This window comes from Rhinichthys klamathensis, unplaced genomic scaffold, assembly GCF_029890125.1.
Source record: "Rhinichthys klamathensis goyatoka isolate OS25496 unplaced genomic scaffold, OSU_Roscu_1.1 h1tg000248l_1, whole genome shotgun sequence".
In the NCBI taxonomy this organism is placed as follows: Eukaryota; Metazoa; Chordata; class Actinopteri; order Cypriniformes; family Leuciscidae; genus Rhinichthys; species Rhinichthys klamathensis.
This window is the reverse complement of record NW_026606770.1, coordinates 956979-1101157: the sequence shown is the minus strand read 5'-3', so window position 1 is coordinate 1101157 and position 144179 is coordinate 956979. Positions and strand designations below refer to the sequence as shown.

The following is a 144179-nucleotide window of genomic DNA, read 5'->3' as shown; positions in this document are numbered from 1 at the left end:
ACCCGTCACAACTCGAATTGTGTCAACTTTGGACCAAGCGGCAAAAATCAATAACTTAATTGATGGTGTCTACACTTCACGACAGTTGACAAATAAGTGATTTTGTTCTGTAGCAATTCTTGTGCAATCTATTTGGTTATAAAATGGAAATGACATGGATTTGGAGACATCTCTATTTAAAATGAATAAATATATATGTTAGAAAGTTAGATGATTCTGTTCATCTCGGAATAATTTCAGTAGAGCTACTTTTTATTTGCGAGATCAATGTCATACTACAATGCAATTGAAGACAATAAGACAACTACAATAAGATTTCTCAATATTATAAGATGGTGAGTCAACATAATGAAAAGGTTTCAATTTTATGAGATACTACAAGAAAGTTTCTCAGGACCAGATACTTGGTCATAATTATGAGAAAACCACAATAATCACTAAATATCTCATTGTTTTGACTTGCATAAACATTTTAACTAACTGGAGCCTTTGTTAAGAACTGCAGCCTTTATGCCCCTTCTGTGCTAAATAAAAATAAAAATATTTAAAAATTAAAAAAAACCTACGCCGCGTTTTGACTTTGAAACATGCAGTGCTCATGTTTATTCAACGATGTCAATGCCAACCACAAATAGATTTTCCAAAAGGCTGTGTTGATATAGTGAACAAATGTATGGGAAACACTGTAATATAATTTGACAGCTATCAATTATAGTTTAACCTATCCATCTTCACCATCACCCTTAGTAACACATACAGCTGTGCCCTCACCACAGTGCAACAGTGAAGAGCAACCCTCTCATTCCGCGTTCCGATCAATGTTAAAGGGGTCATATGATGGTTTTAAAAATACCATTATTTTGTATATTTGGTTTAATGCAAAGTGTTTACGTGGTTTTAGGTTAAAAAAAAAAGTCATTTTACACATACTGTACATTATTGTTGCTCCACTATGCCCCACCTTTCTGAAACGTGTCGATTTTTACTAAGCTCGTCGTTCTGAAAAGCACGGTGTGCTCTGATTGACCAGCGATCCAGTGCATTGTGATTGGCCCAAAAACCTTAAGTGTGTGACGGAAATGTCACGCCCCTTACCATTTGGAACATCAGCTCCCAAAGCAATAATGATGACAGGTGATAATGTCGTACTACCTTATCAATTCGAGTCCGAATATGAAACGGAAAATGCAGAGAACCAAGCTGATCGATCAACTTTGCCAGCGCGACTGGACCAGATCGTATCAGATTGGTAAGGTTTTATTTCATTGGGGACATAATTACTGATTATAATGACTTACTGTCTTTTTACGCGCCGCTCTTGAGAACACTATGTAAACATAAAACTATGTCTGCATTTGTGATCGTAGAAACGACAAGCAAGCGCTACTCTATACTGCTGGAAAAAATATATACTATAGAAGTCAATGGGTCCAGTTAACTGTTTGGTTATCCCTCTAACTTGCAATCTTTAAACTGAGATCAGTCTCTGTCATGGGGCAGACAGACACTGGCAAAAGAGAACAATGTCCAAAGAAGCATGGCCGTCTGCACAACCAGAATGTTTATGGCACTCCATGTCATGAATTACCTGCAGGATTGAAGGGAACCAGGTGTACTGCCTGGATTTAAATTGAAGAGAAGTCAACTGTCTTCTAGATACTGTATCACAGGTAACCACCATTCCTAGGTCCTATTATGAAAGGTATTTATCCAGACATCCCATGAAGTCATTGGAGCATTTGTTAGAAGTTGAAGGAGCCAATGGCCAGGCAGTACCTTACTTGGGTTATGTGGAGCTCAGTCTGAAGTTTCCCAAAGATTTCCTTGGTATGGAAGCTAAAGTCCCCACCCTGGCATTGATAGTTCCTGATCTGATGAACTCACCACATATTCTCATTGGAACAAATTCACTTGATGTCTTATATGCCAACTGCACTCAAGGAGAAACATCTACCTGCAAGTCACTCTTCTATGGCTATCAAGCGGTGATAAATGTTCTAGAGAAGAGGAAACAGCAAGCTTCTGTTGAAACAGTGGGGTGTGTAAAGTTGAAGGGAAACCAACCCGAAATCGTGCCAGCAGGATGTACTGTAGTCCTAGATGGCCTTGTTCAAGTGAAAGGTCCTCTGTTTGAGAAATGGGTCTCAGTGGAGTTACCTGTGCCATCTTCCTTACCTGGTGGTCTTCTAGTGGCAAGTGGTCTGCACAGTCTACCTGCAAAACAACGTATTGCACAGTTGCCCGTGGTAATGAAAAATGAAACTCAAACTGACCTAATGATTCCCGCGAAGGCTGTCATCGCTGAAGTTCATGCGGTCCAAAGAGTAATGGGGAAAGAGTTTTCCAAAGGAGTTGAAAATGACAAGATGGAGTTAAATCCTCCCACGATCCCTATTGACTTTGGAAATTCCCCTCTATCACCTGAGTGGAAGGAGAGAATAACATCCTTACTGAACTCAATGCCTGATGTTTTTGCATTGAATGATTTGGATTATGGTCACACTGAAAGTGAAGCACAGAATAAAGGTTAGTAATTAAACACCATAAGCATCGAGCTCTTTCTATTTATCCCCAAGATGTGGCCGCAGTCCGAAAGCATCTCCAAGAGCTTCTGGAAGCAGGTGTCATAAGGGAGTCAGAATCTCCATTTTCGTCTCCAATAGTCGTTGTACGGAAGAATAACAACTCTGTGCGCATGTGCATTGACTTCCGGAAGTTAAACTCCCAGACAATGAAGGATGCCTACGCCCTTTCTAATTTGGAAGCTTTTCAGTCTTGACCGGATCAAAATGGTTTTTAGTCCTTGACTTGAAGTCAGGCTATAATCAAATTGAGATGGAAGAGTCTGATGAGCAGAAAACCGCCTTCGTATGCCCATTTGGTTTCTGGGAATTTAATCGACTGCCGCAAGGAATCACCAATGCACCTAGCATGTTTCAACGTCTAATGGAACGATGTATGGGAGACCTAACCCGGAAGGAAGTTCTTGTGTTTATTGATGACCTCAGTTTTCTCAAACACTTTGGAGGAACATGAGACAAGATTGATGCAAGTACTCAAAAGACTCAGAGAGTTTGGATTAAAGCTTTCACCGGAGAAGTGTAAGTTTGGTCAAACATCTGTCAGATACTTGGGCCACATCGTATCTCAAATTGGAATGAAGACTGACCCTTCAAAAATAGAAGCCCTTAAAACCTGGCCAAGACCTACAAATTTAAAGGAGTTAAGAACTTTCCTCGGTTTCTCGGGTTACTAAAAGGTTTGTACAGGATTATTTGAAGATTGTGAAGCCTCTTAATGATCTTACGATTGGATATCCATCGTATCCTCCACTGCAAAAGGATTGCAGAAAGAAGATGGATAAGACAAAACAGTACTTCAACCCAAAGGAGCAATTTGGAGAAAGATGGTCCAAAGATTGTCAGCAAGCATTCGACACTGTCATTGCAAAACTTACATCTACTCCAGTGTTAGGATTTGCCAACCCTAAGCTGCCATATGTGCCACACTGATGCTAGTACCAGCGGCCTTGGTGCAGCACTGTATCAAGAACAAGATGGACAGATAGGAGTCATTGCTTTTTCAAGCCGCGGACTTACTAGAAGTGAGGCAAAATATCCAGCACACAAGTTAGAATTTTTGGCGTTTAAGTGGGCCGTTACTGCCAAATTCAATGATTACTTGTAAGGAGCTGACTTCACCGTGGTGACTGACAGTAACCCGCTGACATACATCTTAACCTCCGCAAAACTGGATGCTACCAGCTACAGGTGGTTGTCAAGTCTGTCGACTTTTAGCTTTAAAATCCAATACCGGGCTGGAAGTAGGAATCAGGATGCGGATGGATTGTCAAGACGCCCACAAGAGGAAGTTCCTGATGATCTGGAAACAAGAAAGGAGAGGGAAAGAATCAGGCAATTTGCTTACCATCACTTGGCCGATGCCCCACAGTCAGTTGTTTCATCAGAAGCAATAGAAGCTATCTGTGACCGCCATCAAGTTTGTCAGCAGTGGGACGACTCTGATTCCTTGTACCAACCAGTGACTTTAGTGGAATCTCCCACGGTTGGAGCGGATGCCTTACCTCAAGCGTTCCAGCAGGAAGATACTTACCGGTCTGGGGAAATTTCCCACTTGTCTGAACAAGACTTAAGGAAACGACAGAGAGCGGATCCGTAAATTGGAATAGTTATCAAGCAGCTGGAACCCAATGAAAAGCCCTGTCCTAAGAACATGCCCTCTGAATTATCTCTGTGGTTCAAGGAGTGGAATCGTTTGGAGCTGAAAAATGTAGTATTGTTCAGGAAGAGGCAAGAGCAAGGAGGTGAGTCATATCAATTAGCACTACCTGCTGATCTTCGTGATATGATAATGAAGGAACTACACGAAGAAATGGGTCATTTAGGCATTGAGCGAACTGTTGATCTAGTTCGATCCAGATTCTTCTGGCCTAAGATGTCTTTGGCTGTAGAACAGAAAGTAAAAACCTGTGAGCGATGTGTCAGACGGAAAACTCTGCCAGAGAAAGCTGCTCCATTAGTGAATATCAAAACCAGCAGACCATTGGAGTTAGTTTGTATGGATTTTTTGTCACTTGAGCCGGACCGAAGTAACACCAAAGTCATACTGGTGATAACGGACCATTTAAAACAACTATCATTTTGCTGAACTGGTAGGACAAAATACTCACCCTGAACTGTGATATTTTGTTTGTTTTTCTTCTGGATTTCCCCTGGATCAATCGTTGGATTTTTCCTGTTGAACCGGAACTGAACTAAAAATATTCAGTGACATCTGAACATTGAATCTGATTCCTGAAGTTTTTGTTTGTTTGTTTTGTTACTCTGGACACTGATTTTGAATTGTGAAATCTGGTTTTAAATCTTGATTTTGATATCTAAATTTCCAAATTGAACTGAAGTGTCAATTGTGAACTGAACTACTGTTTATTATTGCTGTTTGTTGGTTTATTCATATCATTTTATTTGTCAAAAGATTCAATTCATTTATTTTTTCTTAATAACAATACATTTAATTTCCTAGTAATTAACATTTACCTTTGAGTCTAGTTGCTTTCTTTAGTGTCTGTTATAAATTCCCTATACTCAAGTGAGTCGAACCCACCTTCTGTAATCTGGTCCTAGACGTAAATAGACCACATGTACCCAAGTTATTACGCTGTAAAACGGGTAGCTGCGGGTTACAGTCATCTTTGCCATAACAATTTGGCCCTCGTCGCTCAGATCTTTATTCCTGCCCATTTCTCCTGTATCCAACATGTTGATTATGTGAAATGGTTGTTTGCTTACCATCTAATATACCCAGACCTTAATATGTGGCCTTGTTAGGAGATGATCAATGATATTCGCTTCACCTGTGACTGGTCAATGTTTTGACTCACCAGTGTATATTTTTTGCAATTTTTGCTGGCCCATGTTTGGATTTTCCCGATATCTGAGCTTGTGGATGTTTGCTTCAGTTACAACCCTTTTTCATTGTGTGTGTTTAGGACTACATTTAACTAATTAATCTCACATTGTGTTAATTTGTGCGGGCTCTTTCTTACTTTGCAACACAGAGAGGTAGTGGCCTCAGCATCAGCATTGCTGCCATCAGACATAATGGATGTAGTAATGTGCTAATGGGAGAAAATATTGCTGGGAATAATTCATTTGCAAAAACTTAATTGCTATATTAAGGGTGCGTGGTCCCCGCTGGCAAGTGCATTGGCCCTGATAAGAGATTTTTCATTAAGTTCACTTGTTTACAATGCAATCAATTTAGTCAGCCTATTGTCATGTGGGTGTGGGAATGGAAAGAGGTGGCTGCAATTGCTGGTGTGGACATTGCTTATTGGGCTCACAAATTGTGGAAAGATACAATTAAATGTAGACTCAGGATACGAGGATGTGTTTGTTTGCTGGTTTTTTACAGTTTTTTTTTTTCATGAGATTTCATGGTGTACTTGTGTCTGTGTCGATACTTGTGTCCTAATGTTGTTGTGGAGTCTCCTACAACATGTTTACCTGCATCAAAGTTAAAAAAAAACTGTTTAATTTCCTCATAATATACATGCACATCATCACATTTTTAATGTTTCTCAGACGACTCGTCAAATGAATCAATCCCTCTAAATCCCTCCTTTCTGCGAGCTACTCTGCTCTGATTGGCCAGACAGCTCAGTCTGTTGCACATCGAAAACAAAAAGCGCATTGCCATAATAACGTCAGCTCTGCTTGTCCTGAGGCTTCCTACACTGTAAACTAAACAGTAACGAAAAATGACATCGATTTGACCATATTAATGCGAACGTGAGTCCGATAATGAAACACTGGAAGAGCTATTTATTCAACCCGAACCTCCATCGCAAGGACGACTCGAGCAGGACGTTTCACAGTGATACACTACTCAGTCAGTTTGAGGTACATTATAAGATGTTGCAACTGTAATTCCTCACCATCAGAATTAAAAAGTGCATGTCCATCAACAAACCAATTATTTTACTGGTACTAATTTATTTACAGAGTATTTTTCTAATATATTGCGGTGAAGACGTGGAAACTGAATCAATAACAGTGCATGTATGCAATGTACAATAGCCGAGGCCTGGAGTGAATGATCTGATGTAACATAAACGTTGGTAAAACAAATATTTCCTCAAAGTAATGAGAACGACAGACAATCTGCATTAATAGACACAGTTTTAGGTAATAGTGGCCCACAACCGATTAGCAGAAGTATTTCAGTAAGACAGTAATAATGTGAGTTAGCCAGTTAGCAGGAGACCTACACAATATAAAACTCAAAACTACGTTTTTTGAACACCATCTTTCAAGAGCAAGCGGTTTGCGAATCCTGCATTGAACTCTGAGATTTGAGAAGCAGTCGTCAGTAAAATAAAGGGAACACAGCAAAAGTTTAGGTTTACTGCTGTGATATCGTGGTAAAGATGAGTTTTAACCACTGATTCTTCACATGCTCGTCCTTGGGCAGTGAAAAAAAACCCTGGCTTTACCTTCACATTATAGAGCACATCGCCGTCCTCTCGACATGATGCTATCCAGTATCCACAGGAATCAGCTGCCGGTTTGAGGTTCAAGTTTTCCCTGGTGTCTGCGCGCGCAATATGTGGGCGGCAATGTACTAATGTTTCGTCTTGACGTTACAGCGAAAGGGCTTATGACTCGTGTGAAAAACGATTCATTTAATTGACTCAGAGTCGACTCTTACTTTTGAAAGACAATAACTTAAGATACGGTGAACTTTCAGATTTAAAACAGGATGTTTTCAGTCATTTAGAGCTCTGTTACACACTACATGAAAAGTCATTTTCAAAAATCCATAATAGGGGCTATACAGGAGTACCTTTAAGGTCTTAAAATGAGAAATAGGGGTGAGTTATACAGGAGTACCTTTAAGGTCTTAAAATGAGAAATAGGGGTGACCGGGGCACAAACTAATGCAGGGCTGGATGTAACACACATGGTTTAAAACTTTCCACACATGCCAGCATGACGAAATTTAGTGTATAGTTGCCATATGAATACTATAGAGAAAAAAATTGCACCAAATTAAACAAAAAAAAAATCTTTGGAAGATATCATGCATTTATTTAACCATAGCAAAAGTACATTTCTTACTGAAGTTAATTTTTCATCTCTGTTTTTTATGTTTATATAAATTTAGACAAATCTGATATTGTTTTAATCTATCCGTTATTTAACAGTTGAGATAGGCTAGTTATTTAATGTTGATCTAACCAGCAGAAGACACTAGCCGAGTTTAAATCCTATTTGCGCAGGTGGGGCATGTTGTAAAACTGTGTTACAATGTGCCACTATTAGAACTGCACTATTAGAACTGCACTATTCTATTCTATACTTTTATGAATTCTGTTGAGAAACCATGAGAAAAAGGTGAATAAAGACAGAGTCAATGTTCAAAATTATTCATTGTTATTATGTTGTGAACTATGCTGTATAGCTGTGTAACTCAAAGATTTTTTTATCATTGTTATTTAAATGCCATTATTTTATATGAAAAAGTTAATAATTGCATTTTATTGAGAAAATATTTTAGTTTGTCTCGTATATTTTTTATTAGATCAGATAACATTTTAAGCTGTCATATGGTCATGTTACAATGTCCCCCCTAGCGATGTGCGATATATTGTTTGCGATAACTACTGGGCGATATATCGAAATATATCGATATATTTTTAAATGGGATATGGAATTAGACCATATCGCATATATCGATATAGTTCAAATATGCGCTGTGATCCTTCCTCCAAGCAAGCTCCTGACCCGGAGCTCTCTGCACTGCTCCCCGCGCGTGAAACTGCGTGCTGCAGAAGCCCCAGCCGCAAGCCATCGAACCCGAATTAAAGCTCCAGCCCCGAAACAAAGCTCTCTGCAAACTTCATTTTCCCACAGCCACCTCATGGAGCTTTGATTTCAAAAAAGGTACTCCTGTTGTTATACAGTATTTATGTATACATTGTATTGTTATTTGAACAGCTGAGCATTTAATTATGAACTAGGTGAAGAAACCTGTTTATTTCTTTATTTGATTTTGCACCTGTTCACTAAAATAGCCGGTTTCAATAAAACTAGGCTACTTGTGACGTCATATTTGGCTTTGACTTTGACTGAACATTTGCTCTCCCTTAGCGGAAAAAATATCGGGATATATATCGTATATCGATATTCAGCCTAAGTATATCGGGATATGACTTTTGGTCTATATCGCCCAGCCCAGAGTTTCCGCTATAGAAAAAAATGGTGCCGGTCTTTGAACAACAGAGTTTTCTTTTTACGGACATTTGATGATATGCCAGTCAAAATATCGCTTCTTAAATATTCAAGTTGAGGAAAACTGGAGGCAGGCTATGTAACTTAAAAAGTGACATAATCAGGCCGTATAGAATGCAACATGTTTATTAGCCTAACAGTGCGGATCCACTTGTCCGTGCGATACTTATTCCTATGGGTGACGTCACGCGACTTTAACGAGCCCACAAAGCATCCCGGGAAGGCGGCGCTTCATTTGGAAAAATGCTGCGCGTCAAAAAGCTGGCCGATGCCCATTTTTATGCAAATCATTTCCGTTGAACGCGACTATCCAATAGAAGTAGAGCATATGGAGACGGGGGAAGTCTCTCGCAGGTCCTCTGTTCTAGACTGGCCGCTGGCTCAAAACCACACCCATAGCGGTAAACTTGAGGAACGCCCATCAATGTACAAATGTGGGGAGGCGTCGCGACCAGTGTTGCCAACTTAGCGCCTTTGTCGCTATTTTTAGCGACTTTTCAGACCCCTTCAGCGACATTTTTTCAAAAAAGCGACTAGCGACAATTTTAGCGACTTTTTGGACAAACCTCAGTAACCTCCAAATGGTGCCAGTACTGTCCTGCGAGTGCGAGGTCTTGCTTTCTCCCTGTCGTCACTCTCTCCAGCTGCGTCTCCCCTGTTCAGTGAATGGCTGAGAGGAGCGCACGGCCGCCGACAGACGCGAATGAGCAGTGTTTTTCCACGGACTGATCACTTATCTGCTTTTCTTTTGTTTTATATTTAAAGAATTTAGCTTGACCATTTTCATTTTATTTATTTTCTTGTGCTTATTACTTGTAACACTCACTATCACATAGCTTAGTTAATCCGGTTCCCTAACTCTCTCAATTCAGATAATGTTCTACATAGGCCTATAAAAAATGTAATAATTTACTATATTATACTCGTTCTATTTTCTGACAACAACAAAATAGGAAATGAGAACAGCTTTATTTGACATTCGGCTATATTATATTAAATAGAGCATTAATTTAGAGAGAAAACGCACTAGGCTGACAGAACGCAAGTACGACGCGATGACGTAATTAATATGTTAATTGACGTATGACGTCATCTAGCGACATTTAGCGACTTTTAGGGAAGGCGTTAGCTACTTTCCTTTGAAAATAGTTGGCAACACTGGTCGCGACACCACGCGACTGTCGTGTCGCAAAAGTGGATCTCTATACCGTCACTTTCAAATAGACGGAAAAAAACATGAACGTCCGATTGGCGTCAATCAACGCCAATTGTTTTTACTTGATTTCACATTCATAGTTTAACAAACCAATCCCCCTTCACCACATAAAATATCTGAATAGTAGCCTATTGTTTTTACTCAAGCAAACTTAATTATACACTCATGTCTCATTTAGCTGGTAACATTTAAATTGGCCACCGTGAAATGACTCCTTGTCAAATGAACTGGAACAAACAAATGACTAGGCCTATAACATTGTCTCGCGTCATTTTAGGCTACTTTTTACGCTGTTTTGCAGTGCTGAATTGTGCAGCTGCCGACTTAAAATCAAAACTTCCCCGTGTCTCTCCACAACTTGCAATGCATAAGCCGCGTAACATATTGCGTCTTTTGCGCGCTCAAGTTCGTTATTTCAAATGTAGGCGCGCGGTATGCGCGCTCATAATGGAAGCGACGCGCTCGTTTTTACCAAACGCACGATTCGATCCGATTACAATTCAGAGGGCTGTGTTTCGATGCTAAAGCGATTATCGATTATCTGAATCTTTAAAAGTACAAAGTAATGACCCATAAAGAATTAGCGTACAATATATTTTATTAACATTGCAAAGAACCAACAGGAAAATAAATGTGTGCCTGAACTAGCAGCATACTTGTAGTAAATTAATAATATAACAACGACCGGTACAGCCGAGTGTTTTTCCTCCTCTGGGTGGAAACGTGTCATATGGCTTGTCGTGTTTCAGAAATATTTTAGCTTAAGCTTACAAATAGTGTGGCTCTTGTCCAGCCCCCTTCAACTTCATAGAAGCCAAAATATTTCCACACGTCAGCTTCGAGGAGGGTGTTTGGATTTCGCGCTCAGCCATCGTGTCTCTGTTATGTGCACGCCACAGACGGTCCGGGCACTGCACTTCCGCGCTTCAGAGTTCCGTCTTTTACGTTCCGTCAATATTACGTTATTATAAATATTTATATAAAAAAAAAAAAAAAAACAAATTTGAAAATCGATTTTTGATATTTGTGAATCGATTCAGAATCGCGATGCATCTAAGAATCGATTTTTTCCCCAAAGGAAGATCTACAAAGGAATTACATTTACTAAAGGGTTGTTGTTGTTGTTGTTGTTAACGTGATATTTTCGGGGGGAAAGGCGCTTACTAAATTACTAAATATGCATCGCGAGTTATACATTTCTAACTCCAAACAATTGGCCACCGAACCAGCTGATAAAATCTTCCTTTGATTCGATACGTGATTACAACTTGACACTCAAATTAACCGATCGCATTTTACTGATGCAGAAGACGCGCGCGTGCACACGCACTGAGGGAGCGCGGTGTTCACCGGGCTATGGTCAAATAATGACGCAGTTACAAGGTGTGTATCATTTAAACTAGGCTAGTCAACACTAACAGTAGCTGCGGTTCGGTTTTCAAACTGCTGCTCTCCTTCTAGTCACTTCAGAACTTCTATTGATTAAAGCAAAGGGTGACGGGTTGCCAGATATCACAAAAAGAGCAAAACAAGCCCCTTAAAAACGCAGTGTAGCCTAAGCAGACATGGCAAAAATGTACAGGGGAACACATTTAAACATAACAAGTATTACTATCCTACAAAATTAAAAGGAAATAACTAATTTAACATGAATAGAATAGTTCAATATAAAATATTCAGATATTATAAACTGATTGATGAAGTAAAGCATAACATTGAAAAATTATTCAGAAACACTTTATTTAAAGTTTAATTGCACCTATGAGTTGTATTTAATATTAATCAGTTGGGGGAAGTTCATCTAAAAGTTGATGAGTCTGTTTTGTTTATATTTAGCTATCTAAATAGTTTACCAAAGAAATAATTTACCAAATAAGAGAAACAGAAAACAATGTGAAGTACTTTTCATTTCTAAAGTATTTGGGTTTATTTATTATACAAAGCCCTTTTTGTCGATTTTTCGAGAATAACTACATATATAAATAACTATATCGTGAAATATATCGTTACCGTGAAATAAAATTAGTCATACCGTGAAATAGAATTTTGGTCATACCGCCCACCCCTCTTATGTTACGTCATCTTACCTGGGTGTTCCTTGGCGAATATTTCAATATCAACACGAGCGGAATAAATAAAGTGTTTAGCAGGATTGATATTTAAAACGGTAAGCACGCACTGCTTTGTTTATGGTTTGTGTATCTGCAGCCGGCAGCGTCGGTTTCCCCTTTTTAAATGACGAATATAGACGAATATATCTGCAGAAATAGACAGTTGTCTCATTTACACTCAGAACGCGTATTCCAGCTGACAGTCGGCAGTAGTTCTTCGGTGTGTTCAAGTGCAGTTTTTTACAGTAGCACCTCATTGCAGTACACGAGATCCAGGGGGCGGAGTTGGATCCAGATCTAAGGGGTGGAGATGGGTAGGATTATGGGTGGGGTTAGGGATCAGGGGGCGGAGATGGTTAGGTTTAGATGTAAGGTGGGAGGAGTTGGATCTGGATCCAACTCCTCCCCCTGGATTTCGTGTTCTGCAGTGAGGACCATCTCGCTTTTTACCCCGACGCGAGGCAACAACACAGTCGGCTTTCATCAGTGCTAGTTCGTCGGCGTCGGCTTGGTGTGTTCCAGGCTTTAAAGCTGCTGTAGGTAACTTTTGAAAAAATGTATTTGTTAAAACTGTCATTATGTCCTGACAGTAGAATATGAGACAGATAATCTGTGTAAAAATCAAGCTCCTCTGGCTCCTCCCAGTGGTCCTATTGCCATTTGCAAGAAATACACGCTCCCGGTCAGAAACAACCAATCAGAGCCAGGAGGAATGTCTTAGCAGTGTCAATCACGCTCGTGTACGCGCTGATCACACCCCTCTCTTGCACAGCGCGAGCCGTCGTTCAAACTCAAGATTGCCGGCGTGCTGCAGCTGTGCTTATGACGGAGAAACAACCTAAACTGCCAATTCTCGAGTGACACCTGCTCATAAAACAAAGAGGTAAAAGGAAAAAGACTGATGACAATAAACAAGCGAAAAGGAAAGAATTACACAGAGCCCATTGACTCGGTGTCAAAACTCTAGCCGCATAACATGTAGATAAAATGTCACGCACTCTGCTAAGCAACAATTGAAACCTGCTAATTCACTGGCTTGTCATGTTGCTGAAATAATGTACTAGCACACCTTATCTAGCATTATATATCGCTAGAATAATTACTTACATACTGTAACGTTAGTTACCGTTATATTAACGTTATCTTACTAGCTATTTATAACTTATAGAAAGAGTGCAACGTTATAAAGTTACATGTAGGCTATTGCAAAATACATAATGATTTGAGGACCAAGTTTGTAGTCAAAGTATGGGCAGGCCATAGTCAATGTAAAGCATATTGTTGACGTTTAGTCCCTATTAGTGAATGTGCCATATAACTTTTTATCCGCTGTTATGGGTGGCCCTGTTTACTAGCCTGCGCGTTCACGACAGGCTCCGCTGTGGAGGACGAGCTGTGGAGGGAGGGCTGTAGCGCAGCAGAGAGCAAGGGGGCGGGACCTGAAAGTTGTGCTTGTTCAAATTTTCAGGCTAAGTCAACGTTTTCTCAAAACTCCCTACTGCAGCTTTAAGGAACATAGATTGTCTATATTTGCTTGGTTTATTCCTCGTAAGTCGCTTTGGATAAAAGCGTCTGCTAAATGACTAAATGTGATTAATGTCACACGTCATTACGTAACGTCACCATGGCACGCCGTCCGACGTTCCCTCCAGAACTTCACCAACATACCGTTCGTCTTCGTCATGGTACCATGTACAGTTTGGGTGTTTAATTTTTATTTTACAAAAGCTTAAAGTAATTATTTGTCATGCTATACGTTCAAATAGAAGAGGGCGGATACAAATTATGCTTAAAATACATTCCGCCGGCTATGAAAGTAGCCTATCACATTACACTGTGACTCTATACTCAGTCATAACCATGAATCAACAGTATCCACATTACTCCAGCATTTATAACTGAATGAACTTTGTCATACTGCTCTTTTATCATCATTTAATTCATTATTTTAATCACAGTTTTAACTAAATATATAATATGCTTATGAACTGACTTTATTTAACGAACTTGATTATATAACCCAATATTTGTTACTGTATTTTAACATCACATTCTCACCAAATAGCCAAGATAATTAAAGCATTTTAACACTAAGTCCTCTTTTAAACCAAATGGCTAAGGAGGAATGGCACTAGATGAACTTTTAACACGCGAGTGGGGTGATCATAGGCCTGTTCACACAGTGATTTTAACATTACCACACACGGCTAATTCATGTTCTTAAACATCGATTCAGTTCATCATCCGTCACTCTCACATTTTCGTCTCAACCATGGTATTTTTAAGCACTTATTCCTCAATCTTGCTCTGAAAGTTACAATCTTTTACCAGGATTATAACATCATCGCAAACACTCAATCACCGTCAATTCAACGTCTTAATATCTCAGGCACGAACTAGTTCTATAAAAATAAAATACTGTGCATTGCTAGAGGATTAATTATCGTCAGCTTACCTGTAAGAAATATGATAAACACAGGTTAGATCGGAACACTCACTGTAGCGTGTACCGGAAGTCACACATCACTTACTGAACGTTATAGACCTTATGTAGCCACGCCCAGGGCCGTCGCTAGTGGGGTGAAAGGTGGTGACAATTATAGGGGCCCCCGCTGCCCAGGGGGCCCCACAAAATCCAGCAGTTATACTATTTAGCCCCCTGTTGTATGAATAATTCTAATATTTATATTAGTTGTATGCCTGAGATTTAAATGAAAACCGCAAAAACGTGCAATTTGGGTAAATATTTTTCCAAATATCTGCTTCTCTTACCTCCATAAAAATGGTTTAGTCCGACCTAAAGTATTTATTAATTATTCAGTCAGAGTCAGTGACAAACATCAGATGGACCCAATAAAATTGTAAGTCCCACCCCAGCTCGTGAACAGAACCAATCAGAGTTGAGGCGGCAGCCTGAAGTTAATGATGAACTTGGTGGAAGAGCAGGAGACTGACTGACTGAAAAATGTCGGGGAAAAGAAAACATAAATCAGGGAACCAGAAATGCCAGGAAAAGACGGAGAGGGAGGCAAGGAGAGTGGTTGTATCCCAGTCGATCAAGACGTTCTTAAAGACCGGTTATATATTGTTATTTCGCTGGGAATTAGAAAACTTCCGTCTACAGTCTGCCGTGTACAGTCATTTTTTATTATCGGTGCGCGCCACGATCGACCGAATGATTACGTGGTCTAAATTCCTGTCTTTTTACACTATTGAAAATAGAGTTTTAAAAAAATTACACGAGTCACGACGCAATGCATTATGCATCTGACCTGCCGGCTGATGATATTTAAAACATCGAGAAAACACGAATACAACACACTGCACTTGGATGAATAAATGTATTCGCTTTATTTAATAATATTACCAGTTCCATATTATCTTTATTAAAAAATAAGACAATGAATGGTTTTATTTTTTAATTAGACTGCATTCTTGTCAATTTCTAAATGTTTACTTTTTGATTTATGAATTATAACAGACTGATGGGGAAAATTGGTTTTATTATTATTTAACAATTTCTTGCTTTTTGTTAGTTTTTATTAGTTGTAATTTTTATATAAACATTTAACCTTTAAAATAAAGGTTTTACACCAACATCACCATCTTCTGTTATATGTGGGCCTCCATGTTCATCTATTGTACAGTATATGATATTGGTGGAGGGTGGTGGGGGCCCACATCAATATTTTTTCAGGGGGCCCCGAATCCTCTAGCTACGGCCCTGGCCACGCCCCTTTCCCGCGCTGAGCTCATTGTCTTTTGACTTCCAGTCTGTATTTTCACAGCGATTTTGCCTAGTTATGAATGAACGGCTCGTTAAAAAAAAAATCCCAAGGTCCATTTGTTAAGATATGCTTTACAATGCATTGATAACTTTCGTTAACTCTACAATAAGTAAATCAACTTCACCAGCTAATTACTCCTGGACAGCGAAGCCATAGAAATATACAGAGCAACCGCAAAAACGGAAGTTCAAAGACAATATTCTAAAGATGGCGGCGCCCTCGTTTCTCTGGTGCATAAGGTCTATACACGAATCCGACGAGCGTTCTGTGTAGGCTGCCATCTTGTGGCGACGCCAGTACTGAGCTGTTAAGTTACCGGTATGTAAACAAACCTCCGTGATAACGCACCCTCGATGGCAGCTACAGCCAGGCAGAATGACTTGTTGGGTTGATGATGTTAGACAGTGGCCTCCAGTCACAGATGAAGGTACAAACGATCTTACAGATTATTTATGAAAATAGCTTGGCAAGCTAGCTAGGCTAACGTTTGCTAACGAGGAAAGTATAAAAAGATCTGTCCATTTGGCGACAATAAATAAATGAATGACATCAAATAAACAAATTCATGTTTTTCATTTGTGTCCATTATTTATCTCATTTTCACATTGCAAAAGGCAAGGGTAAGGTACAGCTAGAAAGTATACATAATATCGACCAATTATAGTGTTTTTAAACCATGGAAAGAGGTCAATATAACAGCAGGAGAACAATTATGTCACAAAACGTTACATTTAGCCCAGGAAAGCCATTTAATGACCATAGCATGTTTATTGAATAGAAAAAATAGCTAGAGAGGAGATTTTGCTGAGCACTATATTACATATTTATTATATTTTTTACTTATGTCGTTAAATAATTGTTATTATAACAAAAACTGCATTATATTTAATTTAATGTGTTATTTTAACCCTTGTGTTCTGTTCGAATTCTGTGTACTCCCCTTATGGACCGGGTCAAATTGACCCTAATTGGATTCAAAACAATTCCTCAAAAATCACACTATGAAAAACAACAAAGATTTAGATACAAACTGTAAACTTTTAATATCAGCATTTGTCAAACATTACAAAAACATTATATCTGAAAATATGATTTATGAAAAAGTTTTTAAAACAGTTTTGTTTTGACAAAATTGGAAAATAAACAGTATACTGATTTTTTTTGCATATATATATATTTTTTTTTTTTTTTTTTTTTACATTTTATGCTTTGAACATCTTAACTGAACAAAAAAAATTTGCTGTATAATGAAAATTTTTCATTTTCCTAAGTTAACTTTCCCTAGTTTCCTAAGACCTATTTTCCTAGTTTCATTATTCACTCACTGGGAAGTGAGAAACCAAACATAACAAAAACATACATCAAATAAATGTTTTTTATTTATTTTTTGGCTCTGTGAATCTGCCTTTGAAAATCCTACATAAAAGTTTTGGTTAAAAGCTAGGTATTTTAGATATTTTGAATATTGAAATGAGAGCTTATTTTACTATCTGTGTCTGACAAAGATTTTCATCTGTAATTTGCAAATAATTCTGAACACTGTAATTTTATCTTTTTTCAAGTGTGTTTGGTTAGGGTTAGAGCACTTTTAGATACACTTGCACGTTATAACTGGAGTTGAAGTGCCCTGACATACAGAAAATAAATGTTTTTATTTTGTGTCTGTACAGTTGCTTTTGAACGGCTGTCTATGAGGGTCAAATTGACCCGCGAACATCACGAAAGTAACAGTAATTTTGTTTGTATATGTCAAAACACATCAGCATGTTGAAACTTTGCATGCATGTTCATCATGATAAATGAGAAAAAGTCACAAAATATCAAGAAAAAAAACAAAGGTTAACCAGTATTTCCAACAACTTGAAAATCGAAACGGGTCAAATTGACCCGCAACACCTTTAATAATACCAGCAGATTGGGCCCTCTATGTTTAGGCTACAGCATTAGGTGAGATTAGTAAAAAAAAAAAAAAAAATTAAACATGTATCCAAATTAGTCAATATTGAATCAAAATCGGAATCAAATCACAAGAATGGAATTGAAATCTTGAAATCTTTGTCAACATGTTTTCCCACTCGACATTATAAAAGTTGTAACGTTAGTGACAGTCGTAAATCGCGGGCTGTTTATTCCAGTGGACGCAAGTTGCAACTAAAACAATAGGAGGCAATGGCGCAACGCTACCCAGCAACAGCTCAGTTATGGCGCCCGCTTACTTCCGGTAGTTTCGCCGGATTCGTCTATAGCTATTTCCATAGACATAATAAATACATAGACGCCCTATTGGCCGCTTTGGAACGTTGCTGCGATACGTCAACGGGTCCGCCATTTTGCGGAGGGCAAGACTGCGCTGTAATCAAATGTAAGTAAACGGGGGAGCTGCGTTTTTTCTGAATAAAAACAAACTGTTTTTACATTTATCAACCGATTTCAGTGGTTTGTATGTGGTGTACAAAAAGTTCCATCTCTATTTATTTAAAATCTCGATAGTTAGACTTGGAAGATATATATTTTTTTAATAAAGAATGGTCAATTAAGCTCAGGCTTGTCATGTATTTGGCTTTTTATTCTTGGATAAGAATGGTGAAGACCCCCATACTGAGATATAATTTAAGTTTTCTTATTGTGGAAAAAGCGTTTTCTGTGATTGACCAGATTTTAGCAATAACAAAGATAACTGATGGATCCTTTATGATAATATGTTGTTACGGTACAACTATAGTGCAATGCAAATAGTAATAACATAGTGAGAAGTAATAGTAAATAGTTTAGTCAATAAAATAAAATAAACAAATAGTATACAGCAAATAAAATAGTAATGAATAGTATAATTATATAATATCATAAGTACAATAATACAATCATAAAAATATTGATAATAGCATAGTTTATTAATAAAACTATAATAATAGCAATAGAATAAGAAAAATCAATTACAGAATATATACAATAAAAAATAAGTAAAATAGTGACTTTAATATTTAACTCTTTTTGTTAAATTTCAGTTTTATTGATCAGTATAACAGAAGTAGCTTCAGTCAAACATACAGCAGGATACAACGTTAAAATAGCCTAAATATAAAGTTATGAAACTTCACTTTGCCCTCAGCCAAAACGATTTACCAGGGAACCATTTATAGATTAATGAGACCAAAGATCGCCCGTTAGATATACACAAGACGAATTTAACTTATTTTTTATTGTATATATTCTGTAATTGATTTTTCTTATTCTACAAATGTCTCATTCCCAAAGAAGTAAATCAAAGGGTAATAAAGTTCTTAAGAATATAGAAATATATTGCACACAGAAGGGTGTGTCTTTGAGTTAACACCTTCTGATCATTTGTCTGAATGCTAATTTTCACTGTTCCTATAGCAAATGGTCAAACTTCTATCCTCAGTAAGTCTGGGGAGGGGACCACAGTAAATTTCCACTAAACTCATGTTTTACATATCAAAGGAGGTCTGGATATATAATGAAATCCAATGGAGAGTTCAGGGCTGTTTTCTGTATTCAGATTAGCCCGTGTGTTTGGGGGTCTCGCGACTCTCAGCTCACGTAGCCATACAATGTTGGGTAAAAGATTTTCCTCTTTGTTCTAGAGCATTTGATGGTTTGCATTGATTACCTTTCAATTGATTATGGAATTGTAATAATACATTTACCTGACATAATAAATTGTTATATTTGATTATTCTAACAGACTTTGACTTTATTTTCATTGGAGTTAAAAGGAATAGTCAAACATTAACGTATATTTAATGATGCGCAGATATCATTGAAAAACCTTTTCATTTTATGGAGTCAGATGAAACGAGTTAATACATAAGATAAAATGTATTGCATTTAATTAAAAATCCCTTTGCCATGGGAAGAGACCTTCACCTCTAATCGAGTACCCCCATTGGATCGAATTAGACGGCCTTACAAGCATGTTTACTAAACTTAACTGGTTTAAGTTACAGGGAAGCAATTCCATTGATTTGTTTGGACATTACTATTTCACATAGATTCTTTCTCAGTCAGTTGTGTTGTCTCAACACAAGGAGCTTACATAGATTTAAAAAAAATCCATTAATGTTTATACAAAATAATTTGCTTGTGTGGAACTACTGTCCATAATTGAATTAAGTTAGTTTAAAGAGTGAGTTAATCATGGGATCATTTTCATTTTTGAGTGAACTATCCCTTTTTAAAATAACGTACACCTACACTAAACCCTAAACCTGATAGTGTTTACAAAAGCAAACGTGACATAAAAACACAATCGAAACGATAGCATTTTAGCTTGTTTTTGAACTCTTGTCTTTGAGCTCTTTCATCGTGAACCGTCTTTTACGGGATTCGTACCCGAGCTCTCCTTATCAAAAATGCAATTATGTAATCTACCGAGCAAGCTGTAGATCAGTAAAACCGAACATATGGAGCTGCTTAATGATGCAAACTCCAAAATATATTCGTTTACAAATATACACTATGGTAAAAAGTGTTTTGAGGTCATATAATTGTGCAAGGCGCCACGTCTTTATTAATTTATAATATGCCCCTGTAATCATAATTGTGAAAACGATTGCTGTTTTACTACCTCTAGTGTTCATTTCTGTTGGAAACTGCAGTGATATGTGGTACATATTTTGCGTTTTGCAAAAATGTTGCCAGAGCGTTTTTCCAATGAGCCCTGTGTTGATTTCTGCACATGACCTTGTTGCCATGTGTTCACAGGCAGCTGAAGCTGGTCTTTTCCTTTGTCTGTTTTTCTTTCTGACTGTGGATTCCCATAGAGTGTCATTGTGAAAACACACATTCAAGTAAACAGATTCTGTTCTGTGACTTCAAGCACTTGCTTTCACTCTCTCACTGCCACACACACAAAGAAAAGAACAGCCAGTGAGAGTAATAAACTCCCTGAGTTTCTCAAGCTGTATCTGATGAACAACGATGGTGTGTGAACACCCAGCAGTCCGAATACCACCAACTGTCTTTCTCGATCCTAATACCGCATGCAGAGAATGTCCCACAATCTCGACAGAGCATCAAAGGAAGCCCTTACCATACCTTGGTTTGGTGTCATGTTGATTGATATCATTTAATAACATATTCAGTCCCACTGATTTTAATAAATGGCTGTTTAAACAGACATCTTAGGTAGAGATTCGTCAAGGCTTTTGTAATGTGAGTACTCGATCAAAAAAATGGCAAGAGACAGATAGAGAACTTAGTTTTGAGTATGAGGTCGATGGAAGTTATACCGATAATTCCTGTTATGAATTACTATTTGAGCGATGTAACCTTTAAAAATGAATGTTTGTGTTGTCATTTAAAGAAGACGAAAAAGGATAAACTGTAGCAGACCTTTTTGTTTTGTTTAGTTTGTTTAATTTTGCATTGTTTATTTTTGTTCACAGTTGTATAAGAAAATATACTATGGTAGTCAATGGGGGGTGAGATCTGCTTGGTTACAAATATTCTTCCAAATATCTTCTTTTGTGTTCAGCAGAACAAAGAAATGTAAACTTGAGGGCGAGTAAATGATGACAGAATTTTCATTTTTGGGTGAACTATCCCTTTAATTGTGAAGTTCTGATAAAGTTAACTGATATGGATAACTTTAAAATGGATATGTTTAATATTTTACCCAGTATATTAAGAAATACATGATAGGGGAACATGGGGATGATGTGTATGTTAGGAAAAAGGGTTTGGATGTAGATTTCATCATTGCTGCTAAGTCAGCCTCGTTCACAATCAAATAAATAGTGTATAGCACCTATTTGTGAAAATGTTTCACAGCAGTCCCTGTGTTTTGATAAAGTGTGCATGAAGGAACAACAGTGCCACCTGGTGGCCATAAAAAATAAAATGTCTGTGTCCAAAATACACATTTGGTAGGCCTACATGACATTATAACCAAAATCAGGGTTGTCGCCTTTGAAAAACATTTTTAAGTTTAAAAATGTACGCTTTTTTCTGTAGTCAGAAGAAATGTATCTGGAACCCAGATATTAGCCAAATACACAGATCTGATGAACCTATAATTTAACCAAAAACATTTGAAATAAGAACCATAGTCAGTTCCAAAGCCCTATACAGTGAAAAATTATTTTATTCTTAAGGTGCTGCATTGAAAAACCTTATAACACACAGTATAATCTGCCCATTCGCCTCAAGGTACAACATCAAAGAATATCATAGTACATGTCAGGATCATTAGAGTTAACTAAAATCACTTAAAAAAAACTCAATTACTTGAAATGAAAAAACAGCTAGTTGACAATGCAACATTTCTCCCTTTTGTTTAGTTCAAATTGAAATACCAAAATAACTAAAACTGAAACTTAATAAAAAACTATGTAGACATTTTTAATAACAAAAAAAGAAAAAGAAAAAAAATGTAACAAAATTTTAAATCTAATTCATTAACAAAACCGATGATATTATATCAGTGCTACTAAAATAACACATACATGTAACATGCCATGCTACTTTTTTGTCTGTTCACAATAGAAAACGTCTCGGTTTCTAACGTAACCTCCGGTTCTCTCTAGAAGAGGGAACGAGTGTTGCGTAAGCTAGCTTACGCTACGGGAAAACCTCTTTCTCGAGAATACTAAAGCCAAGAATTATCCTTATAATTTTGTATTAATTTAAAACGCATTTGCTGCAGCGAACAGACCTAGGCGAGGCAGCTCACGCGCCTATACGCTGATTTCACGCAGCCCCCATTTTGAAATCGAAAGCGAGGCTCCGGTGGGAAGAACCCCGAAAGTACACATAGACAACAATGCCTTGGACTATACCAACCTGAAGCTGCTGCAGCGGTTTACACTATTGGATGTTAATATCCAATATAGGATATGTCTATAGTTCATTCCTGCTTCTTTTTTTACGTTCTGAATTATATATTAAAAAACATATATTTATTTATAAATGAATTTCAATGATTATAGTCTAAGTATAAAAGCAATGTATGTACATTTTTAGAATAACTAATTTCTACATTAAACACAACAATACACCATCGGCCATCGCATTCGCGACTCTCCTATGATTAAAGGCGACACATTTCCGGTTTTCTTCCCACCGGAGCGATTTCAAAATGGCGGCTGCGTGAAATCAGCGTATTGGCTGCTCGTGACGTAAGCACCAATGAGGGCGCTGGTGCACTCAGTCGTTACGTCCCTCGCGAATGGGCGTGGCTTATGCCTATATAGGCCAGAGCTCGATAGGATGCGCCTTGGTTTTCATCGACTAAAGCGAAACCAGATGGTAGCACAAGCACGGCAGTGTTAGGGCTCTTACGAGAGTACTCTCGTGTTGCGTACCCAATTTAAAGCGCCGTGCGTGCGTGCTAAATCTACCACAACACAGGTTTACGCCTGTCTGATACCAGCCGACCGCCTTCCAGAGCTCCAGAGCTGTGATACAGTTCCGAGTTACCTTGAGACGGAAACGATCGATGCGGGACCCGCGTCTTTAGCCAGTGCTGTAACGGGTGCATGCGAAGCAGGCCCAAACGAAGCACCGCTGAGGCTGAAGCCATGAGGCCTAGAATCAGTGGTGGAGGAAGTACTGAATCTCAGTACTTAAGTAAAAGTACAAATAACCAGAGACATATTTACTTTAGTAAAAGTAGAAGTACCACAATGACAACCCTACTTAAGTAAAAAGTACCTGATTTTAAATGTACTTTAAGGTATTAAAAGTAAAAGTACTTGCATAACAATTTGTTCTCTTGTCTATATTCTAATGATTAATAAAACAGTTAATTCTAACTCATTCTAACTAATACTCATATAATGACGTTCAATATGATGGAAAAGCAGTTATATTTTAAGTTTTTGTCACCATTTCTGAACAAGCTTGCAATTAAAAAATGGTAAATGGTAAATGGACTGCATTTATATAGCGCTTTCACAGACCCAATGGCCACCAAAGCGCTTTACATTTGCCTCACATTCACCCATTCACACACTCATTCATACACCGACGGGCGACGGCAGCCATGCAAGGCGCCATCCAGCTCGTCGGGAGCAGCCGGGGTTAGGTGTCTTGCTCAAGGACACCTCGACACTTGGTCAGGTGGAACCGAGGATTGAACCACCAACCTTCCGGTTTGTAGACAACCCACATGAACCACTGAGCCACTGCCGCCCAATATATATATATATATATATATATATATATATATATATATATATATATATATATATATATATATATATATATATATATATATATATATATATATATATATATATATATATATATATATATATATATATATATATATATATATATATATATATATATATATATATATATATATATATATATATATATATATATATATATATATATAAATTAGGCAATATATCACATCAAGCTTACTATATACGTTATATATATATATATATATATATAAACACACATATTATGTTAAAACGCCGTATGTGACTGCGTTTGGCTGTAAACTATTCATTTGGCGTAATTCTGAACCTCTTGGCTTGCCATACTAATCCTAACCAAACGTATAATACACACGCACCCCACATCACTACTAAACCTACCAATGCGTTTCCTATGCATGTAAAAACTAATTTTCGCGTATAAATTGCACGATAAACACACTCCGTGCTATAGAGACGCATTTAGTGCGACCGGGTTGATATATCTATGGCAACCAAACTTCACTGGTGAGACAGAAACGTGCGATGAACGGACGGTCAGGATGACGTTTTGGCAGGGAAAAACTGATCAGAAAATTTTACGAAAATGTAACAGAACGTTGTAGAAATGTAGTGGAGTAGAAAGTATAATAATTGCTGCAAAATGTAACAAAGTAAAAGTAAAAACTATGCACTATTGATTTTACTTAAGTAAAGTACAGATACGTGAAAAATTTACTTAAGTAAAGTAACGAAGTATTTGTACTTCGTTACATTCCACCACTCCCTAGAATCCTCTGAAATCTTTTGAGAGGAGTGACATCGCCTATTTTGAATGACATCGCCAGGCGCTGAATACACAGAGCGCGCTGTTACGTCAGCCGTGCTGTCATTGACACCGAGTCCAGGTCCATTCCCAGAAAAGAAGCTTTCTGAATGGGAGATAGCGAACTCTTGGTCCAATTGACTTTGAGACCCAAAGCCTCTAAATGGGTTATAAAGCCCTGTGTGTCATCAGTTCCACCTCTGACTGAGCCATAATTAGCCAGTCGTCCAAATAGTTCAGTATTCACACACCGTTGTTTCAGTGGGGCGAGCGCTGCGTCCATGCACCTCGTAAATGTACGAAACCCGACTCGCTCTGGTCTAGGGGGACGGTTTCTATGGCGCCCTTCAAATACAGTTTCATTATCTCGGCTCGAAGCAGATGAGCTACTTTCTGATCTACTGTAGTATCGACGAGCGAACTGCAGTGAATAGCCTCGTTTTATAATGTTCAACACCCAATCCGACACGCCGGGACCGCTTCCCATGCTTTTGCACGTATAGCTAGGGGTAGAAGTAGCTAGGGCTCTGGTAGCTGTAAGCTAGGGACCCGGAGACCCGATAGGGCTGATAAATTGACACTGTGCTTGCAGTGTTTATCTGAGGCAGCGCGCTGAGACCAGTGGCGGGTCGATTTACACATAACATTCTGGTCACGTGGACCGGGGAATGATTTATGTGTGTGCGCGGGACAGAGGGCGCAGTGTTTAACAGTAAGTGTACGTCCTGAGAAGCGGGCACCTCTTTTACACTTAAAACACAATCGGCATGAACCGCCTTTATTGGTGGGAGCCCTAAGTGAGTGTGTGTCACTGTATGGACAGCGTTTATGAGTAGGGGTGAGCACTGATAAGCGGGCACTATCCCTACATTTGAAACACAAGTGGCGCGAGCCGGTTTTATTGATATAGGCCCTGAATGAGTGTGTGTCACTGAGTGGGCCGTGCTTATGTGTAGGGGTGAACACTGGGACATGGGCACATTTCCTACATTTAAAACACCTTCGGCGTGAGCCGGACAAACAGACATAATGCTCTTTTAGAGATTTATCTGGGTCGCCGTGAAAACGGTGTTTGGGTACAGGCGAGCGGGTTGTGTAACTGGCTCGTTGGCTGTAAAATACACATCTCCAGTCACCGCAGCCGCTGAACTGTGACGGCGACACGTGCTGTGTTCAATGGCGGTCCGGCCGCAGCGGGACTCGACCTTCGTCGTCTTCCTCGGGTCAGGACGACTTTGGTGGCACAGGATCCAGCGTGATCTCGAGCGTTGAGGAATGAAGTGCCGTATAGCCTGCGACGTGTTCTGGACTTCCGAGAAACGCTCAACAAACCTGTCAACGGCCTGTCCAAAGAGCCTGGAAGGAGACACAGGCGCATCAAGGAAAAAGGCTCTGTCGGCGGCCTTCATGTCTGACAGTGTCAGCCACAAATGTCTCTCAAGTCCGTGAAGCTCCAAGGATCCGTGCCCGCCTCATCCAGAGAACGGAGAAGGTTGGCCTGGAATATTTGCAGCACTGCCATAGTGTGGAGTGATGAGGCGGCCTGGCCAGCGGTGGTGTAAGCGCGACTGACGAAGGCGGAAGTAGTCCGGCAGGCTTTAGAGGGCAAGGCGGCCTTAGAACGCCATCCAGCGGAGGGCGGGCAAAGGTGCGCTGCGACTGCTTCCTCGACCGGAGGAATGGAAACATAACCCTTGTCCTTCGCGCCGTCCACAACGGAGAGCATCGAAGAGACAGATGATCGCAGCCTGGCCGAAAAAGGAGCCTTCCAAGATTTAGACAGCTCCTCGTGCAGTTCGGGGAGAAACGGGGCGGGCCTCGAGGGAGGCGCTGAGCGGCGACCTGGGAGAAACCAGCCGTCGAGTCTGTTGGGCGCGGGCTCATCGGGCAGCGATCAATCCAGGCCGAGGTCCTCCACGGCCTTCGTAAGGAGGCGGAGAAGTTCGGCGTCGACGCTGGCTCTTACCCTACTGGACTCTTGTAGAGAAGGGGTGGGGTCCGGAACGGAGCCCGACCACTCTTCGCTCCCCGACGCGAGAAGAGAACAGCCGTCCTCTTCGTTGTCCTCTTCGAGCTCGTCACAGACGATGGGAGCAGCCGAAGTCGGGCGCTGGCCATCAGTGAGTGAAATTGAAGAAAGCGAGGCACGCGGGGATCCCGCCGGCGTGCACTCGAGAACCGGAACATCCTCTGGTGGCCTCTGTGAGCGGCGCTTTTTACGGCGCGGCGCAGATGAGGGAGGCGGAGGCGCGGAGTCCACGTTGAAAATGGCTAATCGAGCCCGCAGGGTCGACAAAGCCATGGTGTCACATTCGGGACAACCGCCCTTCGACAGCGCGTGGTCCGCGTGGTCCCGACCCAGACAGGAAGCGCACAGGATATGGTGGTCCCCGTTGGTGAGGGGGGCTCTGCACGAGCCACAGGAAACACGAGGCATTTGAAACAACGCCTCGGCTCTTTCAGAGAACAAAAACGTGAGTGTCGCAGCGGCGAACACACACGGAAGCGTGAAAAGATATAGGCGCCGGATAGCGCAGCAGGAAAGGCGACTGAAGGCGACGAGAAGACGACCGGCTTCCTCAGTGAACTCCTCCCGCTGAAAGGCTGTTTGACGGCGCAGGCTTCTTCTCTGAGATCCAGCCATGTAGACTTCGCTGAAGAGATGAAAATCAAGGCGCATCCTATCGAGCTCTGGCTTATATAGGCATAAGCCACGCCCATTCGTGCGGGACATGACGACTGAGCCCTCATTGGTGCTTACGTCATGAGCAGTCCCTCGATAGGTTGCAGCAGTTGCCGCAGAGCAGCCAATAGGCGCGCGAGCTGCCTTGTCTAGGTCTGCTCGCTGCAGCAAATGCGTTTTAAATTAATACAAAATTATAAGGATAATATTTGGCTTCAGTATTCTCGAGAAGAGTACTCTCGTAAGAGAACCCACTGTACTTCGTGTTCACTGTAATGTTCAATAAGATTTTAGAGTCTCAGCTGCAAATAAAGCATTTATGAAAGATTGCCCAATATATAGAACAAGATGTGAGATTATAAAGACTTTCTTTACACCTGAGACTCCAAAATCTTGTTAAACATTTGCATTCATCCAAAGCTTGCCTGCAGGCTGATCCAGACTGTAGAAACTAGCAGAGAGATAATCTGATCTTCATCTGATGAGACCCCCGAACATCTCACACCATTCTCTCTCGCTCGCTTCAATGCAGAGAAGCATCTCTCATAGTCTCAAAGCAATAAAGATTTCTGCTAACTTTTCTGTTTTAATAAGGCACATCGCCGTCGTGAAGACTCTTCAGACATTAGGGGCGGAAACAGCACATTAAATAAGGGTTTCATTGATTGCATCATTTTTATTATGGGCCGCAAAAAAAGATCTTCTTTTGAGAATAAAATGCTATTTAGTTGCCAACCCGCACAGCTTTATTCCCAGTGTCTGCGTAAATCATCTCAATGAAGCAGATATTTCTTTGGCATGAACAGCAGCCATTGGAGACGTTTTGAATGTTTGCACATGGCAGTAAAAAGAAAATGATGTGTCTCGCTGTGCTAAGGGTGGATAGAGAGGAACGTGATTAAATCAGATTTATAGACAAATCAAGCAAGTCCCACTGAGGGATTTAAAAGTGTCCTGCTGAGGGGACATTTACAGGATCGTTTCAACCTGATATGTACATACTTTCATGCCAATGACAAACTGAGGTGTAATAACTTAATTCAAGTTAAAAGAACATAAAAGAAGGTGGCCATTTTGTTAAATGTCTTAAAGAGGACCTATTTTGCTATTTACATTTTCAACTTTCTTTAGTGTAATGTCAAAAATCTATACACATACACATTTTTAGCTGAACTGTCACACAATAAAACGCACAGGATTGTGGGATATCAAAGACCTTCAAAAATCGATTAGATGAAGGTATCTCAGGAGCAGAGGTACCGTTAGACTTCCGCATTGTCCATCATTTTGACGGACAGGGTCGTAAAAAATTATTGCCCGTCATTTTCATTTTCATATTTTAATGATAATAAGCCTTTTAATATATAGGCTCTGTTTTTGTTCACATTTTCATTTTTATTCACAAACTTACAGGACAAGCATAGATTGTGCATTCATTTATTTATGAAGAGAAAGTTGAACAGAGACTGTGCTTCACTTTTCAGGTTGCATCATGAATATTTTGTCCAACAAATTGCAATACAAAATTCAAACAATAAATGAATACATCCTCAGAAGACAGCATATTTAAGATTTTGGACGCAGCCAGCGATTATGCTCAGGGCTGTGACATTTCTGAAACACGCTTGAAGAGGTTGACCAATCACAAGACACTGATCCAGCTGACCAATCAGACCACAATGCACTTTTCGTAAGGAGGGGCTTCATAAAGACCAGAACTAAACAGAGCGTTACTGACAGGCTGGGAAGAGAGGTGCTGCAGTAATGTAAGGTATGTGAAAAATAGTTTAAATAGTTTATAACCTATAGTAGACTACAAAACCGAAATCAAGACTTTGTAAAAGGGTGTAATAGGTCCTCTGTAATGTGTTTTGTCTAAACAATGGATCCAAAACTGTTTGGTCACCAACGCTCTTCAAAATATTTTCTATATTCCACAGAAGAAATAAAGTCATACATGTTTGGAACAACATGAGAATAAATGAGTAAATTATGACATCATTTTTATTTTCAGTAAACTATTCCTTTAAGATTGATTGAAAGACTTCTTTTATTAAATGGGGCGACAAATTCTGTGCAAAGAGCTTTTTTTTTTTTTTACAGATCCCTTACTTTTACTTTCCCTCTCCTGCCACAGTCTCTCTGGATGCTTTAGTGAATGTTAAAAGTACCCTTTTAAGCGCTTAATGAGATCCTTTGGGAATCTATAAGAGCAGAAAATTCTTCCTCACTAAAGATCTGTTTTGTTAAAATGATCATGTTTAATTCGTCCTTCCTAAAGCAGTCTTTTCACAAACTGCCTTTAATCGATGGCAACTAATTAAATCTTATGGGGAAATTCTGTTGAAACAAAAAATAATCGTGGTGATTGTTATATGCAGACACAGAGATTCTCTGTGCTGGGTTTAAACAGTATTTATTCCAGTAATTTTGACAATATTTAACTGTGCATGCTCTTACACAGTTAAATACAGTTAAGATACACTGTGATCCTTTCACAGCTGTTATATCACACATGGCACGCACAAAGAGAAGTTGCTTAACGTCTAAAATTCCTTAGCATTACAGAACTGAAACCTGAGGGGTATCTGTGAAAGGAAATAAACTTATTTGTCAATACTTTGAAACTGCAAAACATTGTCTTTTTTTATATTCTTAAAGGTGCATTGCGCAACTTTTCATGTTAAAAATACCTGTTTTTCTTCCTATACATGCTTAAAGAACTGCCTGATGGGCTGAATGAGCCCTTCTCTGCTTACTGAGATTGCCTCTATAATCCTGTACAGTAAAATATATAAGAGGGATTCGGGCTCGAATTTGAGACTGGGCGTGACGTCATGCGCGTTCACGCTCACCAGGCTGTCTCGCAAGTTTGTGTATTCGCCGGCGCCGCCATTCTCCGCATCAGCGGACAACTCGTGCGTCAAAAGTAGAAGATGGATTCAAAGAGACCGGCTTGTAGTCCATTCCAAACCCCAACGCAAACTCCACGTAAAGTAAAAAAAAAAGAAAAATTTTGTCTAGTGCCGCCAAAAGGGCCAATTTGGAGTCAGACAGGCGTCGGAGTAAGACGAGAGTCAACCTCGGGAAACGGAGAGATCTCCGGTCTGCTCTTGGTCTCAAACGGGATCCTCAGTTGGCTTTTTTCTTGATAAAACGGTAAGATATAGCCCAGTCTCTAATGTTTGATACGGCCAATCTATGTATGACAACAAATGACAATGCGTAAAATGTGTAATGCTTTAGCGTAAGCTAGATACATAAACAATCAGAATTGATTTTATACCATTGTCAGTGAACAGTTTCATTAACTAGGAATTGTGTTCGGACCAACAAGGAAGAACGCCGTTGCATTGGCTATATTGTCTTTTTCGGTAAAAATAGTAAATTGTAAATCCTGTCACTGCTATCCTCAGTGGTTCTCTCCACAGTAACATCAAATTGGTCAGAGCTCGTATTCTATCAAAACGTAAAATATTTTGGTATTGTGATAAAATACATGTTAATGTGTCAATACAAGTATTGACACATTTCACATTAATGTTTGTCAGTGTGTATTGTCCCTGTCAACATATCTACTAAATAAATCAGCGCTACTTGTAGTTTAGTGATTAGCAAAACAGTTCAAGATTCTTGAGTGTGATAACATGCTGAAAAATATGACTGATAATTAGACACAAGTTTTGAGTAAATTCTAACAGAAAAAGGATGCATTGTTATTGGAATATTCTCAGATCAATACAACAGGCTGAACCCCGCAAGTCTTCGGCAGCTTAAGGCCAATTTATACTTCTGCGTCGGGTGCGCGCAGTAGGTACGGCGTAGCATACGCACAGATGCGTACCATGCGCCGTACCCTTCGCCGTAACCTGACGCGCACCTCCTCAAAAATGTAACTACACGTCGCGACGACGCGGTCCGCAAGGTCTGTGATTGGTCGGCTTGGTAGCATCGCGTTTCCTTCTATGCATTTCCGGCGTGTTCTTCTGCACCGCCCGCCATTTTTAAATTCTAAGTACAGCGAAACTGTTAAAAAAACTAAAAATTTACCTTTTCCACCTCGATAAGCTCCAACTCCAACATGATCTGCTCTCTTTCAGTCGACATTGCTTGTAGTAACCTAAACTCAAAACAGCCGCGAGGAATCTTCTTCTTCTTGCCGCGAGGAATCTAAACACAGTGGAACATTAAAACCCTCCGCCGCCAACTAGCGTTTCGGCGCTGTACTGCAGAGCAACGCAGACCTAAACGCAGAAGTATAAATGCTCATGACGGCGTCGCCTACGTGCGTAGCCTACGCCGTACACTACGGCGTACATTCGACGCAGAAGTATAAATTGGCCTTTAGCCTGTTTTGGCTTTTATGAAAACGTCATGGTGACATTTGATTGTTTATTACCTTGAGACATTTGAGTGAACGTTGTTGACCAACCGTGTACGGTATGATTATTATTTTGAACTATTGCGAAGTAATCAATTATATTGTTCATGAACGTGTTTTCATAACAATACAATCATAGGTGGATACAGTAAACACATAAACAAAGTTTTCTACTACCCCCGTTTTCCCCTCACACATAAGAGTAATTTACTCAAATGTCTTTCCTTCCATATATTTGAAATGACTTGCAGATTTATAACTTTATTACCTCTGAAGACATTTTGGCTGTACTGTACACCAAAGATCTGTACAGCAGATGCTCCTTTAGTTATGAACAGCTCGTGCATGCGTGTGTGTGGTCTATGAGCGTGCACAACTCTGGTTGCAGTTTCGCTTGTCGCCAGAGGGGGCGTAGTTCTGCAAAAACTCAGAAACCTTCGTTTTGCACCTTTAAACAAGATAAATTGATAAACAAAAATTGTATTATCATTGTATTATAGTATATTATATTTCAAAAATTTCTTGGCATGATTTTGTTCCTGTTTTATGCATACATTGATTAAAATGTATTCTTACATACGGTGAATCATGACAGACTGATTGCCAAACTTGAGGCCTTGGGGGCAGACAGCTCCACCTGTAGGTGGTTTAGATCAGGGAGGGAACAATGGGCTATATGCACGCATAACTTCCGCGTTTGACGCCGTGCGTTTCCGGTTGGGGAGATTTAAAGCGGAGGAAAACCGAGGAAAACGGTATTATGGCAGAGTCTTCAAAATTTACTGTCCTCTCGTCTTTGAAACGAAACTTTAATACGTTTAGATGTAATTTTATGAATAGTTATGTTTATTTAATATAATAAACACAGAAGCATAAACAAAATGAGGAGTGTCTGTTTTGTCTGTTTTTGTGACTAACGTTTCTTTAGTATAGCAATAGAGTATAAAAACCTATATAAAGTCTCGGTATAGCATTGGACTCTACGATCGGCGGAAGTAATCCAGCATCCTTAGACCTTCACCGGAAATACCGCCGTGCATAGAGCCCATTGGTGGTCTTATGGAGTGCTGTCAGACCCTTGTGTAGTTGAATGTGGCGTTCCAAAAGGAAGTATTCTCGACACCGTCCCTATTTTTAACATACATTAATGATATGGCAGACTCCTGTTCATGTGAACTATTTCTGCACGCTGATGACTCTGCACTTTTAAAGGGTTAGTTCACCCAAAAATGACATATCTGTCAGTATTTACTCATCCTCATGTTGTTCCAACCCCGTAAGACCTTCGTTCATCTTCGGAACACGAATTAAGATATTTTTGATGAAATCTGAGAGCTGGATCACTCCTCCAGACTAGTCCATAGGCTTCTTCAGGGATTGAACTTGCCGGCCTCGAAAAGTTATTAAAGACATCGTTAAAATAGTCCAAGTGACTACAGTGGCTCAATCTTAAGTTTATCAAGCGACAAGAATACTTTTTGTGCGCAAAAACAAACAAAAATAACGACTTTATATCAACTATTCATGTCCTTCTCTTTGGGCCTCTAGTCAGTTAGCGTAGTGTTATTGCGTAGAGCTACGTCACACGCAGGCTCACTATTGGCCGACGCTGGTCATGTGCGTGATGCGTGTGACGTACAACAACAGAAGCTTACGCTATTACACTAGTGAACTGACTCGAAGCCCACAGAGACGGAAATGATCCTCTCTTGTGATCCGATGAACCCAAAACGCATCTTAAAGGGCCCCTATTATGGATTTTTGAAAATGACCTTTCATGTAACGTGTAACATAGCTCTAAGTAAATGAAAACATCCTGCAAAGTTTTAAATCTGAAAGTTCACCGTATATTAAGTTATTGTCTTTCAAAAGTAAGAGTCGACTCTGAGTCAATTAAATTAATCATTTTTCAAACGAGTCATAAGCCCTTTCGCTGTAACGTCAAGACGAAACATTAGTACATTGCCCGCCCACGTATTGCACGCGCAGACACCAGGGAAAACTTGAACCTCAAACCGGCAGCTGATTCCTGTGGATACTGGATAGCATCATGTCGAGAGGACGGCGATGTGCTCTATAATGTGAAGGTAAAGCCAGGGTTTTTTTTCAGTGCCCAAGGACGAGCATGTGAATAATCAGTGGTTAAAACTCATCTTTACCACGATATCACAGCAGTAAACCTAAACTTTTGCTGTGTTCCCTTTATTTTACTGACGACTGCTTCTCAAATCTCAGAGTTCAATGCAGGATTCGCAAACCGCTTGCTCTTGAAAGACGTAGTTTTGAGTTTTATATTGTGTAGGTCTCCTGCTAACTGGCTAACTCACATTATTACTGTCTTACTAAAATACTTCTGCTAATCAGTTGTGGGCCACTATTACCTAAAGCTGTGTCTATGAATGCAGATTGTCTGTCGTTCCAACGCTATCTCACGACCAATTCGTACAAATTCGTATGAGTGATTAAAAGGTGGCTAATTCGTACTAATTCATACGACCTCACTCGTACGAATTTGTACGATTTGTCTAAACCCACGTGATGGGTAGGTTTAGGGGCGGGGCCAGGGGTTCATACGAATTTGGTAACTCATAAAATATGTATCGTACGAATTTGTACGAGTGAGGTCGTATGAATTAGTACGAATTAGCCACCTCGTAAAATTCGTACGAATTGCTGTGAGATCGGGCTGGTCGTTCTCACTACTTTGAGGAAATATTTGTTTTACCAACGTTTATGTTACATCAGATCATTCACTCCAGGCCTCGGCTATTGTACATTGCATACATGCACTGTTATTGATACAGTTTCTGCGTATTCACCGCAATATATTAGAAAAATACTCTCAGGGTATCCGCGGGGTCTTGAAAAGTATTAAAAGGTGATAAATCAATTTTGGGAAAATTAAGACCCTTAAAAAGTATTAAAAAGTCTTATCACGGCTTTATAAAGTCTTAAATTTTGAAAGTATTTTTTCTAGGGATGCACCGAATATTCGGCCACCGAAAATAGCCCAAAAGTGCATTTTTGGTTTTCGGCCGAAAGACTTTTATCACCGAAACAATACGGCCGAAATGTTGTGATGACGCAAACAGAAACCGCGACCTGCACGTGCTTGTCTGAAGCAACATGTCTGCGGTGTGGACGTATTTCAGTATATCTGAACCCGCGAGGAGACTGAAGCCTTGTTTATACTTTCGCCTGCCTCCGCAGCGCGAGTCTCCACAGACAGCGCGCGCACCTCTCCAAACGGTCGAGGCGTTTATACTTGACGCGCTCGCCGTTGTACTTTTCTTTGAAACGACAGGGGACGACTCAAGTAACTGTCCTCTAACCATCAGGAATCGGTGTAAAGAAGAAAGATAAACACGTGACAATGTTTATTTTTTAGTAGCCTACCACCACCAATACAAAAATAATCATGTAAAACCCAGTAAACCCTGAGATTATTACTTGTGACATTACAACAAAATATGTATAGGAATATGTACTAAATTAACGCTCTCTTAAATATTTTCTAATTTCACTAAACATATTTCATTAAGTTTCGTGTACATTTGTATTAAACATGGACCTTTGTTCATTAAAATGGCTTTTTATGCTAGTGTATGCTCATTTTTAAAATGTAATCAACTAATTTAGACGTGCAAACTGGGTGCTGGTGTGATGAGAAGTTCATGCTCGGCTTTGTTTTTATGAGAGAACATTTAATTTTAAAACCTTTCTGCAGGCCAGCAGATTATTATTTAATGTACACATGAGTGGGGTCAAGTTAAACATTTTAATTTGAATTCTATTTTATACTGTGCATTGTGCTAAATAAATATTTGCATAATTTGTAATTGATTTATTCTTTGAAAATGTTAATTTATGCAATTGCAATGCCTTGATTTTAGTAAAGTTTGTACACAGTCATAACCATAAATGCAATGGTACTTATAATTGGCATAATTTATTTCGGTTTTTCGGCCTTGGGTTCCTCTTTTTCGGTTTTCGGTTTCGGCCAAGAATTTTCATTTCGGTGCATCCCTAATTTTTTCTGAATTAGCTGTCCAACAGTTTGAGTCCCAAAAACATCGTAAAAGTGTGTGAATTTAGTCATTTTTATTTTTTTTTTAAACGAAGAACTGAGGCACATGTCAGCATGATTGTTGTTGAGGGTGTAGCAAAGTTTTGTTTTGTTTTTTAATAAACTTTGCTTTGATTTACTATCCCAGCCTATTTGATTTTTTTTTTTATCAGAGTGGTCTATAGTCTTTATCACAAACTAAAACTGTTCAGTTAAAAGTATCACTGATGTAAATGGTTACAGCTTGAAGTGGCGGTGAGGTATTAAAAAATATTGAGAAGGTCTTGAAAAAGTCTTGAAAAGGTATTAAAATTAACTTCAAGATTCCTGCATATACCCTGACTCTGTAAATAAATTAGTACCAGTAAAATACTCGGTTTGTTGATGGACATGCACTTTTTAATTCTGATGGTGAGGAATTACAGTTGCAACCTCTTATAATGTACCTCAAACTGACTGAGTAGTGTATCACTGTGAAACGTCCTGCTCGAGTCGTCCTTGCGATGGAGGTTCGGGTTGAATAAATAGCTCTTCCAGTGTTTCATTATCGGACTCACGTTCGCATTAATATGGTCAAATCGACATCATTTTTCGTTACTGTTTAGTTTACAGTGTAGGAAGCCTCAGGACAAGCAGAGCTGATGTTGTTATGGCAATGGGCTTTTTGTTTTCGACGCGCTGTACACGGTAGGCCAATCACAACAGACTGAGCTGTCTGGCCAATCAGAGCAGAGTAGCTCGCGGAAAGGAGGGATTTAGAGGGATTAATTAATTAATTTGACGAGTCGTTTGAGAATCATTGAAAATGTGATGATGTGCAAATGTATATTATGAGGAAATTAAACAGTTTTTTTTTTTTTATTGTTTTACCTTTGATGAATGTAAACATGTTGTAGGAGACTCCACAACAACATTAGGAAACTTTAAAATAGCATAATAGGGGCCCTTTAATACCAGATGTAAACAGGGCCTTAGATTACATTTGCCATCGTTTAATGCTTACTTAAAGTTAAAGGTGCTCTATGTAACTTTTCTACTAAAATGAATCCTTTTTTATTGCCTGTGTGTGAAGGGGTTGTAATCACACATTAAAATGATCCACTTGTCGAGTTTTGCTATTACCTCTGAAGGCCAGTATTCCTATTTCTATGTGAAGTCTCCGGGTCGGATTTACCGCGAAATCCAACGGATGTGACGTGCATGCGCGCTCCCGAGCCTCTCTCCTTATATACAGTCTATTGTAGACGGTCAGGGAGTTACGTCCGGTTAAAGGCGCACGTTTTTCGGCTTATATCTCAGGCAATCTTTGATCAATATTCCCAAGACTAATCGTTCGTAGTGCTGGACGGGGCCTTTCAAACGAGCCCACCCCCGAGGTCCAACTCGCCCGGCTCCCCGAGTTATAGCCGTTCGAAATCGGGGGTCCCAGCGAACGGCGATCCGGTAGGGGGCGTCCCCGAGGCCCGCCACTCTAGCGTTCGGGCAAGGGTTCCCCTGGGACCTCCTCCCCCGAATTTGAGCTCTCTGGGTCTTTGCGTTCCAGAGATACGAGCGATTTTCTTCTGAGATCGTGACGTCACCGGCGTCCGCAATTTTGCAGCGCGCCCGATGGTTTTCTGCTAATATCTCCGCGAAAACACCACCAAAAACTATTGAACTTATATGGTTCTTTTCAGCTCGACTAGATGGTCCCAACGAGCTCGGTGCTCGCCGAATCCGTCTAGTATTCGCCGAGATATTTGCGTAATAGACGGTATTGTCTATGAGTTCGAGCACGAGCGCTCTTGTAAAATTTGGTTGCAATCTGAAACATCACCACTAGAGGCCGCTAAAAGTTACATAGAGCACCTTTAATCATTAAAAACACTACTTATTTAATAACGTAATCTCTAAACGAATATCCCTTTTTCATGCTGTACATTGTAATGTTGTGAATGATAAAATCACTTTGTCGTATTTAAAATTGGTTGTAGTTTTTAGTGTTTTATTTCTCATTTATTAAGACAAAAATTGTATATAATTTTAATATCGACCATTTATTAGCTATCAGCCACAACATTAAAATAATTATTGGCATTTCGGTACCAACATTTTTATATTGGTTCATCACTCGTACTTGTACTTCACTTGCACGTGGCATGCACTATAAGAAATGTCAGTGGTCTGCATCTTCTGAGAGCATTGTTGCACAACAACAGTTTCGTAAGACTTGTAGGGAAGTTAATGCAGCATAAAATTGTTTTTTGCTGATGTTAAAAAATGTCAGATGACAAACAATTTCTCAACTCCATCATGTGACCAGCTAACTCAACCTTAAAATCTGTATGACTTTTTTTCATGGGCTTCACATTGGAGTCTCATCATCTTCTCACTCGTACTTAATCATGGTCAAGCACTGCATAGTGGTTCTCCTCACGTTTCTGTCTTTGACCAAAGCAGGCGTCTGTGAGACCCTCCCTGGATCCTGCAGGATCGTGTGTGACCCTTCCTCAGATCCTTCACATGACCGGAGCAATGGGTTTGTCATCCCTCTCACCTCATCTGGAGCAGGACCTCCTGGTCCACCTGGACCTCCAGGTAAAGCAGGTCCTCCTGGCCTACCTGGACCCTCAGCTATAGGTTCCTCGAGTCAGAGAGGTGTAGCGTTCAGTGCTGCGCTGCAGGAAGCCTTCGGCAAGAATGATGTGCTAAAGTTTAATGATGTGATCACTAATCTGGGAGCCGGTTATGACTCGTCGACCGGAGCTTTCACCTGTAAAACAGCGGGAGTATACTACTTCAACTTTCACATTATGAAGTCTGGACAAAACCTACTAGTGGACTTGGTTCTCAATGACCAAACGGTGAGGTTACCTTATCAACATGATCCTTTTTGCAGTGATTTTAACAAAGGTTACCCAAGAATGGTAAAATATAAGTAATATAAAGGCTGCTCTATATTTTCATGCATAAAAGATTAAATGAATAAATAAATAAATGCATACATAACATATTAAGCGTTTTATAATTATAAAATACACTACTGTTGAAGTTTGGGGTCAGTAATGTTTTTGAAAGGAGTCTATTTGATAAAAATATACAGTAAAAACTAGTAATATTGTGAAATATTATTACAATTTCAAATAGCTGTTTTCTTTTTTCATACATTTTAAAGTGTAATTTATTCCTGTGATGGTAAAGCTGATTTTTCAGCATCATTACTCCAGTCTTCAGTGTCACATGATCCTTCACAAATCATTTTAATATGCTGATTTGATGCTCAAGAAACATTTCTTATTATTATCAATGTTGTAGTTGTGCTGCTTAATATTTTTGCGGAAACTGATACAACTTTTTTTCAGGATTCTGTAATGAATACAAAGTTTAAAAGAATGGCATTTTTTAACAGAAATGTATTTTGAAATTTTTGTATACATTTGTATTATAACAATATAAATGTATTTGCGATCACTTTAATGCATCCTTGCTAAATACAAATATATTAATTTTATATATATATATATAAAACAAAGTTAAGTAAGTGCCAATGTAGGCTAAATCCAAAGCAAGTTTTTAAAAGGCTGTCTGGGAAATCTTATTTATATTGTTTTTATATTTTTTTTCTACACACTATTGAAATAATGTTTGAAAATGTTTAGCTTCGGGTTTATACATCAAATCAATTAAAATGATTTTTTTTTTAAAATAATTTTTAAATGAGCATAAATCAATTTGTTTCTGATAAAAACGCACTTGATTTCAAACCAGAATGAAAAACATTAAACATTACAAATCTCAAATTTGGTCAATATTTTAACTGACCATAAGACATGTGAAGTTAAGTTCGAAAGCCCTACAATTTAATTATATATATATTATATTTTAAAAAAATCTCACATTTTCTGCTGGCCCTCTAGCCCCCCCTTGGGGTTACTGGACCTCAGTTTGAAAACACGTGCCTTGTTGCTTTTGTAAAAGACTGCTACGTAATAAAACCAACGCATTCGCTGCAACGCATTCTCATCCCAAAGCGTAATATATTGACTCTTTTGACAAAGCGTCTATATCCAACGCACATGGCACCCTTTAGCGTCAATATAACACGCTTCGGTTTTGGGTAGGTTTAGGTCTGGGGTAGTGTTAGGGTTAGACCACTAGGAGGCGCCATATATCTGCGTCTCATATGACGCTAAAGGGTGCCATGTGCGTTGGATATAGACGCTTTGTCAAAAGAGTCAATATATAAAACACACTAACACACTTTTTGTGCAGTCAGTGTAATAAATCTGATCATTTCCGGGGTTGTGTGTTCCAGGTTGTGGCGAGTGCAGCGGCAGTGGACGTCCTGCATACAGATACTGCGAGCAACAGTGCAGTACTGCAGCTGAAAGCTGGAGACCGGGTGTATGTTCGGCTGAACAAGAGTGAAGTAGGCAAGAGGGACTCACAAAGCCGCTTCAGTTCCTTCTCTGGTTACCTGCTGTATGAAATCTGAGACTAACATGATTCCTTTCTGCTTTAAACTCTTTCTGTCCGTTTAAAGGAAGCATCTTTGCATTCAGACTCTGTGTTTCCTTGAATAAAGAGTGAACTTGGCAATTTGCCTGACTCAGACTTTTCATTGAATGCTGAATCAATTCTTGCATTTTCTAAGGCCGAAACCTTGGCGAGATACTTCACAGTGACAGGGCACTGGCACTGATATATTAGGCTTGGACTTCAGGGACACTGAGGATGATGATACACTAGTAACAACAGACATACGCACTCAGCAACACCACCTCAGTCACCGCGTGTTAACAGCCCTGTCTCGCCCCTTCAGATCAGAGAGCTGTGGGAGAAAATCCAATCCTCACTTAACCTAGCAGAAGTGAAAGGAAAAATCGGAATTGTGATTTATAAATTTGCAATTAAAAGGTAATTGCGACCTTTTTCCTAATATCTTACAATGCAGAGAAAAACGTCTGGATTGACAGATATATAGGCTAAACTTGCAATTCAGAATTTCTTTCTCGCAATTCCATGTTCATTATAAATTGCAATTCTGACTTTTTACTCTGAATTGTGAGGTATAAACATGCAATTGAGAGTTATTAAGTCCGAATTGTGAGATTTAAAATCACAGTTGCAAGAAAAAAAAGGTAGATTTGTGAGATAAAAAAGCTACTTTTCCATACACTAGCCTGGCTACTACAGAAAAACAGTAAATTGCGAACTTTTACGTTTATTCCTCAACACACAAAGCTAATAAATTACCTTAGCAGACTTGACAACACACAAGTCTTTTTTTTTTTTTTAAGTTGAACGCATTTGATAATATTTTAAGAACTTTATGCAAACATAGTCTATTTATATATTGAAACGGGTATGGCAGTGGGGAAGATTCATTGGGCACAGGTTTGTTATTTACAGAGTTCTTACCTAAAGAAGCCTATGTGCCTAATTTCGACCCCCTGCCAAATTATTACCCCCCCCCCCCCCCCTCGTTGAAGTCAGTGACTGATTAATCCTAATCCTCCCCCCTCCCCCACAACTAATCCTTAACCTACCAATGCTAGGGGGGTAACACCATATCCATAATAAAGGCTAGATGTCTAAGGCGGAGTCTCTATCGTCATCACCGGCGGCCATCTTGTCACAGGCAAGCTTTCTGGCGGGCTCTGTGTTATCAGCAGCACGAACACAATTACTCTTATCTCGTTGAAATCTTGACGGATTTACAAACGGTTTGGTTTCTTACAAACGTTATTAATGTGGCTATAATTCTGGATGATTATTTAACTTATTATTCATAAGTGTGCAGTGTCATCCCGACGTTTATAACAAACCAAACCGTTTGAAAATCGGTAGAAAATTGAGCAAGTTGAACCATTCCAACCATTACACAATGTTACGAGTGAGCGAGCTGCCTGTGACAAGATGGCCGCCAGGTGCGGACGTCGACCTCCATTGGCCAGCAGCGCGGACAAGACATCTAGCCTTTATTAAGGATATCTATGGGTAACACAGGCAATGAAACACAAATGTGGACATGTATGACAAAAATAAACAATACAATGCACATGACATCATAAACATGATTAAAAGTTAGCATTAGTTACTTAATATTCATGAAATCATTCACATCCTCCGCAGTCCGCACACTCATTTTACTTGATCCTTTTCTTGACTCTATTTGAATCAGTCATAAAGCAAGTCACTGGAGTTGTTAACTGGAGGCTTTCGTGTTTTTGTATGTAGTAGGCCTATAACCAGAGCCAGACAGTAACGGAGTACATTTACTTGAGTACAGTACTTAAGTACAATTTTGAGGGATCTGTACTTTACTCGAGTATCATTTTTGGGGAGTACTCATGACTTTACTCAAGTACATTTGAGAGGCAAATATTGTACTCTTTACTCCAATACATTTCTATCCATAACCGTGAGTACCCGAATAAAAAAAAAAAAAAAGTAAAGTCAATTTGTTGTTTCCCTCTCAAACGTGATTGGATTGTGCAGGCGCCACTGATTGGGACAGCCTATCAGCAATCACTTTCAGCTTTCCGCCAAAGTCAACTCCATGGTCAGATTTTATATTACACATTAATGTAAGCCAAGCATTTGGTTTGATGTTCTTGAGTATGTGGTGTGTTTAACACAGTCAGGTTCAAATGTGGCAGTGGCGTAGCCACGAGGGATTTCTGATTTCTTAAAAAAAAAACTTTAGTAGGCAAAATATATTTTTACTGATTATGTGAATTACACTGCGCAAACCAAAGTAGGCTACTACCCAGCGAATGAAGAAGGGTTGGCGCTCAGTCTCCACAGTACATAAAATATTTAAAAAAAAAAAATAATAATTTCGGGTTTGCATTTATGAGGAAAAAACGATATTATGGACGTGTTCTCCGTTACAGACGTGAGCGCTCTGAAAGCAGCATAAAAAATGCTTTAAAACTTTCACAGAGACATCAAACAGAAAACACAAAACCTTTCTTTAACCTGAATTTCGTTTTGCATTAATTGTATCTTAATTTGAATCAATGTTTCATCAACCAATTGCCTGGGTTTAATAAATAAGAAGTAAATAGCAGACGATAGATAAGAAACGGAGGCGCCGGCGCGTGAACTGTGAATGAATTTTATTCAAATATTTACAAAGAACATCACATTCATTTCATTGTATCATTTTTGCAATTGTAATTTCTGTGTAACTACACTTTTGCCATCTTTGTTCAGCCTTAAACAATGTGTAACTTTGCCTTTTCATCGTATGTGCTGCAGTTGAAGTTTCTGTGCCGCCTTAGCAGCGTAAAGACAGCATTAGACAATAATAAAATGTCTGTAATGAATTTTATTCAAATATTTACAAAGAACATCCCTTTAATAAATCTACAATCAGAACAACCCTCTAAATATATATGTTGTTTACCACAAATACAAAGAAAAACTTGTGCTGTCATAACAAAACTGAAATATCAAAGAGCTAAAAAAAAAGGTACTTCTAAGTGTAGTTTTTTTTTTTTTTTTTTTTTACCAATTCTTTAACCTACATCTTCATTCAAAGTATAAAGTGACTTACATCCAACATATTTGGTTTCTTTTCTTTGAAATTCAAAATAATTGCCTAAGCAGGATGTAAAAAATAACACAAAAACTCCAGTAATACATTATGGCCTAAGGAGGAGTTTAGCGTCCAGAGTTGATGTCAGGTGTCAGTGCTTTTGGGGCTGAAGAGCGCGTGAAATTCCACACGTTGCCCAAAAAATGTTTATGAGCACACTTCATCATGGTCTTGTAAATATAGACTCAGATAATACTTCACGCGGCTGAGAATTGCAATTGATCGGGCAGAAAATAATGTATCTTCTGTATACTAATATTTAAACTGTCCCTCCTCAGATCTGTGAGGAAGAGGATTGCAAAGCAGAGCAAAATGTAGCAAACAATTACAGAAAAGCTTATTTGCATCATTCACACACACAAAAACTTAACAGACACACACACACACACTTGATTAATCCAGCAGAAATACATGCACTGCGATGGTAATTTTCTAAATCAGTATTTTTTTCCAGTAAAAAATAACTAAACATACTCAAAACAAATGTACTTGAGTAGCAAAATTCTCAAAAAATAGACTTTTTTTAGAGAATATATCGTATGGAGTCAAACACACATTTTTTTCATACTCATATTCAGAAAATGTTGTTTCTCACGTAAAATTCATCTTGTTTTTAGGATGTTTACATATTTTACTGGGAAATAAGATAAAAATACAGTTTAAGACCATGATTTTTTGCAGTCTGCTTCGACGGCCCCTAGCAAACAGCATACGGCGCTCTCTCGTCTCAGTCACCTCTTGTTTTACTTTACGCTTTTATTTGTCGTGTAGCAGACGTCAGCCAGTGGTCTGAATTTGGGGCCGAGAGTGTTCAAAAAGTCCAGTGGTTCCGGTTCACCCAAGTTGCTACAACATCCTACAGAGCCCGCAGGAGAGCCCGCCCCCTCATTACCATAAGTCTTCAGAAGGTCGTCCGCGTACCTCCCCTCCTCCTCCCCTCCAAAGTAAGACAGTTTCTGTCACAAAACAAGGGTCAAAATTAGGTCACATGAAAACGTCTTCAATGGTGCATGAAAGTGTAAAATATGACTTTACAATGTTAATGAATGTGTAATAACATTACTTTGCTAGTCAGATTATATTACTAGGGCTGCCCCCATAATAATCGATCAAATGTTAGTCGACGAGAAGAGGCTTAGCCTTGTTTATACTCGACGCGTCCGCACAAGCGCGAGTCTCCGCTGACTGCGCGCGCATCTCTCCAAACGGACGAGGCGTTTATACTTGACGCGCTCGCCGTTGTGCTATTCTGTGAAACGACAGGACTCGGAGTAATTCTCTTCTAAACCACCAGGAATCAGCAGTGAAGAAGTAGTTTGCCGTTTATTAGTAGTTTATTAATTGCTGATTCATATAAAAAGAGTAATAAATGCAGTAGGTTTATTACTTTCACTGCATGTAAACTAGTTAAACAACTGAAGCCTTATTGAAGAGTGTTTAAACCTTAATTTCATCAGCAGGGCTTACTTCTGCTATTGTAGGCTTATTTTGTAAATATAAGCAGTTACTTTAGACAAGTGCAAACTGGGTGCTTAATCCAAATGTGCTCCTATTCACAAAATGAGAGGCTTTTATGGTCGCCCATCAATGCAAATGTCTCTGTGTATAGAAGGATCATAAACATGCTGGTACAGACGTACCAGTTCGGCCAGATTCGGCTCGAAGTCGTTCATCTTCGGATGCGGCGCCGCGCGCAATGTTACAAAAAGTGCCGTGCACACCGCCAGGCGAAATGGGGTCTTGCGCACCCAACGCGCACGACCGCCCATACCGCAATTACGTCATTTTAGCCGCGCGCACCTTCGCGCTCTTGCGGACGCGTCGAGAATAAACAAGGCTTTAGTCGACCAAATTTTAAATAGTCGGTTGGCTGCAGAAAAAAATAAACTCCACAGGAATTGGTGAAGTCATATAGTCCATGACGGACAGATTGTTAACATGGCTGGTCTATGTGGTAATTATGTTGGGAAGGAAATCCAAACATTTGCCTATCATGCATTGACTTCAAACGTGGCTTATCATTTGAAACATCCAAGTAGTAGCGTAATGTTAGCCACTTTAAGTGGCCGCTCGCTCTCACGTTATATACAATATAAGGTGCATTATATCCAAGTGTTCGTGTGGAGTGTAGAAGAAATTAGTACGGAGCTTACTGCATGATGCTTAAAGGGACAGTTCACCCAAAAATGACAAAAAATCATCCCATAATTTACTCACCCTCAAGCCATCCTAGTTGTATATGACTTTCTTCTTATATTAAAAAAACATTCTGGCTCTTCCAAGCTTTCAAATGGGAGTGAATGGTAACTGAGATTTTGAAGCTCAAAGAAGAAAAATATCCATATTTATAACTTTATAAACTGTAATCATACCATTCACTCCCATTATAGCTTGGAAGAGCCAGGATATTTTTTTTATATAACTCAGATTGTGTTTGGCTGAAAGAAGAAAGTCATATACACCAAGGATGGCATGAGGGTGAGTAAATTATGGGATAATTGTCATTTTTGGGTGAACTAACCCTTTAACTTAATGTCCATTTCTATCTAAAGGTGCATCCACTCTACTGCATTCAGCATCGTCAACTTCATCTTTGCAGGCAACCCGGACTCAAACACTAGTTTACTGATACATTATAAAAATGTTTAGAGATTCTCCTTTCTGATATTTTTTTAACACATTCATAATCATCGCGGCAAACTTTATGCATGCACTAGATCTTAATTTATGTTTTAAAGGCTCAGTAATATGGTTTAGTATTTATCTGTAATGTAGAACAATGTTAGCAGAGTGTTTACTTATAACATTCTTCCTGAAATCTTTAGTCAGGGGTAGCCCTAATAATTACTAAGTTAGATTTGTATTAAACATATGTACAGGTGTTGGTGAAAATTTCTTCATATATTATTGTTAACTTGATTAAAAATGTCATGTAAGTTTAGCTCACTCTGTCCAAGTAGTGGCCATTCGTATTCCATGAGTCGAGAGCACTCGTATTTGAGAATTTCTGGAAATTTCCGGCATTGCCATACAGGTTGTTATCATAGCGTCCGGATGTGTAGTACTTTTCTGTCCCAAAATCTTGAGTGGTGGTGTTGTACACGCCGCCTCCCTGGAAAAACTGCTGCCCGATATGTCCTGCAGCTGAATTCACGTTTTTACTGACCATGGCGCCATTCTGGAGTGACCCGTCCATTGCATCTGTCCCAGGAATTATCATCAGAGCTCCCTCCTTCTAAAGAGAGAAAAGCATTCACACAAACATGGTTAAAGTCTCTTTGTGGTTTCTCTGATTAATTAAACCATTTAAAAGGAGGTGTTTTTCTTACCACTTCTTCACCAGGAGCCTCAGTGTTGGATTTCAGCAGCATTCCTCCTGTTCCAGTATCATCATTGATGTACAGCTTGTCTCTCTTAGTACTGCATATGAAGAGAACTAACAGACCTGATACGAAAAGAAAAACAGAGGGCAGTGAGATAAAGAGAGTCAGATCCATGCATTACAATTCTGATAATTGTTTTTATTTTAGCCTATAAAATATAATAATATATATATATACACACACACACACAAGTGTTTGGTGGTATTTTATTCATTAAAGAATCCTGAAAAAAATGTATCACCGTTTCCACAAAGATTTTAACTATCACAACTGTTTTCAGCATTGATATTAATAATAAATGTATTTTGAGCAGCATATCGGCATATTAGAATGACTTCTGAAGGATCACGTGACACTGAAGACTGGAGTAATGATGCTGAAAATTCAGCTTTGCAATCACAGGAATAAATCATATTTAAAAATAATTGTTACTGTATTTTTGATAAAAGCAGCCTTAAATGAGCCCTTCTTTCAAAAAACATTACAAAACTCTTACCTAAAAATTTTGTCTATTTATAAATATACACTACCGTTCAAAAGTTTGGGGTCAGTGAGAATTTTATTTTTATTTTTTGGAGGAAAGAAATCAATACTTTTATTTATCAAGGACAGTAAAGACATTTATAATGTTACAAAAGATTATATTTCAAACAAATGCTGTTCTTTTGAACTTCCTATTCATCAAAGAATCCTAAAAAAAAACTAAAAAAAACTGTACAACTGACAGACCAACAACTGTTTCAACATTGATAATAATAATGTTTCTTGAGCATCAAATCCTCATATTATACTGATTTGTGAAGGATCATTTGACATTGAAGACACTGACACTGGTGATGCTGAAAATTCAGCTTTGATCACAGGAATAAATTACACTTTACTATATATTCACACAGAAAACAGCTGATTTACACTGGAATAATATGTAATACTATAACTGATTTTTGTTGTATTTTTAATCAAATAAGCGCAGCCATGGTTAGCAGAAGAGAATTCTTTTAAAAGTATTTAAAATCGTACCGACCCCAAACTTTTGAACGGTAGTGTAAGTTGATGTAAATGTATGCAATATATCAAATAAATGTATGTAATATATGGTGGTCATAGCCAGAAGGGGGCACTCACATAACAGTAGCAACAGCAGGCTAGAGAGCACTAAGGCAAGGATGCCCAAACTGCCCAAAGAGGTAGACGCACTTCGAGCCCCACATATCCCCACTCCATTTTCCTCCCTCTCACAGGAGCACACTCGCACATTCATGGTCTGCTCTTTCCCGACTCCCTGCAGATCCTTCACCAAGAGTGGGACAGAGTAGACACCGTTTGGCAAGGGCACTGCCTGTTCCAGCACCACGGAGGAATCTAAATCAGAGGAGGACATGATGTCTGTGATCATCACTCTGCAGCATTAACGCTTTCAGTTTATCAGCCTTTGTTTGTCAAGTTCTAGCAATATTGAGAAATAATAACAAAGAAAATGCTGATAAATCAAATTCTAAATCTGTAACCCCCAGCCTCAAGAAACATCACTACTGTCTATCCTTACCTGTTCTATCCTTCAGTTTCCACTTCCCATCATGCTCTGCTCCAAATTCGAAAATGAAGGGAGTGGAGAACGGTGGCTTGTCGAGGTCCACAGCTTCAACCAGAACTGAGCTCAGCGCATCACCCTTACTACAGATGACCAGGTCAGTACTCGGAATCACAGGCATGTTGTCATTCTCGTCTTCGATCAGGATTATAACCATCCCCTTTCCTGCCTTCTTACCTGAGGAAAAAGAGATTCCAGTGAGTCCCATGTGAATTTAGGGACACATTGTCAGAATTTAACTAGTTGCCCATGCTGTAAAGACACACACCATAGCAGACTTGATTATTTGTCTAGTTTAAAGACGTGAAAAATTCGGAGAAAATGTCATCTTAATGAAAAATAAGGTAATTGCGACTTTTATTTCTCAGAATTGCGACTTACAATTATGGCTTCACACATCTCACAAATGCAACTTACCATACCTATGACCTTATTTCTCATAATAACGACAAATGTATCTCAATTGCAAATTTCTCTTAATTGTGACTTTATATCTCACAATTGCAGTCTTATTTCTTGTAACTGACAACTTCATCTCAAAATTGCAACTTTGAATCTTATAATAACTGCAAGTTTATATTTCAAAATAGCGACTTTCTTACAATTATGGCTTCACATCTCACAATTATGACTAGCTCTACATTTTTAAAGTGTGACAATGTGACAAAATCCCCCTTTTTTAACAGGTTATACGTACATAAATACCAATGTACGTATAACGTACATCAGTTTCTACAAAGCTGTGACCAGTTTCACAGCCCACCAATAAAATTAGGTCATCAAGCAGCAAGAACGCCATTAGCAACCTACAGAAAAGCAACCTGATAATGTCCAGTGATAAATGACACATAAGAGTTCAAGAGAGACGAATGTACACCAGCTCTTCCTGGAATCTCATTCAACATCATTCAGTGTTTAGAACATGTACTATCAGGTAGTACATGCTGATCATCATCAGAAAGAAATGTTACATCACAAGCCAAAACCCTGACGAAGACTTCTCAGAAGCCTTGAGCTATTTCTACCCAACCACACCCAACCAAATGGTCTTTCATTAACAGTCAGAGAAAACACACACTCCTGTTCATAGAACAAAAGGGTACAGAGTGTACACACAAATACACAAAGATTTCAGTTCTGCATAGGTGTGTGTAGTGCTGAATGTCCACAGATTATTAAGTTAATGGCTTAAGCTTGATTCATGTGACTGTCCGTACTCACTCTCATCCACTGCTCTGATGGTTATGTTGTACATGTCCTGGTGGACCAATGGTGATTCTCGGTCTATAGTCTTGGCTGTTTTCAGTTCTCCAGTGCTCTCCACCACAGTGATCCAGTTACCTGGGTCAGTCACCTTATAGTACCTTACACATAGATAGAATAGAAAAGTGAGAAAGTACATTCAAAATGTGGCATACAGTTTTTATAACCTATAATAGCTTGTTTTCATATGACGTCACGCCGCTGCGTTGCCATGGCGCGAAATGCAAATGGAGGGCAGGAAGTGATTTGCTGTATTTAGAAAGCACTATAACAAACTCAAAATGCCTATGTTTTGCGTCATTTATGGTTACTTAAATCGACCAAACCACGAGGAGTTTTTATCTTGTACCAAAAGCTGTTGTTCATAAGGGGCGAAAATGCAAGACATTGACCGAAAAACTCCGGAAAAACGGCTTGCAAACCTACGTCTGCGGTCGGGAGGAGCCGAATGGGAAAATGCGCGTGTGTGCAGTGATCACTTTGTCAAAGGTGAGTTAATACAACTTAAGTGGCTATGTTTGTGTAACGTTTCCGAACTTTGTAAAGGCAAAGTATGTCTGTAAGACGAGGTAGTTAATGATATCTACCGCCTCGATGGCAGGAAAATCTTTCAATTCAGTTGAAAAATCGCTCCTCTTCATAACGTAAGGATCACGTCCAACATAGGTTTGATTTTTTGTTTATATCTTTCTCTTGTCATAGCGTGTAAAGTAGTTCAGTACGGACTTTCCTCCATCTCGTCCATTGCGCTCTTCACTCCCTGCCCTCCATCTGAATTTCGCGCGTCATCATAATCACGTGACTGAACCCCAGCTATTAAGGTGGTTTTCAAATTCATGTCTTTGGGAGCATTTACATTAGGCATGTTCTTGCTAGTCAGAGCGCAACAGAACAGAAGATCAAAGACCACTTGAATGCGTATGGTGGTGCTTTAAAGATAATTATTTTGTTAGCTAAAAACAAAACCCACTTTATTCCATTGCTGTTCTTGGTCTCTGGGTCCAGAGCTTTATAGGTTCCAATGACGGTTCCATTGGGAACGTTCTCCTTGACTTTAAGATTTAGAATGCCAGGGTTGAACTCTGGTCCTTCATCTTCATCTCCCACACTAAGCTCTAATGGCACAGAGAGCCAGGCGGCATCAGTCCCAACCAGTGGAACTGCATTACGGGCAGTTATTTCCAGCTTCACCACTGGAGTTTTTTCAAAATCCAATCCCTGAAAGGGGAGCATAAGGGGAATGAGAACATTGAGAACATACTCTACACAAAATTCTCAAAACTCTCTTGTTCTCAATAGCATCACTACTGTGAAGAGCTGTCAAAAGCTCTGCCTTGAAGAGCAGAACTTGTGTTTGCCTGTCTGGTGGATGTACTTTGTATAACAGGGTGTGGTTGGACTGCACATGCATATCCAACAGACAAGCATTTTCACACACAGCCCTAAAATGGTGAGCTAACCCTGCAGAGGTGCTATAAATAAAACCAACACAACCCTGTCAGAGAGTGAACAAGAGCTCTCAAGATAATGACTATGACCCTCAGCAGAAACTATCCCAACATGAACTTAGCAAAGTGCAAATTCTGCCAAAAACTGATTAATCAAGGACATATGGGGCTTATTTCTTGTCAAAAATGTTATTTTCAGATGCTGGTAACTTTCTCTACAGACTAATATTTTAATTATTTCACCTTTATGACATACAGAAGCCCCTCGTTGGTTTTGGGGTCCGTCTCCATCCTGAATTGTCCACTCTCGTTTCCTTTGGTGACCTCAAAGAGGGCCTTCCAGTTGGGTGTGTTCACCAAATCCTTGTCTTCCACTGGGATCCTAGTAACTAGCACATTTTCTTGGTTCTCCTTGACGTTGGCTTTGTACTGTTTAAAAAAACCCAATTTGATTGATTCTTTAAACATTAGATACCACAGTTTACGACATACAGCCTTCCAGTTGTAGATGATAAGTATGAAAATACCAATGTTAGCTTTACATTGATATTCTTGTTCTGATTCGTTTAGTAGTTAACTTGTTTTCTTGTATTACTATATAGACAATAAAAGGGTCATACCAACTTCTCTTTAAAGGTAGGAGGGTTATCATTAACATCTGTGAGAGTAATCACAATTATTCCTGTGTTGAAGAGCCCAGTAGGATTGCCGCCCATATCTCTGATCTCTATGTTAACATAGACTTTGTCCTGAGCCTGAGTGGGAGGAACAAAAAACGTTACTATTTACAGTACATTATTCCCTGACTGAATACATCTGAAAATGCAACACAGAAAGACATTGTAGATGCAACACCAGCCCTATAACACACTAACACATGGATCTATTAAAGGATAGAAAAATACCTCTCTGTCTAAAGTGTTGGTTTTAGCAGTCAATTTTCCAGTAAAAGGTTCAATGGAGAACATGTCAGTAGCATTGAGCAGAGTAAACTTGATCAAGGTGTGTGTGGTGTTTGCCAGATCTTTATCTGTGGCATTCACTTGTCCTATAGGAGTACCTGAAAAACAGAATACAAATATACTTAAACATGCTAAAAAAAAATCAGGGTTGGTTCAGTATATTTTACTGCATTTCTCAGTTAGCATAAAAGTTATCTCACAAAAATCTCACAAAAGCCTGTCAAGAAATGTCTGGGTCATATTTCACCCCAAAATATCATTAAAAAATGAATAAGAAATAAATGAGTGATTATAAAAAAATATATATTATACGTTTATATATTTTGTGAAAATTGTTTTCATTAGTTAAAATAAAATATACATTTTAGATGAAACAGTTTAACTTAAAAAAAAAAAAGTTGAACTAAAGTACTAAAATTACTTTTATCAAAATAATTTTGAAGTACACATTTTTTTTAAAGTGGTAGTAAATTAGTATTTTTCACCATCTTTAATATATACTTTACTTTTAAAGTAGTAAAGTGTATATTAAAAGTAGCAAAACAAATACTACCATGATGTATAATGTACTATAGAGTGTTTATGAGAATATATAATAATAAGAATATAAGAAAAATCATCTTTTTTTGATGCAAATTGTTATAAAAATAATGTAAAAAATATAATGGGCCTAAAAACAGGCTTTACATGATTTCTAAAATATGAATTCTTATTTTGATCTTTTGATTTTGGTGTGATATACTGTATGGTCTGGACTTGATAGGTGAAAATGCCTCTTTACCTGCCCTGCACCGTTCTTGTACAGAGAAAAAGCGACCTCCAATAAACTCAGGGGTGTTGTCATTCTTATCCTCCACATTCACAGTGATGGGCAGAAATGCATCAACTTCTTTGCCACGTACGTCATACACACGAGCTATAAACTACAACAAGAGGGACGAGAGAAGCAGACTTATTCAGTTGTACTGATGATGTAATCATACTCCAAAACATTAGCTCCTGCACCATTCTCTGTATAAGGCCTGGAATATAGAGCCTCACGTTGAATTGTGGGTACTGCTCACGGTCAACGGCCCTGGTCACCTTCAGCATGCCATTTGTCCTGTCGAGCAGGAATAGGCCCACAGGATCTGTCGTAACACCCTGTCCACTGATCTGATAATACACTGTGTAATTTACAGAGGAATCAGATGCAATCTGTGAAGAGACACACAGCAATGTACAGTAAGCAAAAAAAACAAGAAGTATAAAAAAGGTCAAATTGAGATCGAGGAAGGGAGGATGGAACCGGAAGGGAGTTATATAATGACTTAAGTAGAGATGTAGCTAATGTCTCACCATCTCCAGGTCCTTTGGGAATGGAGGGCTGTCATTCTCAATAAGAGAGAAAGGCAAAGGTCTCCATCTTCTCTTAATGCGCTTGTGAGCCACGCTGCTGGACTTCTGAGATGCCTGAAGCCAGGACATGTAGAGAAACATTACTTATGCTACTGATCCAGATCATACGGTTTATGGTTAAGAAATACAGACCGTAGTTTTACCTCATCTTTACAGGACAAGATAATGTCTACCCTCCAATCCAAGCCGCTCTCATCCTGCACCAGTACAGAAAACCGTTTTGTTGTAATCACCAAACCACGAACTGTGATAATGGTCCCATCTGTATTTACAGCGAAGTCAGGGTCGCTGGAAGTAAAGGCCACGGGCTTGACCGCACAGCCTTTGAGGGTCACTGTGAAAGAAAATAATAGTAACATCAGGTAACCACAGCTAGGCCTTATGTCTTTCCAAAACCATAAGTAGTTTGAATCTATTGTTGTGGGCATGTGTCTTCCTATGAGTGGGCACTGAAGTTTTCAAGCTTCAAAAAGGTTGCGCCATAAAATTGTCACCATTACTGTTAACTAAAACTAAAAAAAAATTTGTTAATTTAAATAAAGCTAAAATACAATAAAATAAATATTCGTTGAAAGCAACTGCAATAAAACAAGTACTAAACTTACTTAAACTAAAACCAAAAATAACGAAATAGAAACAATAGACCTTTCATTTTCATGTGACTCTTGCAATACTTTAATGCTGCTTTCTGTCCATTTGAAGGTCACAAAGAAAGTCCCACCGGTTTGGGATTACATGAGGGTGAGTGAATAATGACAGAAATTTCATTTTTGGGAGCAAATTGAGAGCAATTCTTTTGCCAATAACTAACCAATTAACTTTGCTACTGTTATGTTATGTAGCTTAATTAACCACATCAGCTGAAGGAAAAGCTTAATCTGTAGAAAGTCAGACGAGGTCAATTCATGTCATTCGGACAAAAGGATTAGTAAAACCACAAAACGTACATGCTTCCGTGCCCTCAGAGATGACATAACCGGCGGGCAGTCTCTTAGGAACCTGAGCAAGCACAGGCCTCAACTCACAAGACTCAGCGCTCTGAAACAGCACCTGAGGGAAGAATTGAAATTGAGTGAGAGTGAGCATAAAGGGAAGCATCACATTCCACAGTACGATTGAGCAAAAGTAAAAGGCAAGTATCAAGCTTAAAACATGACTTCCAGTTCTAATAAATCAGAATCCCTCTAGCCATCAACTGTCCAAAGTTTCACTCATGTTTATGCTTATAACTTTTGAACCATAAGGGCTAGTAGCAAAATATTCCTTGGCTCAAGACGATTCGTTTGCACCCTATGACGTCATTTACCGTCATGTAAATGTATCCGCCATTTTGAATTTTTTGAAATACCTACATATAAATGTCTGTAACGCCAAAACGAAATGAGATAGTTTCACCAAATTTGACACACACATGTATGGGCTCACTATGAGGACACATAAAAAAATAGTAGTATTGTGCCTCTTGTTGGGGCTATAATAGAAAAAACATGAAATTGCCATTGACTTCAATGCAGTATTGTGATATAAAATGCTATACTTAACGAATGCATTGCTGTAACATTATGAAACTCAGTATGTGCCATCAGCACCATGCCCTGAAGGTACTCAAAAGATTTCGAGACAGCGCCACCTTTTGGTCAAATGTTATAACAATGAATAATGAATCTGCCTATTGTAATGACACTGGTCTTAAAGGGATACTCCACTTTTTTCTGAAATAGGCTCATTTTACAATTCCCCCAGAGTTAAACTGTTGAGTTTTACCGTTTTTGAATCCATTCAGCCGATCTCTGGTTCTGGCGGTACCACTTTTAGCATAGCTTAGCATACATCATTGAAGTGGACAAGACCATTAGCATTTCTAAAAAAAAAATGACCAAAGAGTTTCTATATTTTTCCTATTTAAAACTTGACTCTTCTGTAGTTACATCGTGCACTAAGACCGACGGAAAATGAAAAGTTGCGATTTTCTAGGCTGATATGGCTAGGAACTATACTCTCATTCCTGCGTAATAATCAAGAAACTTCACTGCCGTACCATGAGAGCAGCAGGCGTAATGATATGACGCAGCGCCTGAAAATAGTTCCGTTGTTTTGACGGAAGGTGGCCTATTTTCAGGCGCTGCGTCATATCATTACGCCTGCTGCTCTCATGGTACGGCAGTGAAGTTTCTTGATTATTACGCAGGAATGAGAGTATAGTTCCTAGCCATATCAGCCTAGAAAATCGCAACTTTTCATTTTCCGTCGGTCTTAGTGCACGATGTAACTACAGAAGAGTCAAGTTTTAAATAGGAAAAATATAGAAACTCTTTGGTCATTTTATTTTTTAGAAATGCTAATGGTCTTGTCCACTTCAATGATGTATGCTAAGCTATGCTAAAAGTGGTATCGCCAGAACCGGAGATCGGCTGAATGGATTCAAAAACGGTAAAACTCAACAGTTTAACTCTGGGGGAGTTGTAAAATGAGGCTATTTCCAAAAAAAGTGGAGTATTCCTTTAATAGATTCCTTCAGTAACGCCGAGAACATAGATACCACGTTTGCCGTATTTGGCCGAACTTCCTGTCCGCCATCTTGATTTTCATTCAATACCTACTTTTTCAAACTCCTCCTAGACCGTTTGTCCGATTTTCACCAAAATCGAATCGTAACATCTCCAGACTGTGCCGACTAAAAGTTATGGATTACGTGTTGATAGACAAAACACGTTTTTCATATATAACGCAGCAGCAAATATATTATTATTCATAATTAATAATAATAATAAAAATATATATTTAAATTAAAATAATTAAAAAGACTATTCAGGCTTTATCTCTGCAATGCCAAATATTGGTTGAAAGTTATAATCCATTAAATCATATTTTTAGTTACTGTATATATGAATATTCAGCTATTTTGCCTTAAATCATATTAAAATGTCTTTAATTGTTCCTTGCTGCAGTTGGTCTGACACTCCCAGCCATGTTGGCATGTCTAATCGTCTTCTTGCGCTTGGCCCCGATAATTGCTGCTTGCAGCTATATGTTTAATTGTAAATTAAACTTAAGATCAAACGAAGGAACTAGATTGCATTTTACAAATATTTCAAACATTATATACTCATTGTTGTAATAGTATACTGCATACTATTCTGTATTGGAGTGATTGGTTTACACTGCAAAAAAAAAAAAACGTTCTTAATCAGTGTCTTATTTTCTTGTTTTACACTCTTTGTCCACCACATTATATGAATTACCACCTCTGATTATATGTTACTTGTTCTAAACAGCTGCATAATATAAAGGCATTACATGTGTGGCAAACAAGCAGTGATAAACCGAAACAATCAATGGCATTATCAAGAATGACATGTGACTAATACAAATATAATAAGAACATAAGAACAAAACCAGCTTTAAGGAAACAACATCGACAGCAGTTGTCAAGTACTCTACATGCTGCTCAATGGCATTCTGTCTCATTTCATGGTGTAATGTGATGGGTTTCGGTCAGATATCAGCTTTATCTTATCTTGAAACCAGCCTAATTGTCCAGAGGAACCTGTAGATCTACAGACTTGAAAATGTTGCTTTAGTAGAGTGCTGAAGTGTTTACTGTGACTGTGTATTCATGTGATATTTACTGATGCCGAACAAAAAGGGCAATACAAATGTCATTAAAACATGCAGGAAATAAAAATGTAGTTGAATGTATATAACAATTTTGAAGAAATCACTCTCTTGAAAACTTGCATTTGGGATTAAGTCGAATCATCATTAACAAAAATGACCCACCACGGACATTGTTTCTGTTATATAAATGAGAAACATTAGATAATCTTATAATAATCACCTTTCTCATTAATCAACATTAGTGGTCAGTGAATTGAAATGAATGAATGAATGAATGAATGAATGAATGAATGAATGAATGAATGAATGAATGAATGAATGAATGAATGAATGAATGAATGAATGAATGAATGAATGAATGAATGCATGAATGACGACATTTACAATATCACTACTGAGTCTTCAAAGCAAATTAATTAAATGTAAATATTTGAATTTATGGGTGATACCAAGTAGACCAATTATCCCAACCATTTGGTGAAGGGGGGAAAAAATCAATCAGACTATTCAACAGCACATAACTAATTAGTGAGTACTTCATTATGCTATACTAGTGAGAACGTTATTATTTATTTATTTATAAATTTACTATTTATAATTTTCTAAGTAGTTTGGGGGGAAAGTAGGAAAAAGTATCTATTCATAATGTTTTATTATCACTGGAGATTTTTTTTTTTTTTTTTTTTTTATAAACCATGGTACCCAGATAGGTGACATTGATTCCATGTTGAAATTCCATCAGAATCATCTTTTGGTTGAGGTTGAAAATTCAATGCTAAATAATATTGGATCAATGTTGATATTTCAATGATTTTCAGTGTTAAAAAAGACAAACATTGAATCAATGTAGATTTTTGGTCAGCTTCCCCCACTGGGGGAACTTAGACATAGGCTATGTCAATCCATCTGTTTCCTCATTCAACACTTTATTCACATTCATGCTCCTCATTTTGGTTAATGCATTCAATGTTGATTCAGTGTTGGTCTGCTATCTGGGTAATGTTTCAACCAAATTACCATAGCACTACAGTTATTGACTACAATAAAACGTGATCACATGGTAACCACAACTGTTATGAACAAAAATGAAATTATAATGAAAGAAATATTCTAATATCAGGAGAAAGTAAAATAAAGTAAACATTTCTAAACATGCTTAAAACTAAATATACATTTATTTGAGAATAAAAATTATAATGATCAGAAACTGTAGGCTATCCTTGCAACAAGATACTTGTCGTCAAAATGTTTTAATTGTTTTAAGGATACATTTTCTGTTTATTTTACTTATAAAACTATTAAAATATTGACGTTTATCCAAACATATTTAGAAACAAGTATCCTCTTATAATTTTTTTCTTCTATTTTCTTCTATTTCATTTTAATAGCGTTTAGATTTGTTTAAGAAAATATTTGTTTAGTGTAGTAGGGCAGGCTAATAACAACTAACTAGCATTTTGACGGAAACTATGGTTACCAAGGTAAATCAGCAAGGATACGGTAAGAATTCTGGTAGGCCCACAATAGCCTAACGTTACAGTTATATGACCTAAAAAATAAAAAGTAGCCTACAAAGCAAAAAACAACAACTGACGACATTAACTTTCTACACAACAAAATGTAACTTACCAAAGTAAGCAGCCAGACCGAGAACAGCGCGCGCTCATACATCCTGCTGTGTGTGTATGTGATCTGCAGTAGTTGAATTTCTCTGGACTCCACCACACTGAGTGTATCTCACAGACGAGCTCGGATAAAGTCCTCTGGGCGCGGTACGACTCTCGTGTCATTGAAGTCTTTATTATGGGTGTGGCATTGCCTCAGCTTCTCACTTGATGTATCAATAGGGCTGAATGGGAGTCTGAGTACACTAAACAGGTCAAACTACGCTTTGTCTCTGACTTCCTTAGCTTGGGAAGCTCTGGCTGGGAGGCTTAAACTCCACCCCAAACTGCCCCTTAAAACTCCCTCTGAGTTTGTGTGTGTAGGAGAGAGTGACAGAGAGAGAAAGAGAGAGAGAGAGAGAGAGAGGGAAGTTATACTGTAACAGAGTAGCCTTTCACCTGTTATAGAGTTTCCAGACATGATTAATGCATGACACAATTAATCTCCATCTTTTTGGGTGGAGTGTAGGAGGTGATTATACAGACAGTCATCATTTACACATTCAGCAAATAAAAGAAACCTTTTTTAGGTTTTGCATTTAATCACCGGTTAAGTCCATTAAAAAAAAAGATAATAAAAAAGCAATCCCAGCTTGAAACTACTCACATGTGCACGCCTTTTCACGTGGGGCGTGATTTATTAATTTTAAATTATTACCTTTCATGTTTTGTGGTTTGTTCTGTATGTCACTGGCTTCTGATTTGCACTGTCTGATACTGGGATGCATTAAGTCTTTTGCAGAGTATGGAAGTATGCAAAGTCTTTAAGGAAATCGGGGGGACGGGGTGTAAAACAAGTAGAAAAGGAGAACAACAAAAGGACAGGATACATGCTTCCCTTCAAACAAACTCTTGAAACACTGATAAGAGAGTGACTCAGACTGAAAAAAAATGACTCAGAGAGACTCATGAGAGCTACAAAAACATCACAAAACACAGAAAGTGTTCAAATAATTATACTATTACATGCTTTCAATATGGTGCAATTTAAAACATGAGACTTAAATCCCATGTTTTTGTTGAACAAACTATAAGGTAAGTGAGATAAATTATTAGGCCATAAAATTTACTTATAAAGTAGCCTAGTAAGTATTCCCGGGTCGCACCTTCTAGACTTCTTCCAATAATTTAAATCGCACAACCAGTCTGTTGAACTACATGTCAATTAATTTCAATAAAAACCTAAATTATTTTATTAAAATACCAAATAATAGCCACAAAAAAAAAAAAAACAGCTGTCCCAAAATTTGCACAACCATGTGTTGGAGGTCAAGTATGTTTTTTATGATTTTTTTAGTGTTGTTGAGGTGGTTAGTTGTTGTATTTTTGTTTGGCCATGGAGGGTACCACTAGCCGACTCTTATGGCGCTTTTCCACTGCTGGTACGGCACGGTTCGGCTCGGTACGGTTCGACTCGGCGCGGAACGGTTCGGCTCGCTTCGCTTTTCCACTGCGTGGTACGACTCGACTCGGTACGGCACGGCTCGGTTCGCTTTAGCTCGGTTGCTTTTCCACTGCAGTTAGTACCTCTTCAAAGTGGGTGGGACTGATCGTTATAGTTGCGCAACTCCTCGGCAACCAACGAGAGGAACGTCTGCACCTCGTCCACTGACCACGATTCAGCCATTTCTTTTTTTGAAGTTTTCATCTTCTTTTTTCAAGCAAATACTTTAAAAACAGGTGCTACAGCGTTGGCTGTTGTCTACTGCTGGCTATTTAAATCTAGCGGGTTAGTGTCTCGTGTCGCAAATACAATGACGCTGGTAGTGACGATTCTGTCTGACCAATCAGTGATCTGCAGTGTTTTGACGTCACATTTTAGTACCGGTACGGTACGCTTGGAACCTCAACAGACCAGGTACCATTTAAAGCGAGCCGAAGCGAGCCGTACCGTACCGTACCATGCAGTGGAAAAGCTCCATTAAAGGGGTCATATAATGGTACATGCACCTTTTAAAGTTGATTGTACTGAAATGTGTGTTGGCAGTGCCTGTACACAACCATCATATAATGATAAAAATCCAGTGTTTTTGTTTTAATCTCCTTATATGTTTTCCCCTGCCTCAAATCGAGCCGTTCGACCGTGTGACGTCACACGCTCGGAAGCCCCTCCCACGATTGTTGATTGACAGCCGGGTTTCAACACAGACCCGCCCTCGCTCGTGAGAGCTGTCAATCATAGTCTGCGCGGACCGGCGCGGTCATTGTTGATATGCTGGAGCACTGTCTATGAGCAGAATGGCGTCTAAGCGATTGTGGTGTTCTGTTCTTGGGTGTAATAACGAACACAGCAGTCATTTTAATGTTCCTAAATCCGAACCGCTGAAGACGCAGTGGCTGAGTTTGTTTTCGAAGGGAATATTCCCCACGAGCAACGTCAATGCTCTCATGTTTGCGCGAATCATTTCTCACCAGACTGCTTTATAAACGAGGGTCAGTATAAAGCTGGATTTGCTAAGAAGCTGCTCCTGAATAAAGGATCGGTACCAGATATTTGTGTTCCTGCTGAACCTCTAGAACAACTGAAGTATGTGTAACGTTTTATTAAACTTTATATTAATATTTATATCTTTGCAAATTGCTTGCACGCTTCACGATGAATGAGTCTAAGGTTTAGACTCAGGGTACATTACGGCATGTTTTCTATGTACGACGTTCTCAATATAATTCATAATCCCACGTTTATAATGAACAACGCGTTATGGTTATTGTGTTACAAATGGTGTACGCACAGAACAGAGAGGCAGAGTCAGCAAAGCTCATTATCATTTAAAGTCATATGCACTGAAACGGCGTGCTGTTCTTACAATACTAATGAGAATTTTTAATTAAAGTATATTACAAACTTTTAATTTAGACTCTAAAGAATCATATTAGCTTGTACAAAATGGCATTAAATGACCCCTTTAAGTTTTTCTTTGGCACTTCTCAGCCTTTGTGCCTGTGACCATTTCACATACTGTATGTGGCCATAATGACAAAATCACACAAATTTATATTAATATATGAATTTATCTATTTATTTTTGTTTGTTTGTTTATTGTTTATTTATTCATCATTTATTCATTTATAATAAAGCTGCAAAATTGGCAGATCTAATATAAAATGAATTGAAATTAATGAGCTCATATAATATTTAGTCTGGCCTTCTGATGATGATTATCATAATTTATGAAGATAGAGCACCTCTTTCTAAGGTTAAGAAAAGAAAAGAAAAGAAAAGAAAAGAAAAGAAAAGAAAAGAAAAGAAAAGAAAAGAAGAAAAGAAAAAATGAATAGTTTCTGTGTAAAGCACCGTTATTTGAACTTTGACTATTTACGCCATTTTATTTCTTATAACATTTCAGGACATTGATAGTGTCATTTTCTAAAACTAGGCTATACTTTCTTTGCCGAAAAATAGAAAGGGATTAGTGATATACTGTGCTGAAACAAACAATGGACAAAGAAGGTAGTGTTTTCACAGAAAGTTGTATTTCTTGTTTCTGGAGATAATTTATCTTGTTTTTTAGACTCTTTTACTGGAATGTGTGGAAGCATGACAGCCTAGAGATGAGCATGTTGCAATTATGATGGTGTTTGTGGATAAGGGAGGTGGAGGATGGGTCGGGTTGGGTGGAAAGGAATTTGGCAGAGTCCTGTCAGTAGTGTTGAGTCTGTACTATTATGCACACATGCAGCCAAACTGCTCACTGAACTGTTATACATTTACTACCTTCATTTTAATGACATGATCAAGAGAGAGTTTGCTGAGAGGGCGAAACCATTTGACTTGTCCTATAGTGCTCATGGTGTTGACATCTTGTTAGGTGACTAAATGATGCACATGCACTGTAAGGGAATCAAGGATAATTGGCCTATTCACCAAAAAACTGTATGTTAATTCATTAACTCTTAATGTCTTCAAATGCATGTTTGCCATTGAAAAGAACAACTTTTTGTCAATAAGTAAGTGGAATTGATGTAACAGAATTATCAATTGATAAATGTTAATTATTTGTATACTAATATGTATTTACTGTATTACTTAAGCGGTCTACAAGACAACATAGCCTTCACAGCAAGCCTTCAAGGCCAAATGTGTCCTCTGAAACACATGAAGTCAAGTCACCTTTATTTTAGTGCTTTATACGATACATATAACAGAATCAATGCAAACTTCAAATATGAGAACACTTAAATTTATGCTGTAAAGCAGTTCTAAAAAGACTATAATGTCAGCTCAAATCAGTCAACAGAAATCACTTGGAGAAAATATTAGGGAATGTTCTCAGAATGAAGACAGTATGTCCTATTTCCATGGGTACAACTTAAACAGCGAAGATGGATGGTTTACACATTGGTTCACCAACACTGTAGACTGAATAATTATGTTATTGCGACACTGAGGAGCACCCAGGCCCCAGGTGAACTGCATGCAGCATGTTATCAGTCTCCACCCCATGACAAAATTGGACCCTTTTCCAAAATGTTGTCCTTAACTCATGCTCAAAACAGCACATGTTTTTTTCTCAGCAGAGATTTGTATGACAGCATGAAAATGAAATTATCATAGCAGTAGATTTTATTTTATTTTTTTTTGCAAACACTCAGCAAGGTGTTGCTGCGAGGATGAAATAAAGGCTGGATCTCGATGCAACAGTTGATTTGAATGAAAACTCAAAATAACACGCTCCAAATACAAAAACAGAGCAACCACTTAAAATAGCCACAAAGAATTATTGGACAAAGAACACTACAAACACAGGGCTGTATTTACAAATGTAGACCAATGAAAGGAAATGAGAAACAGCTGCAGTGCATTAATTAAACAATGAATAACAAATACTAACACCGGAAACAGAACAGGAAACAATAAAAAAACCAACAAACAAAGATAGGAGGACGTGGAGCTGGAAGAAGGGACCAGGGAGGAGATGACAGTGGAAGGAGCCAGGGAGTGACCCCAAACAGAGCCATCAGGATGCAGGCACCAGAGCCATGGAGAGAAAGAGTGGCGACTCTCCCATAGACCGCCATAGGAACTTATGAATGCGGAAGTAATGCGTGTCGTGGAGCGGCCGATAGTTCCAAACACTGATAATTCCAGCATTGAACCCCATTCATTTTCAGTGCTTCAGAAGTACGTTCGCTGGTAAATTAATGAAATTACTTTTTTTTACTTTTACACACATTAGCCGACCTCTCGTGAATCTAGTCTGTAGTTATATTTTATGTAGCCAGTTTTAGTAAATGTTTATTGGAAGATAATAGGTTAATTGCAGCGATAGCTTACGTGACCAACACTTCACTAACGTTTGCTAACTTACGGTAACTGATGTATATAATATATAATATTTTTAATAATATTTTATATGTATGTATATATATAGCCTATATATAATATTATATATACATACACACACACACACACAATTCATTTATTTAAATGGGTTAGGGCTATGCATGTGCTTATAGGAACATAGTTAATTCACTCATTAACTATCTCTCCGGTTTAATTTTATGAAGAATATTTTTCGGTTGAATATTTACCGAACATTGCTGTATATAGTCGTTGCTTTCTACGTTATGGGAGCAGTCTATTTCCCTCCTAAATCGTTCATTTGTACATGCACAGCGTAATTATTGATATTTGATGTTGGTTGGAGTTCTGAACGGACCGCAGACCTCTCTGCGTGATCACGAAGGTAGGCTAATGGCTGAATCGGAATTTATAAGCAAGATCACGGGAATCAATAGCCCAATACAGCCCAGTTGTGCTAAAATAAATATCATGAGACGTCCATCATCAGATGAATGACATGGAAAAGTTAAGTTAGAGCCGCTAAAGCCAGTGCTATGCGAACATGAACACTAAGCTTTTCCCTCCAAAAATATAGCCTAAAACTTATCTAAGTTGTCACCCTGCCTCTCCAAATGCAAAACTGACATTAACAAAATGCAATAACAGCTGAAAAAGTACTTGGGTGTGTGTTTTATTTTATATTTACCGTTTAATAATGCAATCGCTGCTGTCTGTCCATAGAAGAACATAACAGCCCGCGTATGTTTTGGAACTATTGGGGCTTACATGAACCACGTGACAGCCGTCGCGGCGACATCAAAGCGTGTCGCAACTCTTTCTCTCTATGGCTCTGGCAGGCACGTGGCAGAACCGAAGGAGGGAGGAGCCAGGGGGTAGCCAATAGCCCAACCGACTGAGGTGGAGACAAGGGTGCAGAGACCCAGGCGGAGCTGAGGAGAAGAAGACCCAGGAGCGGACTGGAAGGCTCACGGGGCCGAGGAGGAGATGGGGACTTGGCAGACTGAGGCGGAGCCGGAGTGAGCGAGGGAAGGAAGAGCCCGGTGGAGCCGAAGGGGTGGAGGGACTATAGGCATAGCCAGAGGACCGGATTTCCATGGCGCAACCAGGGTGATGACTGACTAAGACGGAGCTGGAAGGGGTGAGGGAGCCCGGCGAAGCTTGAGGGATGGAGCCGAGGGAGCGTGGAGTCAAGGTGGAGCCGACGCGTCGACAGCATGAGGTGGAGTCCAGGGCTTGGAGGCCTGAGGTGGAGCTAGGGATCGAAACACCAGGGTGGAGCTGGTGAACTGCAAAACCCAAGGTGGAGCCACACTGGGGTGCGTTTCCCGAGAGCATCGTTAGCCAACTATGGTCGCAAGTTCCGTCATTATCAGCATAGTTCAACAAGTCAGTGTTTCCCGAAATCATCGTTCCAACGAACATTCGCAAACAGCATCGCAAAGTTGTGTGGTTGGAACGACAGCTCTCGAGCTAGAACCATAGTTTCTAGATTGCAGGCCATGTGGACTCAATAAATCCTTATCTTGAGCAAAATAAGCAAGCTGACATTCAGTACAACCTGTGCCTTTTATTTAGAATACATACAAATGTCATTTATATCTTTGAGTTTGTCAGGAGATTTAAAGCACCGTTTTTGAAGACTGCGCATGTGGAACGAGCTTATGATTGAATCTGGAAATAAAGTGAAATAACTGAGAAAAATGAGAAATATTCCTCAGATGCCATGTCTGTAATTTATATCAAAACATCTAGCATTAATTCGATCTCAAACAGTTTCATTAAAATAAGTTATTACTCCACCACGTGCGTGACGTCATAAACCAACGTGGTTGAACGACCAGTTATAATAATCCTAAGAAATAATAATCCTAATATTCTTGATGTGAACATGAACATTGTGTGATGGGTGATGTTGAAGCCCTGAAGCGTCTCTTGACTCTGGGTGTACACCTGCCACACCTGCTGATGCGCAACATCTGACTGACAGATGAAAATCACACAAAGTTCTGTCATTATAGCTGAATCATGAGAAAATTTGTGTACGAATGAAGGTGGGGCAAAAATCTGAATTGAATCAATTCTTCACTATCAGCGTAGGAGTTGTAAATTGAATTGAATGGAATTGGAATTTGAAACAAGAAATACAAAGCGGAACATCAGAGGGATTTCTTACCATTTATTAACTTTTTATATTATTAACTTTGCTAGTGTATATACACTGATTAGACATATTTCTCTAATATTGCTATTCTTGAATAGCCTGGTTAAAACCAGACCATTCTCAGTTGTAACTGAGTTATGGTCTGGCAAAGCGTCATACAAATCATTTCCAGAGGGGCGTCACCAACGGACGTCGCGGATAGACCTAAACCAATCAGAGCGATGAAGGAGATGACGTATGCAGAGCGGGGAGCGGGGAGCGGGGAGCGGGGAGCGGGGGGGGGGGGGAGGAGGGGGGGGTTGAGAAACATCTCCGAGTGTTGTTGTTCTTTGCTCGGTTTTTAACTAAAAGGAAACAGACGCGATAGCTGATTTGAACGAGTGAAGTTCGTCGGCGGCATCCATCTTTGTAATGTAGGCTACAAAATCTGCTTCAAAATCCCAGCGCTGTCGTCATCGTGTAAAGCCCGCCCCAACGTTTCTGATTGGTGCCTCGATTTCGGCGGATTGGAAATGAGTTTGAATGAGCTCTTTGCCAGACTAACTTTCAGAGCAAATCTAAATTTGCCTAAAGTTGTCTGGGTTTTCCCAGGCTAATTCTTGAACTAAATTGAATACAGTTAGTCTTTAATACAGATTTTATTTTGCCATACACAGCACCACAAAAAGTCCTCTACACTGTTTTCAGATAACTTAATAAAATTAAATGTTGACAAAAATAAATTAGAGCATTCTGGGAACAAAGTGTCCTTGCACCATATGGACAATATAATGAAAGTTATAAATAACTATAACTATAAACTGTTTATTCATGTTTTTGGGAACGCTCCGTTAGCTGTGTGTTTACAGTATTTGTAATTAAAATAGAAATGTTAATAATGTTGTATTATTATGTTGTGAATTAAAATTATGCATTCAGTTTGCTGCCTTAATTGAAATTGAGGAACTTAAATTGATGCCATTCTGAATGCTGCACAACACCAGTGTGAAAGAGAAAGACAAGAGAGAGAGAGAGAACCTGAGAAAGCAAGAGAAAGAGATACCAGTCACTGATATATCAGTCATGTGATAACTGTTGACAGTGACTGTACAGCTGCTATTGATACACACTGATAGAACATATCCCAGATGCCTCCAAACCCCAAGCATGAACCACAAACCACTTTCACTCCCAGAGTTATTTTCAGATTTCTCCCAATTGTTGCTTTATAAAGCCTTCAGTATTGTGTAGCACTCCTTTGTTTGAGGTAATGTGCTCTGCCTGCATGAGTACCGATGCATGCATGTAATTCAACACCTGCGTGGTAAGAAAGATCACTCTGTGCTCAGTTTGTTCAGTTGCTGAGCTCAGGGTATGTGACTGTCTCTCTTATTTCCTTTCCCCCACTCTGCAGTCTCTCAAGGTATTACAACATAATATTTTCTGACTTAAACAGGGCGTTTTGGGGCCGCTAAAATTTAGTTTGGGGGCATTGGAAGTCATCATCAAACGTCACTTGTATTTTGGGCGTGACATATGTCACATACACTTATGAGATATGCAGGTGTGTAACAGGTAGATTTGTTCGATGACAGTCAGACAGTGAGTCAGTGGCTTCACCCTAATCGGCCTCTCATAGCACTAAATCAATGTCTTAAAATCAATTTTCTGATTCTTTCTCTGTGCCTCTACACACAAATTTAGTTTTTATAACAATTTGTAATAATCTTGTTTATGTACTATTTCAATATTATAGAAGTGCAACTCATCAGAGAATCCTCAAAAAAACTATCACGGTTTCCACAAAAATATTAAGCGGCACAACTGTTTTCAACATTTATTATAATAAGAAATGTTTCTTGAGCAGCAAATAAGAATGATTTCTGAAGGATCGTGTGCCACTGAAGACTGGAGTAAATGGCCGCATTACTCCATTACAAAACAGTTATTTTAAATTGTAATGTGTAAAAATAAAAAATGTATTTTAAACTGTATTTCTGATCAAATAAATGCAGCCTTGATAAGCACAAGACTTTTTTTCAAAAAGATTAAAAACTTAATTGTTAGTGTCCCTTCAAATGTACTGATAATCTGATACTAAAATAATGCATAGGCTAAACTAAATAGTACTTGTTATAGTTATACATGTTATAAACTTAATGACCTAATATACATAACATGAACTAACAATTAGCAATACATTTGTTACAGTATTTATTCATCTTTATTAATGTTAGTTAATATCCAGCTGTATTGTTTCTTCATGTTACCTATAATGTTAACAAATAAAACCCTTTGATTTGAATAATGTATTAGTAAATGTTGAAATTAATATTAACTTAGATTAATAAATGCTGCAGAAGTAATGTTTATTCTTAGTTCATGTTAACTATCACAGTCTGTCTGTACATATAAAAATGAAATGTACACAAAATTGAATGTAGATGATTCTAATCTGGAAAAAGTTTATTTTTATGGGTTTCATCTCGTCTTAAAATGTCCTTTACAATAAAGTTAATTTTATAAACTTATAAGACATTTACATAGATACTTTCGAGATGTGTCCAAATACTGATATTAAAAATCAATTAAAATTAGGGGATTTTATAATTTTCTTTATGCCATTAGATATCAATTGTTTTCATACACGCAAAAGATCAAATATTTTGCTTTTTATGACAAATATTGTCATTTAAAAGTGTAAATCATCTCTACTAAAGCGTTAAAATTATTGTTGCAATTAAAAATATGTTTAATAATTAAAATAAATAATTTCATTGCTACGGTAATGACAGTTTTTGTCGGGACACACACACACATATGTATACATCCTATACTATACGTATACAGTATATGATATAGTCAGGACTTTTAGCAATGTCCTTTAAAGAGATAGTTCACCCAAAAATGAAATTTATCTTATGATTTACTCACCCTCAAGTCATCCTATCCTAGCTGTATATGACATTCTTCTTTTAGACGAATACAATCGGAGTTATATAAAAAGAATGTCCTGGCTCTTCCAAGCTTTATAATTTTTGAAGTCCATCAAAGTGAATCCATCCATGACAAAAGTAATCCACACAGCTCTGGGGGGTTAATAAAGGCATCCTGAAGTGAAGCGATGCGTTCGTGTAAGAAAAATATCCATATTTAAAACGTTCGTCATTACGTCGTCCGTCAAGGTCAAGTGTTACTTTTTCGCCGTAAATCGGCCGTCTGCTGGAAGCTAGTTATTTTAGTATGATATTTTTCTTACACGAACGCATCGCTTCACTTCAGAAGGCCTTTATAACCCCCGGACACACGTGGAGCACTTTAATCATGGATGGATTCACTTTATGGACTTCAAAACAGAAACGGCCATTCAAAGCTTTGAGCCAGGACATTTTTAATATAATGCATTGTGAACCGATTGTATTTGTCTGAAAGAAGAATGTTATATACACTTAGGATGACTTGACGGTGAGTAAATCCTGGGCTAATTTTCATTTTTAGGTGAACTATCCTTTTAAATGTACAACACGCTGCCTCATATTTTTACAATATATGTTGAGTATTATTTAAAATGTAAATTAAATGGTTATTCATCATTTCTTTCTTCTAAAAAACATGAATTGTACGGGGGTTTTTACAGTAAAATTACACATAAAGTGATGTTAAACCATTTATAATGTAAGCACAGAATAATTCAAATGAATAAGTAAGATAAAAAATAAAACTAAACAATGTGCTATGAACAAAACAGACGCCATGATCTAATAGAGCATAAAATAAATAAATAAAGATATACTGGTTATAGTCTTTCGTGAATCTGACTAAATCTCTGACTAGGCATGGCTGAGTGCTAGGAAACGGTTGTTTATTTGAGACTAGACACGCCTACCACCTCTCTGGCCTTATCACTGAGCTCAGGTTTCAGTCCCAGCCGTTGCCATGGAGCTGTTTTCTTTTGACAGTGCTCTTAAAGCGACACAAAGAGATAGAAGAAGGTAAAAGAAAAGATTGCACTCATACAAGAGAGGAAAGAGGGAGGAAGAGAAAGGGGAATGGGGATTGTGGGAGACTGGGAACTGTAGCATTCTAAACTTTTGGAAATATGAATTAACAGAATGCTGTTGTGAGACTAACCACGAGAACACTTGGGAGCGGAAGTGACAGAGCGAGACAAAGAGAAAGAAACTAATGATGTGTTGAAAAGAGAGAAGGGGAAAAAAAGAGTCGCAGGAATGCATGAGAAATGCAAGGGCGTGTCAAAGGCCAAATGATCATCCACAAACACCCAGACAAACTTTCACAGTCTGCACGGAGATTGTGCACGGCTCCCTTAATTGATCAACTTTTAATGTATTTTATTTCTTCTTTTTTTTTCTGTTTTAAAGTCACAACACCGTTACGCAGTAAAACAAAAGTTAACAAAAATCTTGCACACAAAAACAAGTCCACAACTTTACTGCATGCCAATCTTTGATGAAGAGGCAGTATAGAGTATCTATTTAAAATTGAACAGATAAATAAAAAATTCATTACCAAGGAAGAACATGATCTTTATTGGATTTGTTGTGCATTGAATGTGAGTGTTTATTAGCACCAACAGGTGGCACTAACCTATGTGTGGAACAGGATTGTACAGTAAATTGAGAAAGCCATTTCAATTTCCTGAATTTGAATTGAATTTGAGGTAAAAGAAGAAGAAGAAGAAGGAAAAAAATAAGAAAGAAAGTTTTATTTCAGAATGCAACTCAAATTTAGGGATGGATGTTAACACAATTTCATTAACATTTGCCAAATTGGTGGCTAAATTTAAAATCTCATTCGTAAATTTGGGGGTGAAAATTCATACTTACTTTTTTTTTATTATTGTACATTTTCATTAAAAATCACACAAATTAAAATGAACTAAATAAATAGCTGTTATTTTTATTGCAAGCAACTTTGTACATGTTTCATTTTTTTTTTAAATGTTTAAAACAATTGGAGTATAGAATTATTTTTAATAAAATGACTTTTGTGGTCCAGAACAGTTAATTTACCACTGTGTTGAATTTCTTTGAATTAGAATTCAATAAATTCCTCTCCCAAATTTCAAATTTTCAAATGGTTCAAAATCATTACATCTTGTCTTACATTTTTAAGTACAATCAACTTGGATGTTTAAGTCATTTAAACTTAAATTACATTAAACTGAATTCAAAAATGAGTTGAACCTTGTATAACTTGAGTTGAAATTTTGAGTAAAGTAACTTTTTTTAAGAGTTAAAGCAATTTAAAAACATAAGTTGTCAACTTATTGATCATATATTTTTTTTTACAGTGTAAATGAAAATGGATCTAATTCTTCAATTCTGAATATTGCATAACCCGGCCTGTGGAAATCCTCACTGTTCTTACAGTAAAAGTAAACAACATTAAACTGTCTTGCAACAATTTAAGCTAACCAAAACCTCTCCATATTGAAGAAGAAAGACTAAAATAGTTAATGCTTCACCCTCTTCTATGAATAATTACTGGTAGAGATTTGGGGAACTTGAAACCCACCCCTTAACCTAACCTAACCCTTACAAATGTATCTGCATAATGTTCACACACCCCAAAGCTTTTCCTTACCTTAGTACCACACTTAATCATAATCTTAACCTCTACTCTAATTTTATCCTGGACTACACCAAAACAAACCCTTGAACAGTCCTCTTCTAGTGCTGGGACCATATTTAGGCCACATCCATATGTGGGGTGTGAAATATATGTGTCTCTCTCCACAACCGCAAATTAACAATGAGTGCACGGATATAACATCTCAGCACTGCACATGAGTATATGACGAGTATGAGAGCATCCTAAAGGTTAGGCGGCTGGAGCGCTGAAAACTAGGCGTTGTCTGCTGAGCGATCACAACCCTTCCCACAAACACACCCTGTGTAAGCCAGCCTGGCACTCCCAATGGCTCTCACTGATTTCACCATGAGTCATACAATCATTGTGCACAGGTGACAAGCATGTGCATGCAACCGTCTACAGATACAGACCTGTTACTGTTTATCATCCAAACTCAAGGGAGTTTCCAGCAGGACTGGTTTTCTGTACTCCATCAAGAAGAACATCAGACCAGAAAACAATTGAAACAAAAGACTTGTTCCTGAGAATTTATCTTGAATTCTCTATTACCGCAGTGGCAAACTGCTGTTTTAAGTTTAAACTTCCGGTAAATTATGTTAGATTTGAGCTTAAAACACAAAAAATAATTCTGGATGTATTCTCTAAAAACTTTACTTCTCAAGTAAATGTCTTGTTTTGAGGATATTTTTTTTCTTCTTCTTTTTTTTTTACTGGAAAACATTAATGTTATTTTTTTGTTTTGATTATTTGGCTGATAATTATTTTGCTACATAACCCATAGATCGATGTAAATGTTCACAAAGTTGGTGTAGCCATTACTATTTCTATTTTTCCAATTAATGTTCATTTCTGATACATGTCTAGTGTTTGACCTGCGGTAAAATGTCATGGAATCCCTCTTTCTCTTTTCTTCTCTCTCTTTGAGCGTCTTTGTAAAGCAGATTTATGACGGCTCAGACAGTGCAGGCTTCATCTGAATGGAAGTCACATTCAGGATATTCTCTAAATGTGTGCAAATGGCAAAGACTTGGTATTCAGACCCTCTCGGCAGGGCCCCTGCAAATCCTTAATCTTCACATATCCCTCTCTCCCGGGCCCTTTTAACATCTCTAAAAACAATCTGAATTCTAAATTTGATACTTCATGACATGATGATTTGAAATTTGTTTCATTGTATTTTTCGAATTGAGACAAAGTCAGCAAAGCGATCAGTTAAGTAAGAGAGGGAGTGAGTAAGTGAGAGACCGATTGGCAGAAAGAAAGAATAAACAGGTAAAGTTGTCTCGCCCAATCACTTCTTTCTTTTCCCGGTCTGTTCCTACACCTCCTTAAAGCAAGCAGGCATGCCATAACTTCGCCATTTCCCAAAAAGCCCTCTCTTTTCCACTGAAGTGCATTAGCTTTAACAGCCAAATAAAACACACTCTAAAAAATGCTGGGTTGTTTAACCCAATTTTGGGTCAAATATGGACAAACCCAAATGTTTGGGTTAAAAATGTAATGTAAAAATTTAACCCAACAGCTGGGTTTGTCCATATTTGAACCAAAGTTGGGCTTAAACAACCCAGCATTTTTTAGAGTGCATAATCAAACTATTTTTCAGAAATAATTCTTTGTACAATTCCATGTAGTTCAATAGAAAACGATTTGCTGTTTAGTTGCGTAGTAGGGCAAACCTTCAGACACGTTTCGTTTCACACATTTATGACCAACTTTTAATAAGCACATGCTAAGGTGTGAGTTCAGGTGTGATTACTAATGAAGAACACCTCAAAGAATACGGCTTCTGATCTTTAATGAAGTTAATTCCTGGCTTTTCATAAGAACCACATCCTGCGAAATGATCGGTTATTTGTGATTTAAGAATGAGTGATCTCAGAATTATTAGGGATGTATTATTTCAATTAAATAGCATAAAACTGCTGATGTCAAAACATCCACGTGAGATATACAACATAACATTAAAAATGACTGTTAATGGGTCATTTGCAAAAGCATGCCTTTTGCGTCATGAACATACTGTATGCGCCAACTTTAATAGTGATGTATGTGTATTTATAAAGGCATATTAGCATATATGTTTTTACATTGCTTTCATCAAAATAAGTTGAGCAATTTCATAAGTTATACAAGATTGAGCTAATTTTTAAGTCAGTTTAGTGTCATTTAAGTTGAAATGACTTAAACATCCAAGTTGATTGTACTTGAAAATTTAAGGCAGCAACTTGTTTTACATTGGTAATATGTATGTATATATATATATATATATATATATATATATATATATACATAAATGAAATAAATAAATACAAATTTTCAAAATTGTCAGTCATTTTCTAAAAAACAATTTGGATGTTTAAGTTTTGAGGAGTTTTGAACTCCTCAAAACAAGTACACTGTAAAAAAAATTGCTGTAGTTATGCAGCTGTTTGCCAGTAACTTACTGTAGATTTAAATTGATGTATATTTACTGGCAACAGTTTGTTCAAAGTTAAATGAACATTAAACATTAACAAGTCTTTGTCTTTACAGAATAAAATTATAAAATAACAATCTAATGCAAAGCATTCTGGGAACCAGAAATCTTCATCAACCTTTTTCTGTTTTTCTGCTTTGTATGAGGCTGTTATTTTAGTTTTATTCTGTAAAGATAAAGACTTGTTAATGTTTAATGTTCATTTAACTTTGAACAAACTGTTGCCAGTAAATATACATCAATTTAAAACTACAGTAAGTTACTGGCAAGCACCTGCCAGTAATACTGTAATTTCTTAATTTCTTACTGTATTTTCTACTGTAATTTTTTACAGTGTAGCCTACATTTCTACTATTTTATTACTGTATTTTATATTGTTTGTTTATGTTTGTCAGTAGTTACATGAAATAGTCAACCCTGACTTTTACCATGATTCAGTACAGAAAACAACTAATTACCGAAAACTTACTGGGAAAAAAAATGTATAGAAATAAGCGTCGGATTCACTTTTCATCATGGACTATAACACTGTCAATCTACTTTTTAAAGGCCTATATTCCAAGTTCCAACATATATTAAAATGCATTAATTTAGCTCAAGATTCACAATTCAAATAGCTAATATTAATTTTCCATGTGATGTTACTCATAGGACACTGCATGAAGAGTTAAGGATGGGTCTTGTAGATGTTTTAATATTTCTCTGGAAGAGAACCACCCTTTATGATCAATGTCAAATACTTGTGAAAATGATATATTCCCGCCCATCTCTCTCTCTCTGTCTCTCATATTCACACACACACACACACACACACAACACCCATCGTTGTGACGTTAGGTCCTCCTTTTAAACCGCAAGGTGAGGGTGTGGGAGAAAGATTGAATAAGGATTTTATCTAAAGCGCCTCGGATCGACCTCATTCACACTCTCGTTCATCAAGCAGCATCGGGACGCACATCTGCCTCAGCGGGATATATTAAAACTTTCCCATAAGCGCTGCTGTCAGCAGTGGATCTCAGGTGATCAGGAAATACCGTGTGTTCCTCCTGCCATGGCCCGGCGTATATCGCCTGCTGTCGCTTTTCTCTTTTGTTTTGGATTATCGGTAAGTTTGTCGTGTTTTACATATCTAGCAACAGATAAGCACGTTAACAGAGGCTATCCTACTCAACTTTAGTCTTTCTCTATTTGGAAAGTGTCGTTTTGTAAACCGAAGCAATCGTAGGCTATGCGTCTCTCATAATACTGAAACAGGCTATTTGTTTGGTAGCTTGTTTGTTTAGTAGGCTACACCTTGATACCTTCGATATGTAAAGCAACCACAATTATGTTCATAAAGTTAATGTGAAAAAGTCACATATTGAGCTCGTGTCTCTCTTTTAACTCTTAAAATGCCGGAGGGGAATCGACTCAATTGTCCACTCCTTTACAGAAATTCACCATGGCAACTAAATGTAAAAAAAAAAAAAAAAAAAAAAAATGGCACTGTAAAAACAGTTACACTCATAACAACTATTTTCATGGGCCTAAGTGGTAGGCTATATTCAAAGCTGTCAATAAAATAAAGTTAACTTTGATTTTAGGCAATAAACTAAGGCAACAATTTAAGTTTATTAAATTAAACTTTATTATTATTAAACTTAAGTTTATTAAGTGTTTTGATTTTTTTGTGACATGTCGTAAGTGTCAATCAGTAAATAGCCTACATTTTTAATAAAATAAGAGAGATTTAGATTTGTCAACATTGTTGTGGAGATCCCCAACTGACTTATTATGGTTTTACATTATGACCATAATGGCAACTGTAGTGTTTAGCTGGAAACTTAAATGACGGAAACCTCCACTATTTACCATGGTGTATTTTTGTAAATGGCATTTCAGAACAGGCTCTGTCTGGTAGGCTATAGAGACAGACAGACTAGTCAAGCTGGATCTGTATATGTATTGGATAGTTTGCCCTTTCAATTTCAGGAGTGTTGAAATTCCCTCCCTCTGGCACCTTAATGTTTTGTAATTTCTCAATAAGATTTACTGAAATTGTTATGAAGTTCATTTCACTGAACAACAGTTGAGTAAAATGATGACTAAATGAGTGCATTCTATAAAAAAAATATTATATCTAGAATGTTTTACACTTGATCTCGGTGAAGGAATGGGAGTGAATTCCGAGGGGGGACGACGTTCCAGTTCATGTTGTTGTTGTTTTTTAATTAGGGAAATGAAGGGATTTCTATATGTTATTCTCTCAATAGACTACAAAAGCGATACGAATTCAGCACAAAAACATAGCGCAATTAAATTGCATAATTAATCATTAAAATATCGCGATCTGGTTCCAAACACCCACGCGATATTAGACTACTCAGTGTTTAAAGTGGGCCGGAACGCACCGGTATCTCAGTACCGGCACTTCTATATTTTAAGCTATCCGCACTTTTTCTTGCATGCCGGAACTTCTCGCATGTTGCCGGTACTCCGACCGAAACATAAAATCAGACTATTAATTAATTGTATAATATCGCGCAAACGTAGCCTTTATAACATAGGCCTAAGTATGAGTGGCGCGCGAATCTCCGTTGGCGCGTTCCAGAAGTGTGAGAAGATTTGCGCGAGCCGTTGATAAAATGTGTACAACCCATTTGAATTCTATTGAGAATGTATATTAAACGCTGTGGAGAAAATCAAACATGATCTAAAAACAGCCACTAAAAAGACGCTTTTTAAACTTCTCATGACCACCTTTACTATAATTTATCAAGTTCTATTGTATTTATTGTGGTAGGCTACATTTGAACTAACTTGTTGTAGAAGTTATAATAAATAATAGCCTATGTGGGAATAGACTTTTTAAAAAAGAAAGAAAAAGTTCAAATGTGAGCCGTCAATGGTCTACCTCGACTACCTGCTGTAATTATATATCCTTGTTGTTACAAATGCTATATTAAACAATAACTACTTTTTCATGAGGCCAAGTAGGCTATCAAGAGCTTTAAAGTATGGACCTTCTTGAACTATTGACTAAACAATTGGTTTTCCTCATGTGTAAAATGTTTTCTGCTAATATGCCTGAGAAAATAAAAGATAATCCAATTAATGACTAACATGTTCAGTATAAGAAAATGTTAAGCAATGATAGTTTGACTTCCACTTTGTAAACAAGTGATTGTTATCAACCAACTTTGCATGATGTGTGGGCCATTTTGCAAAAATAAAGCAAAAAAACAACAACAACAAATAAATAAACCTCACGAGGGAGCATTTCCTGGTACCCCGTAAAACGGTTCACACTTGAACCCCCCAATGTTCAAACCCAAACTACAGCCTTGCAACCGAGGGAGACAACCAGTTCAAAATAGCAAATAACAAAATAGAGTAAATCACCTTTTGAAAGTAACTTGATGCTTCAAATAAAGATTGTATCATTACATTGTTACACCAGTAAGTGGAGATAAGTGACTGTTAAAAAATGTAGGCTACATGTCATTAAATCATTAATTCAAAAGATTTGTTCAAAAACGCTGATTCATCCAGTATCATAAAAAAAAAACTGAGTCCCCCTAGTGAATCTTATCCATTTCCAGCCCTGGGTATACTGTATATGAAACAGAGCACAAAGTCTTGATTGTTTAGGGTTTTGTTTTTAATAATTTGCGTATGTGATGTCTGTTTATGCCGTACATGTGTCATACATTTGACGTGTTGTGTTGTGCGAGAGAGAGAGAAAGCGCTTCTCTTGGGTTAAAATCACAAAACGCAAAAGCATACTGTTTATTGTAGTGTTTTGCACCTTGTATTCATGTAGCAAATTTAAAGGTTCTACTCATTCATATGATTATAAATGCCTTGCTTCTATGTTTAACAACTTTAACAACACAAAATGTGGTGTCTCCATGTTTCACAATAAACACTTGTAGTAGTAACTATTGAATCTTTGCCATGCAGACAAACACAGTGAAATGAAAGAAAACCCCTTAGTAAGACATGACATCTTATATTTGTGAGAGTAACAGGGATAGGATTGTGGGTTTTTGGTCACAATGATATTTGTGTTTGTATTTGGTCTCATAATACAAGTACAATCTAAAAACACGTATGTACGGAATAGTGCATTGTATCAAAATATTAATTGAAATTTGTGTGCACATGCTTTATCTTAGTTGTGTGTGGTCTGATGGTGATCTTGAATTAAATGGAATGCATTTGGTTTTGCCAAGTTTTTCTTCATCTTATCTTTCTTAATTAGAAGTCTACTGAGGTGGGTTGAAGTAATGTCTTATGTGCATAATATTTCATGTCAATTATCTTGTTGTTGATTGTTCCTGTGCACAGACTGGATGACCTTAGTGTCCAACTATGCAATGCAAGTTGCGACAACAGAGTTTCGGTCATTTATGACGACGCATTTGTAATCAATCATTTACAAATCCTTCGAATGAGATCGTTCTTACCAGGAAGGGTAACAAATATTTGTGTTTTCCCGCAGTATGTGTTTGAGGCTGAAGCCAGATTCCAACACTCTGCGGCCCTCCACAGGCAGAAGAGAGAATGGATCGTCCCTCCCCAAATCCTAGAAGAGAATGTTGATTACACCAAGAAAGATTTCATTGCAAAAGTGAGTGAGCCTTTGCCTGCTGTCATATGCTTGCGTAAACATTACTGTATAATCGACGTGCAAGCAAAGAAAATGCTCCATTTGTTAACATTATGTGCTAACAATGAAGAATACTTCTAAATAATTTGTTAATCTTAGTTAATGTTAATATCAGCAATTACTAAAACATTATTTAATCAAAAACTGTGTCTTTTTGGTAACAATTTACAATAAGGTTTCATTTGTTAACATTAGTTAATTAATTAGTTAACATAACAATGGAAAATACTTCTAAAGCATTTATGAATCTTAGTTAATTCCAATACATTATGAAATTTTTAAGTTATGTTAATATTATTTAATGGCCCTGAGCTAACATGAACAAATAATGTACAGTTGTATTTTTATGAACTAACTAACGTGAACAAAGATGAATAAACACTGTAACAAGTGAAAGCTCATTGTAATTTAATGTTTGTAAATGCATTAACGAATGGAACCTTACTGTATTATTGAATGTACCTGAGCTAACTAACAATGAACAATTGCATTTTTTTTAACTAACGTCAAATGTTTTGCTCATTTTTAGTTAATGCATTTACAACTAATGGGATCTTATTGTAAAGAAATAAATCACAAGGCACCAAGAATTGGTCACCAAGTGAAAAATAAGATATCTTCTCATTGTATGTTATGCATACAAATTACACAGAGAATTACAATTTTAGCCGCTAATAAAATGGATGCCTGCAGTATCATTATTTGTGAGATGTAATGTCCAAATGATAATAAATGACATCACAAATTTAAGAAATGACTATTGTGTGAGAAATAAAGCCAAGATTACAACAATAAAGTCACCACATCACATGTGTGATATACATTGCAACAATATCTTACGCATTTGATATTTGCAATGCTTCATTTCAAGGTGTCAGTGCACTGTGGGCATGGTTGTTTTTTTGTTGTTTTTTTTAAAAGATGCATTTCTAATTTATTTAGATTCGCTCAGACAAGGAAGAGCCCCAAATAAAAAATTTGAGGTACACACTAAAGGGCGTCGGCGCAGACAAGGATCCGTTCAATTTATTTGTGGTGAATCCTGAAACAGGATTAGTAAGAATAACGGGAATCCTCGACAGAGAGTCCATTGCACAATACAATGTAAGTGAAATGACCATGATGACAATGGTGATTGATGATGATAAAGTTGACTTTAATACCTGTTCTTATTGATAAGAGTTAGTGATCTTGAAATGCATGTCTTCACCTCCACAGCTTTCAGGGGTTGCTACGTTCACAAATGGCACAATTGCAGAGAATGACATTGGGCTACGGATAAAAGTGAAGGATCAGAACGACAATGCTCCTGTTTTTAGTCCGATGACTGCAGGGGGTGTATACGAACTCAGTGCATTAGGTATGTGGCCTGCAGTTGTTCCAGCTGAAAAGAAATGTGACTTTATTTATACAATAAACATAACAGTGATTATGATCAGGGTTTGACATTCAAATCCACCGTGGTCGGTAATGCATATCAACACACTAGCCAATTGGACGGGTTATGGTTAATAAATTATGTTATCACTTTGCATGGCATCGCTATCCGAGCCCTTCCCCTCAAAGGATCCTCAAAAATGTGCAAAACAACGTTTCAAGAGGGAAACGCAGCACAGTGCCAAGTCTTTAAAAGTCGAACACATTGTTTTCTTTGGCCATATGCATACCGACGGCAACACTCGCCATCTAGCGAGATGTCCATGGCACGGAGGAGACTTTTTCTAACCCGTTCTCATTATTGCCGCATGTTCAAGACTTTTGGGAAAATAGCGCCCTAGCGTCTTTATAGATATACGTGCAGGTAAACTCAAGGCAATTATAAAAGAAGTCACAGAGAGTTCTGTCTTCTGTGTTCTATTTTTTTTTTTTTATATACGCGAACAGTGATTGACTGTCATGAAGCTGAAAGCAATACAATGATTCAGAATCCGATTTAATAATAAACAGGCTATATTTAAATCTGTGACATTGATAATCTGGTTTATCTCTGATCATGTTGTTTTGACTACTAGAAGTTCTGAATTAATTTCAAACACTGGTTATAATAATTATCAAACTCTGCAAGGGGGTCAATAACTCTATTTAAAATGCAATTTATTCATAAAGGGATTTTCGTTTATTTATTGTAATTAATTTTAAGTCCATAGAAAAACAAAAAGGCTTCACTGCTTGTTAATATAAGGTTTATTCAGGTTGTAAAATGTCATGTGGTGCAACTCCCCAAAAAAGTAATGATATTTATGAAAAAATATTTTAAGATATTTGTTAAATTATATAGTTATATCATTTTTTTCATGAGAAAATTACAATTATTATTTCCCTTTTTAAAATACATTTTGTTCTTTTTTTTTTGACTACATGAGGTTTGTACAGTATTAAAACCCTATGAAACCAAAATGAATACAAAGAGCACATTTCTAAGAACCTGCCTCGTGCTTTAAACTAAAAGGTATTTCCTTTTTATTGATCTTGGACACAGATACAGCCGTGATGAAGATCAATTGCTTTGATGCTGATGAGCCAGGAAACATAAACTCTCAAATCAAGTATGAAATTGTTGAGCAGCAACCAGATGGGCAGAGAATGTTCAGAGTTGACGATGACGGGATAATCCGCGTTAACAATGCTAACCTGGATCGAGAGGTGAGTGGTCACAATCACTGTATTGAATGTGTATGATATCCAACATGTCACATGATGTAACACACAGGCTCCATGTGTTCTTCATTGACAGCAGTTATGAGCTTCTTGTCAGTGCCAGATGTTCCACCCCACGTGGCCTGTTATAATGTTTCCATTTTTAAATGATGAATGCAGGAACAAAGACAACAAAGACTGGTTTTGTTGAGCAGTATTGTAATGATTCCACCTGTTTATTTACATACTGTCTCTCTCTTCAGACTATTGATCAGTATGTCCTGCTTATCAGAGCATCTGATCTGAATGGTGCCTCAGGCGGCAATGCTGTCACAGGGACGGTCACCATCAAGATCAACGACGTCAATGATAATGTGCCTACATTGGAGGGCCCAGTAAGAAAATATCTAAACGTTGTTAACATCCACAAGGTTTAAGTATGTTGTTGTGGTGCTTGCAACTTAGGTTTTTTTCACTCTCCATAGTTTGAGGGAAGTATCGAGGAAAATACAGAGAATGTGGAGGTGATGAGATTCAAAGCAAAAGACCTGGATCTCGAGAACACAGACAACTGGACAGCCAATTGCTTTATTGCATCAGGCAATGAGGCTGGATACTTCAGCATTAAAATGGACCCAAAGACCAATGAGGCAATCCTGATTCTTGACAAGGTGTGCAATGGTTTTTTTCTTCCTTCTTCTGTTTTCTCTTCCTTTTTCTAGTAGGTTTGTCATGATACCAAAATGTCAGTATTTCTGATACTTCTCAATGCCAATTTCAATACCACATTAAAAACAGAATATTAACAAATTGAAACAACAAAATTCAGTAAAAAAGTAACTATTTCAAGCCATTATTCAAGTAAACAGTAAAAAATAAAGTAAGGCCAGTTTCTCTTTTTCGTTTCACTATTGTTGTTTAATTGATAATATTGACATAATAGACATCAGGCTGCATTTACACTGCAAGACCCGATACACAGATCCAAAATTTAGACATACACTACGATTAACCTTTTGGGTCAGTACGATTTTTTTATGTTTTATTAAGTCTCATCAGGGCTGCATTTAAAAATACATTAAAAAAAACTGTAATATTGTGAAATATTATTACAATTTAAAATAAGTGTTTTGTAATGTAATTTATTCCTGTGATGCAAAGCTAAATTGTCAGCATCATTACTCCAGTCTTCGGTGTCACATGGCTCTTCAGAATTCATCCTAATAAGCTGATTTACTGCTCAAGAAACATTTCTTATTATTACCCATGTTGAAAACAGTTGTGCTGATTAATATTTATGTGGAAATCGTATTTTTTTCAGGATTATTTAATGAAAGACAGTTCAAAAGAGCAGCATTTATTTAAAATATTCATCTTTTGTAACATTTATAAATGTTACTTTTGATCAATTATGCGTGCGTCCTTGCTGAATAAAAGCATAAACTTCTTTCAAAAATATATTACTGATCCCAGACTTTTGAATAGTAGTGTACTCTGGGTTTTTTTTTTTCCAAAAAGGATTATATAACCATTCACATAAAATATGAATGTAGAAACATAATCTACTGTTTACATTAATACATGGCAAAGATGAACATTTTACACAAGATTAGAAAATAGTCAGACATTGAGTCAGTATTTGGTATTATCAATACAGAAGAAATACTAGTATCGTTAACTACTTTAAAAGTACTGGTACTTTTAACATTGCTAGTTATTTAGCACTTAATTTCCAGCAAGCTCGCATTCTTGCATGCTAACTCGTACACGCTAGCATTGGACAGTTCTAAAGCAGATTATACTCTCAGCCCTTTGCCTGAAGAAAGAATATTATGTCCATTTTCCCTGCAGGCTGTTGATTATGAGGACGTCAAAGACCTGAACCTTGGCATCGGTGTAGTCAACAAAGCTCCATTCCACCCGTCTGTAGCTGGAGCACAACAAGGAATAAATATCAACTTTGGGGGCAGCGGTGCAGGTGCAGGAGGAGGAGGTGGAGAAGGTGGTGGAGGAGGAGGAGGAGGTGGAGGTGGAGGTGGAGGTGGAGGTGGAGGTGGTGGCAGCTGGAGCAGTAGTGGTGGCAGCGGAGGGAGCAGTTCATGGTCATCCACAGGCGGTCCGCTCTACAACGTGAAGGTAAATGTGAAAAACCAGCCGGAAGGACCCAAGTTTGTGCCCCAAACAAAAGCAGTCCCCATATCAGAAGGCAAGACTTTTAACAGCAATGACATCATCACGAGGTACCCGGCTATTGATACAGACACAGGAAAGGAAGCTACCAACGTAAAGTACGTTTACATCAGAACAGTTTTTATCAAAAATGAAGAGAAAACAGCATTTAAATCAATGATAAATGAGCCTGAACTATGTTCACTTTTCCTATAGGTATATTAAAGCATCTGACCCAGATAACTGGCTGAGAATCGATGAGACAACAGGGGCCATTCGTCTGAACAAGGCTCCTGACCGCGAGTCCAAGTATCTAGTTAACGGCACCTACTACGCCACCATTTACAGCGTAACTCAAGGCAAGTTCCAGGGAAAAGAGACAACTTTTAAATCTTTGTTGTTTTATAAGGATGTGGATTTGCCAGCTGTTCTAAAAGTATTTTTGAACTGTTGCCAGATGTTGCAAAAATATATGAAAGTATACTTCAATAACTTCCAGTGTGGCATATTGTTTAATACAATGACCACATGATATTGCAGATACATAACATGTCCTGAAGATGGCGGCATCTCCACATTTATCAACAGTAGTTACTTGAGTCAGTGATGTTTGGAAGTACTGTAACCATCTGCAAGTTATATTGTAAAATACCAATTAACATTACTTTATATTTCATTTAATGTAGCAATTTATTCTCTTATTTTTTGCTATATTTTTCTTTCTTTTTAATTTCTTTTGTCCTTTTTTAAAAACAGACAACAGTTGTTCTTTCTCGAAAACAGTTATTTATTTGTTTTTATTATTATTTATGATAGTTTTATAATGTTTATATAAAATTGCGGATATAAAATATAATTGTTTTTAAAAATATGTATTTTCTGGTCTCTTATAGACTTGCCTTCTAAGACGGCAACGGGCACCGTTGCCTTCCAGGTAGAGGATTTGAATGACCACTGCCCTACTTTGACAAGCAAAGTCAAGACACTTTGTACTGACCAGGACGCGGTCTTAGTCACTGCAGTGGATGAGGATGCACCACCCAATGGAGTTCCATTCACCTTCAATGTTGTCCCAGAAGGAACTAAGGGGAAATGGTCAATCGAGCATTTAAATGGTACACACATCTATCTATCTATCTATCTATCTATCTATCTATCTATCTATCTATCTATCTATCTATCTATCTATCTATCTATCTATCTATCTATCTATCTATCTATCTATCTATCTATCACTGGGGGGTCTTTGTCTAATTTTTGATTTATTTTTATTTTGAACTATTTCTAACAAATAGTCTAAACTGTTTTTAGGTATTTTCAGTTGTAAGAAGTCAAAGATACTATTATTAAAGGTGCTCAATGTATTTTTTAGCGGCCTCTAGCGGTGATGTTTCAGATTGCAACAAGAGGGCTCGTGTGCGTGTGCGATCTCAAGAGCGAGTATCAATGCAACGGCGAAAGCATCACACAACATGCTGGAAACTCATGTTAACTCCCACTGCAACGTTACAATAATAGGCTACTTTTATCAGCTTGACGTTGAACTAATGCTCCATGCTCGTACCATGATAACGTTACATTGACTGCATTTAGCCGACATGTGGTGTTATCTAGCATAAGGCATTTCACTAACTATTCGTGTATCTTTCACAATCAGCAATGTCAACATAGGTGAATGTGTAATATGATGACGAAAACGGTTAGTGAACCAGACTGAACAATTTCAGTGTAACAGTAAGACAGTAGGAAGTAACATTACTGTACTGAACATTATAAACAATATGATAGTAGTGGGATGAGTGACGTTAGACAGTAGATCTAGTACATAAAATAAAAGTTACATCCTAAAGCACCTACTTTTTGTTATCCTGGAACAGTCTTTTGTATTCATTTCATGTCTCATGTAGTTTACCTTGCTATTTCATTAGGGTTTACCTATTCAAAAGCTCTGCCGATGTTGATCCGTGTTTTCGTCCTGAGTCGATCAGAATCACGTTTGGCCTGACGAGCTTCAGCAGATAAAACTTTTTTTTGTTTTTTATATTTATGTGGAGTTAGTGTTGGAGTGTGTGTTGTGCTGGAGGCAGGTCGTTTGTTGGTGTTATCAGACTCCATGTCGTTAGCTGCAGTGCCGTCGCATAGACTGTATATAAGGAGAGAGGCTCGGGAGCGCATATGCACGTCACATCCGATGGATTTCGCAGAAAATCCGACCCGGACACTTCACATATAAATATGAATATTGGCCTTCAGAGGTAATAGCAAAACCCGACAAGTGGATCATTGTAATGTGTGATTACAACCCCTTCACACACAGGCAATAAAAAAGGATTCATTTTTAGAAGAAAAGCTACATAGAGCACCTTTAAAGGAGTAGTTCACTTTAAAATGAAAGTTAGCCCATCAGTTACATTTACTCATCCTCAAGCCATCCTAGGTGTATATTACTTTCTTCTTTCATATGAATACAATCAGAGTTATATTAGTAAACACCCTGACGCTTCCGAGCTTTATAATGGCAGTGAATTGCAACTTCTTCTCCTCATCAGATACCACTGCCATCTTCAGGATCCAGCAAAAGCTGTGGCCGGGAGAACATGACCTGATGGTGGATGTTAAGGACCAGCAGGGGTTGGGATGTCCAGAACCTCAGAAAATAGTGGTGGAAGTGTGTACCTGTACAACCCAGGGGGGTTGTGACCGAACTGGAATGGGAACGGTTAAGAAGGGGTCAAAATTTGGACCTGCTGGAATCGGCCTGCTCTTCCTTGGACTGCTTTCATTATTGCGTAAGTAACCAAGTTCTCTGAGAGATTATGATTTATAGTTATTATGGTGCTGAAATAAATGCTGTATTTCTCCTCTGTTACAGTCATCCCACTCCTGTTGCTGCTCTGTAAGTGTGGAACTCCTGGGATGTTAGGAGATTTTACAAACATGCCCTATGACACTAAAGAGCATCTCATCTCTTACCATACTGAGGGCCAGGGAGAGGACAGGGTAAGAAATTTGAACATCTTATTGATTTACGTAACAGGTGTGCTATGCTATCAGGATTGAGATTTTATTTTTGTCATAAAGCTAAATAAATCAAACAATTTTGTCTCTGACAGGATGTTCCGTTACCGGCCCCTAACAATTTTCGTGGTCCGATGACATCCAAAAATGTGGGTGGTATGGACTTTCAAGGTGATCAAGCAACAACAGGAGGCTACATGGATTCCAATTCCATAGCTGGTGTTCGTGGCTACAATGAAATGAATATGGACTACGTAGACTCAATGAGGAGAAATGAGACCCTTATTAGCAGTGAAATGGCTGGAGATTTTGACGGAATGGCCGTGTCAGAAATGTTCCTGGATGAATACTATGGACAGGTAATATATACCTACAGGATAATGTGTATATGAACAATCAATCTACCTGTTTTCTATCTGTCTGTCTATCTATCTCTGTCTAATCTATCCATGTGGATCACATATATGTATCGCTCTATGTGTGTTACAGAAATGCAGAGGATTGGAGGATGGATTTGCTAGGAATGAACCCATGGTGTATGGTTATGAGGGGAAGGGCTCCCCTGTTGGATCTGTCGGCTGCTGCAGCATTCTCGAAGAAAACAATGACCTAGAGTTTCTGAATGACCTGGGGCCAAAGTTCACCACACTCGCTGAAATATGCGGAGGTAGGAAGACTGAGGTCCCCGCTCCTCTTCCCCCCCCTCCAAAACCCGTCGTGGACCGTACCGAGGTGGCGTCTTCATCAACCAATGTTATAAATACAGCGAATATAGCCACTAACCGAGATCTATCTACAAATTCAATGAATATAACTTCCAACATGGCTGCGACATCATCTTCTCGTGTGGAGAACGTGCTTGTGACAGACAACCGGCCCACAGTGATTACGAGTGTCCAGCCGGCTCCAACGTACCTGATGCAACCGCAGCAAATGTACTACATGGTCGAGCCGCAGCCCAGCACGGTACTGCTCGCTGAAAGGCCCACCATGGGAGTCGGACAGAACATGTACGTGCTGAACAGCGGCCCAGTAGCCGAGGGGGTTGTAGTCCAGGGCACCAACATAGCGGCGAATACCCTGAATCGTGGTGAGAGAATGGTGCTTGTGGACAGGGGTGGTCCTGCTCAGGCTCTCAACACCGGAATGCTGCACTCAAGTAATCTCTCTGGATCACAATTGTTTTTGGTGGATGGGGGAGCCTCAAGCGGTCAAGTCCTTCAGGGGACACTTCAGAGAGGGCTTGCTGGATCTCAGGGCCTGATGGTCATGGAAGGACAAGGGGGCCACGTGATTCAGGGGTCCCTCAAAAAAGGTGTTTCCACTCATGGTGGATCTCAAAATGTCTATTATATGGAGAATAAAGGGGGATCAGGTATGGCCCAGGGGGGTCATCAAATGGGCATGGCGTCCGCAACAGAGTCCTTTATTGGTAACGCTGGATTCGGTGGGTCATCTGTCCAGATTAACCAAAATCCATCGTCACATAAAGTTGTTGTCCAGGAGAGAAAGGTTGTGACAACACAAAGTATCAAGTAACAACACAATGCAACACTCATAGAGTACGTGTACAGTTGTGAAAATGTTAGAGGGTTTAGAAAGCCGTAAAAAGTCTTGAAAAGCAATTTCTATGCTCATGCATGCCAATCATTAGAGTATCATGTTGTCAACATGTTAGGTCATGGAGAATATGCAAATTAATGCTTGAAAAACTGGTTTTAATGCCCTTGAGTTTACTTCTCTTGTATTTGTAGTGCACTATACATGAATTTCTTATTTTTTCCCTCTTCTTTTTTTTTTGTGTGTGCATATTTGTAATATGTTACTGCATGTATGCATTCAGTGTGTGTGTTCTGTAAAGACTATTATTTGCCGATACTATGCAGTTCTGGTTGCCCTGAGGCCATTCCAGTGCAGTTTATGCAAAACAACTCAAAGCTATGTTAGGAAAGAGCAGATATACAGGAACCACCTATTAAATTCAGAAATCAGCCAAGACAGAAGGGCATATGTTTTTCTAGTATCCTGAAATGTTCAGTACTGTAAAAGACAATTCATAAATCACTTTTGGCATCAGGTGAACTACAATGTATGTTTTGGGAGGGTGTTTATAGGATAGATCAGAGTATTTTTGCATTTTTTTTTCCCTCTTTTTATTCACTTGTAAACGAATAATAAGTCTGATTAGTAAGTTCTGTTTAAAAGTTTGTGGTTTTCATTTGCAGTGCATTTAAATACAAAGACCAAACACACATTCCAAGCAATAATGCATATGTGTATGAAATTAATGTTATGTAAAAGAGTCTTATATTTGTAAAAAATTTCATTTTTCTTTCAAAACATTTGTATTTAGCTATACAATAACTGAAGCACATTTCCTTTGAGCAGTAGCAGTAATTAAATGGTAAAAAAAGAAATATATACTACAGTTGCGGTGCTGGGCTTTTTCTATTGACAGCTCTGGTTTGGTACCCAAAAATGGGCAGTGGGTTACAACTTTCTCAGAAATGGACTCATAGCTGGTTTCGACAGTGAAACATTTTTCAGGGGTCAGTAAATATATATTGTAAAGCAGCATAAGGCTGTTCAGAACTTTTTTTTAAAATGGTAATTTTTATAAATGTTTGATATGTTTGACTATGTAAAAGACTACCAAAATACAATAAACCGTCATTTTTATGTCACCCAGTGTATGTTGTATCTGTCCGTGGGCAAATGTCAACCAAAACATCCCTGTATCAAAACTGACCTGCACAAGTTTTGTCTCAGAGAATTCAAGTGGCCAGTTTTGTTTCAATTGGCGAGAACAACATATGGACACTACTTTAAATATCCACGTTTTTCCGAACAAGCATTTTTTAAATATGGGTGCTGGTTTTGGGAACTGCCACTCAAAAGAACTGAAACAAATCATATCAAATAATAAGGCTGTGCTACAAATAATCCTTTAATCAAAATAATTTTTTAAGCAACTGAAAAAAGCACAAATGTCAAGGCATGTCAAAAGTTCTTCAGGGCCCCAAAATACCCACAGGGCCCAGAGGGTTAATGAACCATACAGATTTTTGTATTTATTGCCCATTTCCCATTAATTTCCTATGGCGGTCACTTTTGACCCCGAAGACCACAAGTGTGACTTGTTTTGTACAACCAGTCAGTCTCTTCAAATCATGCCCTCAATGTTTTGTGTGTCCATACCAAGTGCCATAAAAGTCACCAAGTTTTGTACTGTAATGGTTGCTTATAGACAAGGCAGAGACAGAATCCAATTGCACGCACACTTTAATGAAATGATTCCACAGGCAAAAACAGGAACATCCATGAAGTCTTGATCCAAGACAAGAAGTCAAGTCAAGTCAAGTCATCTTCATTTATATAGCGCTTTTAACAATGGATTGTTTCAAAGCAGCTTTACAGAGATAAACATATCATTTAAGGTAACAGATTGTTTTGGCGTTATAGCGGTTCTTGAATAATGTTACTTCCAGCTAAAGTTAACTTTGATTGATTCACCTCCGTCGAAATGATCAGACTTTAAATGCGAACCTGTGATTAACGCTGACGGCGTTCACATGCTCATTCAGAATTCTATAGTTATGTGCTTTTTAAAATATGTGCGCAGGTTTGTAATTCATACAACCCAGCCTAAAAAAACTACTTTTCTTGCCTATAAATTTGATACAGAATTTTGTTTTATTTTATCACTTCGGGGTACGCGAGCCGGAATTCACAACGCTTTATCTGTAGAGTGGGAAAGGGATCCTCCATAGGGAGAGGATAGTGGATACTTCAGCACTGCATTGTCATCGGGTCTAGGCAAAGCTCCCTCATCAGATCTGGACACTGCCTGGATCCGGGAAAACCTCTGGATAAACAAAGACACTGATATTAGCGTAGATGCCATTCTTCTTATGATGTAGCGAGTACATCAAGATTTAAGGGAAGTGTTCCCAGTTCCGGCTGACCTAATCTATGCAGCCTAACATTGAATTTATAGAAGTCTATAATGTATTATGTGTATGCTAGGTCAAAGAGATGTGTTTTTAGTCTAGCTTTGAACTGACAGAGTGTGTCTGCTTCCCGGACAATGGTAGGAAGACTGTTCCAAAGTTTTGGTGCTAAATAGGAAAAGGATCTACCGCCTGCAGTCGATTTAGATATTCTAGGTATTATCAACTGGCCGGAATTTTGAGATCGCAATAGACATGAAGGACTATAATGCGTTAAGAGCTCGCTCAAGTACTGCGGAGCTAAACCATTTAGTGCTTTGTAGGTAATCAACAATATTTTAAAATTTATACGATGTTTAATAGGGAGCCAATGCAGTGTTGACAGAACCGGGCTAATATGGTCATATTTCCTGGTTCTGGTAGGAACTCGAGCTGCGGCGTTTTGAACTAGCTGTAGTTTGTTTATTAAGCGTGCAGGGCAACCACCCAGTAGAGCATTACAATAATCTAGCCTTGAGGTCATGAACGCATGGACTAATTGTTCCGCATTTCCCAGTGAGAGCATATGTCGTATTTTAGATATATTTTTAAGATGGAAAAATGCAGTTTTACAGATACTAGACACGTGGCTTTCAAAAGAAAGGTTGGTATCAAATAGCACACCCAGGTTCCTAACCGACAACGAAGACTTGACAGAGCAGCCATTAAGTGTTAGACAGTATTCTGGGTTATTACGTGTGGAAGTTTTTTGTCCAATAATTAGAATCTCTGTCTTTTCAGAATTTAGTAGTAGGAAATTACTAGTCATCCAATTTTTTATATCAGCTATGCATTCCGTTAATTTTGTGAGTTGGTAAGTTTCGTTGGGTTTTGAAGAAATATACAGCTGAGTATCATCGGCATAACAGTGAAAGCTAACTCCATGTTTCCTAATGATATCTCCTAATGGTAGCATGTACAGAGTGAACAGCAGCGGTCCTAGTACTGAGCCTTGTGGTACGCCATACTGAAATTGTGATCGATAAGACATCTCTTCATTTACTGCTACAAACTGATAACGGTCAGTTAAGTATGATTTAAACCATGCTAATGCAATTCCACTAATGCCAACATAGTTTTCTAGTCTATTTAAAAGAATGTTGTGGTCAATAGTATCAAATGCAGCACTAAGATCGAGTAACACTAATAGAGAGATACAACCACGATCGGATGATAAGAGCAAATCATTTGTGACTCTAATGAGAGCGGTCTCAGTGCTATGGTACGGTCTAAATCCGGACTGAAAATCCTCGCAGATATCATTTCTTTCTAGAAAGGAACATAGTTGTGAAGATACTGCTTTTTCTAATATCTTTGACAGAAAAGGCAGATTCGAGATCGGCCTGTAATTGACTAATTCTGTAGGTTTAAGTTGTGGTTTTTTAACAAGCGGTTTTATCATAGCCAGTTTAAAGGTTTTTGGTACTTAATGATATTAAGAAGAGGATATATGACCTCTGGAAACATCTCTTTCAGTAGCTTAGTCGGTATAGGATCTAACATACAAGTTGTCGATTTAGATGAATTTACGAGTTTGCAGAATTCTTACTCTCCTATAGCAACAAATAAATCAAATTTTTCCTCAGGGAGACTACAATGCACTTCCTGATGCGATACTGTGGTAGACGGTTGCATAGTTATAATTTTGTCCCTAATATTATCAATCTTATAAGTGAAGAAGTTCATAAAGTCATCACTGCTGTGTTGCTTTGACACTTCTGAGCTTGAAGCTTTCTTTTTCGTTAGTTTAGCCACTGTTTCAAATAAATACCTAGGATTATGTTTATTTTCTTCTAATAGGTTTGAAAAATAAGCAGATCTAGCAGCTTTTAAAGCCTCTCTGTAAGCAATCGAGCTCTCTTTCCACGAAATCCGAAATACCTCTAGTTTAGTTTTCTTCCAGTTGCGCTCCATTTTTCTGGCTGCTCTCTTAAGGGCCTGAGTGTGCTCGCTGTACCACGGCATTGGACTATTTTCTTTAATCTTCTTTAAGCGCAACGGAGCAACTGCGTCTAAAGTGCTGGAAAAGAGAGAGTTAAACGTTTCTGTTGCAATATCAAGTTCTTCTAAGCTATCCGGGATGCTGAGATGATGAAACTGAGTAGGAAGATTATTGATAAAGCAATCTTTAGTGGCAGAAGTTATAGGTCTAACGTATTTATAACACGGAGTCGGCTTTGCAGCCTTGGCTAAATGTAATTTACATGAGACTAGATAATGATCTGAGATGTCATCGCTCTGCTGCAGAATTTCAACAGCATCAACATCTATTCCATGTGATAATATTAGATCTAGAGTATGATTACGACAATGAGTAGGTCCCGACACGTGTTGTCTAACTCCAATTGAGTTTACAATGTCTTTAAATGCCAATCCCAAAGCATCTTTTTCATTATCTACATGTATATTAAAATCACCAACAATTAGTACTTTATCTGCAGCCAATAGTAAATCTGATAGAAAGTCCGCAAATTCTTTGATAAAATCTTTATGGTGCCCTGGTGGCCTGTACACAGTAGCCAGCAGAATTCTCAAATGTGATTTATCGTTTACACTATACATTTTTACATTAAGCACCAATACTTCAAAAGAAGTATATTTAAAGCTACATTTCTTAGTGGTTTTGAAAATATTACTATAAATTACAGCAACACCTCCCCCTTTGCCTTTCAGACGAGGTTCATTTTTATAACTGTAATCTTGTGGGGTTGACTCATTTAAAATAATGTAATCGTTTGGTTTTAGCCAGGTTTCTGTCAAACACAGCATATCAAGATTATAATCTGAAATCAAATTGTTAACTATGAGAGATTTTGAAGTAAGGGATCGAATATTCAGCAACCCAAGCTTTATCATTTGCTCATCTGTATTAAATCTGTTTTTTATTTGTTGAACATCAATTCAATTTTTAACCTGACGTTTTTTGGATTTCCAAATTCGGGGAACAGACACAGTCTCTATATGATGATATCTAGGTGAAAGAGGCTCTATGTGATGGGATTTATCTGACCTTGGTGACGCGAGGCCGCTAGCAGACGGTCGGTTTAGCCAGTCTGTCTGCTTCCTGACCTGAGCCCCAGATTGTCATGTTTTAGCTCTAAGACTATGAGCCAAATTACTAGAGAGAAGAGCAGCACCAGCCCAGGAAGGATGGATACCATCTCTTTTCAACAGATCAGGCTTGCCCCAAAAACTTTTCCAATTGTCTATGAATTTTATATTATTCAGCGGACACCACTTCAACAGCCAACCATTCAGTGAGGCCAATCGGCTAACTATCTCATCACTCCTGCGTACAGGAAGGGGGCCAGAGCAAATTACAGTGCCTGACATCGTACTTGCGAGTTCACACACCTCTTTAATATTAATTTTGGTGATCTCCGACTGGCGGAGTCGAACATCATTAGTGCCGACATGAATAATGATCTTAGATCTTTTGTTCTTATGATTTAACAAGAACAAAATTACCACAAAACAACGACTAGCAAAGACCAATTAAAAGGCACAAGCTTAAATACACAGAGAAATCAATGATAATTAAAGACAGGTGTAACTAATGACGGTAACTATAACAACTAATAGGACAACAAGGAGAGATAGAAAGCAAACAGGAAGAGAACAATGAGAACAGACTATACTTTAACATAAAAGTCCATTTAAAACAAAAAACACATGCAGCAACGAGAACATGACACGTACCATTCATTCCGATGAAGCTACGATTTAAAAATTAAAAACAATTTAAATTCATCGTCCGAATACCCAGGAGGGCTAGGGGTGGCCTTCATGATTTTAGCAAGTTGGGTAAAGTGGTTGAAAAACAACTGACTTTGACGAGTAAATAAATGTTTAAATAAAAATTCAATAAATTGTCAGTGGCTGGTAACTTCATAAGGAACTGCTACTTAAAGGGATAGTTCACTTTGAAATTAATTTTTGGTATGTTTTAGCTTACCTCAAGGGCATCCAAGATGTAGGTGTCTTTGTTTCCGCAGTAGTTTCAATTTTGATATTTTTAGGTCAAACCGTTCTTGTCTGTCAGTCATATAATGCAGGTCTATGGTCACCACCTCAAAGAGCAGCACAGAGAAGTCCAAATTAAACATGATTTAATGACTCGTAAATGTAAGTACACATTGATGGCTTAAGACACGAAACGAGCGGTTTGAGTGAGAAAACGAACAGTATTTATACGTTATCCTTTTTTTACCTCTTGTAAACACAGCCACGTCCAAGTGATCTGAGGGCGCGGGCGCTTCGGTCTTTTCCGGAAAGCGCCGGAAGTGATCTCTCGCGCGTGTACGTCACTCATTGTTTACACAGAACAGAGATTGTAGGTAAGACGGCTAATTAAAATGGTACTAATTTGCGCTTATCCGGGATGTTTAAACCATCGTAAAAGAAAACAATTTAAAAAAATAAAAAATAAAACAATTGTATGAGTGACGTACACGCGCGAGAGATCACTTCCGGCGATTGACGGAAAAGACCGAAGCGCCCGCGCCCTCAGATCACTTGGACGTGGCTGTGTTTACAAGGTAAAAACGATATAAATACTGTTCGTTTTCTCACACAAACCGCTCGTTTCGTGTCTTAGGCCATCAATGTGTACTTACATTTACGAGTAATTAAATCATGTTTAATTTGGACTTCTCTGTGCATGCTCTTTGAGGTGGAGACCATAGACCTGCCTTATATAACTAACAGACAAGAACGGTTTGACCTAAAAATATCAAAATTGAAACTACTGCGGAAACAAAGACACCTACATCTTGGATGCCCTTGAGGTAAGCTAAAACATACCAAAATTAATTTCAAAGTGAATTATCCCTTTAAAGCAAACAGGTTTGAACTGATGTGAGTAATCCAAGCGATTCAAAACAAAGACAGACGACATTTTTAATGGCTTTTTCCGTGGTAAAAATAAATTATCTAAGGTGTGTTTTCTTCAGAAGTCACTGTCATATGGTTCAAGGTTCTTTATGTGATGCATTTAACTGACATTACTCACGTTAGGACACCAACACAAAAAAATAATAATAGAAAAACCCTGCAGCTATTGTGAAGTACAAAAACATTTTATGTGGTTAACCCCTCCTGCTATTTCCTTAGAACTGGACTGACTGCCATGTTACAACATAGGGTAATTAACAATGAACGTTTTACTTTCAGTTTCATTTATTTCATTCATTATTTCATTCAAACTTTCAAAACAACCCAACTTTTAAAGAACAATTCCACACGTTTCTTGTGATGTAACTTAAAAATAGAAAAATAATTCATGTTTTTAAAGGGCTTGGTGGTGTTCTTTCTTTCCCTTTAGGAACAGAGTTTTCCTCTCTGTCATAATTACCATGTCATAATTACCATGTCATTCCTCAACCTACACAGGGTGAAAGAGACATGTGATGAGGCTTTACTTTTGGGGCGGACCAAAATATGGTTTGAGCCTTATATTTTTGTGTTGCAAAAGAACAGTGCGCATACCGTTTGAAAAGCCATTGACGACACTCTTGACATTGACGGATTTCTTTCAGTTCTAGAAGATGCTCCCTCACTCTTTGCTGGCTCCCACATTGCTGCTGCTTCTCACAGCGCAGGTATGTAAAAAGAGATGAATGTGACCATTAAAAGCTTTTTTTATTTTCTTATTTATTTGAAAAAATTGACCAATCGAGTATGTTGTGAAAAGTTGTCAAATGTGACACGTGTGAATATGCTGCAGTGAAAAGCATTGTCTTAATCAGTATTTTTGGTAACACTTTATTTGTTACACGTTACACACTGTAAAAAAAACTTAACTCATTATTTTGTGTTATCTTTTCGAATGTTTTTTTTTTTAGTTTAACTAACTTATTTCGATAAGTTGAGGACAAGAAAACTTAACATTTCTTGTTGTCTGGACAATCTAGTTATCTCTACACAAAAAAAATAAATAAGTTGAAACAACTAAATTACAAAAATATTTTTTACAGTGCATGTACTATCTATAGTAATAACAATAAATTATGCATATTACATACAACTAACCCTAAACCAAACCTTAACCCTGACCCTATAGTAAGTGTATGTTGTTAATTTATATTATTCAGTACTTAAATGTTTAATTACATTGTAAGTAATATATAATTAAGATCTTAAAATAAAGTGCAACAGTATTTTTGTCTTGTTTTCCAATAAAAATATCTAAATAGCACCAAAACCAGATAAATTTACCTGAGAAGAAATACCGCACTGTTAATATTTAACAGAAAAAGCATAAATGCTGCCGTTTAAAACCTAAAAATTGTGCTAACATGAACTAACATGAACCGTGCGCTAACATGAACTAACAACGAACAGTTAACTAATATTAACAAATAACTACTGTAACAAATGTATTGAGCATTGTTAATTAATGCATACTTAAACTAATGGTCCCTTTTTGTAAAATGTTACCAATGATATTATATTTTAAAAGACACACAATATATGTACATTTATTGTAAAGTATGCTTTCTTAGTTTAAGTAGAAAAGTATGTACACTGAAAATGTATATTATATTTGACAAAGCAATTGTAAAATGTATAAATCCCTGTATACTTTACAAGGGAAAGAAGCACTATTCTGTTTGCTTGTAATTAAATTACATTTAGTGATTTTGTGGCCTTTATCACATTCACATACAATATTATCCGTATATTTTACAGTAACAAACTGATTTTAATACCTCAAAAAGGTTGGTATATTAACATAATATAAGAATTGGTATAGAAAATGTTTCACTCCGAAATCGGTAGTATCAGCAAGTAACGTATTGAATTAAACATGAAATCTTTGTTGTATTTACAACTTCAAAAAATATTTGTTTTACAGTGTATATACAGATACCAAAATGCAATTCCGTAATGACTGTAACATCACTGTTTTTATGATTATGATTTTTATGATTAAACCTATATGCCAATGAAGTAAGACAAACAAAAATAATTCAAGCACAGCTCCAAGTCGCAATATCTTAATAGAAACTAAGTTATAATAATAGATATAATAGAATAATAATAGAAAATATACGTTGTTTGAAGGATGTTTAGATATTTTTACTGTAAACAAGACAAAAGTGCTGATTAAGAAAGTCATACTCTTTTTTTTTTTTTTGGAAGTCTGAAATGAGACCTCACATACAAAATATGAATATAACATTGAATGTTCACTTGTAACTGTGTTGTTAGCATACAGAAGAGGTGAACCATCTCATATTTTACTACTTGCATACACAAAGTTACATTACTAAAAAAAAACTGCACAACCATTTATCACCGTTAAAGAACATATTAAACCTAAAAACCAGGCCATAATAAAATAAAATAAAAAATAAAATGGTATTTTAAAAAGTGCTATGGAGCAAATACTATAGTGTTAAGGTTATGTGTTAATGTTTTCTTTTTTTCTTTCTTTTAACAGATCCTGAGCACTGGGGATTGTTGGAAAGTTTCACAGAAGCAGCGTCATAAAAGGGAATGGGTTGTACCTGTTAGAAAGATTATAGAAAATGTGGACTACAGCAATGAGCCCTTCATCAGCAAGGTAATAGAAACATCTTACAATACAGCAAATCTCTCCACTCCTTGCACGTACTGCATATTACAATGCCGGCTTCGATAATAATTCAGTTGTTCAAGTTATAATCAAGTTTTTTCAGTATACTTACTCAGTAAATCAATTTCTTTATTAAAAGATAAAACTGTTACAGTATACAGTTGTCAGCACTTTCCACAAAAAGGGTACCTTTAATACAATTCCTTTATTTTTTAGTGGAAAATAAAACTATGCAAACTAAATTATATGACCTGTTTTATTTTTCAATCATTTTAAATTAAGCTTGTTACCAAAATTTGGGACATGTCCAATTATTATTATTTTTTTGCTTATTTTCAAGCAATACGCATTAAATCGACATCCAAATTTCAATAGACACACAAAAAAAAATATATAATAATACAAAAACAGGGTTACAGTGTTGACAGTGTAGATTAAGTTATCACTCAGGAGGGATTAGCCAACTAATGCTGGTTTGAATTTACTTTAAAACCTATTTGGTTACACTTTATTTTGATAGTCCACTTTAAACATTGTACTAACTATAACTCATATGACTATCTGAGCTGTATGGTGTTTTTGACATTAAAGTTCGTAGTACAAAAAAATATTTAATAAATTATGAAAACAAGTAGAGAAATTAAAAAGAAATGAAAGAAATTCTTGTTTGATCATTTTTTCTTACAGTAACAGTGTTGAAGCTTGGTGAATGCAGTCAAGTTTGTTTATAAAGTTTGTGCACTACAGTTTGTGAAAATTGAACTTTTACCATTAAACTTTAGATAATGCCAAACTGGTGATACTTTTTGGGTGTTACAATTTTTAGGAATTTAGCATTTTTGTAATGGGGTAAATATTTGAACAGGACTTTATTAGTAAATTATTAAGACAGAGCTAAACAAGTTTTGGTTATTAAAATCAGTTAGCCGTGATAAATTCTTAAATTATTGAATTTTTTGAATTGTGATTTTTAAACTTTCCAGGTTTTAGGACCATTTACACTCATCATTAGTAACAGTATTCTAACCTGCATTATTGCAATATGATCTTTCTCAGATGCGATCAGACATGGACCTGGACATGCCGCTGCGCTACACGTTAAGGGGTCCAGGAGCTGACCTGCCCCCTGTTGGTCATTTCATGGTAGACGAGTACAAAGGGTTGGTTCGCATCATTCGGCCTCTGGATCGTGAGGAGAGAGAAAACTACTCCGTGAGGATAATAAACACACAATATTTAAGATACAAAGCATATATATATATATAGTACACAGTCATGTGTTATGCTGTAGATATGGCAAGCCGTTTTAACTTTTATTCATTTCCAGGATATAAATTGTTGATATCAACAATTACATTTTTTATTTCAACAATTCAATTCTTGATATCAACAATTGAATTATTGATATCAAAAATGTAATTCTTGATATCAACAATTGTATTTTCACTAGTGAAATGTCACCAGACTGCCATTCAAAATCAATTGTTGATATCAAGAATTGATTTCTTACTAGTAGAAATATAATTTTTGATATCAATAATTACATTGTTACTAGTAAAAATGCGAATTCCTGAGATCAATAATTAAATTATCACTAGTCTAAATGTCTATTCTTGATATCAACAACTGAATTGCTACTAGTAAAATTTTTCATTTTTGATATCTGAAAATGTATTTCTGATATCAATATTATTTCAGATATCTAAAATGGCTTTCTTACTAGTAACAATCACATTCATGATATCAGAAATTAACATTGTCACTAGTGAAAATGTTATTATTGATATCAAAAATGAACATTGTTACTAGTAGCAATTCAATTGTTGTTATCAAGAATAGACATTTCAACTAGTGACAATTTAATTCTTGATATCAAAAATAACGGTTTTTACTAGTAAGAATTGTATTTCTGATTTGTGAAATTGGAATTTCAACTCGTAAGAAATAAATTCTTGATATCAAGAATTGATTTTGAATGGCAGCCTATGGTGACATTTCACTAGTGAAAATACAATTACAGATATCAAGAATTATAGTTTTTACTAGTTGCAATTCAATTGTTGATATCAAGAATTATCATTGTTACTAGTGAAAATGTAATTCCTGATATCAAAAATTGCCATTATTACTAACTAGTAGAAATATTATTCCTGATATCAATAATTATAATTTTAACTAGTGAAAATTGAATTGTTGATATCAAGTATTCATATCCTGGAAATGAATAAAAGTTAAAACGGCTTGCCATAGACCGAGACTATAGCTGACACAAGGGCTATACCTCAGTAACTTTCAAGGTTTTAAGTAAAAACTTGATTTAAAAAAAAAAAACGATTTGTAGGCTGTATGTTGGTTTCAGATATCTAGCTTTCTGAAAACTAAATGGTAGAATTACAATATCATCAGATTTTTGCTATAGTTGTTAAAAAAGAGTTGCTCTTGGTTTCTGATAAATTCCAGACAGCCTTTTCAAGTTAACAAGAAAGTTTTTTTTTTTTTCATAAAAAAAGTCATATTGTCATAGAAGCCTTGTTTTATTTTTATCTTGTAGCTTATTGGCACTGCATGGTTCTTTAACAACACCATAGCTGAAGATAATATTAAAGTAAACATCGCCGTGGAGGACCAGAATGATAACCCACCAGTTTTCAACAAGCCAGAACGAAGCAGGGTTTATGAGGGGTGTCCAGTTGGTGAGCCAGCCTGCCACTGCATTGACATTGTCAGCCATTGTCTGATTTTCTGCAATTTATAGGGATGGCCAATCCTTCACCTTAAATATATATATTTTTTAATATGTGTGTCCTTTCCAGGAACCTTTGTAACGCAAGTTGTGGCAAAAGATGCAGATAAGGCAAACACTCTCCACAGTAAGATAGCATACACCTTAATCAAACAAGAGCCAAATGATGGCCAGCTTTTCTTTGCTGTGAATAAAGACAGTGGAACAATCTCTGTGAACAACCCAACGCTTGACAGAGAGGTATTTGCTTCCAGTTATACTGGTACTTATATGTGTGATTATGGGTCATTTTCTTTTGCCAAAAAGTCAAGCTGGATTAATTTCCTATTCTGTTAAACAGGGACACAGCTCTTATGTTCTTACGGTGCAAGCTGCTGACATGTATGGAAGTGCTCAAGGAAATTCTGCAACAGCTTCTATAACTATAGACATCCTGGATGTTAATGACAATATTCCTACTTTGGAGAAGGATGAGGTGACTATATGCATTTGCTAATATAAATAGGTCACAATTCTGGCATTAAATAGTGTTGTTTTCTTCATACCCTTGTGAAAAAAGAAGTGCACTTAAATGCATTGAATGTGCACTTACTTCAAACCTTTATAGTATATTTAAAACAAACTGTACTTGGAGATCAAATATTAACAAAAATAAAATGCCACTTAAGCGTATTTAAATCATTCGGCAGGCACTAACTAGCTATATTTCAAAGACAATTCATAGTTCATAGTGACACCCTTGTGCACATGCACCTGGAGGGCAAAATCAGGTTTTCCTCCATTGCCTGCCAGGTTTTTTTTTTTTTTTTTTTTTTTTTTTTTTCAGGTTTGTACCAAGCGTGCCGCACAAGTCCTGAAAAGTGAAGCCAAAGTGTCTCGATCATAGATCGCCTCCCGGTGGCTTGTCCCAGTATAGGTCATAAAGCCCGCCTCCCCATGAAGTCTAATGAACGCGATGGAAACTAAACAATCAAATTACACTTCAAATGATTTTTTTCCAAAGATGTGTTCTGTCATTTTAGGTAGTTTTTTTTTCACGCTGATGTAAATTTAAGTGTTCGTTTTTTAAAATAAGTTTGGTCTTTAGTTAGTTATGTCATGCTATAAAAACGGGAATGTGACGTCATGATTGACAGCTTCTCTAAACAAAGTAGTCACTGCACCACCGGACTTTTTTGGCGATTTTCGGGAGGAGATTGACGCTTCAGTTTTAATTTCTATATGCCCATAACTATTGATTTCACACTGACATAATGAGTTGTTCTGCAGTAAACTGTACTAACGGTTTCTGCGAGAGTGAGGGCGGGACCTTGATATCGCGGCTTTACATCCTGCTCACTACTGTGCAGACTCGGGTCCCGCTCTCACTACATGCGCAGAAGCAGGTCTCAAATCTGCGCAAGATGTCAGCGCCATTTTAAGACTTTGGCGGCTTCAGTTTTCTTTTCACCATAGACAGTAAAAGAAATGGACACAGCGACCCCATTGATTTCAACGGAGAAGACTGAAGCCCGATTATTGCACTTCCTGCCTGATGTCTGAGCGACTGCGCAGGCTCAAACTGAGCGTGACGACAGTCAGACATTTGTAAATCTTCTAGTAGCTGTGCCTAGACAAATCTGAATCACCTAATTCCTCAAAAACGTTGTTGAAATATTTTGTCCCGTTGCTTTTATGGACTCTCTATCTATGGGCTTCTCCCTTGACTTTATGCCTCCATGTCCACCCGATTGCCTCAGACAGTAAAAGATTGCCTGCGAGCTTCTCCTCCTGTCTATACGGTAATGTCTCTATTGTGCGACAGAAAGTTGCGTGGTTATGACGCAATCGTTAGCCTATTTTTTACAAAAACGGCTTCTACGGGGCCGTAACGTAAGTTACAAAGTAATGGAGCCTTTTATACATTGTCGTGTTTCTTTAGAAATAAATAATGGACAAATGAAGTCTTTGGACGCCTCAGATGTATGTTATTCGCTGTCAAAGTGACGCCAAAATGAATGGGAGTCAATGGAGTGCTAACAGCAGGTGATGGTCTGCTACAATGGTGAAGTCTGCTACTTCCGGCTGATGGATTACCCCCTTGGTTTGCGTGATTTTTTTTCCCCCAAACCACTTCAGCGGAAATCCCGCCCTGCAGCCGATTCTAAAGTTTTCATTGGTCATGTCAATCACTGTACTGATTGCCTACACCAAACACTGATCCCTAAACCTACCCGTCACTGTAACCTAAACCAATGAAATCGGCTGCAGGGCGGGATTTCCGCTGAAGTGGTTTGGGATAAAAAAATCACGCCCTTGGTTTTCACCAAGCGTGCCGTGCAAGCCCTGAAAAGTGAAGCCAAAACGTCTCGATCGCCCCCCGGTGGCTGGTCCTAGTATAGGTCATAAACCCCGCCTCCCCATGTTATTCAACCAATCCCCATGAGACCAACTAAACAATTAAATTACACTTCAAATATCGTTTTTCCAAAGATGGTTTCTGTCATCTACTGTAGTTTTTATCACGCTGATGTAAGTTCAAGTGTTTGTTTTTAAAACAAGTTTGTTTTTAGTTAGTTATTTGATACGGTGCTGTGACGTCATGATTGACAGCTGTGATTGACAGGTTCTCTGAACGAAGTAGTCACTGAAGCACCAACAGACTTTTTTGGGGGATCTTCGGAGGACTGAGGAGATTGGAGCTTTAAATTTAATATCTACATTTCTATAATTAATTTTAAAAAGTGCCAGAGCGTGTGCTTGCGATTGATTCTGCGAGAGTGAGGGCGGGGCCTTGATTTTGCGGCTTTACTTCCGGGTCACGACTGCGCAGGTCTGGTCCCGAAATCGCTACTGCGCAGACTCAAGTCCCAAGATGTCAGCGCCATATCGGGATACTGGCGGCTTCAGTTCTGACCAATGGAAGAGAGCGAAGGGGCGTCGTCCATCTTTTTTTTTACAGTCTATGGTTTTCACCAATGGAAGAGAATGAAGGGGCGTCGTCCATCTTTTTTTTACAGTCTATGGTTTTCACCAATGGAAGAGAAGGGGCGTCGTCCATCTTTTTTTTACAGTCTATGGTTTTCACCAATGGAAGAGAATGAAGGGGCGTCGTCCATCTTTTTTTACAATCTACGGTTTGTACTAAGCACTAAAATGTTGTAAGACTGATATTAAAAGACCGAATTCAGCATACACATTAACGATGACGCATACTATGTACAGGGAAGCAGATGAACCCAAAATATAAAACGCGATGCGCAGTTTCTCGTTAATTGTTTTTTTTTCAATGCTTAACCATCTAGCGCATTGCATTCATATTCTAAAATGTACTCCTCTTTCTCAAAGGTATTCCTCTTAGACTTTGCATTATTAACTTTAGTATAAGAACATGTTTAATAATAGATGGTAATGGAAAAGTGTGTGAACTGTTTTTTTCTGGTTTTATAGTTTTCCGCAAGTATTGATGAGAATGTGGCACCCATTGAGGTTTTAAGGATCCAGGCACTGGACCTCGATGAAGATAGGACAGACAATTGGTTGGCCGTTTTCGAAATAGTCTCTGGAAATGAGGATGGACGTTTCACTATTGAAACTGATCCGAAGACAAATATGGGTATTTTGTACCTGAACAAGGTCAGTGCTTATTTTGTACACAGTTCTAAGAAGTTCATGTGACGCAACCAAGGAGATCAAGGCTAAAATGTAGTAAGGGTGTGCTGTTTTAGTGTGATGTACAGATCCCATGTTATTTACATAAGCCTATATTTATTACATGGGTCGTATTGAGTAACCAAATGCATTTTTTTTTTTCATTTAATAGTCCTGTTCCCCATGTAGGCTACATACTATGTACTTATTATAGTAATTACAATAACTGGGTTATAACTTGGTACTAACCCTGAACCTACCCCTAAACCTAACCTTAACCTATGTACTTACCTTAGCCAGTACTTTCTTAGGTAAGTACACTGTAAGTGCACGTAAAATAAAGTGCAACTCTTTTTTTTTTCTCTCCTTTAGCCTGCTGACTTTGAGTCAGCATCTGATATGAACCTGAACCTAGTTGTTACAAACAAAGCTTATCCAGGAGCACCTCTAGGGAGTGGAGCAGGAGCAGTAGGTGCAGGCATAGGAACAGATGGTGCATCTGGGGCTTCTGGAGCCAGTGGTCAATCTGGGGCTTCTGGAGCCAGTGGTCAATCTGGGGCTTCTGGAGCCAGTGGTCAATCTGTGTTTTTTGGAGATAAACCGGGCTCCAGCGTGTCCAAACAAAAGCCATACTTAGTGAAGATCAGTGTGAAAAACAAACCAGAACCCCCAAAGTTCCTGCCAAAGCTCAAGCCTATATCTGTATCTGAAAACACCAAAGGTTCTATTCCAAAAGTAATTGACATCTACACTGCTGTAGAAGAAGACACGGGGAAAACAGCAGAAAAAGTCAAGTGAGTGTTCTTCAAGAATTTCTTGGTAAAACAACAAAACAAAAGTTTCAAGATTTTAAAAATTTTCAACAATATGATCTGGTTAAATATGCAGTACAGTGCCTGTCCTCCACTTCTAGGGGCCCTAAGCAAAACTTTGTGAAGGGGCCCCTATTGAAACGATAAGCGATAGCCTGAGACGTCACTGCTGGTGCTACCACGGGTATAAGAGGGTGCCTGTTAGGGTGTGCCAAATACCTTATTCGGGAAAGGCACAGATAATGGCTTCAAAACGAATAACAAATAATTCTGCCTAATAATATTTCGCTGAGGCTGACACAGTCACTCCTCGTGTTTGCTGGATAAAAAGTAAGTCAGGGGGAAGCACGATATTAACCTCCAAAATCAATACACAATAATGAGTGAACTGTGAACTGAATGATTGAATGAAATGAGCGCAAATCAAAATGCCGTGTTGCTGTTGCCTCTCCGTGTGTGTCTCTAAAATCAGAGCTTGGCAAGAGTATATCAACTAAAATACTACATCATACACATGTTGTACTATTTGATATGTATATTTAAATTATTTAAACCTTGTACGATACGCACAAATGAATGAATAAGCACAGCAAGATAGCAAATCAAACAGCCGTGTCCAGTCTTTGCGTGTCTCTCAGAAACCAAACAAGCTCTGACAAGAGTAGCCTAATAATCAGCCAAGATATATAGCCTGTACATTTTCTACTACTTGATTTGTGTTTAAATGTTTTAAACTTTGTATGATATGATAGGCTACATATTTCTCTGTCTCACTCTCTCTGAGAGGGCATTTATGCTGCTGGTATATTCTTTATAATTTGTTCAGATTTTTTTTTTTCAACTTCCATGTTCTCTAATCAGCTATGTATAGAGTCAGACTCCTCTAATTTGGGGTTGTGATTGTCATAACATTACTCAGAGTTCCTCTGGGGAAAAAAAAAAATCTTATTTAACATGTATTGTATAATGCATTTAACATGCTTATTTAACATTGGTGGTGGTTGATTCCCCCCCTTTCTATGTAAAGTGCTTTGAGTACCCAGAAAAGCGCTATATAAATATAACAAATTATTATTTGTATGTATTATTACTGTTTTAATTAGAACTTTTTTAATCACGACAGGTTCCCGAGTTGGGACTCGAACTCAGGTCGCACAATCGCATTACACTTCAAAGCATTGCCTATATGAGGCTATCGGCTCAAACAGTTAGAAGATATTTAAATAAATGTTAGTAAAATCATAATAAAAATTGTTCAGTGATAACTACGAAGAAAACAGATAGGCTGTAAAACCACAGACATAAGGGTCTTCTCAAGTAATTGTATGAACTTTCGGGTAAAGCCCTGCCCAGTTCAGGTTTTATCAGTAGACAGATACAGATGCGAGTAGTTTTGAGATTGTTACAGATACAGATACACATACAAAATAATACCCACACAGGGGATGTTAGGTTTCCCATTCTATAGGTATGCACCAGAGGCTGTTACATTATTCCATACGGCCATAGCCCAAGCTGCACGCACACTTACAAGGGAAGTCCCGGCTTACATTCTTCCTGTCTTCCTTGAAGAGCCGAGTAGAGCTCTAGCTCAAGGACTTGGTATTACATATTATGAATACCTAAAGGGAATACGTCCAATGATTAATAGAATATAAATTCTGGCCTGTCACTTCTGGGGGATGTAAAGTATCCAATCAACCCCTAATACACCACCAGGGAGGCTAACTTTGCTAAGTCAGCAGTGAAGGCCTACCACCCGTTTGCACACAGCACCTCCCCATAAGGAGGCCTCCAATGAGAAGGAATTTGTAGCAGGCAATAACCTTTCACACCGGATTCTATAGACAGGGACCGGGAATAGATACTCTGCATAACAACCCTCTGAGCGAAGGGGAGAATTCTAGCTCAAACTCTAACTGCTGTCTGAGCAGATGCTTTAACATGAGGTCCATCTAGAGGCCTAACTACACTCTGTCCACAAACAGTTCACCAATGAGGCTCACAGAGAGCCATACACACTGGAATCATCAGAGGCCTTAGCAGGATGACTGTCTAGAGTGAGAGGAGACCTAGAAACACTCTACCCTAAAGACAGTTTCACCAAGTAGGCTCACAGAGAGCCATATGCGTTTCGTGCTACTGTTTAGACTGAGCTCTAAGAGAGCGGAGGCCTAAGCATAATGATCCTCTAGAACGAGAGGAGGCCTAACTACACTCACAAAGAGCCATACAACTTGATGTGGCTATCTAAGCGAAGCTCTGGGGAGCGGAGTCTTCAGCGTGACCACTCGCTAGAATGAGAGGAGGCCTATAGCTACACCAGGGCCGGCTCTAACCCTTTGGTTGCCCTAGGCGAAATTGAGTTTTGCAAACCCCCACCCCCTCCCCTCCACCCCCCTCAAAAATAATGAGTATTTTTTAAACTAAACAAAAATGCTCTTATAGTCAACAATACTTCAACAATAAATTGTTCATATAAATGCAAAGAACGTTCAAGGATATTTATAGTTGCATTGTACAAATATATTTTATCTGACCATAACTTGTAGTAGATAAATTACAACTGCACCTCTAGGCCTACTATTATTACTAATCTATTAGGCTGCTACAAGGTTAAGGGGGGTTCGGGGGTATCTCCCCCGTAAGAATTTTTTTCTGCATTTTAATGTTAAATTCATCAATCTGGTGCACTTTGAGAGTTCAAAACTAAAAGCTCCAACTCATATTCAGTGTGCAAATTGAACAAAGAAAAATTCAAACCTATTTTAATAACAGTGTCTGTCTACATTACACTACAACAATAATTAGATATAATATTAATCCCATGATGACAGTAATAGCCATAGGCTATATTGTAAAACAAATGCACTGAAAAATAAAGGAAACTTTCATAAGTAGCCTTATTGTACAAATTTCTATACTTGAAAGTAAGTTATATAGGCCTATTTGGAAGTAACCCAGCGCCGTCAATTAAGTAAAACAAAACGAATGGGCCACCGATGTACGAGTTTTATGGGCCGTTAAGACAAAAATAGAAACATAGAAAAATAAAAGTATGAGATGTATCGGCCCAAAAAGCACATCGGCCCCGCGGGAATCTCCCGGTAGTCCCGATGGCCAGAACATTTGACACCTTAATGGCTGAGATGAGAAGACTTACCTCTATACTGGGCTTTCTTTTTATCTTGTTGCTTTCTCCGTTTTCGTCCCTGTGCCTGTAAAACCTGATGAGTTAGTTCAACTCAAACCGTTTGAGGAAACCGATTGCCTTAAATCATTTAAGTTTATTAACTCAAACAATTTAAGCTTAAAAAAATATTTGATTTGTGTTCAAGTAACTCAATAATTATTGTTAAGATAACTTGGGTAAATAAAGTTAATAGTACTAATTCCATTCAGTTAATATAACTTAAATCTATGAAGTACACTGTAAACCCAAATAAGTTGGCAGAACTCAAAATACTTTTATTAGTACAAACTTAGTTAGCTTCAAAAAGCTAATCTGCTAACATAGTAAATGCTAACATATTAGCAATAGTATGTTATACAGAAACACTTGCTGTATGAGCACAGTAAAATAAATGGATTATTTGCTCTCAAATCAAGCTGCACGCACCACTTGTCACCATGATGGTAACTATCCTAAAGCCAACATTAACAGAAATTCTTCTAAATTAGCATAACAAAACATGAATCACTACTAAATCTCACACATAACATTAATCTTACACACAAAAAAACATTATATTACACTTAATTTTAGCATTTACTCTCCCTTTCGAGTGCCATCGGCAAAGCATGCTAGGAAATAGACATCCCAGCTGTTTCAGTTAAACTTAAGTTCATCTAAATTAAAATAAATAATTTCATAAAACTCAAAACAATGAAACAGTTCAGTTTACTTAAAATATATCAGTTCAGTGAACTTGAAAGAAAAAGAAAGTGCTAAATACTCATAAAAGTTAATTTGACTGAACTAATTTGTTTAATTTAAGTTTGTCCTACTCAAACCAATTAATTATTTTGAGCATTAGGGTTTACAGTGAGGGTTTAGACCGCTTCATTTTCGATCAGCGCGCCTAACGTAACCATAGAACGTAACGTAACGCAACTAACTCCCGGCCCTTTAGGAAATGATCGACAATAATCATCCATTCAATCTAATAATCAGGTTGACAAGTAATTAAACGTATGGCTGAGGGGCGCCTTAGGATGATCATGTTTAATAAACATGTTTTTGTTTCGCTTGTCATTCTAATTCTGTGATTAATGGGAAGTAGGCCAAGGGCGACACTAGAGGGCGCCGGCGCCCCCAACACATTTGCCGCCCTAGGCAACCGCCTAGTTCGCCTATAGAAATCGCCGGCCCTGAGCTACACTACCCTAAAGATAGCTTTTGTCTGTCAGATTCACCTCAAGGTGCCTTACAACAAGGATAGGTTCGCAACCTGGGGCGAAAAAAACGAAACACTTCCTGTTGGGTTCTCGAGATCGAAAGAGCTCATACCAGGGACTGTAGGACCCAACTCAGGGGGAGGGTTCTGCTCTACAGTCAAAGCCAAGGAAAAACAGGCTCTCTAGATTTTAACACTCCCGAAGGTGCCTACCACAAGAAAGGGTTCATAAACTAGTGCAAAAAAAATGCTTCCTGTCAAGTTCCTTCATTTAATCAAGAATCACGCTAGAACAGTCACAAACGAAAGTTCCTTCGACTCCCTCGAGAGCCTAACGTGCTCGTGCAAGAGCTAACTACTATCCCTCAGGTGATAACAAAGAAGTGACACTGTCTCTTTCAATCAGTCTCGCGAATGCATCACAAAGAGCACCTCACAATGAGCGCAATCCGCCCCAGAATTGAATGCACTTGCTCCTTACCCAAACATATAAGTCACAAGTCATATGTCCTCAAGTGTCAATACGCTCATATTTCTGAAAACATACTTCCTGAAATGCTTGGCTGAGTATATTCCATAGTGATTGCCTTCACACGTACCCAAACAAATGGATCCTGAAGTCAAAAGAAATTGATGACGTGTACAGGCGCCCTCTTATACTCACGGTCGCACCGTGACTTGTTGGGCTGTTGCCAACCAATGACATTGTCGCGTTTAGACACATGCTTCAGACAGCGGTGTTCCCCATAGCGTCCTAGGATGCAGTGCGAGTTCCCATTTGAAAGGGAACTACGCAGCTGAAATGATGCTTGATTTACTAATGAAACTAAAACACGATAACTATAGCTTACGAAAGCTGAAGTAAACAGACAAAAATACATTGATAATTCTCTAACTTTAGAATAATGGGCATTGTTTTTAAAGCACTTGACAGGACTCACAGGACAGCTTGCATGACTGAACAGGAATGTGTTTATTTCTTAAACCACGTTAAACCACGCACAAAAACATTTTTATTATTGATTTATACTGACACAAACTGTAAATTAGATTTTGTCATGGGGCATTTCTAACGGACCACAGTTGACTCAGGGTTGGGCAAAGATACATCAAAATGTATTTTAAAATAAAATACCAAATACCTTAATTTTAAGTGTATCAAAATAAACTACAAAATATAGCAGCCACACCATGTCTCAAAATAAACTACTGATTTTTTGTATTTTAAAAATACTAAAAAATACTTTTACAAGGGAGCATGAAATTTCTTTGCATACCTTCCATCAATTGGCCTATTTGATCTATCCCTTCCCCATTACACTGACTCAGTTGATTAAGTAAACAATGTTTGATAGCAACAGCTTTTCTCTGCCCGAGTCATGTAATAAATCTGACATGTGCAACCATAACAGATCAAATATTCACATATCCCTGTGATCTATATCCAGGTTTATCCCCTGCATACATTGTCATACATGCACTTTACTTTACTCAACACCTCCCTTCAACACTGGACTTCACAGCAGCACACACTGCACTTATTGCAGCAGCACTACACAGCATACAGTGCACTGAATTGATTAATACAATAATCCATATCACCGAGATACCAATCATGCGCATCATACTGCACTGTGTATATCTGTATTTGGTAATTCTAACTTATTGTAAAGTATGTTTTTCTGTGACTATTTATATTAAGCTATACTGCATATTGTACATTGCCATCTGCATATTGCTCATATATGTTAATTGTAATTGTATATTGTCTTATGTTAATTGTATTCTGCGCTGTCTGGAGCACGCTCTTAAGAATTTCACTCGCTACGGCACATGTGTTGTTAGTGATGTGACAATAAATGGATTCAGATTCAGATCTCCCAGATGAAGGTTAGTTTTAAAGTAACCAACCATTTAATGTTTAACAGTTTGCGAATGACACATAATTGTGTCCTTATTAAGTTACTTGGTGTTTGGTAACGAAGGGCCTGGTTTGCATCAGCAACACTGACTCAATGACAAAGTCATTCAAGACCACTGATGGCACCTGTATTCATAGCAACTAGTTTCTAACTAATTAATCATTTGATTGTTAATTATAAATATAATAATGTATTACATATTAGGCAGTCATTCATACTTAATTATTATTATTTTTCGTGCACAACCGACGAACTTCACATAAGCTGAAAGTAGCAAGCCAACGTTAACTGTGGGGCTGCTGCTCGGTATAATAGTTTTCAAGAACATTTTGTAAATTGGTAAACTACTTAGCCTAGGCTACTAAAACGAACACCAAAACTTAACATGAACTGTTAAAAATAATAGCAATTTATACTAAATTAATGGAAAGCTGGCAGCCAACACGTTTCTTATCTTGCACCTTCTTCAACATGGATCAATTTTCCATGGAGTAAAAGTCTTCCAACAAAGTATTTTACTGTATTTTAAAACTACAAAACTACAAAACACTCAAGTATTTTGATACAAAATATGAAGCCATTTTCATCAATCCTATCAAATACAAAATACTATTTTATATTTGAAATACGTATTTGAAATAAATGTATCATAAATACTGCCCATCCCTGAGTTGACTAATATGGAACCAGGGGCCGGAGATCTGGACTGGACTTTTTTTTTTCTTTTCTTTTTGTTACAAATTTATTGGTTTGTCAAGAATACATAAGAATTTAAAATTTAAACCAAAAATACATACACTACCGTTCAAAAGTTTGGGGTCAGTGAGAATTTTATTTTTATTTTTGGGAGGAAAGAACTCTATACTTTTATTTATCAAGGACAGTAAAGACATTTATAATGTTACAAAAGATTCTATTTCAAACAAATGCTGTTCTTTTGAACTTCCTATTCATCAAAGAATCCTAAAAAAAAAAAAAAAATGTACAACTGACAGACCAACAACTGTTTCAACATTGATAATAATAATAAATGTTTCTTGAGCATCAAATCCTCATATTATACTGGTTTGTGAAGGATCATTTGACACTGAAGACACTGACACTGGTGATGCTGAAAATTCAGCTTTGATCACAGGAATAAATTACACTTTACTATATATTCACACAGAAAACAGCTGATTTACACTGGAATAATATTTAATACTATAACTGATTTTTGTTGTATTTTTAATCAAATAAGCGCAGCCATGGTTAGCAGAAGAGAATTCTTTTAAAAGTATTTAAAATCGTACCGACCCCAAACTTTTGAACGGTAGTGTACCTACATCATTCTTGGCGCATTTTCTTTTTTTCTGCCATAGCCATATGTCAAGAAGCCACACTGCATGATGTCCAAAACAGTTATTAAATAAATATAAATAATACATTTCTACATGACTCCGCTAAAGTTGTATCCACATTTATATGTGTATGTTATAAAAATTTGTTTACATTATATAGTGATATGCTACTTAAATAATCTTTGGGAGAAAGAACCCTGACGGTTTGGGGGCCCTAAGCGTAGTTTGAGAATAGGGAGGACTGGCACTGATTACAACAACTCAATCAGGTGTGTTAAAAAGCATTATTACACCTTAGTTTTACAAAATGTGATTAAAGTCCCACTCCGATCATATTTGAGCTATTTTTAAACATTCCCAGTGGTCTTTAAATTATGATTATGCCATTTTTAGCCAAAATCACAAAACCTGTGCCGTTTTCTGGGACTTCGCTTCAGCAGAGCGGCAGTTGCTCATTAGCAATTCGCCTCTGTGTTGTGGGCGGAGCCGTTGGCACGGAGACGACCCTCCCCCTGCCCGTTGCTGAGAGCTCTGTCTCTCCCGCTAGCTTACACCCCCAATAAACAGTATTATATACACATTAATTATTATTATCCGAAGTTAATCAAAGTTATCACCGATCACCGATCATTATTGAGAGTGGAGTTACTAGTTACTACGTCACAACTCCAGTCTATTTTAGCCGGCATTTTAGCGTCTGCTACTGATTCACAGCCATTTGAATGTAGAAATACTCAGAAATACAACTTTGAGCTTATTTTTCTCAAGATATGTCCTCTAACATCAGAAAAATGCCACAAGAACATGTTAACACCTAGAAAAACATTATTTTCATCGGAGTGGGTCTTTAACTATTCCTGTAATAAACCCCAAATGTAGCAATCAGGTAATGTTCCATGTTTGTTTATAGATATGCAAAGGGATATGACCCTGACAACTGGATTTCTATAAATGTGGACACTGCTGAGATCAAACTAAACAAGTTACCAGATCGTGAGTCTCCATATGTGGTAAATGGGACCTACTATGCCAAGATCCTCTGCATTACAAATGGTTAGTAGGAACATTATGTTGGGAACCTTCACATTAGCAGTCAAATATTTGGACACGTCACACGCCTATTTTTTTTTTATTGTTATCGACAATTTAGAGAACAGTCACCACACTTTACACTCTGTTTAATTTCTCTCAACCAACTTCATGAAGTGTGTCCTGGGTGATTTTTAAACACTAGTGAAATACTTTAAAAGAAGATTAATTGCAACATGTTTTGTGTTCGTTATACATTTTAGAGCTGCACCCTCAGACGTCTACGGGGACTATAGCCTTGCAGGTGGAGGACCTGAATGATAACTGCCCCAAACTCCTTGATAATGTGCAGACTGTCTGCAGTGATACCAGAGTAGTGAATGTCACAGCAGAAGATAATGATTCATATCCCAACGGAGCTCCACTGAAGTTCAATTTGATACAAGAGAAGACAAGGGGCAAATGGAACTTGCAGAGAATAAATGGTAATACCAAACAGAACTACCAACCAATCTCTGTTTTTCGATAATAATATCTTATTAAACATATTCAGACATTCATGTAAATATCTAATGTAATTTATAGCAACATATAAAGTAGATAATGATTTTTCTTGTTCGCTTTTGAGTCGAAAGTAACCTCATAGTCAGGTCTCTAACTGTTTCTCACCTCTTTAGATGCAAGTGCTTCATTGCTCAGTAAAGATGACTTATGGCCTGGCTTTTACCAAGTCACCATGGAGATCAGTGACATGCAAGGACTGGCCTGCCCCGATGAGCAAGTCCTCCATTTAGAAGTTTGTACCTGCTCTGAAGGCATGGTTTGTGGGGCAAAAATGGCAGCAGTACGCACTATATCAGCCACTCTTGGAGCGCCAGGAATTAGTTTCCTGTTTTTAGGATTCCTCTGCCTAATATGTGAGCATGGTCTACTACTGTCTGTAAATATAAAGTTTAGTTAACTGTAAAGTTGACAGGCTAAAATGGGCTGGATCAAATTATTTGTGGTAACATTGTAAAATAGTGTTTGTGTTTCTATGTCTGTATTTTTAGTGGTGCTCATGGTCTTAATAAAATGTGAATGTGGGAGTGCTGGAAAAGGTTTTACTGACATCCCATTTGAAACCAAGCAACACCTTGTCCCTTATAGCACAGAGGGAATAGGAGAAGACAAGGTAAAACAAATCCCTTCATGATCTCGCACAGCTCATAATTATATCTGAAGGAACAAGTGACAGTGTAAAACACTTTTGTATTATGTGATCATTTCTTCGGTTTCTCTTCCAGGAAGTTCTTCTGATGAGCACCCCGCCAAAACTCAACAATGGATGGGGTGATAAAATAACAATATCCCAAAAACCTTCAGGAATGGTGGGAGCTATGAACTATCAAACCCCAATGGATGAAATTCATGTCCAGCAATCAAAGCAACTCTATAATGGTTCTAAAATGGTAGGAATGATGCAGGAGAGTGCATTTGGAGACTTTTACTGTGACACTGACGGAGCATGGAAGACTGAAAACTCTGCCAGTTGTCAAGAAGAGCATAATGTGTTCTTTGATGGATTCCTAAAAGAATACTACACACAAGTATGTTATTTTTATTGTGTGTTGTATGGAGGCGTTTTGAATACATAAAGGGATAGTTTACCTAAAAATGTTCTTTAATTCTTTCACTCTCATGTTGCTCCAAAATGTGTATGACTTGTTTTTCTGTGGAAACATATTTTTGAGAATGTTTAAACTGTTTGATGACTGTTTGTCTGTATAATGAAAGTAAATGGAGTCCAAAAAAAAAAACACTGGATCCCACTGGCTTTCATTCCACAGAAGAAAAAGATTTGGAGCAACATGAAGATAAGTATTCATAGATGCCACCTACGTCACTACCAATAGAACGCCGCCATATTTACGACCGATCTCGCCCGGTATGGCCGCCCAAACTGCCTATTTGAATAAGAGAGAGAGACAGAGATACCTTGAGAAAATTTTAATTTTAGGCTCCGATCCTTATTTATTACCCCCAGTTTTCTTTTGCCCATTATTATCTGCCCCAGACTTGCCCTCCATGATATATATATATATATATATATATCTTGTGCATAACCCCTCCCCATACAGTGGAGATCGCTTGAAGGCTGTCAAAAGTACCGATGCATATCAATATACTGTAGCTGGATGGGTAAAAGACGTAAAAGTGCGGCGCTGGCCACCAAGGATTTATATTTAATCATGGGAAATGTAGGTATTATAAAAAAAAATTAAAATGTATGATTTTGGTGGTATTTTGCTCTGAATAGCGAGTTGTTAGCTAGGTAAGTGACTAACAGCTGGTAGCTTGCCCGCTGTTAGCCACGGCTCACGGCTAGCTGTCATTAATCTGGATTAGGCCTCTTGCGATAGTCAATAAATCAATTAATCACACGGAAAAAAAAATGTGCGCGATAATTTCCATTTGCATGCTTGTTTGTTTTCCTCGTCTCTCTCTCTCTCTACCAAAGAGACTGGATGACAACTCTGTTTAAGACATAACCGACATATTTTACGTGAATACTCTCCAAAACAGACATTTAAACATAATGTTGTGTGTATTTGTCCATTCAGACACGAAACAGAGCTCAATTCATTACTCGCGCGCTGTATAGGGGTCTAGGCCGCACGCGTCGGGTCGTGTGTGTGCGCACAGAAAGATGAGACATGATGATACAATATGAGACATGCAGCGATGATCTCTTCGAATGACAGCTAACCACTTCTTTCTTCTATCCTTTTCTTTTGTTATATAATAAATACCAGTTCGGGGTTCCTCTTTCGGCTGTTTTTGCAGCCAACTGCAGAACATATTGCAGGCATTACTGAGACCGTCGGTCATAAAGATGGCGGCGCAAAGCTACAGTGACGTCATGTGACCCGAACGAATAGGATGACTTTCATTTTTGGGTGAACTGTGCCTTTAACACCTCATTCGATTACATTTGAAATGATATTTTCTTTTATTCGTTTGCAGAAATCTACGTATTTAGAAAAGTATGGTTCTCCAGAGGAAGGACTGAAGAAGTATGATTATGAGGGTGAAGGATCTGTTGCCGGTTCTGTTGACAGCTGCAGCTACAACGAGTCCAATGATGACCTGGAGTTCTTAAACAACCTGGGTTTAAAGTTCAACACCTTGGCTGAGGTTTGTGGATTTAGACAGACTCAATCTATGTCTCAGGCAGACCCACAGGTAATTGTAAATACTGTAGAGACAACACCAATCACAACTGCAGTATCTTCCGATCACATGACTAACACTGTCCAACCCAGTCCTGTGGAGATAACTGTCAAGTCACCACTTGTCCAAACCGCACCTGGTCATGGGATGGTCGTACAGGAGCCTATGTACTTCGGGTTCGACCAGCCAATGCAAAGCAATGTTTTGCTGTCTGAGGATGGACTTGGGCAAGGTTTTTACATAATTAATGGCACTCCAGAAGCTGACATATTTCTGACTCAAGGTAATGGCCATGCACTTGCACATTTAGGTAGTGGACAGCATGGCATCATTGGTGATTCTGTCTTGTACTCTCAAATTGGACATGTGGGATCGGTTGTATCAGGAGAGAGCGGGCAGGGTAGAGTAACTTTTATAGATGGTTCAGTCAATGGAAGTATATTAGTCGGTGGTCTAGGTCCAAATCGTCCCATGAGCCCTCAACCACTTTACCAAGTGAGCGGACCAGTACATATTAACCAAAGAGTAATTGATGGCTCCTTTTCCAGTGCACAGAATGATGGACAAGGGACAGTAACAATTCTAGAGAGTCTTGTCAATGGAGGTAATGTTTTAGTAGGAGACTCTGGAACTCTAGTGAGCATGCCTCAAATTGCAAATGGTCAAGTAAACAGCCAACTATTATTAAGTGCTCCTTTCTCAAGTGCTCCGAATATTGTATCAGGAGAAGGTGTAGCGAGCAGACTATTGGTTAGTGGTCCTCCTATTGCAGAGGGTCATGTCAATGGAGGTAACGTATTGGTTGCAGGACCAGGCAGGTATCATGTGTGAGTGCAGGTACTACAAGCCTAGTGAGCTTGCCTCACGTTTCTACTGGACAGCTAAATAACAGTCAGTTATTAGTAAGTGGTCCCTTCTCGAGTGTTCAGAACATTTTAATACTATTCATTCTCACAGTGAAATTGCTCACAGAGAAACAGACACTATTTTATTTTAGGCATCAGATGAACTCAATATTAAAATGACAACACGTGGTTATGAGCATTTTTGAGAAATCTAAATGTTTGCAGTGTGCTTTGAACATGTTTAAAGGGCAATGATGTTAATGAATAATGTTTTAAAATATGCTGCGTTTTGCTTTACAAATGGATAAGGTAAAGGACAGGTTAAGCACATTAGACATTTTATAAGGCAATTGATAACTTGATTAACAATAAATAATTATATCACTTTATGTAGCATTTAAATTTATAGTAAAGCTTTTATATTCATAAACTGAATACAATTTTGAATCACTGGAATATGAAAATTGTTGATTATTATTAGTCACTAGTCAGTTCAGACAGTTACATGATTCCATGATTTCATAGCCTAATTGCGTTTCTGTAAACAGAATGTAGGAGTCAAAGTTATGTCCTATGGAAATCATACCACATTGTATTTTAAAATATTGTTTCTCTTTGGGATTTTTGTTGTGGAACACATCTTTGGTGAACCTACGACTGTGGTTTAATAGATTGTGATAATAAACAGTGAAGTTAAGTTGTTTGCAAGATGGCCATTCATTGTTTTTAAGCACAATCTTCTCTTGAGCATGTTAATAATGTATCTTATTTTTCAAAAAACTGCCCTTAACCATGAATTCCAATCATTACCGCATGTTTAATGTACAATTATTCAAGTTTATTGGTATAGCACTTTTCACATATTGTTTCCTTTTATGTGTGTTTTGCATTGGATATGCATTTGGAAGCTGTTACCTCTATTGTTACTACTCACCAATATAAAAGCAATGAATAAATAAATATACATTTATACTTATATGGCTAGAGTTATATTTTGTGATTCACACCATCTAGTGGCATGAAACTGTATTGATGTTTTTACCACACTGGTCGGGTGTTTCCTTTTTGTCGATATTTTGCTTGGGGCAGACTGCATTTTGGTGAAAGGTGTAGCATGAACTTGTAGAACAGGTGAATTCTCAAAGTTCTTAGAAGTATTGCCATCTGTTTCGTGGAACCGAAACCTGTTTAGACTCTTAAGCTACATTCACGAGTTCTTTTGCCCATATAATCTTTAAGCTAATAAGGTTAAGCATATTTGGCTTGTTGTCCGCAGTGGAGGTGCTTGAGGAAGCAGCTTCAACTTTAGCTTAGATATACACCCCAGTGGAACTACTAATGCTTGGATGATGAGTATGGTAGCAAGATGCCTTAATTATGTTGGTGGAGTTGGGGAGGTGGAGGGATGCCAAAACAGCTGGAGCCAGAGCAAGGTGAACAGCTGCGGATATGCTCCGGCAGTTAGTTGAAAGATTAGATGGGTTCACTCCTCCCAAAATTACGTTTTGAACTTCACTTATATTAAAATATCAAACCAAGTGCAATTTGTTTTAAAGAAATAGAGCGCAAGCCAATTTCAAGCAAAACATTTCACAAAAAGTGGTGTCAGATTTCAAATGATAAAACAATGCTCAATACTAAAGTATTGTGACACTTTGTGATTTTTTTTGTAGTTAATGTGAAGAACTACACTTGTGGTTATTCTGCTATGTAAACTTGAGGAGAACGGCCTTGCTTAAAAAAAAATCACCTTGCTTAAAAGTCATATAAAACTGACTAAAAAAAGTTAGAAACATTTGGTTTGATATCTTGTTATATCTATGCCATGAAATTCCTTTTTTGGGAGACCATTTCATGTTTCACAACCTCACATTCAGCACTGTATCTTTTTACAGTTTAAATCTGTTGTATTAGCTTCTTTCATACACAATGTGAATAAATGTGAAGGGTGGAGGAGAGAGAGGGCTCCTCCACATCAGAAAACTCTCACATTTGGGTGTGTACAAGAGCAAGTTCTGTTTCAGATGCCCCACCCAAAAAGTGATCAGTAACCCCCCCACTTCCAACCCTCTCCTCAAATCCTCTACACAAGCATAGCTCTGATCAACAGCTCAGGACTGAAAGAGAAGGAGGACTGGAGAAGAAAGGACTGACCGCTAACATCTGATCTACAGCTGTCATGTCTCTCATTTGGCTTGGACGAATATGTTTGCTCCTGCTGCTATGCAGGATTGTGGTGAGTGACACTGAACCAACAGGTGTTTTGGCATCAAATACATTGAATACGCTCAATTTATATTTCATTTTTTTCACTCATTAAACAAATTTTATTTAACACACTTGCTGCACTTGATCCTTCTAACTTTTAAAACTGTTTTTCTTCACACACAAAAAAAAAACAATATTGTTTTTCAAAGCTTTTGTATGAGATTATACCTTGTTAAATGGATAGATTTTGCCTGATTAGTTCTTAAAAGACAAGTCATATATTGATATATTCCTTTATATATAAAGTAGCAATTAGATCATCATAGTAAAATGGAAAAATATCATAATAGTCAATAATTCTTGTGGCCTAATTGCCATCTTAACCACTGTCAGGGAGAGGTAACTACCACTTATCACGGTTAATATAAAAAATGCCTTTGGGGAGCATAGTCTCAAGTTTAAACTTGCACTCTTTGCTACAGCAGCAGATTCTTACAATAGACAGAAAGAGAGAGGCATTTCTGTCACCTTAGGAAGTATGTGTACTAGTTCAGTTTACTGTAAAGAGGACAGATTTACAGTACACCGTGTGTGTGTGTGTGTGTGTGTGTGTATATATATGTACATATACATAGCATATGTATGTATAGCTATATATATATATATATATATATATATGCTGTCATGGCCAGTAAAAACTAATTCACAAAAGCATTTACAAGCATGGAGAGAAAGATAAATGTGTTCATGGAATGCACACTAGTCCATCCATAATTATAGTCCATAATACATTGTTGTTAGTTTTCACACACTTGAAAATAGCATGTGGATCTATTTTTATTAACATTAGTTGCCAACCATAAACATTTGAAATAGTAGATAAAATTGGCATGACTTGTGATGAAATAGTCACTAAAACGTATAAAGAAAAATTCCCAAATAGTGGGATTAGAGGTAGATATTCTTTATATTTAATGACCAGAAAATTTTAGTCTAGTGCAAATAAAAATAATACATTTTTTTATATATGTAAAAATAAATAATACTGAATGTATGGTAAACAAAGTAATGTCATTGCATTGGATATGCACTTAATGTCGTACCTTTAAAAAATATATCGCATTTTTTAGGCATCAAGAGCCAACAGAAGATCTAATCGAAGGAAACGAGAGTGGATTCTTCCACCAACAAGACTGTATGAGAATGTTGACTACACAAAAGTGGAGTATGTGGCAAAAGTAAGCATTTTACATGTTCTTTTTTCTTCTTCTCTTTTTTTTTTCTGTACATAACCCAAAGACATATTTAACATATGCTTGCACTGGGTGGTGCTAATGCTAGTTTTGTCTTGTTTGTGCTGAAAACCTTGAGATCTGGATCTACTGGTTCTTAAAGCTTTCAAGGGTCCAGGCAAAACAAAAGCTGAAAGCATTTTTAAATAATGTATTTTAGTTGTTGTTTTTTTTATATTTGCATACACTTGCATTCATACAGGGCCGTCGCCAGAACATACACCCCCGGTTTCACGGAACTTCATTCTTGTTGAAGTTGTTGGTCGAAGCCGCACAAGGCATCTTGCTTGATAAAAACTGTTGCATGTCACCAAGAAAATTAGATTTTGAGATTGTATGCATTATGCAATGTGCAGCTGCACAAAGGAATCACATATGACACAAACCCACGGTACTGTTTACGCTATGACTTGCAGCTTATTATTTATATCTATACATTATGCTACAAGCGAATTTCGTATTGTAATTTCAATAAACACAACTATTTATGTATTAGTAATAATTATTTTAGTTTAGGCACTAAATGTTTTTAATAGTTATAAATATAATTAAGTTCTGTTGTTGGTAATTAATGTATTAAATATAACATTTTCTGTTAAAAGATAATCATTTAAAAATAACCATTGTAGAAATTATTGTTTGTGTGAGCTATGCTACTGAATTGTTACAGTATCATTGCTTAAAGCTTGATGGTCAGATCAATGTATTTAAGATACTTTGTTCTATTTAGTAAATTTGTTGCATGATATTACAAATCAAATGTCCTCTCTTTATCAATGGAACTATCTCCACAGTTTCTACTGCCAAAAAGTCAAGGAGGTCCGCAGTAATGTACACCAGAATGTATTGGCCCGGCAGTAACACATATATGTCCTCTATGGAGACAGAAATTAATGACTGGTCAGAAAATGTTAAAGCAAAACTAGTTGGGCATATTACTTTTTAAATATTGTTTACCCTTTTAAAGGGCCTATCAGTAAATTAGCTTAATTATAATCAACACCTGCAAGTGTACACTTTGAAGAGTAAAAATGACAGAAGGTTACGTTAATTTAACTTTATTGGAACCGCATGGTAATCAAATTGCACTTCCAAAAGTCATACATTTGTGAAAAGAGAAAAAAGTAAATAAATAAACATACAAATTTCTTTTAAGTATAATAAATAAAACATAAAAAGCAAAGGCAGATCAGAACATTTAATGAACAAAACCGGGTTCTGTACATGGACATTCTGTAATTGGTTATCAACCCAGACAGCAACATAGTGTCAGCCAAGATCCAGCCTACATCTGGTACACGTGGAATCCAATTTTTTTTCTGCCTGCATGTATGCTTGGGCTGTTTTATATAAACAAGTATTAAATATTTAGATATTTATATTAAATATAAAATAATAAAAATATACTTGTATGATAACAATACAATAAACTAACAGTCAGCTTAAGGTAAATACTAATTAAATGGGGTCAATTTAGCATGATCTGCTGTGATGTCACAATCATGTTGCATTGTGGTCTATAGATCTGCCTGAACTGTACATATTCAGACTTGCTCCCTCGATCAAATTCAAGTGGTCAAGGGTCTGTCTAAATAAACTTCCCTCGTCCACATGACGAAGTAAACGCACTTCAGAATAACGGTGGGGATTCCCCCGAGGCGAAGTGCTTCGGGAAGTTTGCGAGTCCGGGTCCAAAAAATTGGAGTTAAACGCACCCCTAGTTCCCTTTCGTTAGTTTCCAACGAATTGGGATCACGCTAGGGAGACCAATTGCCTTCGAGTGGATTAAAACGAGCCAATGAACATTGGCATGCATGACTTGCATTCCGCGCCCCGCCTGCCAGTGCGGGTATAAAGCGGAAGCGAGCGCACGCACATGCTTTTACCTTCGGAGCCGACCGATTGTGTCCTCTGAGTGATGAGCTTCAAGATTGTGTTTGTCTTCACGCTCAACGAGTCTGCTGTTTCTCCGAGACCTCTCTGTGTTGGTGTGACGGCGCTTCAGCGATCTTCGCGATCTCCCGGGTACCAGCTGTTTCTTCATGCGATCTGCCTTTTTTTCAAAGAGCTGTTGTCACAGCTGGTATTCGGTTGAGTGCGCACAGCGGGCTTGCAGTTTCCCCGCTGTGTTGCCGCGGTTGTCCCTGTGTGCTTCAGCACAATAAAGAGAGTGTTTTTCTGTGAAAGAGCAACACGGGTCAAGATCGCGTCCTTTTCAGGATGACGTTTCACCCGTGTGTTTCTGGATGCGGTCAACTTCTGCCTCCGGTAGATGGTCATGATCGCTGCCTCTCGTGCTTGGGCCTCGCGCACGCTGAGGCAGCGTTTATGAATGAGTCATGTTCTCACTGTGGGAGCATGACCATCGCGGTGTTAAGACTGAGACTAAGGACCCTCCAACGAGGCGAAGTCCCTTTGGAGATTCCCCGATCTAGTTCTTCTTCTGGTTCACTCCAGAAGAAGGCTACTTCGGCTAATCCCATTGGTGGTCTGAGGGTTACAGTGAGGAATGACCCGCCGGGTGAAAGACCCCCACGGGCTTCCCACTGCTCTGCATCGCTGCCATTGGAGCCCCGGGAGGAGCGCGCTGGGCCATCTCGTGTGGTCCCGGTCGTTTCCTTCGGGGCTCCGCCGGAGGACCAGATGTCGATCGCTGCATCGGAGGGAGATCGGAGATCGGGATGACGACCCGGCTGCACTGCCCCCTTCGGGTGTGGTAGAGTTGTGACCCGGAAATGACCCTTATGCTTGCCCGGGCGGCCGAGAAGGTCGGGCTCGTGTGGAACCCTCCACCGCGTCCCGAACCTTCTCGGCTCGACGATTGGTTTCTCGGGGCGGCTTGTACTGGTACTCAGCGCTCCGCCCCGGTTCCTTTCTTTCCGGAGGTGCATGAGGAGGTGACGAGATCGTGGATGGCCCCTCTGGCGGCCTGACACAGGTCAACTCAACTGCCGCCCAGAAGCAGTCGGAGGTGATCAAGCACATCATGTCCCGGAGACAGGCTGTGGCTGCCCCGTCCCCGTCGGTTGCGCCTCCGGCTGCTCGTCGCCGGGGGCGCCCTCCTGCCGCCACCTCCGCCCCTGCCCAGCCCAAGCAGCAGCCAGCTAAGCAGCAGGGTGCCGGCCGCAAGAGAGGTGCCCAGCCCGCTCGGGGTTCGTCGAAGCCCCCCCAGCAAGAGGAGAGGTAAGCGACCCTGAGACGGGCGAACCAGAGGACGTCGGAGCTGCTCTTCGGGAGGGTGCCTCTGCACCTCTCCTTCCCCCGGAGGAGGGCCGGGTGGAGAATCTTTGTTTTCCTTTTCTTTCTGTTCCGCCGCTGGCCAGTCGGTCAGCGGTACCCAAAATTTCAATAAAAGAGCAGTTTCTACTTCCTCTGGGTCACTCACGGGCGGGACTGGCAGTCCAGGTCGACGCTCATTTGCCTCGCCGTTCCCAGTCTCCTCCGTCCAAGAGGAGAATGACAGTGTGCACCGCCACATTGCCTCGCCGCTCTCATTCCCCTCGCCCCAGCGCTCAGATGTCAGTGACGCCGCTATGACCTCGTCACTCTCGTCTCTCGCTGGGCAAGGAGGTGCGGAAACCAGGACTCGACGCCCCTGGGCCTCGCCCCTTCGTTTCCCCTCCTTCCTTCGGCTCGGGTCAGCCAGCAGCCGAACGCCTCCGGGCCTTCCCTGCTGTCTGCCCCCCCGGTGGAAGCAGGTTGGTGTTGCCCCGCACACGCAGACCCCTCTCTCGGCCGCAGCAATGCCTCCGGAGTCCGGTCCCTGTCTTCCACCTCGCTGCCCCTCCGGGGGTACGCCGGTGGTCCGGGTGGGCTCGTTGGTACAGTCTCTCGAAGCCTGGCTAGCGCTTCCGAGGCCGTCCCGCTGGCTCATCCGTACCATCCGGCTCGGCTATGCAATTCAGTTTGCCCGCCGGCCTCCCAAGTATAGGGGCATCCGCTTCACCCGTGTGCGGAGCGTCGATGCCCCTGTCTTGAGGAAAGAGATCGACGCCCTGCTGGCGAAGGACGCGATCGAGCCGGTCTCTCCAGCCGAGATGAGGTCTGGGTTCTACACCCCTTACAGGATCGGCCGTGGGTTACGGCCGATCCTGGACCTGCGAGTTTTGAATCGGGCCCTGCACAAGCTCCCGTTCAAGATGCTCACGCAGAAGCGCATCTTCGAATGCATCCGTCCCCAGGATTGGTTTGCAGCGATCGACCTGAAGGACGCGTACTTTCATGTCTCGATTCTTCCTCGACACAGACCTTTTCTTCGGTTTGTGTTCGAGGGTCGAGCATATCAGTACAAGGTCCTACCCTTCGGCCTGGCCCTGTCGCCCCGTGTCTTCATGAAAGTCGTGGAGGCGGCCATTGTTCCCATGAGAGAACATGGCTTTCGCATTCTCAACTATCTCGACGACTGGCTTATAATAGCTCACTCGCGAGATTTGTTGTGCGAACACAGGGACATGGTGCTCCGGCACCTCAGCCGCCTGGGTCTTCAGGTCAACTGGGCAGATCGCCCGGCGCCAGGTCTACTACCTCTCGTGTGAGTTGTTATTAGACTGGGTGGCCTTACAGTGGTCCCTACGGTGACCCATTTTTTCCATGTTCCAGCTACCCTCCGGGTTAGCGCCGTGTCTTTCCCTCGACAGACCGGTTCTGTCGTCCCTGCTGAATACGCTCCCACCCCTCGGGCTGGGACTACCCTCAGGGACTGACGTATGTTTTACTACCCTACGGGTTAGTACATTCGTGTATTCCAGTGCCTCCCTTCGGGCAGGCAGGGGCTCCGCAGCGTTCCCTCCTATGGGGCACACTTCCCCAGTGTTATCCAAAATCCACTGAGCGGGTCTTGCGGAACAGCAGTGTGACTCTTCCTAGCTAGCTCCCGCCGTAAAGAAAACTAAGAAACTGCTTAGGCGGGTAGCTAGGCTGGGCGCTGGAAGGGGCCAGCACCATGGCGTTTTATTAGGGATCCCAATTCGTTGGAAACTCCTCCTCCGACGAGATGTAGGAGTTCCCTAACGAAAGGAAACGTGTCGGTTACGTATGGTAACCCTCATTTCCTGAGTAGGTAACGGAGACGTCTCGTCCCATCGCCATGCTTGCTGTACCTTCGCGGAGGACTGGACACCGTCCGGCTCCTCGGCGTAAAGCATATGTGTGTGCGCTCGCTTCCGCTTTATACCCGCACTGGCAGGCGGGGCGCGGAATGCTAGTCTTGCATGCCAATGTTCATTGGCTCGTTTTAATTCACTCAAAGGCAATTGGTCTCCCTAGCGTGATCCTAATTCGTTGGAAACTCCGACGAGACGTCTCCGTTCCCTACTCAGGGAACGAGGGTTACCATACGTAACCGAGACGTTTCAAGTTGTCCCGCCCTCGCGCCATTAAACACGTCATCAGAGAAGAGATGACACTTGCAAGAGGGAGGGCAAATTATTTTGATTAAAGGTTATGAAGGCACATGAATAATAATAATAAAAAAGATGTGCAAAAATAAATATTTTTTAATAAATACAGCAATATTGTCTATTTTGACACTCAGTTTTGCTAATATGACCATTTTTACAGTCACACATTTTAAAACTCAATATTCACGATCTTGATCTTTTTTTTAGATCCGGTCTGATAAAGATATTAACTGGCAGATGGTGGAATATGGACTAACAGGTCATGGTGCTGACAAGGTACCATATAATTTGTTTGTAATCAATCCAGAGAATGGCTTTGTTAGGGTCACTGGCCTGCTGGACAGAGAGAAAACATCCTTATACAACGTGAGTTGTGCCCCAGGTTTGGGTAATTAATTTCATTAAATGATGATTGACATAATGACTGCAATATAAGTCCTTAAAAAAACACATCTTTTCTTATTTTTCTCTATAGCTGACTGGCATAGCACGATTTCGTAACGGATCAATAGCCGAAGAAAACATTGAGCTGAAGATTAAAGTTGAGGATCAGAATGATAACACACCCATATTCAAATTACAAAAGGGATCTGTGAAGGAAAGTAGCAAGATTGGTGGGTTGTGTTAATTTTTTACCACATTATTTTCTCTTTTCGCAATCAACTGCAGCAGTTTCCCAACCTTCTTAACACACAGCTTTCTCTTTTTTTACTTGCTAAAATGTTATACATAAAAAAAAATGCTATTTTATACATAGTAAGTTAGCCTAAAAATAGCACTTTTTGATGATGTTTATAGGTTACTGCTCCAATAATAACTGTTATAAGCCAGATAATGTTTTAACATTATCATACATCCCCCTAAATACTTCACATAAATGACACTTTTTTTGGTCAACGTTCTTATGACACTACAGGAACGCCTGTTGTGCAGATAACAGCTACTGATGCGGACGAGCCAGGCACTATCAATTCCAAGATAGCATACAGTATATTAAATCAAACACCAGCGGAATCCAAATATATGTTCTCCATTGATAAAGCAACCGGGAAAGTCTATGTGAAGGAGAAAACCCTGGATCGAGAGGTAACTGATATGAAAACTGGCACGCCATAAGATTGAAACTGCATGATCATTTAAATTCAGGTTTTTGGCCAATTCTCTTTTACAGAGACATGACACATATACTTTAATAGTTCAGGGAGTTGATATGAATGGAGCTCCATCTGGCAACACAGGAACAGGCACTGTACAAATTCATATTTTGGACATAAACGACAATGTTCCCACTCTTGAGAAAGAACATGTAAGATCTTAAAATATCCTTGCATGCGAGCTGTGAAAGACAGGATTATTCAATGGCACATAAATGTTTGTTTTTTTAATAGTATCAGTCAGTGTCTTTCCTCTGTTAGTATTCAGGCAGTGTTGATGAAGGTGTGACAGATGTGGTTGTCATGAGAATTAAAGCCCTGGACAAGGATCTGGAATTCACTGATAACTGGCTGGCAGTGTTTGATATTCATAAAGGAAATGAAGACGATCTCTTCACTATTGAAACAGACCCTAAAACGAATGAGGGAATTCTAAAACTTGTCAAGGTAAATTATTTTTCTTTACTTTTCATATTATATTTGTTGAGGGGTCAATGACTTGACACTCGTTTGTTTTGTGCTAGCTCTTAATTCATTCAAAAATACATTACAAATGCAATTCATACATTACTTCAATACACCTCTTCAAATAAGAATGTTTTTAATTATTTTATTATTATTATTATTACTACGGTATTATTATGATTATTATGATTATGTTAAAAAGGGTCAGGGTGGTACAACTGTCCTGATATCATAATGAAGAAAAAAAAAAAAATATATATATATATATATATATATATATATATCATTTTCATTTTCAGAGTCATTAAATTGAACCTTTTCTTCAAATTTGTGTACAAGTTTTTTTTAAACCATTTTCAAGTTTTTTAAGAACTTGGCACATGCATTTTAGATTTTAAAAAGATTGTTATTTTTCCTGTATGTTTTACCACATATATTATTCATATCTTTTTTTCTTTTCCATGTCTGAAGCCTGTTGATTTTGAAAAGATCAAAGCATTGGACCTCAGCTTGGTTATATCAAATGTTGCTCCTTTTATAAATGGAAGTGCTTTAGAGCTGGACGTTAATCTGGACAGGGATGGAGTAGGGCCTGGAGCGGGCATGGGAGCAGGAGCAGGGGCCGGGATGGGAACAGGATTGGGAGTGGGGTTAGATGTGGGACTGGATGCTGGACTGGATGCTGGACTGGATGCAGGACTGGATGCAGGAGTGGATTTGGGTGCTGGATTGGATGTAGATGCTGGACTGGATGCTGGATTGGGTCTGGGTGCTGGAGTGGATGCAGGTGGTAATACTGGACTTAAACCTGATGGTAAGCCTGGAGTTAAGCCTGGAGCCAAACCTGGCCCCTCACCTGGGTCTAAACCAGGAACAAAACCTGGCACTAAACCTTCTGGCAAACCTGGATCTGAGCCTGATAAAAAAACATCTGGGAAAGGTTACCCAGTTAAGATCAGTGTAAACAACCTACCTGATGGCCCTATCTTCTCACCTTCTTTAAAAGACTTCCCAGTGTCAGAAGATCCAGATAATGAAGATTTCCCAATAGTGCTGGGCACCTTCGCTGCTTTGGATGGTGATACTGGAGAACAGGCTGAAAATGTGAGGTGAGCTTTGATACCAAGTTCACAAAGTAATGAATTGTATTATAAAGTGTACAGCTTGTTATATTAATCTTAATTATATTATTGCTTTAATTTACTTTTTAATATTGCATTATAGTCATTGATTAGATTTGTAAATAATGATATCGATTTTTATCATTGTTATAATTGATGCATATTATCAAATGCAGTATCGTTGTTTGTTTATATGGGGGCCTAATAATCTTTGATCCACTATGTTCATGTCATGGTTTTGATCATTAATTGAATACCCAGGTATGCTAAAGGTCATGATCCCGATAACTGGTTAACCATTGATGAGAAAACTGCTGAGATTAAACTGACGAAGGTTCCTGATCGAGAATCAAAGTTTTTGGTAAATGGAACCTACTTCGCAAAGATTATCTGCATGACTCAAGGCAAGCATCTTTTTTCATAGGTTATTTTCATAGGTCATTTTTTCAAAGAGTTAGTGTTAGCCTACGGAGGTCGAAAATACTGAAATGATTTTGACCTCCAACCTTGCCAGAAAGCCAAGTATTTATGTTCAAAAAAGCAGAGAACCTGTTAAACTACTTTCGAAAGAATGTCGGAAAGTGTTCGGACTGCAAGTCCAGAATGGGTGGTTTTGTAATACAGAAGGCTGTTAAATGGGTATTTTTCTTACAACATTTTTAGATGTGCCATCTAAGACAGCTACTGGGACAATAGCATTAAAGGTGGAGGACTCAAATGACCACTGCCCCACACTGACCAGCACCTATCATCAAACTTGCGATAATAATAAAGTGATAAATGTCACGGCTTTCGATGAGGACGCTGATCCAAACGGTGCACCTTACCAGTTTGTTCTGATAGAAGAGGAGAGTGTGGGAAAATGGGAGATGGTGCATATAAACGGTAAAGACAAAGCATGTTCAGTTGCTTAAAACATACTAGACTGGACAAACTCGAATGCAGTTTATATGAGTTACCAGAGTGTAATTCTCTCTTATTTGTAGGAACAACTGTGAGCTTTCATGCACAGGAGGCTTTGTGGCGAGGCATCTATGAGCTGACAGTGAAGATCTCTGATGCTCAGGGTCTGTCCTGTCCAGACAGCCAAAAGTTTGAGGTAGAAGTGTGCACCTGTGATAAAAAGGGCTCATGTGGGCCGAGGCTAGCCGCACAACGTGGCTTCAAGTTGGAAATAGGAGCACCAGCCATTGGCTTGTTCCTCAGCGGCGCAGCTTTGCTCCTGTGTGAGTTATTCGTGGAGTGTGCGCAACACATTTGTACAGCTTGTCGTGCTTATAAAGATTATAATACAAACTCTGTGTTGCTTGCATTTTCAGTGGTACCTTTCTTACTGATCTTCTGTCAGTGTGGGTCCGTGAGCAAGTTCACAGATTTGCCCTTTGACGCTAAAGAATATCTTATTTCATATCACACTGAAGGCATAGGGGAGGACAAGGTAAGAAAAAGAAATTAACTCGGATGCAAATGTAAAATTAGAATTAGTTTATATCATAAAACACACTTTACAACATGTGGACGTGATTTTGTATATAGGAGGTTCCTCTTCTCAGCAGCCCTGTTGCTACAATAGACCAAAAACAACTGATCCAGGATGTCAAGGTTTCCAACACAGTATCCACAATGGCCTTTCAAGCTAGTGTTGGTAATGCCAGCAGAATGTTCAACCATGAAATAAACAATGGGTTTACAGAAGCTGACAGCAGGTTTTGGTACCAGCAAAACACCCTTTCAAAGGCCAACCAGCGCAACAGTGCTCTCTATTCTGCATCATTCGTACATGAAAAACAGAACATTTATCAGGATATGGCAGTGGGAGATGAATTCCTGAATGAATACTTCTCTCAGGTATGAGGTTATATCTGTTTCTAGCATCTTATTCAAATTTAAATTAATGTAATAACAATTGTGATCATGATTTCGCTGCATAGCGTTTGTATGACTATTCTGTGGAAAATAAGTGATTTTTTAAAGAATAACTTGGCAAATTCTTTTAACATAAATTCATGACCGAATCATACTTTTGAGTAAAACCTTTTCAATTAATCAGTTGATCCAATTGACCAAGCAAGTCGGCATGATTCATTCTTAGTTGGTTTTAAGTCAACTCACTGAATCGGCTCGGAAGTTTATCCAAATCTGTCACGTGACTTTGAAAGACTTGGAATATAAGTTATTTTGACCATTTTTGCAAAACTTTTATAGCGCTTTTGCAATCTTTTTGCAGTTTGACAGCCCCAGCCTCACTTACTTATATTATATTGAAAAGAGTGGCCAAGATATTCTTCAAACATTAAAGGAGAACTCCGGCGCAAAATGAACCTTTGGTCTAATTACACATTGTTACCTAGTCAACCGTTATCTGAGATTTGTTTTCATGATTATCGAATGTAAATATTTTTATCTCTACAAACAGTTTAGCCTATAAAGCTAGTATAACGCTAGTATATTGGGCATAGTGTAATGACAAATAAAAATCGCTTGTTAATACCACTAACAAGGCTCAAAATAGCCCCACACTAACACGGTAGCATAATGAGGGTCCCTACCTTCAAACCGAAGCATTGAGAACTAGGGATGGGGCCGATCCGATCCAGTATCGGTATCGGGACCGATACCAGCGTAATTCACGTATCGGATTTTCCCGATCCAACCTGCGGAGATATCCGATATCCATGAGCCATGTCTGCGCTTTAACGTAGTCTGCTGAAACGACTCCAAAAGTGATTCCCGCGGCCCGCCGGCTAGTCTGCTAGCTGGCTGCAAACTGTGGAATGGATATCCTGAACGGAGGTGCGGCTCAATGAGACACAGAGACCCCCCCCCCCCCCCTCAGGAAATCCATTCCGCAGTTTGCAGCCAGCTAGCAGGATAGCATTGAGCTGCCAACATGTTCGCTGTGTGGAAATCCTATGGTGGAAATACTTCACACTGGAAACACCACAGCAGAGCAAGACAGCAAAATGCAATGTTTGCAAAGCCGTATTAATTAAACCATTTGTCTGTGATGCATGTTTGCTATTCGCAGTCCAGAAGAGAAAGAGAGAGATCTCTCACGCGGTGCCACAGCGCGCACAACACGACAGCCCATCAGCATGATCGGTGATTGTTGTAAAATGCAGTCTCTACTGTTGCTAAATTGCGGGACGCTTTTAATAATAAAAAAAGCTATTAAAAGCACAAAAATCTGCGCAAGAGAAGCTGTTCCAGCGTCGCGCGCTCCCAAACAGACCGCAACGAGACAAGCACATTATACTTTGGGCTTCATATGCACGTCTAAACGATCAAATGTAGCCTACACAAAAATGTCAAAATGACCGGCTTGGAGATTCACTTAAACAGTTTGTCTAAAATGGACGTAGTTATGGAAATAGTTGGGAGAAAATATGGTGCACTCGTTCTTAAAGGGGAAGCAGTCTAATAAACATGCTGACGATTGCTCCATTACTGAGAATCAAACAACAAAAGGCAAAGAGAAAATCACTCACAGCTCTTGAATGAATAACTTTAGCTTTAATAAGCATAAATCTATCTATGATAAACTTTGCAGTGCTATTTTACTTTTGATTACTTTATTATAATTATTTTTAGACCATACCTGAATAATGTTAGTAGACCTTCCTGAAATTAAAGCACTGTATAGGCCTGTATAATGTGTATCTTTGTTTAATTGTCTATCTTTTGTTTATCTATTGTTTAATATATATATATATATATATATATATATTGACATACATGCATACATACGTACATATCATACTTACCTGTAGAGAGGAGTTTATTTCAGCATCATATAAAATCAACAATAATGATAATAATAATATTAAAGCAAACACAGCTCTGGTATCGGAAAAGTATCGGTATCGGCCGATATCCAAATTCAGGTATCGGGATCGGATCGGAAGTGAAAAAATGTGGATCGGTGCATCCCTATTGAGAACTTTATCTTCTTATTAAACTGTCTGGACACTGACATTTTAAACATACAGTCAACTTCGCGTATACAGGCAGAAGCCATCTTTGAAATACAGTCTCTACCAGTCGATCTACGAACGCCGATCCAAGCCTACTGTTCGCGCTCACCTTATCACAACTTATAGCTCGTTCACATTCTCACCAGCGCACTTGGATCGGCGTTCGTAGATCGACTGGTAGAGACTGTTTTTCAAAGATGGCTTCTGCCTGTATACGCGAAGTTGACTATGTAAAAAATATCTTCTTATTAAACTGTCTGGACACTGACAAAGTTCTCAATGCTTCGGTTTGAAGGTAGGGACCCTCATTATGCTACCGTGTTAGTGTGGGGCTATTTTCAGCCTTGTTAGTGGTATTAACAAGCGATTTTTATTTGTCATTACTCCATGCCCAATATACTAGCGTTATACTAGATTTATAGGCTAAACTGTTTTTAGAGATAAAACTATTTACATTCGATAATCATGAAAACAAATCTCAGATAACGGTTGACTAGGTAACAATGTGTAATTAGACCAAAGGTTCATTTTGCACCGGAGTTCTCCTTTAACTTTTTGTGCTCAATAAAAAAAAGTTCTACAGGTTCGGAATGACATATGGGTAAATAAATGATGCCAGAATTTTCTTTTCTTTATTGCAGAAAGCAAGCTGTGCTGCAGCGAACCCTCCCCTGACAGACGGTCTTCTGGAGTACGAGTACGAGGGTCAAGGCACCCCTGCTGGCTCTGTTGGATGTTGCAGCCTCCTTGAGTCTGACGATGACCTGGAGTTCCTTAACAATCTGGGGTCAAAGTTCCTTACATTAGCGGAGATATGCCATCCTCCAAAGCCTTGCCTACCCCCTCCCAAAACTGAGCAAGTAGTCAAATCGGATGAAACCAGCTACAAAAGCGAGAGTTCTGTCAGCACTAGCACCATCCAGGTTACCAAAAAGACTCAACCTCCACAACAGGTACAACAAAGCTCCGTTACCAAAGTTGAGACGGTTAATAAATCATCCACGCTTCCAAGTGCCAAAGCAAGCCAGACACTATTCGTGCAACAGCAGCCTGTATTCTACCTGGTGGAGCAGCAAATGCCAAACACAGTTTTTGTTGAGAGTCCCACTCAGGGTTTGTATGTAATAGATGGCAACCCTGAGATGGAAGGTTTGATGCTCCAAGGCAGAAACGTTTCACAGGCGACTCTGACCCGAGGACAGCAGGCAATGTATGTGATAAATGGAGCCCCTGTAGCTGCTCATCAGCCGATACAGTTGCAAACGGAAGTACAGGAACATGAGGCAGTGCTGGGATTTAGCCCCGTCTCATCTCCCATCGGAGCGCCTGGAGGTGTACTGCTAATGCAGACCCATTTTCATGAGAAAGGAGGGCAAAGGGAAACTGGAAGACCACCATTGTTGCTTGCTGATGTTCCAGCACTGGCCAAAAAAACATAAAAAGAAAACAACAAGAAAACGCCGCTAGGTATTAAAGTAGTGGAAGCCAAACTAAAAGATACTGCGTCATCTAAATAGATATAAGGGACATCCAATAAGACAAGGATCTATGACAGAGTCCAAAATTAAGCCCCATTCGAGAAAAATTGGTCAAGTTGGAGTATAGGGCTGTGGCTATAAATATTTTGCCAGATTTCACAAATAAATAAATAAATAGATAGATAGATAGATAGATAGATAGATAGATAGATAGATAGATAGATAGATAGATAGATAGATAGATAGATAGATAGATAGATAGATAGATAGATAGATAGATAGATAGATAGATAGATAGATTTGGCAGAGGAATCATTTGTGGGACAGTGAACAGTAAAGAACACTATGTGTGTGAGCTAAGTGTTACAGATGGAGATGGCCTGTGGGAAGAAACTGTAAAATAAGCATATAGGAAAAGTAAGGAATCCTCAACACAATTTCAACACGAGCTCACCCATGATGTGAGGGTTTGAAATTGGACTTTTTCAGATAACAAAAATATGTTCTAAGAATGTTTTGCTAACATTTTTCATTAAAGCTGCTGTAGGTAACTTTTGAAAAAAGGTATTTGCTAAAACTGTCATTATGTCCTGACAGTAGAATATGAGACAGATAATCTGTGTAAAAATCAAGCTCCTCTGGCTCCTCCCAGTGGTCCTATTGCCATTTGCAAGAAATACACGCTCCCGGTCAGAAACAACCAATCAGAGCCATGAGGAATGTCTTTGCAGTGTCAATCACGCTCGTGTACGTGCTGATCACACCCCTCTCTTGCACAGCGCGAGCCGTCATTCAAACTCAAGATTGCCGGCGAGCTGCAGCTGTGCTTATGACGGAGAAACAACCTAAACGGCCAATTCTCGAGTGACACCTGCTCATAAAACAAAGAGGTAAAAGGAAAAAGACTGATGACGATAAACAAGCGAAAAAGAAAGAATTACACAGAGCCCATTGACTCGGTGTCAAAACTCGAGCCGCATAACATGTAGATAAAATGTCACGCACTCTGCTGAGCAACAATTGAAACCTGCTAATTCACTGGCTTGTCGTGTTGCTGAAATAATGTACTAGCACAACTTATCTAGCATTATATATCGCTAGAATAATTACTTACATACTGTAACGTTAGTTACCGTTATATTAACGTTATCTTACTAGCTATTTATAACTTATAGAAAGAGTGCAACGTTATAAAGTTACATGTAGGCTATTGCAAAATACATAATGATTTGAGGACCAAGTTTGTAGTCAAAGTATGGGCAGGCCATAGTCAATGTAAAGCATATTGTTGACGTTTAGTCCCTATTAGTGAATGTGCCATATAACTTTTTATCCGCTGTTATGGGTGGCCCTGTTTACTAGCCTGCGCGTTCACGACAGGCTCCGCTGTGGAGGACGAGCTGTGGAGGGAGGGCTGTAGCGTAGCAGAGAGCAAGGGGGCGGGACCTGGAAGTTGTGCTTGTTCAAATTTTCAGGATAAGTCAACGTTTTCTCAAAACTCCCTACTGCAGCTTTAAGTTATGAAAATGTTATTTTTGAATGTGCTCTGAATGTTTAAAATAAAATTAGAAATTAATTCTTGGTTTTGCAAATATTAAGGAAATGTTCGATTTGATTATTCTTCAAATATTATGTAAACGTAACTTTTGAATGTTCTCTGTAATTCTCTATTTTTTTTGTTGTATTTTTTTACCATCAATAAAATAGCAAAGATTTTTGGTAAAAATTAAGGGTGGGGGAGGGTAACTAACGCCAGGAAAATACTAAACTTTCTCTTTTTTATCAACTTCCTAAATGTATGTTTGTACACAATGACTCATCTGTTTTCTCGTTTAATTTCATACTAATAATAGTAGTGATTCTGGTGATTATCCAGTGGTGATTATTTTTCTGCATGAATTAATGAAAATCTTTTATTATTGGGATTTCCAACAATAGTCTTTAATAAAGTCCTTTAATGCTCCAGTTCCGCGGAGTCTTGTTTTTCAATTTTTACTGCTGTGAGTCTTGTGTTGTTAGCTTGCAGCATTCCTGTTAAGCCCGAGGAGCTTTTTCAAAAACAAATACAATTTTCTCTTTTCACGCTACCTGCTGAAACCTGCCTAACCAGCAGTTTTCAAATGCATTCATAAACCTGCAGCATTTAACACGAGTCCTCATGCCACAGGGTACGAGCTGAAGAATGAGAATGACAACTTTCAGCAAAAATTAGACTTTGTCACTTATGATTTAAGACTAGGCCTACAAAGCATCCAGGATGCTTTGCCCAATTCAAACTGGATCGTGTGAATCACGATGATCAGAGCATGCCTGACAGTTGCAACTATCATGTTCATGTGGTCTCATTTGTATCAGAAAGTATTGAGAAAAAATTAGCCAGCCCAGAAGCATCCTGTCCTTTCAAAGTAAGTTGGCATTTATTCCTGACACAAACACTTTTTAACTTAAATCACTTCCAAAAAATATATTGAAAAAAAAAATGAATAGACTATGTATATTTTTTCTGCTTTGAAACAATATGTATTGTATAAAGCGCTATAGAAATAAAAAAAACAACACTGGAAAGTAAATTGCATTGCCCTATTGGTCCTCATATGTCGCGGTGGAAAGTCTTATTCATCCTAGTAAACTGATTAAATAATGTTCCTCTCTCTCATGTTGAGTTGGAAAGTTCAGTTCATTCTAGTGAATCGATTCATTTTAAACCGTGGTCGGATCCATATGTAGCACTGGAAGGTTTGATTTAATGAATCACTTTGGATAGTTCATGTAAATTAACAAGTTCACATATTGAACTCTCTGCACATACTATCGACTTGTCGAAATGTCGATGTATTTGTTGTGTTTAGTATAAATTTACATGTTAAAGTTTGGTATTGTCATACTAATTGAGTGAATTCAAAACTCCAGCAAATTTTACTACACATCATCATTAGCTTGTAGCTTGGCAGGCTATACAGTTTCAAAGTAGCTGCCTAACTCACTGACAAAAATACTCTATTACCATATCCAAATTTCATCAGTGCAATCAAGTTGCACTTTCTGTGCATGAGACCAACAAGCCAGAATTTCGCAGATACAAAGGCACCAATTAATTTTTTTTTTTACCTTTTTCCTTCCCCTTGTTTTTTCTATGAGATTGACTTCTGTCTGACCCAACCACGGGCCAGTTGTGAATTTGTTATGAATTTGCTCACAAGCAAAGGAATTCTGCTGTTCTCCACTTATAGATTCAATGCCTTGAGCAATACAGCTAATCTCATGAAAATATGTGAAAAACGAGTGTGCACTCGCCTTTCAAGGGGTATCTGTACACTTTTCTTTGAACTATCAATAATAGTTCAGACCCTCAAATTTGTGCTGCTCAGAAATATTTCACCAGTGAGCCTGAACTAAGGTCCTTAGAAAGTAAACAGACAATGATCAGATCGCATACAGAATGGAGGGACTTTGGGAATTAGCATTCATGAAATGCACAAATTCCAAGGACAGGGGTGCTGTTTAATAGATATGGGCTGATGCCCTTGATTGTTTCCACTGGATTAACCAAATTGTATGGAGTTACTCATTCCCCTGTTTATTTACTGTGTCAACAGGGTGCCTCAGACAGCCCCTCGGGCCACCTGATCACAGGGTCGGCAACTGTATAAAGGGTATTTTGGGTGTTATCTCCCACAGTTGTGCTCTAACATGGCTAAAGCAGTGATTTGTGTGCTTCTCCCATCTCTGTTTGCCTTCTGTAGATGTGCTCCAGTGGTAAGTTCAATTGCTTGTCTATAGAATAGAGCTACCACAGGAACTGGCACAGTTTTTAGCACTCATGTAACATTTTAGTATCATTAAATTGACCAGTTCAGTGCTAAGAGAGAGTGAAATTGTATGCAGTCTTAAGCCTTGTACACACCGGGACGCATATCGGCGCGCGTTATTCGTCAGCGTTTTTCAACGCGTTTTTTGTGTTCACACCCAAGCGATTTTCGCTGACGATGAGCCTAGTGAACATGCAAATTCATTCCCTGACATTAGATGGCGCTTAATGTAAAACAGAAATACCCCGGTCCACAAAGTGGCGCTGCGCAACTACGCTTCTGACACTCGCTTGTCACTCAGAAGAAGAGAGCAAGTTTGTCGCGTTTGTCATATAGCTCTTTATTGTCGTTGGTGTCTCTTTATAAAGACCAGCAGCTCTACATTCATCTAACCTTGCATCTTCCTCGTCTTATTTCTTCCCGGCAGAGTGTAGACGCTGTATATCTTCTTCGCCGTTACGTATGTGTGCCCGGCAAGACCGTTTTGTGTTTGAGCGCCCCCAAGTTGTGTTTTACTGTAACTTCAGAAGCTCCAGACACGTGAGCAAAAGCACCAATCTCATTGGTCGGATAGTTTTTGACGCGGCGCGTCAAACCAAAGAAACGAAGCCGAGGCGTTTTAAAAAAAATGACGCTTTTACGCGTGGCGTTTTTCGCGTTGGTGTGCAACTCACATTGGCGCCCTTTGTTTAGTCACGAGACGTTAAACGTCGGTGAATATCCCGCGCGAAATTCGTCCCGGTGTGAACAGGCCTTTACATATGTTGTATGTCACATTTCATATCTTAAATGGAGTTCTAAAGGCCTGTTCACACCGGGACGAATTTCGCGCGGGATATTCGCCGACGTTTAACGTCTCGTGACTAAACAAAGGGCGCCAATGTGAGTTGCACACCGACGCGAAAAACGCCACGCGTAAAAGCGTAATTTTTTTTAAAACGCCTCGGGTTCGTTTTTTTGGTTTGACGCGTCGCGTCAAAAACTATCCGACCAATGAGATTGGCGCTTTTGCTCACGTGTCTGGAGCTTCTGAAGTTACAGTAAAACACAACTTGGGGGCACTCAAACACAAAACGGTCTTGCCGAGCACACATACGTAACGGCGAAGAAGATGCGCCAAGTAGCGTCTACACCATAGATATCCATAATAAAGGCTAGATGTCTCGTCCGCGCTGCTGGCCAAATATGGCCTTTATTATGGATATCTATGGTCTACACTGCCGGGAAGAAACAAGACGAGGAAGATGCGAGGCAAGATGAATGTAGAGCTTCTGGTCTCGTTGGTGTCGGAACATAAAGAACTATATGACAAACTCGACAGTGACTACAAAATATAATAGGACTATTTCTGTTTTACATTAAGCGCCATCTAATGTCAGGGAATGAATTTGCATGTTCACTCGGCTCATCGTCAGCGAAAATCGCTTGGGTGTGAACACAAAAAACGTGTTGAAAAACGCTGACGAATAACGCGCGCCGATATTCGTCCCGGTGTGAATGGGGCTTTAAAAATAAAGGACCTTTAACATCCATTGAATCTTTCTGATTTACCAACGTTTCTTTAAGTGGAAAAAGGTTCTTTAGATTATTAAGATGTTCTTCATACGAAAAGAAAAATTTTACTTTTAAAAACGGAAAGTTTTTTTTCTGGGGAACCAAAAAATGGTTATTCTATGGTATCGCTGTCAAACCCCCCTTTTGGAACCCTTAATTTTAAATGGTATTTATTTATTAGTAAAATGTCTCACATCTGACAGTTGCTACATGAGAGGTCACAACTTCCATAGGCTCTGTTTCAGCTAAATGTGCTGGTTTAAGCTCTTGATAATAAGAAAGACTAGCCAATCAAAAACGCTTTCTGCCTCATTTTGCATGGGCGGGTCTGACGTCTTTGGAGGGCGTAATTTTGGAAAGAGACTGTGAAGTTAAATGACTGAAATTTACAGCACCTTAAAGTTATATTTAACTTGGCATTGCATCAAAATCTATGAAATGTACATGGAAGATAAAATGTCTCCTAAATTGGCCCGACCTGGGTGAGACAAGGTACTTTCTGTTGTTGGACAGGCTAACAGAAAGGTCGCAAGGTTATCTGCACTCTGCCATAGTGCTGCAGTACACTCTATACCTGGAAAACACACAAATACACAACTGTACGTCCAGGTGGTCACTGACCCAACAAACGGCTCTGAGCTGATACATCTACTTCCATTAGCCTACATTTTGTATTAATTTTATCCAAAGCGACTTACAAATTAATACAACAAGTGGTTAATCTTAAGACAAGATCATTAAAGAAACGATCAACTGAAGCACTAAAATCTGTTTTCAGGCCTAAAACCAGAACTAATAAGACTAAGGACCATGCTTAGACAGAAAAACTAAAGCGCATTTGAGTGCATATTGATTGTGAGCCGCTGTGAATGTGTTCCAGGGTTTTCATGGTGGTTCAGATGCTCACTGCCCCCTGACGGTAAAGATCCTAGATGCCGTGAAGGGGATCCCCGCTGGAAATATAGCTCTGGGTGTGTATCGCCAAGATCAAAGTGGGACATGGGAAAAGATTGCCAGTGGGTAAGACCGCACCAACCATCATGCTGTATATTATACTAATTCTAGTATATAATAATAATTGTTCTATATAATATAATTTAATCAATCATTTAAAATATTTCATCTGACCTAGTTAGAACCCAGCGGACAGATGACTGAAACTTTTCACAAATGCGATTGCTATTCATAGTATTTTTTAATAGGAATGATGCTTCTATTTGAGCTCAGTTTGACTTAAGCAATGTCCTTTTTGACATTCACATTTTGCATTTATACATTCAGCAAGGCGCTTTTATGCAAAGCAACTTACAAATGAGGAATTCAAGTCCTTGACATTATAACTAGACAAGTGCTAGCAATACAACATTTCAAACATGCGTAAAGAAAAGAGTCTGAACATAATATATTTTTTGATCCATTTTAATTCAAATGAGAATTTAAAAAAAAGTGTGTTCCAGTGTTGGCAAAGTTAGTGCATTTTGTCTTTGTTGAAAAGTTTTGGCTGCTCTATTCACTTTCATTTTAGTCACATCCACATGATTCCTCTTGCCTGTTGCTGTCTGTCTGTCATTATCATTAATCAGCTCTTCCTCTTACACAGGAAAGTGGATTTGACTGGGGAGGTGCACAACTTGATCACTGAGAAGGAGTTCACTCCTGGTGTGTATCGGGTGGAGTTTGACACTAAAGCCTACTGGAAGGAAGAGGGTCGCACACCATTCCACCAGATGGCGGATGTAAGTATAGGGCTGTGATGACACTTCTATATTCATGAGTGTTTATTGGTTGCTAAGTGATAGGTAATTGTTGTATCAAGGCACCATTAGGATACATTAGGACGACTTGGGATTACTCTGTACTTTTTGTTATTATCCTTTTTAAGAGCTATATTTGCATACACTCTTGCAGCAAATATGTTTAAATGAATACCCTGAATGATTGTCTTGGATGTGAACCAAGAGCTATATTAACTGTGGGGAGGTAAATATTTAAGAACCTATATTTTGTTTTCTATAGACACACAGTATAGTATGGACCAGTTTTAGATAAGAGGACAGAGCATTCAAGGGCAACACATACATGCATGCACAGACATACAGAGCACACAGACACTGACATAAAGAGTCAGTGAAGTGACAGATATACGCATGTGTAAAGACCCTTTTGTCTTTCAGGTGTGTTCGTGTTAAAAGCTGTTTCTCAGTGGCTCTTGTGTGTTTTTGCAGGTGGTGTTTGAGGCTCATGCGGAGGGGCATCGGCATTACACTCTGGCTCTTCTTCTGAGCCCCTTCTCGTACACCACAACAGCAGTGGTCGTCAAAGCACATGAGTGACATCACACAGAAAGTTGGTCCACATCAACTTAAACAGAGACATTACTTTACATCCCGGGTCCAAGATTAACACCTTTTGTAATGCCAGGTTGAGAAATATTACAAGCGATTAAACTACTTTTTTTTTTGTCCCTGCAACAATTGGATTACCATTTCGATTACTGACTGGGACTCGCACGTTTTATTTACAAAACTCAAATCAACAAACAAAAGTCGCACCAACAGCGCATTCACCATAGCCTTGCTACAGCATACAAACCAATCTCACAATAAAACTCTCCTGTATTATGTGCTGCATATAGCGTGCATAAAAATAGTTATATTGAAACAGTACATATCCTAATGTGATGGCTGAGCCTGTTTCTGAGAGCACAACATACCAATCTGTGGTTTGATACCCGACACCGCTATCTGTAAATCATGTCCACTCTGTCAATAAGCGTGAGCGACACTTGCTTTTGATGCAAGTTAATATAGAAAATGTTGCTTTGCAGAGCCAAGTTGAGGCAAAAGGCAAAAGTATCAGCGTACTCTGTCTCCACTGACAGCCAGAAATCCAGCAGTGTGTTCGAGTCAAACAGTGTATGTTTTTGTATCATCCCAATTAAAGCTGCTGTAGGTAACTTTTGAAAAAATGTATTTGCTAAAACTGTCATTATGTCCTGACAGTAGAATATGAGACAGATAATCTGTGTAAAAATCAAGCTCCTCTGGCTCCTCCCAGTGGTCCTATTGCCATTTGCAAGAAATACACGCTTCCGGTCAGAAACAACCAATCAGAGCCAGGAGGAGTGTCTTTGCAGTGTCAATCACGCTCGTGTACGCGCTGATCACACCCCTCTCTTGCACAGCGCGAGCCGTCATTCAAACTCAAGATTGCCGGCGTGCTGCAGCTGTGCTTATGACGGAGAAACAAC

At 38.4% G+C, this 144179-nt stretch overlaps 6 protein-coding genes across 7 annotated transcripts; 5 read left to right on the top strand and 1 right to left on the bottom strand.

Moving 5' to 3' along the window:
- Positions 1-38393: 38393 nt before the first annotated feature.
- On the top strand, positions 38394-40633 carry si:dkey-5n18.1 (uncharacterized protein LOC570444 homolog). Its single transcript, XM_056266462.1, has 2 exons — positions 38394-38895; positions 40347-40633. Exons 1-2 carry the CDS (start codon positions 38437-38439, stop codon positions 40524-40526), a joined length of 639 nt encoding a protein of 212 aa, XP_056122437.1. The 5' UTR covers positions 38394-38436; the 3' UTR covers positions 40527-40633.
- A 3687-nt stretch (positions 40634-44320) lies between these two features.
- Positions 44321-59243, bottom strand: dsc2l (desmocollin 2 like). 2 transcript variants are annotated; one of them, XM_056266460.1, is made up of 16 exons: positions 58930-59243; positions 54630-54732; positions 53826-54016; positions 53623-53736; positions 53326-53481; positions 53066-53207; positions 52228-52382; positions 51943-52077; positions 51566-51751; positions 50845-51092; positions 49833-49975; positions 48567-48788; positions 48146-48382; positions 46967-47082; positions 46585-46872; positions 44321-44593 (listed from the first exon to the last, which is right to left on the bottom strand). In XM_056266460.1, exons 1-16 carry the CDS (start codon positions 58969-58971, stop codon positions 44381-44383), a joined length of 2691 nt encoding a protein of 896 aa, XP_056122435.1. In that variant the 5' UTR covers positions 58972-59243; the 3' UTR covers positions 44321-44380. The 2 variants fall into 2 exon arrangements, with proteins under 2 accessions (XP_056122435.1, XP_056122436.1); XM_056266461.1 differs by having other exon boundaries at positions 53623-53727; positions 58930-59242.
- A 16097-nt stretch (positions 59244-75340) lies between these two features.
- Positions 75341-89104, top strand: dsg2.1 (desmoglein 2, tandem duplicate 1). The gene is made up of 14 exons (XM_056266426.1): positions 75341-75606; positions 78985-79113; positions 80095-80256; positions 80371-80512; positions 81632-81795; positions 82053-82184; positions 82275-82460; positions 83641-84077; positions 84175-84317; positions 84852-85073; positions 86508-86747; positions 86831-86958; positions 87072-87335; positions 87466-89104. The coding sequence occupies exons 1-14, from the start codon at positions 75553-75555 to the stop codon at positions 88513-88515; spliced, it is 3453 nt and encodes a 1150-aa protein (XP_056122401.1). The 5' UTR covers positions 75341-75552; the 3' UTR covers positions 88516-89104.
- Positions 89105-99612: 10508 nt separating this feature from the next.
- Positions 99613-119789, top strand: zmp:0000001074 (desmoglein-2.1). The gene is made up of 14 exons (XM_056266465.1): positions 99613-99756; positions 101096-101237; positions 101358-101527; positions 101628-101762; positions 104717-104902; positions 105290-105711; positions 114299-114441; positions 114681-114902; positions 115095-115334; positions 115470-115591; positions 115704-116006; positions 117424-118234; positions 118355-118420; positions 119752-119789. The coding sequence occupies exons 1-14, from the start codon at positions 99613-99615 to the stop codon at positions 119787-119789; spliced, it is 3144 nt and encodes a 1047-aa protein (XP_056122440.1).
- An 821-nt stretch (positions 119790-120610) lies between these two features.
- On the top strand, positions 120611-135681 carry si:ch73-74h11.1 (desmoglein-2.1). Its single transcript, XM_056266425.1, has 14 exons — positions 120611-120711; positions 121814-121921; positions 127582-127740; positions 127850-127988; positions 128291-128460; positions 128546-128680; positions 128790-128975; positions 129465-130102; positions 130376-130518; positions 130778-130999; positions 131101-131340; positions 131434-131552; positions 131651-131962; positions 134730-135681. Exons 1-14 carry the CDS (start codon positions 120655-120657, stop codon positions 135525-135527), a joined length of 3426 nt encoding a protein of 1141 aa, XP_056122400.1. The 5' UTR covers positions 120611-120654; the 3' UTR covers positions 135528-135681.
- Positions 135682-139214: 3533 nt separating this feature from the next.
- Positions 139215-143338, top strand: ttr (transthyretin (prealbumin, amyloidosis type I)). Its single transcript, XM_056266422.1, has 4 exons — positions 139215-139322; positions 141810-141949; positions 142530-142665; positions 143155-143338. Exons 1-4 carry the CDS (start codon positions 139257-139259, stop codon positions 143260-143262), a joined length of 450 nt encoding a protein of 149 aa, XP_056122397.1. The 5' UTR covers positions 139215-139256; the 3' UTR covers positions 143263-143338.
- Positions 143339-144179: the final 841 nt, after the last annotated feature.

Coding starts and splice junctions, on each gene's coding strand:
- si:dkey-5n18.1 (XM_056266462.1), top strand. CDS start 38,437: ATGGTCAAGCACTGCATAGTGGTTCTCCTCACGTTTCTGTCTTTGACC. Junction 38,896..40,346: donor TGGTTCTCAATGACCAAACG/GTGAGGTTACCT, acceptor TGTGTGTTCCAG/GTTGTGGCGAGTGCAGCGGC.
- dsc2l (XM_056266460.1), bottom strand. CDS start 58,971: ATGTATGAGCGCGCGCTGTTCTCGGTCTGGCTGCTTACTTTG. Junction 54,017..54,629: donor CTCTGAGGGCACGGAAGCAT/GTACGTTTTGTG, acceptor TTTCTTTCACAG/TGACCCTCAAAGGCTGTGCG. Junction 53,482..53,622: donor TCCCAAAGGACCTGGAGATG/GTGAGACATTAG, acceptor GTCTCTTCACAG/ATTGCATCTGATTCCTCTGT.
- dsg2.1 (XM_056266426.1), top strand. CDS start 75,553: ATGGCCCGGCGTATATCGCCTGCTGTCGCTTTTCTCTTTTGTTTTGGA. Junction 75,607..78,984: donor TCTTTTGTTTTGGATTATCG/GTAAGTTTGTCG, acceptor GTTTTCCCGCAG/TATGTGTTTGAGGCTGAAGC. Junction 79,114..80,094: donor AGAAAGATTTCATTGCAAAA/GTGAGTGAGCCT, acceptor TAATTTATTTAG/ATTCGCTCAGACAAGGAAGA.
- zmp:0000001074 (XM_056266465.1), top strand. CDS start 99,613: ATGGACCTGGACATGCCGCTGCGCTACACGTTAAGGGGTCCAGGAGCT. Junction 101,528..101,627: donor ACCCAACGCTTGACAGAGAG/GTATTTGCTTCC, acceptor TCTGTTAAACAG/GGACACAGCTCTTATGTTCT. Junction 118,421..119,751: donor AGAGGGTCATGTCAATGGAG/GTAACGTATTGG, acceptor TGTTGTCCGCAG/TGGAGGTGCTTGAGGAAGCA.
- si:ch73-74h11.1 (XM_056266425.1), top strand. CDS start 120,655: ATGTCTCTCATTTGGCTTGGACGAATATGTTTGCTCCTGCTGCTATGC. Junction 120,712..121,813: donor TGCTGCTATGCAGGATTGTG/GTGAGTGACACT, acceptor CGCATTTTTTAG/GCATCAAGAGCCAACAGAAG. Junction 121,922..127,581: donor AAGTGGAGTATGTGGCAAAA/GTAAGCATTTTA, acceptor TCTTTTTTTTAG/ATCCGGTCTGATAAAGATAT.
- ttr (XM_056266422.1), top strand. CDS start 139,257: ATGGCTAAAGCAGTGATTTGTGTGCTTCTCCCATCTCTGTTTGCCTTC. Junction 141,950..142,529: donor TGGGAAAAGATTGCCAGTGG/GTAAGACCGCAC, acceptor CCTCTTACACAG/GAAAGTGGATTTGACTGGGG. Junction 142,666..143,154: donor CATTCCACCAGATGGCGGAT/GTAAGTATAGGG, acceptor GTGTTTTTGCAG/GTGGTGTTTGAGGCTCATGC.